The sequence below is a fragment of the Mustela lutreola genome, chromosome 2 (assembly GCF_030435805.1).
Source record: "Mustela lutreola isolate mMusLut2 chromosome 2, mMusLut2.pri, whole genome shotgun sequence".
Taxonomy (NCBI): domain Eukaryota; kingdom Metazoa; phylum Chordata; class Mammalia; order Carnivora; family Mustelidae; genus Mustela; species Mustela lutreola.
In genome coordinates this window covers 12,114,058-12,231,712 of record NC_081291.1, presented here as the reverse complement: position 1 = coordinate 12,231,712, position 117,655 = coordinate 12,114,058, and the positions used below count along the sequence as shown (strand labels likewise).

Sequence of the window (117,655 nt, the reverse complement as noted above, 5' to 3'; positions counted from 1 at the left end):
CACTATTTCTAGGCCCTAATTCCAGTATGTAACTCCATGGTCAAGTTCTTACTCGAAAGTGGATATGGATTCAGGCCATAACAAATCAAACATCTCCAGGATGCTTGGGTGGCTCAGTCAGGTTAAGTGTCTGCCTTTGGCTCTGGTTGTGATCCCAAGGTCCTGGGATGGAGTCTCACATTGGGTTCCCTGCTCAGCAGGGAGTCTGCTTTTCCCTCTGCCTTTTGCTTCCCCTGCTTGTGCTTTCTTTCTCTCTGACAAATAGATAAATAAAATCTTAAAACAACAACAAACAAATCAATCACCTCCAACTCTTCCAAAACTGGTTTATAAATTTATCCTTGTTTTTTTAAATTATTTATTTATTTTTAAAGATTTTATTTATTTGACAGAAAGAGATCACAAGTAGGCAGAGAAGCAGGCAGAGAAAGAAGGAAGCAGGCTCCCTGCTGAGCAGAGAGCCTGAGGCGGGGCTCCATCCCAGGACCCTGGGATCATGACCTGAGCTGAATGAAGGCAGAGGCTTTAACCCACTGAGCCACCCAAGCACCCCTTATCCTTGCTTTTAAGAAAACACTAATATATTTTTTAAGATTTAAAAAAAATTTTAAGTGATTTCTACACCCAATGTAGGCTTGAACCCACAACCCTGAAATCAAGAGTTGCATGTTCCACCAACTGAGCCATCAGAGTAATCCCAGATCTTTTTAATCTGGGAAAATGCTGGCAAGTATGAAAAGAAAACGGTAAATGTATAGGATGTTTATTGTAATGCTAGTATGATGGAAAAACTAGAACTGAATTAAAGTTTCAAAATGGTGGAACAATTAAATAAGTTATGCTCTATCCCTTCCAGATAACATACCATATGTCATTTTGGAGTTATCTCCCAATTAGTCAGAACTCATGTGGAATGGCTTTTAAGATACAGTAAATGAAAAAAGCATGCTACAAATTAACAAGTAGAGAAGGCTCCCTTTTGTTTTAGAACAATACAACTATTTCTATGGATACATATTGATGCATAGAAAAGTCTAGACAGGGTATAGATTTGTGGAACTACTATATTGTACACCTGAAACTAATGTAACGTTGTGTGTCAACTATACTTTTTTTTTTTTTTTTTTTTTTTAAAGATTTTATTTATTTATCAGAGAGAGAGAGGGGGAGAGAGCGAACACAGGCAGACAGAATGGCAGGCAGAGGCAGAGGGAGAAGCAGGCTCCCCGCTGAGCAAGGAGCCCGATGTGGGACTCGATCCCAGGACGCTGGGATCATGACCTGAGCCGAAGGCAGCTGCTTAACCAACTGAGCCACCCAGGCGTCCCTCAACTATACTTTAAGAACAAGAAAAAAAGACCAAGGAACTCCTGGCTGGCTCAGTGGTAGAGCATACAATTCTTGATCTTGTGGTTGTGAGTTCCAGCCCTATGTTGGGCATATAGCTTACTTAAAAGAATAAATAACACGCTGCCACAAATTTTAAAAGTCTAGACCAGTATTGCTCAATAGAAATATGCTGCGAGCTGTATATGTAATTTTATCTTATCTAGTAGCCCACATTAAAAGAGTAAAAACAGGAACGCCTGGGTGGCTGGGCTGGTTGGTGGCTCATCTGCCTTCAGGTCAGGTCATGATCCTAGGGACCTAGGATGCAGTCCTGCATTGGGTTTCTTGCTCAAGCAGGGAGGCTGCTTCTCCCTCTGCCTGCCACTCCCCCTGCTGGTGCTCTTTCTCTCTTTCTTTCTCTGACAAATAAATAGATAAAATCTTAAATAAATAAATAAAAGAGTAAAAACAAACAGGGAAAATTAAATTTAATAACTATTTTATTTAATCCAATATACAAAACATTATTCCAACATATAATCAATACAAAAAGTAAGATATTTTACGTGTTTTTTTTCTACCAAATCTTTGAAATGTAATGTGTATTTTACACTTACAGCACATCTCAATTTGGGTCATCTACATTTCAAGTACTCAATAGCCATGTGTGGTCCTATCAGAAAGCACAGGTCTAAAACACATAGAAGAGATAACAGTGGTTACTCTGGTGAGGGAGGGGAAGAGATAAGAGGGTACTTTATTTTTTTTTCTCTAGATTCTTTTTCATTGTTCAGTTAAAATGGTTTCATGTATTATTTTATTTAAAATGAATAATGCATATTTAAAACTAATCAGAATTATAGTATGTACTTCATGTCTCATTCCTTAATATTTTTATTAATCTCTTCTGGTTTTCAGTATTGCAAACACAGTAATAACAAGAGAAAAGGAGCTTATTATGGGAACCATTAAAAAGTAACACTTTTTATGAAACTGATTCAACCAGATAAACATTTTCTGAGTTTAAGCTATAAGGAGTTAGGGTCTGCACTATGGAAGACAAGAAGAATGGGATGTTGGAAACAGCTTTTGGAACTGCCTCTACAGTTTGCATATTCTATTCAGGCTGGAAATGACTTCTAGCAACAGCCCAAAGTCCTCCAGTTTGGTTCAGTAGAACAAGCTAAATGTTACAGTTTTGTTTAAATGAAGTGCAACTCAAGTAAAGTGTAAGATTCTATTACCTGACTTGCAAACTGGCAGCTTCAAATTACTTCCAAAAACATGATCAGCAACAACAATAAATTAAGTAGATAATACAAGAAGACAACCATGGAAAGGACAGCTTCAAATGGATACATTCTGGTTTCCTTAAAAAGAAAAAAAAAGTTGTTACTCCACATTCACATAGCCCTGGGTACTTTCCTATTCTTTTTCCACTTCTGATCATTTTCCACAAACTGCTGAACATGCAAAACAAGGAGCCAGAAGATAGTTACAAAATTTCAGTATTCTTTAATATATGATTAAAGGAAGTTGACTAATAACCTGGTTACAATCACTTCTTTTATTTCTTGCACTTATTTGTTATCTCATGGTTTGCTAAAATAACTGATAAATTTAAGTCTTTGCTTTCCTTAAGACTGATCACCCTTGAAGCCTGAGCAAACAGCATGACATAGACATCACTGTTTGACTGTTATGCTAGTGTACTGATATATTTTGGAAGAAGGGGCTATCAGAGAATTAAAAAAAAATTTTTTTTTTTAAAGATTTTATTCATTTATTTGACAGACATAGAACACAAGTAGGCAGAGAGGCAGACAGAGAGAGAGAGAGAAGCAGGTTCTGCACTGAGCAGAGAGCCCGATGCGGGGCTCCATCCCATGACCTGAGCCAAAGGCAGAGGCTTTAACCCACTGAGCCACCCAGACGCCCCAATTACCTAGACTTTTTACAGGAACGGCATCTGTGATTTCTAAAAGATGGAACTAAAAGTAGTAAAGGTGGGGCACCTGGGTGGCTCAGTTGGTTAAGCATGGGACTTCTGATTTCTGCTCAGGTCATGATCTCAGGGTTGTGAGATGGAGCCCTAAATGGGGCTCTGGGCTCAGTGGGGCGTCTGCTTGGGATTCTCTCTCTCTCTCTCCCTCTGCCCCCTCCCCTGCTAATGCTCTGTCTCAAAAAAAGGAAATCTTTTAAAAATAAAAGTGCTATGGGCGCCTGGGTGGCTCAGTGGGTTAAGCCGCTGCCTTCGGCTCAGGTCATGATCTCAGGGTCCTGGGATCGAGTCCCGCATCGGGCTCTCTGCTCAGCGGGGAGCCTGCTTCCTCCTCTCTCTCTCTGCCTGCCTCTCTGCCTACTTGTGATTTCTCTCTGTCAAATAAATAAATAAAATCTTTAAAAAAAAATAAAAATAAAAATAAAAGTGCTAAAAGAGTGAAGAGCAAACGGGAAGGAAGTTTTTGCTTTCCCATTTGAGTAATTTAACAGAATCATCATTATTTTTTATTTTAATGTTTTTAAGTAAGCTCTCCGTTCAACGTGGGGCTCGAACTCACGACCTCGCGATCAAGACTAGTCGGGGCTGCCCATTGAGCCAGCCAGGAGCAACCAGAATCTTCATTTTAAAATCCAAGCGACCTAAGCCTTAACCCCTTCGTTCTGTGGAGCTGACTTGTCTGGGAGGCTCGAGGCTGAGGAACGGCCGGGGCACAGCTGGAGGGACGGCGACGCGGCCCGGCCCAGCACCTCCAGCCCGCGCACCCCGCAGCGGCGGGCCGGGACCGACGCCGCCGCGGCCCTGCGCACAGTTGCCTTCGCCCTCCCACTGCGCCCGGCGCCCCGTCGCCAACTCGGGGGCCGAAGCGACCCAGCCTCCCTCCAACACCCTTCCGCCCTGGCGCCCAGGGGCCCCTCCTCGGCCTCTGCCGGCAGCCTCTGGGGTCTCTCCTCACCTTCCTCCCTGTCGCTGAGGGTCTCATCTTCTTACAATTTTGGACATCTCCCTTCTCAGTCCCAGCCTTCAGTCTGTTAGATCTCCTCGCCCCCCCCCCCCGTTCTCTCCTCGGGTCCGCAGCGTCACGCCCCTCAGTCTGCGGGGGTATCTTCCCTGGGTCCGCCTGATCCCGCGCCCTCCAGCCGAGGGGTTCCCCAAACCCCGCGCGCCCGCCTCCCCCACTCACCTAGCGCCTGCTAGCTCTCCCGAGCTTGCCGGCGCCGGGCGCGGTCGCGGGACGCGCACGCCGGGTGGCGGCGCGGGGCCGCGCGCGCAGCGTACGTGGTGACGTCAGTGCGCTGGCGGCGGCGGCGGCGGCGGCGGCGGCAGCGGCAGGGCTGTTTGTTCTGCTCTCCCGCAGCCGAGGAGCCGAAGCGGTGGCTGCGGCGGCGGCGGCTGCCGGCAGTGCCCGCAGGCGAGCGGGGCCTGTGAGCGCGGCGGAGCGGCGGGCGTGGCGGGCGGGCCCCGGCGCCGCGCAGGCAGCCCGAAGAGGAGGGGGCGGCGGCGGCCGGCGGGGGCGGCGTGCGGCCTAGCGTCTCAGGTGAGGACCGGTGCCCTTCGGGGTGGCGGGCGGCGCGGGGCGGCCGGCGGGGACCCGCGGCGCGGCCCGCGTAACCTGCATTGCGTAATGGGGCCGGTGCGCCAGCACCTACGCCATCGGCGCGGCGCGGGGGCGGGGAGGCCGGGGCTACGCGGGCTCGGGCCTGCGGGCCTCCCGCGTCCGCGCGCGGTGCCGCTTGCGCCGGGCCCGGGCGGCCTGCGCCGTTGGCGTCGGAGTGGCTGGGCAGCTCGCGGCTCCTCGGCCGTTGGCGCCGCCGGCCTCCGGCTTGGGCCGGCCGGCGGGGCAGGGGCGCGGGCGGGGGGCGCGGGCGCCGCGGCGGGGCGGGTGGCCGGGGGCGGGCGGGGGGCGGGCCGAGGCGCCCGGCACTTCCTGCCGCCGCCATTTTGTCAAGTGAGGAGGAGGAGGAGGAGGAAGCGGCCGCCGCGGGGCCGCGGCGCGCCCGGCCCCGGTAAGTCCGGGCCCGGCGTGGTGGCCACGGGCGCCGCTGTCCCCGACCGCGGTCCCCGAGGCGGCCTTGGCCCCGGCGCTCACGTGGGCCGGCCTCAGCGCGCGCTCTCTCGGCGCCTGGGTCCTCCTATCCGGACTGGGGCAGCGCGCCCCCGCCCCCATTTCCTCGGCTTCCCGGCTGTCTCGGTATCTCTGCGGAGAAGGGACCTGGTCCCCAGGTGGAGGGAGGAGGCTGCTGCTGCACGCCTGCCGGAAGACACCCTCGTGGGTGGGAGCGGTGCTGTGTCGGGCGAACCTGACCCCCTTTACCCACCCACTCCCAGTCCGGCAGCCCTGCGCTGGACGCTTTGTTTTGCTCGGTCGGTGCTCGCTGGCGTCCTTGCTACGGCCTCGTCTGTTTGCGGTGTTGTGCGGGGTGGTGGTTTGGGGTGGGGATGTGGGGGAGTTGTGATTCAGCGAAATAAAATGACACTCCCCCCGCCCCTACGGAAGCAGCACAACTTTACCCGACTGAGCTGCCCCCAAGGCCTGCGGTGGCCTTGGATGAAAATGGGAAATCCCACTTTGGTGTGGTGGACAGTGTAAATACTTATATTCAGGTCTGTGGATGAGTCATGTGCTTTTTGCTCAGTGGCTGACCTCCCATTTACTTAAGACCACGCATTGTTTTTTGAAATGTTATTTTTATTTGTTTACTCATTTAATGTTTTCAGTAACCTGATGCGGTTTATGGTATTGGTCTTTGGGTTCATTTTTACGTGTTGGATGCAAGAAGTGACCTCTTCGAGCCTGTTTCGTGAGAATTGAAGTGTCTTTGCTGCCCTTTGAGAGGGCTCTATCTGTCCCTGTTTACAAAAACGAAGTCCCAGTGTAGCTCTAAGCCAGTGGCTCTTTGGCGCTCTAATAAGGGGAGATTTTAATGAATGGGGCCTTGGTCAAGTTCCTTAAGTTGTTAGTCCTTAGAATTTGTAGTCTGGAAGCGGTAAAGAAAGCTATACTCAACAGGATTTATGAATGTGTTTTCAATTCCAACTAGGTTTTGGATGGTAAAATCTGTTTTATGACCTTGCCAGTAATTTAATAAAACATTCCTTTTGGTTTAATTTGGATGGGGATTATCTTTTCTTCAAGGTGGTATAGGTAACCAAGCCCTTCTCCCCCAGAACTTCATTCTGGGGAGGATAAACCTCTCAGATGGTTTCCAGTGACTAACTCTAGAAGGAAAAGCATGATTTGTTTAAAAAACAAAACAAAAGGGGCGCCTGGGTGGCTCAGTGGGTTGGAGCCTCTGCCTTCGGCTGGGGTCGTGATCCCAGGGTCCTGGGATCGAGCCCCCTCATCTGGCTCTCCGCTCTTCGGGGAGCCTGCTCCCCCCACCCCACCCCCGCCTGCCTCTCTGTCTACTTGTGATCTCTGTCAAATAAATAAAATCTTTAAAAAAAAAAAAAAAGGTATTGTTTCCTAGTTATCCACCGTACCCCTTTCATTAGTAGAGAGCCTAATATCTAAGGGCTCAAGCTGTGGAGTAAATCTAATAAGATCACTTTAGTTGGTTGTAATTGGAAGGAGATGAGCCCACCTGTGTATATCTAGCTAGAGTTCGGCCTCAGCCAATTTGCTGAAGATAAAGAGCTCTGCCTGCAGATTAAAGTTGGAACTTGAAAGTGGCTACATTTTCAAGATAGTTTGTTCCAGGGTGCCCATCTGACAAGCTTCCTACTTTAGGATGGTGATGAGAAAAAAAAAGTCTGGCCACTTTGTAAAATTTCCACTAAATTATTGAATCGTTTAAAGGAATTTAGACTTTGTTTCCAAAAGTTACCCTTTTGAGCAAGTTGTGATCTTTGTACTAAATTGCACTTTTGTTTTTGGAGGTTGGGAGGGTGCGATATTTTTCTGTTACACAATTCAGGTTATTGAATGACCTGAGATTTATAGATCTAGAAGGAGATTGGAATCCTTGTTCTTAATTTAAAGCAAAATTACTGGGTACTTCTATGATTTGAAGACTAGGGGCTGTTAAGTCTTTTGACAACCCACTGTCCTCTGTCACAATTGTATTGTAAAGTATTTCGATTTCTGATTTTGAATAAACTTGTAGAGTAGATCGTGTTTGTCTTTTATGTGCCCGACAAATATATAAAAAGGAAAGAAAAGCTTGTCGTTGGAAACTGCTACTGATATTTTGTAAGTCTTTGTGATTTTTTGTGTTTAGCAAGGACTCCATGTTTGCAAGGTGAGAAATGGGATTCTTTGTGAATGCTGACCGTTCATTTTTAATTAATAAGACATGAGTTTGTAAAAAATAAAATTTTACATTTTTCTCTTTGTTTTACTGGAATGTAAGTTCCATGCAGTCAGGTTTATGTTTGCTTGGTTTTGCCTATTTTAATTCTCTGTTGAATCCTCAGCACCTAGAAGAGCACTTAAAATATTTTTTGAGTGAACAAATTGGAGAGATAATTAAGCAAGAATTTGGCATATCAAATGCAAGTAATTCCTCTTAAATTAATGTTAGGAGGGGACATAATTGGTTAGTAGTGATTTATAAGTAATGTGACTTTCATCTAGGATGGTAAGGTCCAGAAATTGCAGTGAACTTATTTATAGTCTGGGCAATGTGGCATGCAGTTTCTTTTGTGCACTGTCTACTGTACATTTCCCACTTAGTTTGAAATGTGGTAAGTGGGTTTGGGCTGTGCTTCAACAGTGGCCTGGGAAAAGTATTTTAAGAGGGAGATGAAGTGGGTAATAAACATGTATGGGTAGCATTTCTTAATGTGACTCTCATGTTGTCAGTAAAAGTTTGATTTTTTTTTTTAAACATTGAGCACTTCCTTTTTAATATTCGGATTTCATGTGGATGTGATTGCCCAGTCAATTTCAGCGATTAGTTCCTGAGCTCTTACTATGTGCAAAGAAAGACAAAAAGATATTTGCACATGAGTTTTCTTTGGCGGGTTGCTTTATTTGGGTATTTATTGCCAAACATTTACTGAATGTAAATTGTGTATAACTTGAACATTACACTATTACTGTGATAAAATCCCACCAAATATCCTTTTTTAAAAGATTTTTTTTTTTTTAAAGATTATTTATTTATTTGCCAGTGATAGAGGGAGAGAAAGCGAGCAAGCACAGGCAGACAGAGAGGCAGGCAGAGGCAGAGGGAGAAGCAGGCTCCCTGCCGAGCAAGGAGCCCGATGTGGGACTCGATCCCAGGACGCTGGGATCATGACCTGAGCCGAAGGCAGCCGCTTAACCAACTGAGCCACCCAGGCGTCCCCAAATATCCTTTTTTAAAGAAATAATAGCTTTATCGAGATACAGTTCACACATACGATACAGTTCACCAATTTAAAGTGGACAATTCAGTGGTTTTCAGTATATTCAGAATTGTGCAGCCATCGCCATAACGAATGTGAAGACATTTACATCTCCAAAAAGAAATCCGTATACGTTAGTTGTGGCTCTCCATACCCACCCTGCCCACCAGTGCCTGGCAACCACTAATCTATTCTCTGTCTCTATAAATTTGTCTCCTGGTTATTTCAGGAATCAAACAATATAGCTATTCGTGTCTGATTACTTTCAGCATAATGTTTTCAAGGTTTGTACTATAGTATGAATCAGTACTTCATTCTTTTTTTAATTTATTTTTTAATTTTTTGGTTATTTTTAAAAGATATGATTTATTTATTTGACAGAGAGACAGCAAGAGAGAGAACACAAGCAGGGGGAGTGGGAGAGGGAGAACCAGGCTTCATGCTGAGCAGGATGCCCTCTGCCGGGCTCTATCCCAGGACCCTGGCATCATGACCTGCATCTGGGGCAAGATGCCTCATGACTGAGCCACCTAGGCACCCCAGTACTTCATTCTTTTTATAACTGAATGATATTCCATTGTGTGAATCCGTGCCACATTTTATTTATCCATTCATTAGTTGGTGGATATTTGGGTTGTTTCCACTTTGGCCTCTGTGAACATTCATGTACAAGTTTTTGTGCAGAAATTTTCTTAGATATTTAAGAGTGGAATGGCTGGGTCATGGTATCTATTTGTCGATGTGCAATGATTTTAACTGCCTTGATTTTGTAATGTATTCACAAGGGGTTAAAAGAAAAGCTTGCTGAGCTGTGGGTGTACCCATTAAAAAAAATGAGGAAATGGAAGTGCAAGGATGTCAGCATGTTGCATGTAGTACAGTCTGAGTGGTCTGATCCCAACTTAGTTTTTAAAAATTGTACATTCCTAGAGAACAGTTTGAAATGCTGGTAAGGCACAGAAACCCTTCTGGAAGATGCACTCCAGACTTCTAGTGTTGTAAAGAGTAATTGTTAAAACCCTTAATTTCCTTTTTCAGTCTTAACAGGCTACAACTCATTAAGCTGCATCTGTAAATCCCACCTTAAATCATGGAATATATTCCACTCAAAAGAAATAGATGGAGTCCAGTGTCAAATTTAGGGCAAACAGCCATCTGTCCCATTCTTGACTGAACCCTGAAGGGGAATAGCACAGATTGATCCACCATCATTTGAAAATGAGATTGTAAGGTTTTTTTTTTTTTCTTCCTTTCTTAAAAGTCGTTTGTGGTCATTTGAAATAATTTGAAAAATAGCAATATTAACAGTGTGAAGTGTCAAACTATCCCTTGATCTCATTTGTATTCCAGTTTTTTCTATTTATGAGTAACAAAATTAGATTATACTCTTAAATTTTCAAATATTAAAATTAAATTAGATTTCAAATATTTTTTAAATATTACATTGTGAACACTTCCAAGATGCCCTTTTTATTATTTTTTTTTTTTTTTATTTTTATTTTTTTTTTTTTAAAGATTTTATTTATTTATTTGACAGAGAGAAATTACAAGTAAGCAGAGAGGCAGGCAGAGAGAGGAGGAAGCAGGCTCCCTGCTGAGCAGAGAGCCCGATGCGGGACTCGATCCCAGGACCCTGAGATCATGACCTGAGCTGAAGGCAGCGGCTTAACCCACTGAGCCACCCAGGCGCCCCAAGATGCCCTTTTTAAATAGTTGTCTAATATCCTACCATACGAATATACCATAACTTAATTCTGCTATCTTTGGAGATAATTTTCAAGTTGTCTTTTTTCATGTCTAGGGAGGAAATCACTAGATCAAAGGCTGTACATTTTTTAAACCTTGATACAAATTAGTTTTCCTGAAAAGTTCCATGAATGTCTATTTCTACACAATTACAGCTTGTTAGTGTCTTGTTTATAACGGTGAGGTTTTTAACATTTTTTTTTTCCCATAAAAAGCAATTGGATCAAAACAAAATGTCCTCTTGAGTGTGTTCTGAAGGCTTCTGAGAAGCAGTTATGTCTCCACATCTTGCTGATTGACCTTTCTACTCTCTCCTGCCAGAGTTGGACTTTGTTTCTTGAAATCAAGTCTCAGAATTCCTGATACTGTGATAGGAACCCAGTGTTATCTGAATGCTCTGGGGAAGGGTACTGGGGAGGGTTTGTGTAGCCTCTTGACATCTGATCTGTCTCATATTTGCTAGCCTGCTCCAAAGACTGATAACACCAGTATGACACAGACCCTGGTTTGAGTCCTGGCCCTGCTGTCACCTGCGTGGCCTTCAGCTTGTCTCTCTACCTCCCACAAATTTCACTTTTTTCATCTGAGGGTAAAATGAGGTGATTCCCTTTCAAGGTTAGCTGCTTACTTCCTATTATTGCCCAGGGTGAAAAATGAAAGTGGGAAGAGATAGCCAGGTATGAGAGTAGAGCTATTCAAGGCTAGGAAGTACACCAGCTGGTAATCCTAGAAATCATGTCACCAGGTGACACCAAGGTCTGCCAGGTGCCTTTTAAGAAGAATCCCCTTTGTGTTGTGCCTTTCTCCCAAGTAAACAATGCATGGAGACCAGCGGAGGAGGTGATTTAAAGTGGGGATTTGGGTTTTTTTTTGTTGTTGTTTTGAATGTGAGGATTTGTTTTTATCTCATATTGAGATTAAAAGGGATGCTAATGGGATTAAGGGAAATTTAGTGGTTTGGGGGCATCCATTCTGGGATGTTGGCTGCAGAGTTTAGGGAAGTGATGTAGCAGGGAAATGTAGCCTGGTGTATTTTCAGGCCTGAAATGTAACTTTCGTATTTCATTAAAACTTTGTTATATGGATAAAGGCAATGGCCATGGTGCCAGAAGTCGTTGGTGGACTAAAGTTTTTCCAGAGCACAAGCACAGCATCTTTCCCTACCATTTTTGGCTGTAATCTGAATTGTGTTGACATCTTGGTGTGATAGAAGGATTCCGATCTCCAAGAAGGTTTGTGTCACAAATCATTCTCCCCCTGGAAGAGAGACAGGCAGCTGGATGGGCCAGGAAAGTGGAGTTTCTGGTTGGGAGGCTGAGGTCCTACTAAGGGACTTTGGGCCTTGTTGACCCAATGAACCAGTTGACGTCAGTCATCCGTTACTAGGGACCATGAGGACCAGTGACATATGGGGGTATTTTTTGTGTTAAACCCATTTGGAAAATAACTTTCAGAGATCAGGCAAATCTGAGCATTTAACTGCAGATTAAGAGTGCTTGAATGAATATGCTGTTCGTTTTGATCTGTGACATACTTACAAAGACTTTTTTTAGTTCATCCTAAGTATAGGCTATTCTGTGATCTTTTTCTTGACAAGTATTGGCCTGTTCTACCCAGTGTAGGAACTTCTAGGTCTTTGGGCTGTGGAGAGCAGGCTTGTTGGAGCTGTATCACTGGTGAGGGATAACTGTGGAGACCACTGTCAAGGTTCGGTCCCAGCCCTGTACCCTTTTGGTCTTGTCCTCAGGTGATTTACATAATCTCTCTCAACCTCAGTTTCCTTATTTGTAAGATGGAATCTGTATACCTGAGCATTGGCGGTTGGCCAGAAGGTACAGAGGAGGGGAGGGGTCTGTATTTTATTCGGTTTGAGTGGGGTCTGAAGGGAGTGCTTGCTTTGCTCTGCCTTAAGGACTTTGAGAAAAGCTGTCCATACTCTACTTTGAAAGTGGTCACCTTCCTTGTCTTGGTTCTCTCTAAGGCTCAAAGTCCTTATTTGTTCCTTGTTGCTGTCAAGTTAGGAGGCACTTGAAAGCAGTGCCAGGGGAGAGGTGTTGGGCTTGGTATTGTGCAGTTTCCAGGAACAGGAATTAGTAATTCCTATGTCTTTGTAAGTGGCTGATGTACACATTTGTCCTACCCCAGGCCATAACACATATACATCTGTGGGCAAATTGGCCTTTGAGATTGTTTTGTGTTTTAAGAATAAAGAGAAAGGAAGAGAGTGAGATCAATTTAGGGATTTTACAGCTGAAACGTTTTCTACTGTTTTTGAGGAAACCTATATTTGGCGGGAGCAGATTGTTAATGTGAGGGTGTAAACAGAATTGTATGGAGTATGGAACCTGCCAGCACAGTGTGTGTGTGTGTGTCTGTCTGTCCGTGTGTGTATGTGCATGCATGAGAACCAGGTACAGGGGCACACTGTACTTGCATTGGACCACTCCCCTACACTCTTAAGTCTGGTTTCTCGTGTAAAAGAGGGTAATAGGTTTGGGCTCCAGACAACTTCGGCCAGAATTTAGATTTTAAAAGAAAGTCATTCTTGTTTTTTATCCCCCCCCCCCCCCAAACTTAAGGGTTGCAGACATTATTTAGGGGGAAAAATGAAATGTCAAAGGGTGTCACACATTGAAGAGTATTTCATAAAATCTGTACTTGGACTATATGTAATGTTGTGTACATGATAAAACGAGTATCTTATTGTGGGTCCTGTCAGAACAGTGTTAAATAACATTGTTTTAGATACCATTCAACTTGTAACTCTAGGTACCTTGATGGTAGTTTTTCCTCTTAACCGTATTGCAGTCTGTTTCTTCCCCACTTGTTTGAGGGTGAACCCTGCGTATACTTTCTAGTAGCAGGTGAATTGCATTGCTCTTCAGTGTCTTTCTTGTACCCACTGCTTGCTGAGCCCTCTCTGTAGGGGCTGGAGTGGGTGGGGGAGTTGAGGAAGCATGTATTGGTTAAGGTTGTCAGTAGTCTGCCACAGGCAAAACAGGTATATAAAGAGAGTGTGTGTGTATTAAAAAAATTCAACAGTTAATTTTAAAGATCTTAGTTGACTTTATTTGATGATTCATGAATTGAGCATCATCTCACCTAGTAAATACAAAAGAGCTCTAAAGAGCTGTGTTAGTGAAAAGGTTTTTATAGGCAGAAGGGGGAAGGATGAGGAAGTTACAGACATCAAGAGCAGATTGTTTTAGGCAAGGTCACCTTCCTTTAGGGGCTGGGGTCAGTTGGGCAGATTACCTCACTAGTGTTGACCAAGTAATTCCAGATTGACTGGTTTAAAATTCCACTCCTGGGAGAAGTTGAAACCATAATTAGTTATTAAGTCTCAGTTTGGTGACTGTGGAGCTTAGCGCAAGTGATTCCATTTGGGGCCTTTTATCACTTGAAGTGTGTGAGGCAGACTACCTGTCCTTTATTCTCAGAAACACTCCTTCCAACTTTTTTTTTTTTAAAGGTTTTATTTATTTATTTGACAGAGAGAGAGAGACAGAGATCACAGGCAGGCAGAGGCAGAGAGAGAAGCAGGCTCCCCGCTGAGCAAGGAGCCTGATGCCGGGCTCCATCCCAGGACCCTGATCATGACCTGAGCTGAAGGCAGCGGCTTAACCCACTGAGCCACTCAGGCGCCCCTCCTTCCAACTTTCTTTCTTTTTTTTTTTTTTTTAAGATTTTATTTATTTATTTGTCAGAGAGAGAGGAGCGAGAGTGAGCACAGGCAGACAGAGTGGCAGGCAGAGGCAGAGGGAGAAGCAGGCTCCCTGCCAAGCAAGGAGCCCGATGTGGGACTCGATCCCAGGACGCTGGGATCATGATCTGAGCTGAAGGCAGCTGCTTAACCAACTGAGCCATCCAGGCGTCCCTCCTTCCAACTTTCTAATTAAGATATCTCTCTCTCTCTTTGTCTTTGGAAATAGTTTTTTTGTTTTGTTTTGTTTTGTTTTAATTTTTTATTTTATTTTATTTATTTTTTTTTTTACAGAGAGAGATCCCAAGTAGACAGAGAGGCAGGCAGAGAGAGAGAGGGAAGCAGGCTCCCCGCTGAGCAGAGAGCCCGATACGGGACTCGATCCCAGGACCCTGAGATCACGACCCGAGCCGAAGGCAGTGGCTCAACCCACTGAGCCACCCAGGCGCCCGTAATTTTTTATTTTTTATAAACATATATTTTTATCCCCAGGGGTACAGGTCTGTGAATCGCCAGGTTTACACACTTCACAGCACTCACCAAAGCACATACCCTCCCCAATGTCCATAACCCCATCCCCCTTCTCCCAACCCCCCTTTCCCCAGCAACCCTCAGTTTGTTTTGTGAGATTAAGAGTCACTTATGGTTTGTCTCCCTCGTCTTTGGAAATAGTTTTATTGGTTAGGTATTTCTGGTATAAGTAACTAATGTAAAACTATTAAAAGGGAAATTTGTTGGCTGATGTGACAAGAAGTCGAGTGGGTCTCAAACAGGGACATCAGAGCTTGTTACCTTTCTCTGATATTCTGATCTCAGGGTCAAGATTGAGTCTTCCCCAGTAGTGCTGTCTGATGGCAGAAGACTCTGACTTGAATCATTGCCCATCACTGACTGTATGCAGAATGGGAATGCCAAACGACCGTGCCTCAGACATGAGACCTGTACCCATCTCTGCCCTCTGCTTGCTCACCCCAGCAGCACCTTGCTCATCATTATGAGGCATGCTAGGTGAAATACTTGGGTTGAGCAGTCTGTCTTTTCACTAGAAGTGGTGTGCCCCTTAACTGGAAGCAGGAAATTTTGAATGGCTGAGAGGGAAGCTAATTTTCCATGCTAAGTCATAAATCAGAACTCAGATCCGCTTAGAGTGACTCTCGTAACTCAAGAAAAGGGTAAAGAGAAGGTGGTTGTGGATCATGTATTTCAAATCCTTTTGTAGAGGATGAAATGGTTTATTTTGCTAGGTGCTGGGTACAGAGGGAGCCACTCTGGGGAGCTGTGAGAGGCGTTAAGCCAAGTCTCAATGTCTCTTTGAGAGGAGTGAGATGACTCAGGTCACCAGTGATGATAGGTCACCAGTTTGGCCAGAGAAAAAGCCCTCAGGAAGCAAAAGGGTGAGAGGGGTTGTACATGGAGGGAGCACAGGGCAAGAGTTGGAAAATAGACCAGGTATATAAGTTTCAGTAAACACTTACATGAATGAAATTGTAATGGAGAGCATTTCAGTAGACTGGGTTCATCTTTCGTCCATGCCTGTGAAAACTACAGTTGTAATTTTGCCATTTGCTAAGCTGTTTCTGTACTTGAGTTCTTGTAAAGTCTGCTGCTTGGCATTCCTCTAGTATTACAGAATGCCTGCTCAGATTTCCATAATCAAAAACAAGTGTTAAGCATTGCTAGAGTAATCATTTTCCTACAGTTCTTGCTGTTGGATTTATTCAGTCCTTTAAGAGCCTTGGAATAATTGAGGATCCAGTGGCCAAGGATGAGACCAGCCCTGCTTCTCACTAGATCCTCAGGTCTTTCTTTTTTTAAAAATATATTTTTAAAGATTTTATATTATTTAGCTGACAGAGAGCACAGCAGGGGAGCCGCTGGCAGGCAGAGGGAGAGGGAGAACCAGGCTTTCCACCCAGCTAGGAGCCCAATGTGGGGCTTGATCCCAAGAGATCCTGGCATCACCAAACCAAAGGCAGCCACCCAACTGACTGAGCCACCCAGGTGCCCCAGAGCTTCAGTTCTTAACTTGAGGGGAGGTCAGAGGTCATCTTAAGAATGTGACGAATGCTGGGGTGCCTGGGTGGCTCAGTTGTTAAACCATCTGCCTTCAGCTCAGGTCATGATCTCAGGGTCCTGGGTTTGAGCTCCACATGGGGCTCCCTGCTTGGCAGGAAGCCTGCTTCTCCCTCTCCCACTCCCCTGCTTGTGCTCCCTCTCTCGCTGTTTCACTCTATCAAATAAATAAATAAAATCTTTTAAAAAATGTGACGAATGCTGTGGGTCCTTTCTCTGGGAAAAAAATGCTTATGCGTGAACGTTGTACATTTGTGGAGATGGTTCTCATGAACCAGAGCCAATCCAAGAAGCATGTACTAAAATGAATTTCCTGAGCTTTAATTTGAGAATGAATTTATTATTATGTTAATTAAAAGGCTCTTGGTGGTTTTGAAGACTTTCCTTTTTACATGCAGCCTGCTTTTGGAGACATTTACAAATATATGATGTGGAAATGGTGTGAAGCGCCCATTTTGGTCTGTCCTTGTAAAATCCTCCAGAGGGTGTTATAGAGCTGTTAGCATGAGAGTTAGCAGTGGTACAAACCTACCCAGGACCCCTGTGTACCTCTCTTTCCCAGCTTGTTTTCTTTTCTGGGGTTGAGGAATGTCAGAATGGGCCTGTCCGCGACTGCAGAAGAAGAGAGGTTTTTGTTCAGTGCAGTTGCCACTGTTGGTAAAACTGTCTCCAGGGTTGAGTGTTGGCCTGGAGCTTTTGCTCCAGAACGTAACCCAGCAGGCCATTAGTTAGCCTGTCATTTGGTGGTGTTGGATGTGGGTAGACTTAGAATAATGGCTGTGAGTCCCTCTTGTGATTTAGTGTCTCCTCTTCATGCATGCTCTAGAACTACACGCGGAGGGAGATAGAACTTGTGGGACGGCAAAGTATTCTTCAGCATAATGTTTAGTTCAGGAATATGAACCTAACATGTTCCTCCAGGTGTGGAGCACGGTGCACGCCGCTCTCACTCCCCACATCCCTGTGTGGTGGAAGGAATAGGAAACACAATACCATAAACTTGAATAATTCATACTTCTGTAATTGGGGCAGAGTTGTTGGAGGATGGAAAAGAACTCCCGTTACTTCTAAGAATAGTGCGTATTGAAAACTCTGTTACTCCTTAATCTCTAAAATTCAAAGATTAAACTTGTTAGGTGCTGATGGATAGTTTACCTTTTCATTTACTGTTGGTGTTGGCTCTAATTAATCCCATTGCTCTGTTCAGTTGAATTACAGTCTTATTGTATGGGCATGATTTTTGTCGCTTGAGCAGTTTCCCCATTCTGTTCTCTAATTAAGAGAAGCAAGATAGGGCACCTGCAAGAGTTTTAAGGTTTTTTTGTTTGTTTGTTTTTAAGATTTTATTTGACCGAGATTACAAATAGGCAGAGAGGCAGGCAGTGGGGCGGGGGAGCAGGCTCCCTGCCTAGCAGAGAGCCTGATGCGGGGCTCAATCCCAGGACCCTAAGATCGTGACCTGAGCCGAAGGCAGAGGCTCAACCCACTAAGCCACCCAGGCGCCCCCTTGGAAGAGTTTTGTAAAAGGTGGCGCCATCCATGTGTAGGTTGTTTTCATTTATAATCTTGGTTGAAAATTACTTGGTGCTCAAGTTCTTTCAGTTATAAAAAGCTGCTAAGTAAGAAAGTCATGGTATGTGTCTTCATTTGTTTTCCTTTTGGCACTTGGAGACAATTGAGCTGACAGATTAGCTGTCTGGAAATACCACCACCTTTGTGTTCATCTATTTCAGAATCGTAACACGCATCTTTGTAATCCCAGCAATGCACTTTTGAGTTATCAGTGTTGGAGCCCTTTGGAGTTGCAGCACATGCAGCCTGTAATTCAGTTGGCCTATCCTCAGGGTCCTCTCTGAGGGCATCGGCAGGCCTGTTTGCTTTGGGAATCCTGTGTGAGCATCCTTCTCTTGTACTTGTGAGGGCTGAATGTCCTTCCTGGTCCGTGGCTCTTTCTGCTTGCTTTCCAGACCCCCACATTCCCTCTGTTCGCCTTGAGGCAGTGTTTGTCTTTGATCCATAGCTGTTTGTGAAAAGGTTTTTTCTTAAGGGTAGAACTATATTTTCTGAACTAAGGTATTTTTGGTGTGTTTTGTTTTGTATTGTTCTTTTGTTTTTGTTTTGTTTTGTTTTGTTTTGTTTTCCCTCCCTCTAGTACTGCTTGCCTTTTTTGAAATGGTGAAGTCAAACATGAGTCACCTGGCTGGCTGTCAGCCTTAATATATGGAGCTGCAGTGTGGGTCTCTTCTTTCTCACTGTTTCCACAGATGGGAAGCTTGAGCATATGTTTATGAGCACTCTGTTTTAGTGAGTAGTTGAGTGGTTACTGTGGCCCAGGTGCTAGATTTCTGAGAAAGCCTCCTATGTTTTCCTTAAGTCTTCACAAAACGACCTTACTAACTGGGTGCTAGTATTCTCTCTGTTTTGTAAAAGGAAGATGACGCCCAGAGAGCTCATCCCTTGAGCAGAGATGCAAGGGCATGGAGCTGGCAAGTGGCAGCGCCTGGCTCCAGAGCCCATGCACGTGCTTGCTCGCTCCCTGCCTCCCCCCCCCCCCCCGCCCCGCCCCAGGATTTTATTTTTAAGTAATCTCTACACCCAGCATGGGGCTTGAACTTATAACTTGGAGATCAAGAGTTGCATGTTCCACTGACTGAGCCAGCCAGGTATCTCCTACATGCTCTTGATTTCTATTTTACAAGCTGTGGAAGGAGGCAATCTGTCATGTGTAGATGGTTGGGATGGTACACAGTGGGCACAAGGTAGACTGCGGGAGTGCTTTCTGAGAAGTATGGGCCAGCCACTCTGAAGGAAGAGAGAGCTTCCAGCTGTGAGCATAGGAAAGAAGCTGGCATTTTGGCTGGTCCATCTGAGGACAGCTGAGGCTTGGATGGAGATCTGGACTGTTTTGCAAGCAAGCATCTGTACCTTGGAGGCACTCATCAGGATGGGGAATAGTCAGAGGGGGTTTTTTTACTCTGGGCAGATCTCCTTTTCATCTGGGCATCTGGTCACTAAATGCTGTGTCACTCTACTGAGGAGTCTGGAAGAAATTCGCAAGAGTGGAATTAAACTTCACCTGTCTCGATTTGGTTTCCCCTCCCTTTTTTTTTCCAGTATGTGTGTGCATGTGTGTATTTTTTTTTTTTAAGATTTTATTTATTTATTTGACAGATCACAAGTAGGCAGAGAGGCAGGCAGAGAGAGAGGAGGAAGCAGGCTCCCCGTCGAGCAGAGAGCCCGATGTGGGGCTCCATTCCAGGACCTTGAGATCACGACCTGAGCCGAAGGCAGAGGCCTTAACCTACTGAGCCACCCAGGTGCCCCTTCACCTCCATTTTTCCCTTGTTACTCTAGAGAAAGTCTGAATACAGAAAAGGGAGTTTGGGCTGGAATAAACTTCATTTTTATCCTGTGTGCACCAGGCTTGTTAAAGCAGGGGTGTGATCTGGATGATCTCTTAGGATTCTGGTGAGTCTGTCTCAAAGTGCTGCTTATTATAGGGTGCAGTTGAGTTCCTGCTCATGGGTGCTTATTTCCCACTTAGGGACTCTTGTTTAAAGGGAATTTCCTGCCTGAAGCAAACAGGCCAAATTCTGCCAGGGTGTGTGTAGGACTTACTAGGTAATCAGTTGCTGTGCTGTATTCTGTGTGTGCAGTGAAGATTCATTGGTTAATAAAGGTATTTTCTATGTATGCCATGTACAATTAAAGCATGTCTGAGGGGCAGAGTGAGGCAAGTGTTTAAGGGGTCCTAATATGTCCAGTGGTGGGCAGTGGCTCAGTGCTAGAAAGGTGGTAATTTATTTAATAAAAGTGTCTTGAAGAAATCGATCATTTTACTTTTAAGACCTGTCTTTTACTTTGTAAGATCACAAATGATCTCATTGAGTAAGAGTTTGGCTCTGAGTAGCTGTGAGAAAAATCCAGTCAAGAGAAAGTGATAGAAGTGGTTAAACAGGCTTCATGCAAAACTAAAAAACTAGACTAGTAAGCTGGTTGGAATATGATCAAAATGTAATAGATTTATTGCAGCAAAATTCTCCTGTTGCTCTAAAACCCAGACTCCCATCCTGTGGTACTCCAAGCTCTAGCTTCAGTGGCGGATTGTTGTCCCATGTCTTTGGTTCTTTGCTTTTTCTAGATACCCCCTTACTCCCCATCTTTCAGGGTCCAGTTTGGATCTTAGTTTACATTGACCTACCAAGTTTGTTTTTGTTTGTTTTTTAAAAAGCTTGCTCCACATCCACCATGGGGGCTTGAACTCACAACCCTGAGATCAAAAGTCTCATGCTCTTCCGACTGAGCCAGCCAGGTGCTCTGACCTACCTAGTTTGTAAAGCAGTGGTATCCTTGGAACTTCCTGCAGTAATGGAAAATCTGCTTTCTGAGTTACCATCCAGCATGGTAGCCACTCTCACCCCATGGCAAGTGTGCCTGATTTGACAGGTTTTAGAGAAGATAGGCTTATTTTAGTTCACTGGTGCTTGTGGTTGAAACTGCCTTGTAGGCAGGTGAATTTTGGTTTTGGAATGCCGGGGCAGGCCTAGGCCAGAAGTGACTTTGGGTATTGCTGGGAGGGTGGGCGAGGTCTTCTTGGGGCTGTGTGGAGAGAGAAGAGGAGGGGCCTGGGGCTACATTTAGAGTGAGAGGACAGTCAGGAACTGGATCCTGATTTGTGGGAAATGGCAAATACCTTGCTCCCATTCCCACAGAAGGCTGGAAATGGAGTCCCAGCAAGGTCCCAGGCTAGAGAAAGCCAAGCCTGTATAGCCTTAGAACTCATATGGAGAATTAAGCTTCATCGGCTTAGGAAAAGTTTTATGTTTTGTTTTGTTTTTTTAAACTATCCATTGTGGAGTGAATGCCATTACCTAGGTTAAATATGGTATCCTTCAGTCTCTGGCCTTCTGTTTTTGTGGCCTAGAAAATTTCTTACTCCTCCTTGGAATTTGCTTTATCTGACATCTTTCGTTTCATTCCCTCCTTCCCCATTTTGTGAGCAGAGATTTTGGGGAGGGCTGGTGCATTTGACCCATTATCTTTGGATGCGGAGAATGTGAACAAAGGCTGAAGCAGTGACTGAAGTCAGCTGTGGTTATAGAAAGTGCCAGTGGTGGTCTGCCTGGATTGAATCAACTGAACCAGATGGATCAAGCCTGCCCACAGAGTTTGTGCTAGTGTCCTGCAGACTAGACCTCAAGGCCTATTGGGTTTATTCTGTGAGATGTGCAAAGTTAATACCAAATCATAACATTCACTTTTATTAATACTATGATTAATAGAGTTTATTGAGCACATATTTTCTGTTGCATACCATTTGACACTTCACCAGTCCTGTGAGAGACAGTCTGATCTCCATATCTGAGTTCAGGAATCTGGTGAAGCCATCGGCCCCCATTAGTCAACAACATATAAAAGTATCATCTTGGGGCACCTGGGTGGCTCAGTGGGTTAAAGCCTCTGCCTTCGGCTCAGGTCATGATCACAGGGTCCTGGGATCGAGCCCCGCATCGGGCTTTCTGCTCAGCAGGGAGCCTGCTTCCTCCTCTCTCTCTCTCTGCCTGCGTCTCTGCTTACTTGTGATCTCTGTCTGTCAAATAAATAAAGTCTTTTAAAAAAAAGTTTTATCTTAATGTTTTTATTTTATTTTTTTATTTATTATTTTTTTTTTTTAAAGATTTTATTTATTTATTTGACAGAGAGAAATCACAAGTAGATGGAGAGGCAGGCAGAGAGAGAGAGAGGGAAGCAGGCTCCCTGCTGAGCAGAGAGCCCGATGTGGGACTCGATCCCAGGACCCCGAGATCATGACCTGAGCCGAAGGCAGCGGCTTAACCCACTGAGCCACCCAGGCGCCCCTATCTTAATGTTTTTAAGTATATACATGTTATTGTGCAGTAGATCTCTAGAACTTTTTCATCTTGCAAAACTGAAACTATATCTGTTTAAAAACTCTCTTTCCAACTTCCCTCCAGCCCCTTGGCAACCACATATGCTACTTTCTGTTTCTAAGAGTTCGACTATTTTAGATACCTCACATAAGTGGAATCATGCTATTTGTCTTTCCTTGCTTCACTTAGCAAATGTCTTCCATGTTGTCACATATGAGAGGATTTCCTTTTTTAAGGCAGAAAATATCCTATTGTACATACTTAAACATTTTCTTAATCCAGTCATATGTTAATTGACTTTGGGATTGCTTCCCCTTCTTGGCTTATTAGGGATAGTGCTGCAATGAAATGAACCTGAATGCACCTGGGTTTACAAATAGCCACTTGGATACTTTTAAACACAGATTTCTTTCTTTTTTTTTTAAGATTTCACTTTTTTGTCAGAGAGAGAGCAAGCACACAAGCAGGGGTAGAGGCACGCTCCCTGCTGGGTAAGGAGCCCAAGGACCCAGGACCCTGGGATCTTGACGTGATCGGAAGGGGGAGGCTTAACTGACTGAGCCACTGAGGTGTCCCTGAACATGGGTTTCAATTTAGAAGTTGGATACAGAAACCCGCTACAAAATTGCCATGTCCTGTTTGCATGCTGAAACTGATCTGGGATTGGAGGGTTTTTATTTGGCGGCTGTGAAAGGTAGACACAAAGGTACAAGAAGGGAGATGGTGCAGCTGGGGTCACCTGTCCAGCAACGTATCTTTTAGGGCACCCTAAAAGAAAACATGTGACTGGTTGCAAATGCAGTGGACTCTACCCCTTTTTAGGGTCTTATCCTGTCAGTTATCCCACAGCCATGGCTTCTCAGCCCAACCCACTAATGACATTTTCCATGGCAAGTAGCTTGCCTCATATTTTCATTTCAGCCAGTCTAATCCTGAAAAGGCTCACAGACTCACTGTAGCTTAACATTTCTCTACGCATTGCCTCAGAATGTGACTAGAGCAGCCTAACATTTGAAATCCTTTAAATGGGGTGGCCCTTACCAACTCATGATCACATAGATGTAGCAGAGGTGAGAAGTGTTTCCAGTGTCCAGTCTTGGCAGGCTCTGCTTTTCCATGCATTCAGTGTCCTGTGACTCATTCCTGGACAACTTGGATTGCTTCATCCTCCCTCCTGCCCAGTGCAAGAAGCACTACATGCCACCTGTCCTTGGAATGCGAGCACAGAGCCTCAGGATAGATGAACTAGACAGCTTGCTTCCCCAAAAGGAAGCAGCTGAGATTTTGATTTTTCCTTTCTCGGAAAATCTGGTCCCATTTTTGCAAATGGGACCATTCATTCATCAGTTCATGTACATGTCCATTTCTGCTTTTTGATTCTTATGAAAAACGCTGTTATGAAGTTTCACATGCAAGATTTTGTGTAGACCTGTTTTTCTTCCCTTTGATTTTATAGCTAAGGGTGAAAGTTCCTCCTTCTATGGTAACTGTTTAATCTTTCCAGGAACTGCGGACTGCTTTCCAAAGTCACTCCCCTATTTTTACATTCCTGTCATCAGTGTATGAAGGTTCCAGTTTCCCTACATCTTTGTCAACACTTGTTGTTATCTGTCTTTCCAATTGTAACAAATTCCTTTCAACCCAGCAGAATTGAAGAAGTTTCAGCTTTTACCTCTGACTCTCTTCGTTTTGATCTTCTGGATAAGCAGCAGTTGCAGGATAAGGAATTGTTTTCTGGTGTTCTTGCAGGATATTTCTGCCCAGATGAGTCTTATCATGTGACATGCCAGTAACAAGACACTGTATGCAGATCTGAATGCATGGTATTGTTAAGAGGTTGAATTTTAAGTTGTATTGTGGAACTTATTTCTGTGAACTTTTTTTCCTAGTGATAACCTTAATTGATCTTTTTGGTAATAGAGTGTTGATGTCTTCAGGTAAGGGTCCCGGTCCACATTCTCCCTTCCAGTTTTTACTCACAGGTGTACATGTGTACCTGAGGCTAAAGATTTATCTCAGAACCCATCTCACTCTCTGTAAGATGAGCTTCTGGTCCAGGGCAGAGGATGAGGGCTTGATTCATCAGGAATCTTAAGCAGACTGTGCCTCCCAGGTTTTGAAACCAGCCATAACCTTGAAGTCACTCTTTACTATTTAACAGCAATTGGCATTCTCTTGTCCTGGTACCAGAATGAGCTAGTCACTCAGCGTTTTATTTCATGCTTAACAGATGTTCTGTTTATCTCTGTTGTGTTTTATGTTAGCCAGTAGAGCATGCTGAAAATGGAATGAACCACTTAAGGAGGTAAATAGTTGAGCTGTGACTAGTGGTGTTAAAACTGAAAATGTACACTCACTGGCATTTGAAGAAATGGGTAGCGATCTCGGACAGTCTGCTTAACCTTTGAGCCTCTGTTTCCCTACAGTCAGTAAAAGGGGGGTAACAAAAACCCCACCTCCCTCAAGTCTGGGATCAGGTAGCTCTAGTGTTAGTAAAAAGCTCCTGCCGGGAGGCACAGCAGAGGGAACATGCTCTGATGTAGAAGGTGCTGTGGATTCAGTCATACATGATTAAAGATGCAGTGATTTGCACTTGAAACCTGATTGATTCTAATTGCTGTCTTCCAGCTTGACCAGTTCAGTTGAGTTTGCTTTGTGTATGCTTTCCCTACCTTATTTCCTTGCTCATCCTGAATTTTGAAGTCACCATCCTTTTTCACTGTGGTCTCAGTTGCATATTACCTCTAAAGAGTACATTGCTTTGTCTTACTGTTTATCAGCTTTTATTACCCATGCCAACACATTATTTGCAGGGTTCTGTCACTTCCTCATTTAAGTTCATGCATTTGTGGCAGCTATATCTCATTCATTTTCACCAGAGTGTGAATGTATCATGATTGGTTCTCATATTGGTGGACATTTGGGTGCTCAGATAGATTGATTGATTTTACGATTTTGTTTTTAAGCAAGTTCTACCCCCGACAAGGGTTTAAGATTCCCAGCCCCATGATCCAAGAGCTCAACCAACTGAGTCAGGCAGGTGCTCCCTTTAGATTTATTTGTACTGAAGGTGGAAGGGAGGGTGGAATTGGTGTCATTAGAAAGCATTGTTGCTCTGAGCGTTCTTCTGCATACAGACATGCACTTGAGACCTGTGTACAAGTGTTTCAGTAAGTGCCAGGAGTGGAATTAACTGGATCATCAGGGATACCTTAATACCAAATGATTTTTGGAAACGGTTCCATCAGTTTACCTGGCCACATCCTAAAATGTTGAACCACATTTTCACAAACATTGGCATTAATGGACTTCTTATAGTTTACCAGTCTTGATGGGTACAAAAATGTCATTGTGGCTTCAGTTATCAGGGAAATGAAGATTAATGAGGCTGGGCATCTTTTTTTAAAATTTAACTTTATTTAAATTAATTAACATGTAGTGTATTATTAGTTTCAGAGATAGAGTTCAGTGATTTATCAGTTGCATATGACACCCAGTGCTTATCACATCACATGCCTTCCTTAATGCCCAGCACCTAGTTCACCCATTCCCCCCACCTCCCCTCCAGCAACCCTGTTTGTTTCCTATAGTTAAGAGTCTCAAGGTTTGTCTCTGTCTCTGATTTCATGTTATTTCCCCTCTCTTCCCCTGTGATCCTGTTTTCTTACGTTCCCTATATGAGTGAAATCATATGATAATTCTTTATCTGATTGACTTATTTTGCTTAGCATAATATCTTCTAGTTCCACATCATTGCCAATGGCAAGGTTTCATTCTTTATGATAAATAGCATTCCTTTGTGTGTGTATGTACACCACATCTTTTTTTTTTTTAAACATTTTTTTTAAAAGATTTTATTTATTTATCAGAGGGAGAGAGGGGGAGAGAGCAAGCACAGGCAGACAGAATGGCAGGCAGAGGCAGAGGGAGAAGCAGGCTCCCTGCTGAGCAAGGAGCCCGATGTGGGGACTCGATCCCAGGACGCTGGGATCATGACCTGAGCTGAAGGCAGCTGCTTAACCAACTGAGCCACCCAGGCGTCCCTGTACACCACATCTTTATCTGTTCGAATATCTGTCCAATGACATCTGGCCTCTCCATAGTTTGGCTATTGTGGTCATTTCTGCTGTAAACATTGGTGGGGGCAGGTGGCCCTTGGGATTACTATGTTTGTATCCTTTGTGTAAATACTTAGTAATGTAATTGCTGGGTCCTGGAGTAGCTCTATTTTTAACTTTTTTAAAAAATTATTTTTTATTTTTTAAATTTATCTGTCAGGGGGGAAGAGAGAGAGTGCGCACGTGTGCACTCAAGCAGGCAGAGTGGCAGGTAGAGGCTGAAAGAGAAGCAGGCTCCCTGCCCAGCAAGGAGCCCAATGTGAAATTCAATCCCAGGACCCTGGGATCATGATGTGAGCTGAAGGCAGTGGCTTAACCGACTGAGCCATCAGGCATCCCTATTTTTAACTTTTTGAGGAGTCTCCCTACTGTTTCCCAGAGTGGGTGGACCAGCTTGCATTCCCACCAGCAGTGTAAAAGGGTTCACCTTTCTCCACATCTTCATCAACATTTATTGTTTCCTGACTTGTTAATTTTATTTTATTTTATTAAAGATTTTATTTATTTATTTGAAGGAGAGACAGTGAGAGAGAGCATGAGAGGCGAGAAGGTCAGAGGGAGAAGCAGACTCCCCATGGAGCTGGGAGCCCGATGCGGGACTCGATGCTGGGACTCCGGGACCGTGACTGGAGCCGAAGGCAGTTGCTTAACCAACTGAGCTACCCAGGCGCCCATGACTTGTTAATTTTAAGACTGAGCATTTTCTTGTGTATATTCAATGTTGTTGAAAATGCCTGTTTTTGATTTTTGCTCATTTTCTGTCAGCTTATTTATTTATTTATTTATTTAGAGCAAGTATGTGCCTGCACTAGCCAAGTGGGTGGGGTAGGGGCAGAGGCAGGGTGAGTGTGAATCCTAAGCAGGCTCTGTGCCCAGTGCAGAGCTGGACATGGGGCTCGATCTCAGCACGGTGTGATTCTCGCCGGAGCTGAGATCAAGAGTCCCGTGCTTAACCAACTGAGCCACCAGATGCCCCTAGCATATTTTTTTAAATTGATTTGCAGAAGTTGTTTATAGAGTATGAGTACTGGATCTCTGTGGATAGATTTTTTTTTTAAAGATTTTATTTATTTATTTGATAGAGATCACAAGTAGGCAGAGAGGCAGGCAGAGAGAGGGGGGAAGCAGGCTCCCCGCTGAGCAGAGAGCCCGATGTGGGGCTTGATCCAAGGACCCTGAGATCATGACCTGAGCCGAAGGCAGCGGCTTAACTCACTGAGCCACCCAGGCGCCCCTGTGGATAGATTTTTTTTGCAAATATTTTTCCCTAGTTTAGTACCCTCCCCCCTGCCGCCGCCTCGTAGTCTTTGGACAAACAGGTGATGTTAATATTAACATGGGTGAATATATAAATCTTTGGTTTTACAATTAGTGGAAAGAACACTACCTGAAAAATACTCTGTTTTGTTTTTATAAAAGTTGTAAGGTTTTGGGGTGCCTGGGTGGCTCAGTGGGTTAAGCCGCTGCCTTCGCCTCAGGTCGTGATCTCAGGGTCCTGGGATCGAGTCCCGCATCGGGCTCTCTGTTCAGAAGGGAGCCTGCTTCTCTCTCTCTCTCTCTGCCTGCCTCTCCATCTACTTGTGATTTCTTTCTGTCAAATAAATAATTAAAATCTAAAAAAAAAAAAAAAAAAAGTTGTAAGGTTTTTATTTTCAAATGTATGCCCTTAATTCATCAGGAAATGATTTCTGGGTACAGGGTGAGAAGTTGTGCAGGCTTTGTGACCACAGATGAATGAATGCCATTTCTAGCCTTAGCATCCTCTTCTGTGAGATCTTGGTCCTTACCTGTGCAAGGTTCTCATGGCGTGTGGGATACAGCATACTAGCACACTCACTGGGCCTGAGCCACAGTGAGCATTCAGTAATTGCTCATTGGTCTCAGTCCAGCTGCATTCCCTAAGCATGTGGACACTCAGGGAAAGTTGGCACTTAACTGGGAAAGTTGTTTCTTATACATTGCCTGCCAGCCGCTACAAGCATTGTGGCCAGCCTGGGTTTGGCTGCTCAGCAAATCTCTGGCAGGGCACTGGCTAGCTTGGAGAATGTTCAGCTGTATGCAAAGCTTGGCTGATTCAGGCAGGTGCTCAGTCAGTATCAGAGCTAATTGGTGTGATATCTGATGCATTCTAGAAATGACTGTTTCCTAGGTTCCTAGTACAGTCACAAGCCTGGGTCCAAGATACTTTCCTAACCAGGAGATTTGGGCCTTGAGTGGAGCTTGTTTAGTGACGGACATTGAGTGTGCAGGAGTGTTCAGACGTGGGCATGCCTTCGTATGTTCTGGGAGGTCAGATGTCAAAATGAGGGCTTTGGGAGATTGAAAAGCATTGATTCTAACGCCTGCTTATGGAATTTGTGCAGTAGTTCCTGTCCTGTCTGTGAGCCTTTTCCAGTTAGGCTCTGCTGGTGTTCTCACTGGCATTTTGACCAGGGGCTTTATCATACACCTACGGAGGGGGCCACTGACGGCATGTAATAATAAACCATCAAATGTTTCTTGATCCCTTTCAACTCTGTAATCTCCACATTGGAAAACTGGAAATAATCTCAATTTAAAACAGTTGGGTGTGGTTCATGAGCTTTGGCCTTGTGATGGGTAGCAGTGGCTGTCGCTTCACTGTTAAAGGTGACGACGGGTCTGTATACAGATCCCATCAACACAAGAACACAGGATGTGAGGAGAATATTAATTGTGGGTAATCCTGTGTGCTTCTACACATGAAAATACGTGTTACTACCCCCCCCCCCAAGATTTTATTTATTAGAGTTCATGAGCAGGGGGGAAGGGTAGAGGAAGAAGCAGGCTCCCCACTGTGCAGGGAGCCTGATGCGGTGAACTTAATCCCGGGACTCAGATCATGCATGACCTGAGCTGAAAGCAGACACTTAACTTGACTGAGCCACCCAGGTGGCCAGAATTAGGTGTTACGATATGGGGTGACCTTTTCCCTACTTGTGGCTTTGTTGCATTTTATTGTAAGGACAGTGAAATGTTTTAATGAGAAGACCTCATTCTGCAGGTAAAAATGCCCTCTGAACCTGAAGATGTTCTGCTCTTGGCCAGGAGGGAATTGCTTGCTTCTCTTGACACTTCATTGTCTAGGGGCTGCCTCACCTGCTCCTGCCCCTCCCTTTACTAGTTTTGAGATTCAACCAAAACTTTAAAATTGAGCCAAGGCCTTCTAGGAAGCATTTAGTTTGAAAAATTATTCTACCCTGTAGCTTTGTGTGTCACCATAAGTTAGTTGTCTCAAAAGATTAATGAACTGTACTTTAAACTCTCTGGAAGAGCTGAGTTATCAATTTTCCCCCTGCTCTTGAGTTAGGAGTAGTCCTTTTCCTCAGTTGATGGGAGTGCAGGAAATGCTGTGGTTGTACAGCCCACAAGGATTTTTGTTACTCTTAAGATTGTTAATCTTGCTGCTTTTCTGTCTTAAATATAAACCACAAGTCACAGAACCCATTCTTTACCTTCAACTAGAGTTTTCCTTTCAGAAAAGTACTTTTATTTTTTATTTTTTTAAAAGATTTTATTTATTTATCTGACAGAGAGAAATCACAAGTAGATGGAGAGGCAGGCAGAGAGAGAGAGAGGGAAGCAGGCTCCCTTCTGAGCAGAGAGCCCGATGCGGGACTCGATCCCAGGACCCTGAGATCATGACCTGAGCCGAAGGCAGCGGCTTAACCCACTGAGCCACCCAGGCGCCCAGAAAAGTACTTTTAAACACTTAGCTGTTCAGCAGTGTTTGAGGAGCTCTGATTTTGTAGGAGGCTCAGTCTATAAAGGTGAGTTTCTGTTTCAGAAAATAGACTATTTGGGTTCTTTCCCCCTTGTCCTTTGATAACTGATTGAACAACACCGAGCACTTCATATATGTCAGGCACCCTTTTTAAGCCTGCTAATCCATGGGGCACCCCTGAGGGTATCCCCTGTGAAGCACTAGTTCACAGATGAGGAGTCAGAGCTTAAGGGTGGCCTGTGTCTCCCAGCTCAGCTCTGGTGCTTGGTGTTCAGACCAGGCTGTTCCTCTTCTTGTTCAGCACTTGCAGGTCTGTGTCTGCCCTCCTCGCAGGGCAGCAGGTCTGAGTGGGTGGGGCCCAGTTGTGGTATATTTGTTTATTCATTCTCTTAACTTCGCTGTAAAACTCACTCTGACAAATGCACTACCACAGTAAGAAACAGTATTTCTAGCATCCCCCCAAATTCTCCTTGTGCCTCTTGGTAGTCAGCTCCTCTTCCCACTCCCAGCTCCACACATGCGTTTTTAAAACAAGCTTCCCCCAAAATTCCCTTTGCAGCCAGAAATGAGAGCCTCCACTTTACAAGCTCTTAGCAGAGCAGCAGTCAGGTCGTTTTTTTGCTTATGATCCTTGGTGGATGAGATGCAGAAGTGGGGCCACTTGCCATAAGCACAGATAGCACCAGAATGTTGGGTCCTGTTTTTGAGTTGCTGCAGGAAGGAGAAAACATTGATGGTGTGCCACGGAGTGCACTCATGTTGGGCCACCAAAGGAGTCCTGGAAATGTGTCCCTGTCCCATTTGCTTCTCTACATCTGTCTATATTGGGAATTCTGAGGTTAGCGCATCTTTTACAGGTAATCCCCAAATTGCTTTTTTTTTACCTGGGATTGGCCAAACCTGGATACACCCCAGGTGTCTCTCACCCTCCCATTCCCCACTTCTGCTAAGGGACTCTGAGTTGATTGCTGACTGAACACATGTATCACTGCAAAAGAATTGTGGCTTAGTGAAAGTTGCAGAACTCTCTGAGGGGAAGATTCTTTTAAAAAGATTTTATTTATTTGACAGAGACACAGCGAGAGAGAATGAGAGAGAGAACACAAGCAGGGGAGTGGGAGAGGGAGAAGCAGGCTTCCTGCTGAGCAGGGAGCCTGATATTGGGCTTCATCTGAGGACCTGAAGGCAGATGCTTAATGACTGAGCGACTCAGGGGCCTGCATAATCACCTTCTAATAAGATGCTGTAAGACAGGCATGTGGATCACTAGTGAGCAGTGTCAGGCTAGAACCTCAGGTATTCATGCAGGTAGCTGTGGTAGCTGAGCACATTTGCTCCCCAGATGTCTGTGTCTGCAAGTGTTTGTTGTTCCCTGAGACAAGGAACAGCTCCGTGCGGCAGAAGGCAGCTGTTGCTACACTGCACAGGGCACCACCCATAAAGGCGACATAGTGATGTGCCAGCAGTCACCCAGGTGCTGGCATTCTAGGACATTAGCCTGGACTGCTTGGGATCTCTTAGCATCGTAGGACCCGTTTTCTTTGCTAAGACCTTGTGTGGATTGTATATTTAACTAGGGGTGACTGATGTGGCCTTTGTTCTTTTAAGCTGATTCTCTGGTTGTAGGAATTAGATTGTTGTAATTTTGGTTTAGTTCACAGCTGTTAGGGAAGCTGTATAGAAGTGTACTTTCATTCCTTTTTCTGGGCGGGGGGGGGGGGGTGTTGGTGAGAGGTGGAAGTAGGGAGAGGAATAATGACCACAGGCTTTTACGCTAAGAATGCCAGGAAAACATTTTGCAGGTTTGTTTTTGTTTGTTTGTTTTGGATAGCTCTTTGAATTATCCACAGTTTTCTTACAAACTTAGCCAGGATTCAGGCAGAAATGAACCAAATACTTCAGCCGTGCTTACAGTATGTATTTCTGTTGTGGACTTGTACCTGTGTCCCATGTTTGTGTGTTTTGCAGAGTCCATCAATAACCAGGGCTTAATAATGAAGTTCAGATTGACTGGGTTGTGAGTATGTTGGCTTGCCTGGGGTACCTTTGCTCTGCTGCCTGCATAGGGCAAGCATAAAGAAACCTTTACTATAGTTGTTGGCTGTTGAGTAACCAGGTGCCTCCTGTCCTGTTGCAGCTCATAGTGATTCTCTCCCAACTAACAACACTGGTTGTAGCAAAGTCCCTGTTGTGCTTCACTTTCATCTTAAAGATGAGATTGCAGAAAGGCCTGATTGGGATTGGGGATGGAGACATGCAAACAGCCCCCCTCTCTCCCTGCTGCTGGTCCCTTGGGGGAGTCCAAGGTGTTTGGGTTGAGCTGGGCCCTTCTGTTCTCCTGTTAACATTCCATCTTTGATTTCCAGTTGAAATGCTGCTTTCTGCCTCTTACATCATCCCCTATGATAAGGGCAAGCCTCAGACAGGAAATAAGGACACTCCTAATGGGAGCCCACATCTGTATTCCCCTTGTCAGCAGATGGGGCATTTCCCACTAGACCTGAGCCACGTGCAAAGGCAGAGATCAAAAAGTAGATGAAAAGTCAATATGCTCTAAAAGAGGGCTACTGAGTATCCAAATAGAAAGTTTCTTGTACTTGTTGGGCAGACAAAGCAAAGGAAGGTGTGGGAGTGTGTTAGGTTTTTATTATTTTTTTTTATTTTTTATTTTGTGTGTGTGTGTGTTAGGTTTTTTTTTTTTTTTTTTTGGTTAGGTTTTGATGAGTAAAAAACTTAAGCGAAGGAAGCCCCCCACAAAGCTGTTTACAAATTTTGTGAAGGCATAATTGAGGGGCTGTACATTCTTCTCTGTGTTGTGTGTGCAAGATGTGAAGATGAGGGAGTAATATATTCTACCTGATCTATGTTTAACAACAGAAAAGGGTAATAATGCTCTCAGTGCTTAGAACTGCTTAACCAACAACTTGGGAAGGCCTCACAGCCTTTGCGGCCTCATCACAGGAGAGTGACAGGTTTCCTTGGTCTTTCTGACCTGTCAAAGTGCCATACTCGTTGCCACGCTGTGTCCTTTGTCAAGATTCTGAGAATGTAACCAGGGACTGTTACTGTTTTAAGTCTTGACATTACCTGTTTGTGTGTGGGAAGGAAAGGCGCTGATTTTTCTTGACTTTTTAAAAAAATCATCTGCTAGAAACTTTGCCAACTGCCTTTTTCTTTTCTTTTTTTTTTTTTTTTTCAGTCCTTACAAAAACACAAGGTAGATACCCTACAAGAAGGGCCTTGGGCTGAGGTGCTTGCCCAGGGTCATCTGGACATGATCTGAACCACGGTCTTGCTGGATCTGAAGTACAGGATTTACAGAGGGGAAGTGTCACCACCATCAAAGGCTTCTCCCCGTGAAAGGGAGGCAAAAGGGGTCATGTGTTTAGAGAACCAGAGAGAAATGAGTTGTTCTCCAGATTAGAGAAGCCTCTGTCAGTATACCTCCTTTGTTAAGTAGATTTTCAGAGGATTTGAGAATAAGTTAGTCTTCCTTTAGTCCCTTGGAATTTTAAATCTTAAATTTAAAGCCTGAGGTTGAGCAGAGTGCCGCTGCTTCAGGAGCCAGAGCTTGTGCAGTTGAAAGGTCAGGAGACCACTGGGGTGCCACCTCCCTCCTGTGCTGATTCCCTGGGCTATCTGTTGACTTTAGCAGCCATGACATACTCTACATTACTGCTGTCTAAAGACACATTGGCTCATCTGCAGGTGTCCTGCCCTCTTTCTGGGGTTAGTGGGTCTCTGTTGTAGACTTACAACTTTGTGTGACTGGCATTTATGGTCGGTTTCTGGCTTTCTTTAAAACATTTATTGGGACCTTTCAACCTGCCAGGTGCTGACTTGATGATAGTAATAACAGTATGAACTTGGAAGAAAAGGAGCACACACCATCATAGTTTGGTGGATGCTATGGTTGCTCCCAGTTTCAAATTCCAATTTTTCATTGCTAGTGAATAGGGCCTTGTATCTTGCAGCCTTGCTATAATTGCTTCTTAGTTCCAGGTGATTTTTGATTCTTTGGGATTCTCTACATAGACAGTCCTGTCATCTGCACATAAAAAGTTTTATTCCTTCCTTTCTAGTCTGTATCTCTTTAATTTCTTTTTCTTAATTCATTAGGACTTCCAGGACAAAGTTGAAAAGGGGTGGTAAGAAGGGATACTCCTGCCTCGGTCCAGATCTTTGGGGGAAAACATCGAGTTTCTCAGCATTGAGTGGATCCTGTGATTGTGATGAGACAAAATCTGGCCGCAGGAATCCTTGAGAAGACCATGAAAGGCAGACTTGGTGTATGTGTGTTGGGGTAGGGATTCAGGGAAGGCTTTTTGGAGGAGAGGGGTTTGACAGGATGGGGTGCTGTGGGGAACAGGGTTGATTGATATTCCAGACAGGGAAGGTCTAGTATATTCAAAGAAATCTAGAGTGTCGGGGGTACCTGGGAGCTTAGTTTAGTAAAGTGTCTGACTCTTGAGTTTGGCTCAGGTCATGATATCAGGGTTGCAAGATTTGAGTCCTGCATTGGGCTCTGAACTCAGCCTGGGGTCCATTTGTCCCTCTCCCTCTGCTACTCTCCCGGCTCCCACTCCTTCTGCTGGTTTTTTTTTTTTTTTTTTTTTTTTTTTTTTTTTTTTTTTTTAGATTTTATTTATTTATTTGACAGAGATCACAGAGAGGGTGGGGGGGGGTGCAGAAACAGGCTCCTGGCTGAGCAGAGAGCCCCGATGCGGGGCTTGATCCCAGGACCCCCAGGTCACGACTTGAGCCAAAGGTAGAGGCTCCAACCCACTGAGCCACCCTGGTGCCCCAATAAAATCTTTTTTAAAAAAGTGTTAGAATGGTACATGTGCAAGCAACAATGAACATATCTGTGAGAGAGAATGAACATACCTGTCTAGAATTCTTGAGCTTCTGTCATGTGCCAGGTACCCTGAGGTGGCAGGGACGCATTTTGTGTAGGTACCAGAGCACTCTGAGGCTGCAGTTGGAGTTCAGACGTGGCACAGCTTCCTTTAACAGGCTGGCTCTTTGGGGTGGGCAGGGTCTACCAGGGTTGAGCTTCAGCTGTATTGCGTGTTCCTTAGGCCAGTGCCCCCCTTCAGGACCCCTGTGACTGGTGGCTGACTCGGAAAGTCTACACAGCATAGGTAGTGTTACGGTGTTGAATGTTGAGGCAGTTGTGGAAACAGTCATAGCTAAAGAATAGTTTTATCTCTTCCCTTTTTGAAGGTAGACATCTTAATTCTTTGTTCTCTAATGGCCTCTGGGGTCTAGGATAGCCTGCCCCACACTGTTCACTCTCCTTGACTGCTTTGCCACTTTACCAACAGGGCCCCAAACTCCAGGCCTTGCCCCACACTGGCTCTCTGCATCCTAGGAATCTTGGATGTCAGCCAGGCCCTAGAGCTCCAGGCTCTGAGGAGATCAGCGATTCCGTTCATCTTGGATTAGCCCTGGCACCCAGCCATCATTTACAACATTCTTCCCTGGGAATGCAGCAGAGAAAAGTCCCAGGAACTGGCTTGATGTACCTTTGGAACATGAGCCTGCTTTAGGTTGCTGGTTGCCCATGGTACGTTAAGAAGACTTTTCTGCAAGAACAGTGAGAAAAGTGAAATTTCCACACCCAGAAATTAGCCCTGGAATTATAGCCAACTTCTGGTCATATTCAGTGCTAGTGGCAGAATCCTGTTCCACCATTCCTCTTTCCATCCTCTTGGCTTCTGGACTGAAGAGGAAATCCCTACATGAGGGTGTTTCCATCTAAGCTGGTGGAGATCACAGTGGAGTGCCTGGTGCCTTCTCTTGTCGGGTGTGTACATAGAGGTCAGGGTGTCCCCGCCACTGTGAACTGCACATCCAGACCAATACCAGTTACAGCTGCGAAGGAGAACATTCCATTTTGGTGTTTTCATTTGTATTTTACTCAAAACAAGAATGTTTAGCTTCAGATTATGAGCAAATTGTCACAAATTACATTTGTGAAAAATTATGGACTCCTGGTATGTTCTAGCATGGTACCCCATTTCTTGATCTTGATTGTACAGTGGTTCAAAGTCTTGGCTTGGATATTAGAATCACCTGGGGAGTTTATGAAAATCCTAATACTTGGCCCCCACCCACCCCCACCTGTGTTTTCATTGGCACAGCTCTGTGGGAAGGAGCCCAGGAGTCAGTATATTTTAAGGTTTCCTGAAAGCTTCCAGCTGTAGACTTCTTTAAACTGCTCTTTGTACCCGATTTTACCCTGGTCAGGTGCTGGACGTAGAGCATGCAGAAGGGGCACAGTGTCATGAGGAGAGACATAATACTGGGCAAGTTGCAGGCACTGCTGGGAAATGCTTGGCTGAAGTGTTTGTTTTGTTTTTTTAATTTCCACCCCTGGATTTTTTCTTTGCTAACTTCACTGCTGATTACTATCTTCTTAGTTTGGGGACTTGAGGGAATGGTGGTCTGGTTAAGACCCGGTTGACTGTCTTGGCTACCTACGTTTGGGCCCTGCTGAAATCTGGGAAATGAGGCCCTGACTTAAGTGCCGAAGCTATTTCTGCTGTTCGTTTGAGATGGAAAACTTTCTGAAATGAATCTTTGCACTGGGGTAAAAAGAAGTATGCCATCAGCAATGTTCCTAACAGCACTCTTCACAAAAGCCAAAAGGTAGAAGCAACCCAAATGTCTACTGACAGACAAATGGATAAACAAAGTATGGCATAGCTGTGTAATGGTATATTACTCACCTGAAAAAGGAAGAAGATTCTGGCACATGCCACAAAATGGATGAACCTTGAAGACATCATGGCAAGTGAAATAAACCTGATACAAAAGGACAAATACTGTATGATCCCACTTATATGGGATTCCTTATAACATAGTCAAATTCCTAGAGAAAGAAAATGGGGGGGAGATTGCCTGGGTGGCTCAGTTGGTTGGGCGGCTGCCTTCAAATTGAGCCCCACATCAGGCTTCTTGCTGATGGGGGAACCTGCTTCTCCCCTGCCTGCCATTCCCCCTGCCTGTGCCTGCACACACTTTCTTTCTGTCAAATGAATGAATGAATGACTGAATGGTTGAAAGAAAGGGAGGAAGGAAGAAAGGAAGAAAGAAAAAGAAAATGGAATGGTGGTGGCAGGGGTGCAGCAGGAAGTGGAGTGGGAGTTATTTAAGGCAGAGTTTTGGTTTGGGATGATGAAAAATTCTGGAGGGTAGCGTTGGTGGTTGCCCAACAGTATGAATGTACTTAAAGCTACTAAGCTGTACACTTAAAAATAGTTAAAATGGGGACGCCTGGGTGGCTCAGTTGGTAAAGCAGCTGCCTTCGGCTCAGGTCATGATCCCAGCATCCTGGGATCGGGTCCCACATCGGGCTCCTTGCTCCGCAGGGAGCCTGCTTCTCTCTCTGACTCTGCCTTCCACTCTGCCTGTGCTCGCTCTTGCTCGCTCTCTCTCTGACAAATAAATAAAATCTTTTAAAAAAAATAGTTAAAATGGTAAGCTTCATGTTGTATATATTTAACCATAAACACACACACAATTTTTTAAAAATGAGTGTGTCTTGCCTCTTCCAGGTAGATGGCTGGGGGCCCTCTCACTGCATTTTAATCTTATTCACCACAGAATAATAATGAGTGGCTCCTGCGCAGGTTGCCTAAGGCTGTTGCCTCTGCCCTGGCAGTTAAATTGTTCACTGTTTTTCTTTTGGTAAGATGTGAAACAGCATAGTTGTCTCGGTGCCTGCTATCGCATTGCCAGCCATTGCTTCCTGCTCTTGGGCCTTCAGCTGCTCCACTTCCCTTTCAGTGGGTTGCCTCTAATCTGGTGTTCTGGGGACAGAGATAAGCCTGGCTTCCCAGTGGTGTGAGGCTTTGTGGTGGCCCTACCCAGAGCCACCCTCCTAGGACTTCAAATGTCCAAGAACCCCTCTCATCAACCACTCTTGTAGAGTTAAAATACTGAGTTTCACGCTTTTTAGATTCAGCTAATCGTGTTTTGAGTTAAAGAGGAGTTTTTCATTGTTTTTTCTGTCTCAAAGTCACTGTTCCCCCCCGCCCCCCAAAGTCACTGTTTTGGCCTCCTTAAGCTGTTGGCATCAGTTGTAGATGGCTGATGTGAGCACGCCTGGGTGTGCACTTGGTGTAGTGGTCTGACATGAGGCAGCCTTCCAAGGGCACTGAACATCTGGAGGAGGTGCTCATCCTCCTGTCTGCCCAGTGCTAGCAGAGAGCTCCTCTCTTCCTTTGTGGAATCTGCTTGGGCCTGAAATTGTGAAACTGGGATTTAGGATGCTTTCAGCTTGGGGTGTTTGGGCTTTTCAGAAAACATCTGTAGATGTTTTCTCATGTGCTCACAGTACCTTATTAGGCAAACAGCTTTGCACCCAGTCCATTGTGTAATCCAAATAATGCCAAGGGCTTCTGGGGCCAGGGTTTTCAGCAGCAGAGAGAGATCCTTGGGGTGTAGGGGAGTCACCAGAGTCTGCAGTGAAGGGTAGGGGTCATGAAGGCATCTCCCCAGATGGTTGTGACATGAAACTCTTTTGCCTTCAGCACTTAGGAACAGTGAAACCTCTGAGGATTCTTCTGCGATAGAGAGAAGACCAGGTCATTAAGTGGCTTATTTTCATAACTAAGGAACTTTTGGGGTGCCTTGGAGGCTCTCGGTTGGTTAGGCGTCTGCCTTCTGCTCAGGTCATGATCCCAGGATCCCGGGATTGAGCCCAGCGTTGAACTTCCTGCTCAGCAGAGAGCCTGCTCTCTTTCCCTCTGCCTGCCACTCCCCCTGCTTGTGCACTTAATCTTTAAAAAAAAAAAAAAAAAAGCACCCCTGGGTGGCTCAGTGGATTAAGCCGCTGCTTTTGGCCCAGGTCAGCTTTTTTTTTTTTTTTTTTTTTTTTTTTTTTTTTTTTGGCCCAGGTCATGATCTCAGGGTCCTGGGATTGAGCCCTGCATCGGGCTCTCTGCTCAGCAGGGAGTCCCCCCCCCCCCCCCCGCCTACTTGTGATCTCTCTCTCTGTCAAATAAATAAATCTTTTTTTTTTTTTTAAAGATTTTATTTATTTATTTGACAGAGAGATTACAAGTAGACAGAAAGGCAGGCAGAGAGAGGGAGAGAGAGAGAGGCGAGCAGGCTCCCTGCTGAGCAGAGAGCCCGATGCGGGACTCGATCCCAGGACGCTGAGATCATGACCCGAGCCGAAGGCAGCGGCTTAACCCACTGAGCCACCCAGGCGCCCCTCAAATAAAGAAATCTTAAAAAAAGAAAAGAAAAGGGGAAAAAAAAAACCTCTAGGGGACTCTTTTTTGTCTCACTTTCCTAAGTTAAAAGATGGAGCATACTTGTGAAGTGAAAAATCAGGATTTGGTCAGCTGACTAGCTGTCATTCAGTTTATGTTGTGGCATTTATTTATTTAGGGAATCATTTAGTAACTACCAGCAAAATAACTGGTGTGCTGAAAGGAATTAGCATCTTTCTGACTGTAACAATGTAAACTTAGGGTTTGCTGTCACTGCAACCTGCCTGAGGGGTAAAGTCTAAGGACCACCTGACTGACCCTTGACTCTGCAACAGGATGTGTCTCTGCTGGTTAAAATCAATGTCTAGGCTAAAAGTAAAGTTGTGATACAGAGCTGGCTTAATGAGCTGTGTTGTCTTGTATGTAAATGATCAGAGCTGAATAAATTCTGTCCTTTAGTTGTCTTCAAGGGGTGGTAGTGTAAAGATGGTATCACTGAATGGAAGCTGCAATTTTAAGTAAGCCACAAGCCCCTGAATATACAGGAGATAGATGTATCTGGGGACTCTGCTCTATTTTACACGTGAAAGAGGCTTTTGTGGAGAAGGTTGGTTTTCTGGGCACCTGAGTGGCTCAGTCGGTTAGGTGTCTGCCTTCAGCTCAGGTCATGGTCCTGAGATGCTGGGACCAAGCCCCATGTCCCACTTACTTCTCAGCGGGAAGTCTACTCCTCATCCACTTGTGCTCCTCTGTGGGTGCCCTCTCCTTCCCTAATAAATTAAAATCTGTAAAAATAAATAAGTAGGTTTTTTTCCCCCTTAAGTTTGTTTTCTATTTTTTCTTAAGTTTGCTTTCTATTTAATGCATAATACGGAGGAAATGAGATCAGGAACCACAGAACCTCGTTTATGAAAGTCGCAAGGGATTCCTTTTAAAAAAGATGAAAAAAACTTAAAAAGCACCAATCTCATGTGTCCCTGCTCTTAATTTCTTTCTTTCTTTTTTTTTTCCCTATAGTATACCACAATTTTAGTTGTCTTTTCATTCTTGATTGTCCCCATGCCCCTGTCTGTGGGCTGAAATGTGGACCCATGCATGACTGCAGGGGTCTTTGTGCTGAATCCCAAGAGACTACAGTGTTGCAAGATACATAGTTTGTTGACTGATCAGAAATCCAGAGTTTTTAACCTGAGCCACAAATGATGGTGTATACCCACTCATTCCCAGGGCCAATCTTTCTTGGCCAGCCAGGAGTTGGTTCTCAGCCTGTTCTTCACCTCAACCCCCATCTCCTTAGAGAGCCATGCCAAAAAATCCATACTAGCGCATAACAGATACATGTTTGCATGTATCAGCAAAGGTGGGCAGCAAAAGTCAGAAGCAGAGCAGGCCAAGTTGATACTGTTTAGGAGGCGAGGAATGATATTCAGATTACGGGAGCAAAGCTAAGAGAAGTCCTTACCAGAACCCCTTAATTAGGGGTTTTGCAGGGGTCAGAGTGCCATTACACCTATGTCTTTCCATCTGGGTCCTGCTGTAGGACCATTACTTCTGGATGCAGTAAGACTTTTTTTTTTTTTTTTTAAAATAAAGAACGCTTTTTATTTTTGTTTTTTCAAAGATTTTATTTATTTATTTGACAGAAATCAGAAGTAGATGGAGAGGCAGGCAGAGAGAGAGAGAGAGAGGGAACAGGCTCCCTGCTGAGCAGAGAGCCCGATGTGGGACTCGATCCCAGGACCCTGAGATCATGACCTGAGCCGAAGGCAGCGGCGTAACCCACTGTGCCACCCAGGCGCCCTAAAGAACGCTTTTTAAAACTTCTCAGATCAGGGGTGCGTGGGTGGCTCAGTCATTATGTGTCTGCCTTCGGCTCAGGTCATGATCCCAGGGTCCTGGGATCGAGCCCCGCATTGGGCTCCGTGCTTGGCGAGAAGCCTGCTTCTGCCTCTTCCACTCCCCCTGCTTGTGTTCCCTCTCTCACTGTCTCTCTCTCTCTCTCTCTGTGTCAAATAAATAAATTTTTTTTTTTTAAAGATTTTATTTATTTGCCAGAGAGACAGAGCAGGAGAGTGAGCACAAGCAGGGAGAATAGCAGGCAGAGGCAGAAGCTGATGCAGAGGCAAGATGCGGGACTTGATCCCAAGACCCTGGATCGTGACCTGAGCCAAAGGCAGATGTTTAACCGACTGAGCCACCCAGGCATTCCCAATAAATAAAATCTTTAAAAAAAAAAGCTCTCAGATCGTACCTTGGGTTGAAATTATATCTGCAGTGGCCTTTGTCTCTGTCTTTACTTACTAGAGATAGTGAACTGATTTCACGAGGGACCTTGTGTCTGTTGAGGGGGAGTGGAGCTTACATTTTCATAAATATGGGTCATTATGAAAACGGAACAAATCAGAAACGTTGACAGCTGTGGACCTGGAGCAGGAAGGAGGCATGTGTGCTTTGAGCTTGATCACTTCTGGGGTGTGCTAGGTGGAGGAGGAGTTTCATGCTTGAGTCTCTGTGGGAGGGCATCTTGGCCAGGTCAGTTGTGTTTGCCTCTAGGATCTTCCTTAGGGCTCATGTTTATATGTTTGTGTTGTGTGAGTGAGTGGAATTCCTTTCTCTGCTAGGTCCGAGGCACATCTGTTTGGGTGGTGGTCTAGGGATGCTTGAGGTGCTTGCCCCCCTGTATTATTAAAGGGATTTAAGTTTGAATTGGATTTGATGGGGATTTTTCTTCACCCATGGTGCATTTTTTTACCCAAAAGTATAATGCATTTTGATGCCATTTCTATGGCAACTGGTGAACTCCAAGGGAACAAATTCTATTTTTGTGCTCTTAACATGGTAACAGGATTAGTGAAGGCACATTGAAAATTCCATTCTAAGTCAGTGCTGCATTTTGAGGAGAATTGAAATGGTCCTGTACTAAAATTTGAACATTGACTCCATTTGAATACACTTGTAATAATCTGCGTGTCACTCAGCTTTGTCTCTGAGGGTTGGGAGGGGATTGTTGGGAGCTGATTTTTAATCCCAAATGGGTCCTCAGTAAAGTTTTACGGAGCTCTGTTCTGAAGGTTTCAGAAGCACTTTGTGTTCGAGTGTGTGACATCCTCCCCCCACGTAAGCCTGCAAGTCAGAGCCCCCCCCCCCCCCCCCCCCGTCTCTCCTGCCTTCAAACCAGATCTCACCGAGAGACCAAATAAAAAAGTGAACTCCTCTGCTGTGGACCTGAGAAAGATCATTTCCTCAGGAATCTTTCTCTGACCTGAGCTCTTTGCTGAGGTGCCCTTGGGCCCCTGGGAGGTAGTGTCCTGTACCTTCTGTCTGTGAGGGCAAGTTGCTAGTAGTGGGTGGCCTCCCATTGGGAGGGGGTGGTCCAATACCCCAAGGAGCACAGTTAGCTCCCATTGCTTGTGAGCCACACCTTTCTTTGCTTCCAAGCTCTTGGTTTCATCAGATTGAGCTCCTGATATTGGTTTCGGTTGGGGAAATGATAACCTATTTTCTGATTTTTAACTCTGTAAGAAGTCTAAGCTTTCCACGGGAGTGGTTTGGAGACACCTGGGGTGAAGGATCTCAATCCTTGCTGGCTGTAGGTGCTTGTGTCTGACCTGGAAGCAGGGTGGGAGGGCTGGGTAGGGATGTGGGGAGCTGGACAAGGGCAGCCAGAGGTAGAAGAAAGACAGGGAGAAAATTTGGTGTGCTTCTGCACTTTGGTTTCCTCCAGTTGAAGACAGAGAAACTATAGCTTCTGTTTAGCTCCTTGTGTTAAGTTTGTCTGTTCTAGACACCTTGATAGGGACCTGGGCAGTTGTTTGGCCAGAGTATGGAGGACTGAGGACTTGGTGCCTGTTCCTCTGACCCTTCTCTCCCCTCAGCAGATGGTACTGTTGCATGTTCTCCCTCACCAATGAAAGAGCTCATTCATGCCATTCACTGAGGGTGGACTCAGAGCTCTGCCCTCCCCCATCTGCTGGGGACAACCCGCCACCCAGCTTGGAGACTGCCCTCTTGTGTTGACATCCTACCAGCCGGATGCTGGGCACTCTCCTGGGTAGCATCAGGTGCTTAGTGGCCAAATCTGAACAAGGGAAATGCAGATCCTCTCTGTGCTTCTACTCCAGGGAGAGAAGCCACCTGAGTTTGTGGCGGGGGCAGGTGGGGGGGCTGTTGCTCAAGGCAGTCAGTGGTCTGGGCTAGATTCTGTGTGTCACAGAACAGCTTCTGGGAAGGAGCTAAGTTTATGGCTGGATCCTGCATGCCATTCCACTCCTAGTTATGAGGAGCCTGGGGCCCAGGCTCTGAAACCTTTGGCCATTACTTTGACATCTCGCCTCTCCCTTTTTGTGTGTGTTTACCTTGGTCTAAAACTCTGCTTTAGGATCTGGTGTTTTTTTCTAGGATGGTTTCCACTTCTCTTTCATGTCACTATTCAACTTTCAGAGGACAAACACAGAGTACCACCCCCTCCCCCCAAGCAGGGACTTCATTTGACCTTCTGGGTACTCTCTGGACACAAAATTTCCTGCATGGTCTCACCCAGGCCTGATACTCAGCTGCTGCTCTCCTTCTATTCCCTGGTAATCAGCTTTTTACCAATTTGTCTTGTGATGGTTCATCAGTTGAGGTTAATCCTGGACACTCTCTTGACCTCAACAATTAGGATTTAGCCTCTTAAATTGTCTTTGAGTCTGGTCCCATTCTCTGCCCTTTTTTTGGTCTTGTTTTGTTCCTACAATAAATAGCCTCCATTTAAATTTGCTCTGCACCCGCACCCTGCCCCACCCCCCCGTAATGTTCCCAAGTTGTGGGATGCCTAAGCCTAAGTTAGGTGACTCTAGCTAGACCAGAGACTGGCATTCCCCATGGGAGGAGGGCACACTTCGCCCTTCAGTTTCTTGCAGTCCTGCTCACATTGAGGAGAAAGTCTCACCGGGAGCTGATCTCCTCCCTTGATGCAAATTTAGTATGCTCAGACTTGGGCCAGCAGGCACTCAGTGATGTTGTTTTCATCGTACTTATTTTTACACTGGCTTTCTCTTCAATGCAGCTGGTGCTGGGTGGTTTTTTTTTTTTTTTTTTTTAAAGATTTTATTTATTTATTTGACAGAGATCACAAGCAGGCAGAGAGGCAGGCAGAGAAAGAGGAGGAAGCAGGCTCCCTGCCGAGCAGAGAGCCCCATGCGGGGCTCGATCCTAGGACCCTGAGAACATGACCTGAGCTGAAGGCAGAGGCTTTAACCCCCTGAGCCACCCAGGCGCCTCTGGTACTGGTTTTTAAGTTAATGACTTTCCTTTTAATTTCATATGTTTATCAATGCACAGGTTTTTTTTGTTTTGGTAAATCTTTTGAAAGTAAATTTCACATGTGAGTTTACCACATGTACTTTGGCAGACATCCCTATAAGAATAAGGGCATTTTCTTGGAAAGCAGGGACTGTGTATGTCCATGTTCATAGCAGCAAATGGCCAAAACAGTAGAAGTCCCCCAACTGTCCATGGATAGATGAATAGATGAACAAATGTGGCCTAGCCATATGATGGAATATTTTATTCAACCTTAAAAAGGAAGGAAATTCTCACATGGGTTGCAACATGGATGAGCTTTGAGGACATTTTGCAAAGTGAGAGAAGCCAGTCAAAAAAAGGATAGACTGAATGATTCCACTTATATGAGGTACTTAGTCTGATTCATGGAGGCACAGTAGAGTGGTGGGTGCCATGTGGAAGGAGGGAATGGAGATTCGGTGTTTAATGTAACAGTTTTGGTTTTGCAAGACACAATTCTGGAGATGGTGATGGTTGCACACCAGTGTGAATGTACTTAGTGTCACTGAGGTGTACATTTAAAAATGAATGAAATGATAAATTTATGAAGGCTATTTTACTATAATGAAAAGATTTTTAAGATATTAAGGTTATTATTTTTTAAGATTTTATGTGTTTGTCAGAGAGAGAGCGCACATGCCGGGAGAGGGAGAAGCAGGCTCCCTGCCACGGAAGTAGCCTGATGTGACTATATCCCAGGACCCTGGGATCATGACCCTAGCTGAATGCAGACACTTAACCAATTGAGCCACCCAGGTGTCCCAGATTACTAAAGTTTTTATTCTTTTTTTTTTTTTTTTTTTTTTTAATAAGGACATTGTCCTATAGAACTAGAGTAAACATGGTTAAATATGAGGAAATCAATAATTGCAACCCATGTTAAGATTGTCCTTTTGTCTCTCGTAATGCCTGTCTAGTTCAAATAGATTCATTCACACTTCACATGGAATATGTTAATTTTTTAAATATTTTCTTTTCCTTTTTTTTTTTAAAGATTTTATTTATTTATTTGACAGAGATCACAGGCAGGCAGAGAGGCAGGCAGAGAGAGAGGAAGGGAAGCAGGCTCCCTGCTGAGCAGAGAGCCCAATGCGGGGCTCGATCCTAGGACCCTGGGATCATGACCTGAGCCGAAGGCAGAGGCTTTAACCCACTGAGCCACCCAGGAGTGCCCCTTAATGTTTTCTTTTAAATAAATAGAAGTTTGTAAGAAACAATTTGACTTTTAAAAAGATTTTATGTATTTTTTACTTACTTTTTTTTTTTTTTTAAGTTTTTATTTATTTATTTGAGAGAGGGAGAGCACAGAAGGAGAGGGAGATGGGGAAGCCGACTCCCCTGCTGAGCAGAGAGGCAGGTGTTAGGCTGAATCCCAGGACCTTGAGATCATGACTTGAGCTGAGCTGAAGGCTGATGAGACACTTAACCAGTTGAACTACCCAGGTGCCCCAGATTTTATTTATTTATTTTAGAGAGAGAGAGAGAGAGCGCACAAGAGTGGGGGGAGGACTAGAGGGAGAAGGATAAGCAGACTCTGTGCTGAGTGCAGAGCTGGAGGTGGAGCCTGATACCACACTCCTAGATCACAGCTTGAGCCAAAATCAGAGCCACATGCTCAACTAACTGAACCACGCAGTTGATTTGAAGCACACATGGATATTTGGGTGATGAAGTTGGTAGGTGTGGACTAAGGTCCAGCCAGCCCTGAATGTATAATGGTGTAGGTCCCTGCGGCCCTAGAGCCAAGTTCCTGGCTTCCTTTCTAGAAGAGGGAATCTTCCAGATGTTTATGGTAAGATCAGCACTAACTTCTTAGAGCTCTTGAGCATCAGAATGTGGCTTGTGCGACTGAGGAACTGAACTTTAAAATTTTATTGTTGCTTAATTATTGGAGAACTTTTAAAAAATGTTTCGAATATTTTGGGCATGTGAAGCTACTTTTTCTTTTCTTTCTTTCTTTTCTTTTTTTTTTTTTTTTTAAAGATTTATTATTTATTTGACATCACAAGTAGGCAGAGAGGCAGGCAGAGAGAGAGGAGGAAGCAAGCTGCCTGCTGAGCAGAGAGCCAGATGCGGGGCTCGATCCCAGGACTCTGGGATCATGACCTGAGCCAAAGGCAGAGGCTTTAACCTACTGAGCCACCCAGGTGACCCGAATCTACTTTTTCACCTGTAAATTTTATAGAATCTAATTGCTGATAAAACATTTTTAAAGTACTTTATGAAAGTTTAGTCCTGCATTGAGATGTGCTGTAAAGATGGAGCATGCACTTGGATCTCAGACATTTAGTACGAAAAGAAATGTAAAATGTCCAGGTTTTTTGGTGTGTGTGTGTTTTTTTTTTTTTTTTAAGATTTTATTTATTTATTTGACAGAGAGAAATCACAAGTAGATGGAGAGGCAGGCAGAGAGAGAGAGAGGGAAGCAGGCTCTCTGCTGAGCAGAGAGCCCGATGTGGGACTCGATCCCAGGACTCTGAGATCATGACCTGAGCCGAAGGCAGCGGCTTAACCCACTGAGCCACCCAGGCGCCCGGTGTGTGTGTGTTTATAAACGATTTTATTTATTTAAGAGGAGGGAGTGCGTGTGATAGAGACAGCACAAGCTGAGTGGAGGGATGGAGGGAGAGGAAGAGGGCGACTCCCTGCTGAGCAGGGAGCCAACCCAGGCACAGGCAGATCCCAGGACCCCCAGGAAGGCAGGTGCTTACCTGACCAAACCACCCAGGCACTCCTCCTAGCTTTTTCTAGTTATTATAATTGAGATGGTACTTGGGATGGTATATTGGGTTCCGTGAAAATAATACTGTTATACATTGAATGAAATATATGGATAACTTCACCTTTTTAAATTAATGCGGCTACTAGAAAATTTTGAATTGAGTTGGCCATATTTTATTTCTGTCAGACACATAGATATGGTGCAGGTATACAGTATCTGCTTTCTCTGTGCAGCAGCTCCCAGTGCCACCCTCCTCCAGGTCCTCTTACTTCCCTTTCCGGGCTACTGAAGATTTTAGGCCCTGTTGGCTTTTGGTGAGTTCTCACTGGAGTCTCTGCCACTTGCTTGGTCCTTCTGTCTTGACAAGGCCTCAGGCCTGTGAATATATGAGCCTTAGGCACACCTGTGCTCCTATACTAAGCGTTAGGTTTAGTGGAAGGGCTCTGCTACATCTCTCACCTGTGCAGGGTTTGCTGGGAAGCAGGAGGAACATGCGGCCTGATCTGTGTTCCTGGCTACATGGGAGACAACCTCTCTGTTCCTTCTCCGTCTAGCTCTTTGCCCCATGTCCTCAGCAGAGATGTGGGAATCACTGGTGGGAGGGCATTGGGACCCCAGAGTGGACAGAGGAGGTACTTGCTCAGCTCAGCTCTACTCCAGGTGACATGGGCCCAGGATGGAGAGCTGGGAAAGGCCTGGGCCTGAAGCGCAGCTTCCCCTGCGCACAGCCTGAAAACCACTTACTAAACCCAGTGCAAGGCCATTTTCACTGAGGAACATGCATGTGTGCACATTTTTGTTTACTTAGTCATTATGCTAGACCCTAGTTAGAAGCTTCAGACGTGAGAATGTTAGTTCCACTTCCTTAAATTTTTTTCAGTTTTAATATAAAGGTAGTGAGGAGTTGTGGGGAATGTTGCAAGTTCATTGAATGAGTGTGCATGGGGGCAGCTGTTTTGGTTTTTGACCAGTTGAAAACTCCTCACCAAGTGAGTGGCTCTTATTCCTAAGTGGACACTAAGGAGAAGCTGACTGTGCCTGCCAGGGAGTAAACTTGGATTATGTGACAATTTGAGTCTGAGATGCTCACTTGGCTGCAGCCGAGGCTCTCCTGGGGCAGGGATCAGTGCTTGTCCCATGCTGCCCAGGGAAGTAGTGGGCTGGAGATAGGTGAAGTGGGGGTGGGGGTTGCGGGGGATGGCGGGTGGGTCCTGCAAGGATATCGCATCTGCTTTGTGTCATGTGTCCTTTTTCTCCGTGGTACCTGCATCCCCGTTCCTGTCAGTGTTAAGAGTTGGGGTATTTAACCTCTCTGGGTCATTTACTTCAGTGGAAATTAAGTGGAATTAATGGCAATAAGAGCACTAATTGTTACAAAACAACAGATCACTTCAAGTTCTTTTGCTTCTTTAGTTCTCTTCTGAAATGATGTGAGTTTTGTCCCTGCTCAGCTCCTCTGCACTCTGAAAGTTATTGAGATCTAGAGAAGGTTGGTTTATTTAAGTCCACCTCAAACTGACACAGATTGTCAGGGCAGAAGTAGACCCTGAGTGTTTGGTGAGGGCTGAGGCCTCCCAGCAGACAAAGGATTGGCAAGCTTACCCTTTACCTGATAGAAGAGGTGCCTGACAGGAAGTCAAGACCATGTGGTGGGTGGGCCCCTTGGCCTGTTTTCTCTGGTGTTGCTTGACTCTCAGGACTGGCCTTTGGTAATATTTCTAGTTTTGATGCTGTCAGCTCTCATGACTGATTGTCTTTAGGCCTTGGGTCAGTCTTTTCAGTTCCTTTCAGTCCCCTAGTTCCAACTGGGGACTTGGGGAGTCTTTCTAGTTCTGATGCTAATTTTGTCACCTCCTTTGGGAAAAGTGATATTCTCTCCCACTCCCACCCATATTATTTGGGTTCTGCACCTGATAAAAACTGAGACATGCTGAGAAGAAAAGTTTTCTCTCCTAGAGTCATATCCTGAGAGTGCCTGATACTGACAGATGTAATCTTTTCCACAGATTCTTTTTTTTTTTTTTTTTTAAATTCAGCTTCTCAGTGAGTGTCAGAGGGTAATGCTGTTGAGGTAAAGGCTACCCACTAAGTATCAGCTCTTCATCAGTGTGACTGAGCTCCTGCAGCTCTAAACCAACAGTCTGCATGTGCCCTTCTCCTTCATGGGTTCGGTGTTCCTGGCTCCTTGCAACGTCTTCATGTCTCTGTGTGTCTTCTTGGCCATTGAAGGCCTGGTTTGGCCTTTCCTCTCCATGAAGGCTCTCAGTGGTCATCGCATCTCTGGAAACACTTTTGCTGGCCCTGTTCCTGATCCCCTTTTGTCCCCAAGGAGCATAGGTGGGTCCCTGGGACACCTTAAGTCTTGCCCTCAGCCACCGTGCTGTGACTTGAAGAGAAGCTTAGAGGCAGGATGTGCTGTTGGTCAATCTATCCTGCCCCACCCTGTTACCTCTGCTTCCCAGGATATGAAATTGTAGGAAGGTTGATTGGAATGTTGTGTTTCCCACTTGTGGATCTGTTCATGCACTGAATGTTGTTTTCACTTACATACAGCAGAGCTAACTGTGTGCTGAGCTGGCATGTTTTGCAACACTGCAGCCACAGGCAGTGGACTGCCTCTCCCCTGTGTGGGGCTAGCCACTGGCTGTGCAGGTGGTTCATCACCTGCATTTCACCTTGTGCTTCTTGGCCTCCCAAATTTAGAAAGAACTTGACATTGATCATTGGAGGTTGACATTAATGTATTTCCCGGTATTTCATGTGCTGGAAACACCGTAGGTAATTGTCTTTTTTTTTTTTTTTTAATAGTCTTAAGTTTTGTTAATGAAGATCCTGAACTTGATTTTTATCCTTTTGTTGGAATTGAGAGGGTTCCAAAGGATACCATGTGATGTCATCCTCGGAAGCTTTCTAGTCTACAACAGGGCTGCCCAAGACTGTATTATCAGCCTAGTTGGGACTCATCTAGTTTTTCACTCTTGAACTTTTACCTCATTTCAGTAGTTTCACAGTCCTGTGAGAGGTGAACATCGACTCCCAGTCTTTTTTTTTTTTTTTAAAGATTTTATTTATTTGACAGAGAGACCACGAGAGAGGGAGCACAAGCACAGGGAGTGGGAGAAGGAGAAGCAGGCTTCCCACAGAGCAGGGATCCCGATGCGGGACTTGAGCCCAGGACTTTGGGATTATGACCTGAGCCAGAGGCAAACGCTTAACAACTGGGAGCCATCTAGGCACCCCTTGACTCCCACTCCTGGTGCCTTGCAGATTCTTCTTTTTTCCTAGTGTCTGTGTGTCCTTCTGACTGGAAAACCCTCGTCTAAGTGAAGGAAGAAGTACCCAGCCTTGCTCTCTACTTCAGCTTTGCAGTCCGCATGGCTTTGTGGCCATCTCAGAGTTCATCTTTCAAAGCAGGACTTCTCTACATGAATTAATGGTCCTTTTGCATTCCATATTACAGTATAGATTAAGCTCAGTGCCACATATACCACGTCAGCTTTTTTGGTTAAGTAAATAACTGGGGGAAAAAGATGTGAAAGTGAAGTCAGGTAAAGAAGTTGGAGTAATGACTTTATTTATTTTTAAAGATTTTATTTATTTAGCAGAGAAAACAAGCAGGGGGAGCAGCAAGCAGAGGGAGAGGGAGAAACAGGCTCCCCAAGGAGCAGGGAGCCCAAAGCGGGGGCTCAACCCCAGGAGCCTGGGATCACGACCGAGAGGCGAAGGCGCAGACACTTAACTGACACTTAACTGAGCCCCTGGGAGCCCCTGGGTAATAGCTTTAAAAAGAGACAGCCTGAGGAAAATGTCACTTACCCTTACCTATGAAAGGCAGAGCCCTAAGGTCACATCCCCAGGTCAGTGGGAATGCATCGTTTGTATTAATGGTATCATATTTCTGTCATAACCTTCCAGCCTCTAATTTGGAGTGTTGGCGCTGGTCAAGGCAGCTTTGGGAAGCAGTGCCTGGAGGCCAGCTCACCAGGTAGAAAGGCAGATAGACAGAGTGATGCACCACACCAACGGAGGTCAGTAGGGACTTCGAAACAAGAGGCCAGGCTATTTTTACATATGTATTGGTTTGGTTTTCAAAGTTACTAGGTAAGAGTCATCTGCAGACCCACCACCCATGTCCCACTTTATCTTACAGTTCCATGTAGCCACTCATTTGCACATCTTTACCTAATTTCATCTATAATTTTGTATTGTTTTTCTTTTATTTTTTTATTGTAAAGGTTTTGAGAGTGTGTGCGGGCATGAAAGACAACATCAGTTGGGGGGGGGAGAAATGCAGAGAGGGAGAAGCAGGCTTTCCACTGAGCAGGGAGCCTGACATGGGGCTTGATCCCAGGACCCTGAGATCATGACCCGACCCAAAGGAGACAGATGCTTAATGGACTGAGCCATCCAGGTGTCCCTCTGAACATAACATTTTCTAACATAACATTTTGTCACATATATTTCCCTTCCCTTGAGTTAAAGCCTAGAAATCTCTGGAACAAAACTACAGCCTGTGTGGGTCAGTCTGAATTTTATTGGCACACAGCCACTCTCATTTGTCTAAGGATTGTCGGTGAGCTGCTTTCACAATACCGCAGCAGCGGAATGGAGTATTACAATAAACCGTTTGTCTTGTACCGCTGACTGTATTTACTCTCTCAGCCTTTATAGGAAAAATCAGCCTGCCCCTGCTGGAATGTTTTAGTATAGCAGTTTTGATCTTGTCCACATCAGAGTTTTTGTTTTTGTTTTTGTTTTTACTGCATGCCTATCAGAGGAATTTTTTTTTTTAAATATTTCATTCATTTATTTGACAGATGGAGCTCAAGCGGGGGAGGGGAGCGGCAGTCAGAGAGAGAGGGAGAAGCAAGGAGCCAGATACGGAACTCTATTCCAGGACCCTGGGATCATGACCCAAGACAAAGGCAGCTGCTTAACCAACTGAGCCACCCAGGCACCCCTCACAGGAACATTTTAATTTTTAAAAAATATTTTATTTTTTTATTTGGGAAAGGATTAGGGACAGAGGGAGAGAGAGAATCTTAAGCAGGCTCCATGCTCAGTGCAGAGCTCAGTGTGGGGTTTGATCTCATGACCCTGAGGTTACGATCCAAGCTGAAATCAAGAGATGGGATGCCAACCGACTGAGCCGCCCGGGCACCCCCACAGGAACATTCCAAATTCACAAGTCCATCCACCCACTTCTAACCATCAGCACCATGATGTAAACCGTATGTAACAGTGGAACTTTATACTGTGCCTGAGTTGGTCATCCCTCCAGCTTCTGGCTGCTTTTGTAGGAAAAGATGGTGCAAAATTCTCAGTGCCACTGATTTAATGGGCCTCCTGTTTGGTTTCTAAAGCAAAAGGACAGGAATTCTGATTGGCGGTGTTGTGATCTTCTGGGCCTGGCTCCCCATCCTGGCTACAAGGTCTATATGGGCCTGGTGCCTCCCTCTCCACCCCCCACCGTTGTGGAACAGAGCTTCAGTGTGTCTGCACTCCCCTACCAGGAAGGTAGCTCATCTCCACCTTGGGTTGCCTGGCTCGAGGCAGGCTGAAGGGCCAAGTCTGAGGTAATGGGCCCCTGCTTGGCAGGTCTGAGGGGCAGGAGTTAGATCTCTTAACAAGCTGCACGAAGGAGGATTAAGTCTTCTGAGAGCTGCCGCAGCGCACAGCCACTGGCCAGGCGCCAGACAGTGCAGTCTGGCTGATGCGGTCTGGCTGATGACACCAGTGCTGTTCTCACCAGCTGCCTGAGCCGGTTAGATGGAAAAGTAATCCTGTTTGTGCTTCCCCACTGACACACATACGCATTGAAATGGACCGTAGCCATGAATGGAAATAGCTTCTGCTCTGGGACCAGGAGGGAGTGGACCTTCTGATATTAGTGTTCCATAACTAGCATAACCATTCAAGAAAGAGATTGCAAATTGACTGGTACTGAGAAATTGCCAGATTTTTACCAAAGTCGGGATTCTTCAACCCCTTCTTTTTTTTTTTTTTTTTTTTAAGATTTTTTTATTTATTGTCAGAGAGAGAGCACCAGCAGGCAGAGTCGCAGGCAGAGGCAGAGAGGGAAAGCAGGCTCCCTGCTGGACAAGGAGCCCGACGCGGGACTCGATCCCAGCACCCCGGGACCATGACCTGAGCAGAAGGCAGCAGCTTAACCGACTGAGCCACCCAGGCGTCCCAGACGACCCCTTCTTTTTATCTCTGGGTAGAAGCTTGCATTTACTCCCAAGTAATTTTTTTTTTAAAGATTTTATTTATTTATTTGGCAGAGAGAGAGAGAGAGAGAGATCACAAGTAGAGAGGCAGACAGGGGGGTGGGAAGCAGGCTCCCTGCTGAGGAGAGAGCTCGATTTGGGGCCCAATCCCAGGACCCAGAGATCCATGACCTGAGCCGAAGGCAGAGGCTTTAACCCACTGAGCCACCCGTGTGCCCCCCAAGTGATTCTTTATAGGAGAACCTTGCAGTGGTGGGGAGGTGCCTTCCTCTGAAGGATATGTGTAACTGTGCATTTGTAATTTCTTGAGGGGCTGTGGTCAGCTGGCATTGGCTAGCATTTTGCTTGGCAGGAAACAGGTTCAAGGCAGAGCTCCTTGTGGCCCTACTGTGTCAGAAGCATAAATAACAACTTGGACTCTGTTCCTCTCAGCTCTGTCCCCATAGCATCAGCAGGAAAGTATGTTTCAGAGTTCACCTAGGATGTGGGCTGAGTCACACTATAGACTGACAAACAGATGGCCGGGTGTTGAGAGAGTTATCTTGGCTCTGATTTGTTTCGGGGGGTGAAATTCTTTGGAAAAACCACTTCTGGAAATCTGACTTGAGACCCAACCTGAGGGTCACATGGCGTTCAGCTGCTTCTGCAGAGAGGGCAGTGTTGACCTGCTGATTAATACCTGCCAGAGTGTGGAAATGAGGTGCCCCTGTGGCGAATCAGTCTGGGCAGGCCCAGCGGTGCTGGTTGACTGGGCCTCTGCCCCATGATTGGTGAGCAGGGGCAGCTGTGGAGCAGAGTACTTGAGATCTTCGCAGCCCCAGGTGACCTCCAGCTGATTGACCAGGCCACCATCCACTCTCCTGTGTTACCACAGGGATGAAGATGATATTGGCACTTGCCTTGTAGGGCTGCTGTGAGGATTAGCTAAGCAGGTACAGCTCTAGTGCCCAGCAGAGAGCACCAGCCCGGGACGTGGCAGGTAGTACAACTTGCCTAGGCCCTAGTGTGAGTGAGTTGGTGATGGCTTGCACAAAGCTGGTCACAGTATTTCATTAGAGAATTCTTTTTTTTTTTTTTAAGATTTTATTTATTTATTTGACAGACAGAGATCACAAGTAGGCAGAGAGGCAGGCAGAGAGAGAGAGAGAGAGGGAAGCAGGCTTCCTGCGGAGCAGAGAGCCCGATGCGGGGCTCGATCCCAGGACCCTGAGATCATAACCCGAGCCGAAGGCAGCAGCCCAAACCACTGAGCCACCCAGGCGCCCCACATTAGAGAATTCTTAAGGCTTCCAGTTAACCTGCACTGCTCTCGTTTTCCCTGGTGTCTTGCTGCCCAGATGCTGTGTCAGTCACATCAGGGTGAACATGACAAAGTGGATGTGGGATCCTTCGGCTTTGTGGGCCCTTGGGAGTCTAGGACTTCATTTGGAACTACAAGTACAAAATCTGTTGTCCACAGCCCATTAGGTTAACTCAGCCTCTTGTGATGGACAGAAATACGCTCAAATTGGCCTCTTTCTGGGCAGTTGTATATGGCCTTTCTCTTGCTTGTCCTCAGTGTCCCAGAACCAAGCCTACCGATGTCTATTTCTTTCTGTCTTAACCTTCTAATCTCCAGGAAACAAAACTTGCTGTTAATTTGAAAAGCATTATAATTGTGTTGTATGCTAAGTGTTGTCTCTCCTTAAAATTCTCTGAGATCATTTAGAGGAATTGGGATGTTAGCAAATAGTATTTCTGAAAGCAGGAATGTTTAATCAGGGGTCTGCTTAGGAAAAGAATTTGCATTTTTATTTTCATTAACTCAGAAGTTCCTAAACTTTCTGGTTCACAGCATCCTTAGCATCTCTGATTTTCGTGATGTTCCTAGGCCGAAGGAAATACTGAACAGTTTTGTTTATTAGGCAGTTTAGATACAGACAACTGAATAAGTACTAATGTCCCAACAGCTGTACAGCTGTTTGAAGAAATAAAACAGGTAAACTGAAAGGGAAAATATTACAACCTTTCATAATCACAGTTACTCCCTGATGGAATGTGCGTGCCTGTTGGGTACTGCTTAACTGCTCACACCTTAGAACCAGCTCCAGTACCTGCCCCTGCATTTCCTGTTCCATACCGGGTTTTATGTGGTATTTACTTTTTTTTTTTAAACATTTTTTATTAATTACATTTTCTTTCTTTCTTTCTTTCTTTTTCTTCTTCTTCTTCTTCTTTTTTTTTTTTTTTTTTTTTTTTTAAGTAGGCAGAGAGGCAGGCAGAGAGAGAGGGAAGGAGGTAGGCTTCCCGATGAGCAGAGAGCCTGATGCAGGACTCAATCCCAGGACCCTGAGATCATGACCTGAGCCGAAGGCAGAGGCCCAACCCACTGAGCCACCCAGGCGCCCTGGTATTTGCTTTTTAAAAAAGATATTATTTACTTTTAGAGAGAGCAGTAAGGAAGAGCAGAGAGAGAGTCTTAAGCAGACTCTGCACTGAGCACAGAGCCCAATCTGGGGCTCAGTCCCACAACTCTGAGATCACCACCTGAGCCTAAATCAAGAGTTGGATGCTTAACTGACTGCATCACCCAGGCACACCTGTGGTATTTGCTTTTCATTTCAGCGTTTGCTGAATGCCAAGTTTTGCACGATGTGACATTGTCAGAAGGCATATAATGCAATCTAATGTTGAAATTATCGATTGCCTTCTCCTGTAGTTCCTACAGTACCCCTCTGAGGTACCATGACACCCTTGGCACTCAGTTTGGGGACCAGGGCACTTACTGTCTAATCTCTTTTCATCTTTTTCTTTTTCCTTAAATTGGGAAATTGTTATAGGATATTAGTTGGGAATAGATCCAGGAATAGGACACCCAATTGAATCATACAGCCTTCTTTGGGTTGGAAACAATAGGTGAAATTCTCTTCCTGTCCCTTGTTCTTCATCTAACTCAACACAGTGAATGGTGGCTCCTGCTGCTTGGCCACAGGTCAGTATTTAAACAGACAGCATTTTAAGATCTTTTAGGCTCAGAACTTTGCTTGAAGATGATGTCTACTTACTTACATGTCTACTTAGGAGTTTCTGAGCATTCAGTTTGTTTCCCCCTCATTTAGCCTTGGTGCTGAGCCATTGATTTACCCTGCCCCTGCGCATGCAGTCCCCTCTTGGGTTCTCTGTCTTTTGCATCTGTAAACTGCATTGGTGTAGGTGTAGTTAAAAATGAAATAGCAGGGGCACCTGGGTGGCTCAGTTGGTCAAGCAACTGCCCTTGGCTCAGGTCATGATCCTGGAGTACCAGGATCGAGTCCTGCTTCGGGCTCCCAGCTCCTCAGGGAGTCTGCTTCTCCCACTGATCTTCTCCTCTCTCATGCTCTCTCTCAAATAAAATCTTTTAAAAAAATAAAAAGAGGGGCACCTGGGTGGCTCAGTGGGTTGGGCCTCTGCCTTCGGCTCAGGTCGTGATCCCCGAGTCCTGGGATTGAGCCCGGTGTCGGGCTCTCTGCTCAGCAGGGAGCCTGCTTCCCTTCCTCTTTCTCTGCCTGCCTCTCTGCCTACTTGTGATCTCTCTCTGTCAAATAAATGAATAAAATCTTAAAAAAAAAAAGAAAGAAAGAAAGAAAAGAAAAGAAATATCAGGCAGGGGATTCCTATAGTATCTACATGTTCTGAATGACCCTGGAATCTGTCCCCCATGCTCCATCCAAGCACAACCCCAACTTTGGTCCTCCCACTATGTTCTCTATCCCATCTGGGCCTGGCTTGAAAATGAAATATAAAAGCCCAGTGTAGTTACATGGTCCCTGTGCTTTGCCTCCTGTACCCCCCACCCCCACCTTCATCACCAAGTCAGCTCCTCAAGTGTGCTGGTATCTGTCCTGCCTCCAGACCTGGGCCTGTGTTCCTACATTGGTCCTACTTTCTTTTACAAGCCTGGTCCCTTTCTGCCCGTCTCTGCCTCACCTACCACGTGAGCGCACACCCTCCCTGTCCTTGGCCAGAGCACCCCAGCCCTTTTCCTTACCGTAGTTGCCCGAGTATTGCTTAATCACTGGAAGAATGTGTTGACTGCAGAGTCCTGGGCGTGGCACATAGTTGACACGGAATGCATTGGCTGAGCAAATGAGAGTCTGGCAGTCACCACATTTTTCTGTGTGAGAGCATGAGCTGCTTTCCTTTTCCAAAGCTTCAGGATTGATCTAGAACAGAATCCTCAGGGTGACATTCACGTGTGGTCAGTGTAGGTGTTTTCTGTACCCGAATCATGCACTGAGCACTTGGTGGGTATCGGGAGAAGAAGAATGACAGGCTTCCCTGTGTGCGCTCATGGGGCCGACAGGGAAAGCTACTCTAAACAGATCAGGGAAGCACCAGGTGCAGCAAATGAAAGGCCTGAAGGTCACAGGGAAGGGGGCCCACTGTGGCCTCTGTGCTGAGTGTTGATGCTGTGGTCTGGGGGCATTGTAGGGTGGAAGTTCCTGCTGTGGGAAGAATTTAAGGTGGCAACCCTGTTGGATATTTGTGTCAGAGAAGTCACCCTGGCTCTCACGTAGAGCTGCTTGCTGGTGCCTCTAGTTCTTGGCCCACAACAGACCAGAGAGTCTTTCTGGTTTCCCTCGTGTTCTTTGCTCTGTTGCAGGTGAGTGGCTTTTGGAAGTTTCATAAGGATTTTACTTGCCTGCAGTTCTGAGGGCTGAGCTACAAGATGCAGGTTGTCTGGGCATGGCCTCTCAGTGTGTGGGTGCTCTTGAGGCCTCTGAGTGCGAAATAGGACATCCCAGGGATTTCATGGTGATCCCTCACATTGGGGCCATGGATGTTACCTGTCATTGTCTTCACAGCCTCCTCAAAGAAACTTTCAGGTACTTGTGTCTCCCAGGTCTATCTGATCTGTTAAACTATATCATGCCTTCCATTTGAACTTCTTTCCTTATGAAATTGACTTGGGTTGTTGAAAGTGTGTGGATCTTGTGCTTAATATTCATATTACTTAAGATGGGAGTATCTGTCCCGACCATTTGCACTGGACCCTTCTGGGGTTGAATGTTCATTTCGTAAATGGGGACTTCTTGGTTCCAAGTCCAACTGAAACTTCAGGGCCACCGTGGCTGCTTAGGCCTGATCTTTCTGCTTCCTGGATAAGTTATTTTCTGTACCTCAGTTTCATCATCTTTAAAATGGAGATAAGACCAGAAGCAATCTCAGAGTTGTTTTGAAGATTTAAATACTATTGTATATCAAATGTGAGAACACTGGCTCGGAAGGATGTTTTGGCTTTTGTGGTGAAGGTGGTAGTTTAAACCACAGAGATGAGGCAAAGTTTAGCGTCAGGCTTTCTGTAGCAAAAGCTCTGTTCATCTGGTGACAAAAAAACACAGCTTCCTTGGCTCAAGGGCCCTCTGGGCCTGGCTTGAAGGTGAAGTAAAGTGGTTATGTGCAGAGCCCTCTATCCCCTGGCCTCACTGAGAGTCCGTTTGGAAAGAAAAAAAGGCGACAGCACAGCCCACAAGTTCCAGAAATCAGTTAACCTTGATTTCATCTTGCCTCCAGAACATTGCCCGAAGATTTCCAGAATGTCACTGCTTAATGGAAAAATGTGTGGGACTGCTTCCTCCCAGTGGGATGTGCTTGGCCCCCTGACATGTGTCCTTGTGGCTGACAGGGTTCCTCCACTGCCCTGGGTCCAGAATGTCTCCCCTAGGATGGTGCCACTGCTGCCCCTTGCCTGCTGCAGCTTACCTGGCATGTGCTTGTCTGGGTAATTCTGCATTGCTTTCTAGGAGAAATTGAAGAGCGGAAACCAAACTGCTTATCATTCTTTATCCTCACTTAATGCCACCCTCCCTCCAGGGCTCACGTCAGTGCATCTGGCCTCCCTCCATGATGGGACCACATTTACACTTGTTCCCTTTTATTCCTTCGGACATTTTGGTCCTACTGCGTGGAAACTCTCTCCTAGCTGACTCCAGGACTCCTTAAAAACCCCACCGGCATATTTTCTTCTCTGTGATGCTGCCTCCCTGTTGATAACGTGTTATCCAAGCACTCAAGTCCTGTATCTCTCTGTGCCTGGTCCATGGCCACCATGCAAAGGATCCTGGCCAGCTGGCACATTGTCCATGTCATTCTTCTGTTTCCCCTTCCTGCCTCACTGGCCCCACTCCAGTTTCTGTAGTTGGCCAGTAAATGATTACTTCCATCCACTTACCTGTGGAGGATTTTTGAGGGAGTGCTCCAAAGTCCTGTGCATGGGTCCCCGTCCTCCCTCCCCGCACTTTCCTGCAAACCTTCCTGACCACTGGCTTCACCTGGAGCCTGCAGTCGGTCTTGGCTGGCTCCGCTCCAGAGAGAAAGTATTTGGGGATTTTTGTTTGTTTTGTTTTGTTTTTAATCTGATTACTGTTTTGTTTATAGTACTTGTATTTTGAAAGGAAACTAAATCAGAAGCCACACATGGGTTTCAGTAAAAATTAAATATCGTGAGAACAAAACAGCATTGTTAAAGTCTATGTGGATGATCATATGGTGCACCTTTGTGCACAGCCTTTTACACTGGCATCAGATGGGGACTCTCCTTTTCAGCCCTGGAATGAGTGAAATGAAAACCGGGGAACACACACCAGGTGATTAAATGCCATCCACTTAAAGCCTGCCCTGTGAACCCTCCCACAGCCCCACGGGAGCCCCTGCAAGTCGCTCTGAGGTGTCTGTAGACTTTGCCTCTCTGGGATTGAGGTGCCCTCTTTATTGATTAAAGCTCAGAGGTTGGCAAAACCCTCTTCTGTCTTTCTTGCTGCCCACCTCAGCAGTGAAGGCACACTTTTTGAAGGCTTCCATGCATGGCCGAATGCAGCTTCTGGGATGCTTCCTCCCTTCTTCCCATGTCCTACTCAATGACATGTGATTCACCCTGGCCCCTAGGTTTCTCTTCCCTCTGTTCTTGCCTCTGAGAAGGCTCTTTCCGATGGTTCCACACCTTATCCCATCCTTGGGGTGCTTCCCCTCCCTCGATCTGTATGTGGCCTTCTTCCTGCTCCCATTGCGGTGCCTTTACTCAGCTCACTGGCCTCTGGCTCCCATCCTGTCCTTTCTTAGCTGCCAGTTGGGCTCACCTCATGCACCCCTTATGTGCCTCTCTCCCATCAGTAGTGCCTCTGTCCCAGCTGTCTTGCCTTGATTCATGCCCAGGCACTTCTTTCCAGAACCACATGGCCGTTAGTTCTGGCCGAAGTCCCCAAAGTCTGGAGCAGGTCTATCCAGTTACATCTGCCTTTGGAAACTATTATAGTGCACAGTATTCCCCATTTTCAAATGAAGTTCATTTGGGGAAATGCTTCTCTCTTGTACTGAGTTCCTGGAGCACCACTCTGCTGCTGCCCAGTTCCCCACCTCCAGTGCGCCCTCAGGCTCTGATGCCAGATGACTGGTTTCAGCTCTGGGTGCTCCTTCCCCATCTTTAGCACCATGCGAGAGGTATCAGGAAATGGCTTCATATCTGCAAAGCCCCCCTACTCTCCTGTAAGTGTTCTTCCTGGGCTAGTATTCTCCCAGTAGAGTATACCCATCATAGAGGTTGCCATAGGAGCCTCCCTCCCCTTCTCAAATCTCTGGAGGACCCTGAGAGGGCACAGACTAAGATAGTCACCTGGTGTCTTGGACACAGTTGGGCCTCATTAATACTTAAGTTTAGCATGGGATACTAAAGGCCACACCTAGGCTCCTTTACATTATCCTGCTAAAACATACCCGTCCTCCAGAGCCTTGGGTAATAGCACTAGTGTTTCTCCACAGTGTCTTCCCTCCTGTGAGATCTAAATGATTAGTGAATTATCTAGTTTTGGGTTTTGAGTGTTTGTCATCCCGTCTGTGAAAAACCAAAAGGCATTCATAGATCTTCTACTTGTTTGGTGAAAAAGAATAAAGAACAGTCTTTCCTCTTAAAGCAAACATGGATTCAGTTCTCAGACTGAGTCTGTAAGATTCAGGGTCTTGCATGTGATGGCCTTTGCCTGTTTCTGCCTGGGTCCCCTCTCTGCAGCAGCCTTCTCCTTGTAGCAGTGTCCTCTCCACGTGGTTACTAGCCAGTTAACAGCTAGACCTGCAGTCAGCCAGAGCACCCCGGAAGGAATGCTGTCTCCTTGACCAGGTCAGTTTTGTCAGTTCTTGGGCTCACACTGCAACTGGGACGTAGGTGTGGGGGGTGGTCAGCCTCAGGCCGGGAGTTCCAGCTTGCCACAGCCTCCTAGGACATACTCAGCACTGAGTTGTATTTACACATCAAGCTTTCCCCTCGTGCTTTTCAAATTTGGTAACTTGCCAGAACTGAACTTAACAAAAACCTTTGTGGGGACTTTCGTATAAATTACACTTGGTTTGGGGCGCCTGGGTGGTTCAGTGGGTTAAAGCCTCTGCCTTTGGCTCAGGTCACGATCTCAGGGTCCTGGGATCAAGCTCCGCATCGGGCTCTCTGCTCGGCAGGGAGCCTGCTTCCTCCTCTCTCTCTGCCTGCTTCTCTGCCTACTTGTGATCTCTCTTTCTGTCAAATAAATAAACAAAATTTTTTTAAAAAATACACTTGGTTTGGGGGCACCTGGGTGGCTCAGTGGGTTAAGCCTCAATCTCAGGGTCCTGGGATTGAGCCCCACATCGGGCTCTCTGCTCACCAGGGAGCCCCCTCCCCCCGCCTCCTTGTGATCTCTGTCAAATAAATAAATAAAATCTTCAAAAAAAAATAAAGATTTTATTTATTTATTTGACAGACAGAGATCATAAGTAGGCAGAGAGAGAGAGAGAGAGAGAGAAGGAAGCAGGCTCCCTGCCAAGGAGAGAGACTGACATGGGACTCAGTCCCAGGACCCTAAGATCATGACCTGAGCCAAAGGCAGAGGCTTAACCCACTGAGCTACCCAGGCGCCCCTAAATAAAATCTTTTTTAAAAAAATTACACTTGGGGATGCCTGGGTGGCTCAATGGGTTGAGCCGCTGCCTTCGGCTCGGGTCATGATCTCAGGGTCCTGGGATCGAGTCCCACATCAGGCTCTCTGCTCGGCAGGGGGCCTGCTTCCCTTCCTCTTTCTCTGCCTGCTTCTCTGCCTACTTGTAATCTCTGTCTGTCAAATAAATAAATAAAATCTTAAAAAAAATAAAAAAAATAAAAAATTACACTTGGTTTGAATTATAAAAAATTCATGAGCAGCCAGAGTGCCTGGTGTGTGGTATGTTCCAGAAAGAAAACCATGACAGAGCCAGTGAACTTATCCTATCTTTTTTTGTCCCCTTTGCCTACAGAGTGTGGTTGTAAAATCTGTCTGACTTCCCCAGCCAGAGAGGTTTTCTTACCCCACTGAACTCCTGGGTTTATTACTAGAGATGCTCATTATATACAGGCAGTTCCTAGATTACAGAGTTCTTATTTCAGGGACTAGGTTTAAAGGTGAAACTTCCTTTTTCTTGCCAGTAGAAAAGTGTCAGAAAAACAGTGGACAGAAAGAATGCCAAATAGTACATGTTTGAACAGATGTTTCTTCTCATTAATAGAGTGTGGGAACTCTCAGCACTGCAAGTAAGGGGGGTGGGTTAGTGTGTTTCTAGAGGGCAGTTTGGCAGTAACAACATGGACCCGGGATGTGTGGTTTTGTTAGAGTAACTGGACCAGGTGCACAGAGTTGCCATGGCGAGGATGCTCGTGACAAGATTTGTGTTGTTGGCATGTCCCGAAGCAGGGGTTGTTTGTGTGAGGGGAGGGCACAGGATGGGGTACTGACACAGGCATTGAGCTGAGGGTCTTGCACCTGTTGTGCCGGTCACAGAGGTGCCCATTTTTATAGCTCTCTAAATAAGCTTTGAAAACTTAGTTAATAAAGTGGTAGGTTGAGTGTGGATTCATTTTTAGGTTATCAGCAGTTACCCTGTAGGATTTCTTGAATCAGCAAATATGCATTATTTTCAGTTACCAAGGAGGTGTTCTCAGTGAGTGTGAGGCTTCACCCCTGCGGACTTAGCAGTGGACTAGGTGGGCTACTCTCCCTTCCTGTGCCCAATCACCAAACAGAATTACTGACTTTTCTTGATGTTTCATGGGCTAGAGGTGCAAAGAATTCTAATGTAAAGGATATATTTGGGGGCTTGCAAATCATCCTCTCTCCCACACCGGCGGGGTCCTTTAAAAATTCTCATTTGTCATGAAAACCTGGTTTGTTGCTTATTCTGCCCCTTTTTACGTGGATTCAGTATGTGTCCACAGCCCTTGCCTGCACCTGGTCAGTTCCTTTCTCTGAACCCTGTGTCCCTCATGCCCCTCCCCGTTGGTACTTGATCCCTCTTCCCTGCTGTTGGATACATCTTTGAGGAAAGCAGATACGGGGCCCTTTTGGTCAGTGCATGGAGTGGCTCTCTGGTCAGCTTGACAGCTTTCCACCAGAGGAGCTCAGCCCTTGGAGGCCACAGCCATGTGTTACTCTGAGTGGTGCCCATCTGAATGCCTGGTTTCTGATGAAGGCTTTTCTCTTCCCTTGTAGAGTGCCCAGTGAAGAATGTGATGGGATCAGTAGCATGTCTGCGGAGAGCGGCCCTGGGACGAGATTGAGAAATCTGCCAGTAATGGGGGATGGACTAGAAACTACCCAAATGTCTACAACGCAGGCCCAGGCCCAACCCCAGCAAGCCAACGCAGCCAGCACCAATCCCCCACCCCCAGAGACCTCCAACCCCAACAAGCCCAAGAGGCAGACGAACCAACTGCAATATCTGCTCAAAGTGGTGCTCAAGACACTATGGAAACACCAGTTTGCGTGGCCTTTCCAGCAGCCTGTGGACGCCGTCAAGCTAAACCTCCCTGTGAGTAACCTGGGCAGGGCCCAGGGCTGCTGTCTTCCAGGTCTCTTCCCATGTTGCTCCTGGTGAGGGTGGGCTCAAGGTCCGGGCAGAGGGTGTCGTGGGCAGAGATACCTTTGGGGCCCAGCTCTGAAACCCCAATACTCACAAGGCCCTTGAATGAGTGGTTTCAGTTGTCCTGATGGTTGGAAATAGGAAAGGGGAAGAGAACGGGCTGACTCACATAATAACTGGCTCTTAGATGTTAGGATCCAGGCGATACTATGTAGAGATATTGAAATAGGGGTGAAGGTGTGCTTGCAGCTTTCCTTCCGATTCCATAGGGGAGCTGAAGGGGGAGCAAGCATAGTCCAGGTCCCCTACTTCTCTTACATGGTTGTAAGTGGAGGTGTGGTTGGTCACACTGTGGAAGTGGGACTGGTTTGCTGCAGTGTCTTCTTTGGTTGGTACCAGCATCATCATCATTGTCATCACCCAGAGCACAGGACAGGAAAAGGTAGTGGAATAGTTCCCAGGGAGTAAGCGCATGCAAGGGCTGTGCCCTCAGAGGCCTCTGTGCGCGCCCTCCACCTGCTGTGCCATAGCCACAGCACACTTCTTCCTGTTCTTTTGTACCCCTCCTCTTCTCTTCCCTGGAGAGTTTTCCTTTTGCCCCATTCCTAGCAAATGGTTCTGGAAATCAGTTTGTATCTCAGGGAAGAAACAGGATAGATGCTTTTTTTCCTTTTCTTTTCTTCAGAGCATCAGGGATTTCAGTCGGTTACCGGTGACCTGCGGTTACGGGTGACCTGCCTTCGGCTCATGATCCCAGGTTCCTAGGATTGAGCCCTGCATCTGGCTCCCTGCTCAGTGGAGAGCCTGCTTCTCCCACTGCCTGATGTTCCCCCGCTTGTGCGCACACATATGTGCGCGTGCTCTCTCTGTCAAATAAATCGATCGGAAAAGAGAAAAACGTTAACCCCTGCTGTTCGCTACATCCGACATACTCCCAGATGAGGAATTATGTGATTACTGCCTTAGCCCCAGGCAGCGGTCTGTGGGTGTTAGAGCTGCACCAGTGTAGGAGCCTTAGTGTCTGACCGGCATCCAGTTTCAAGAAAGATGAATACAGTAGTGTGACCCTCCTCACAGACAGAAAGTGTCTGTGGCAACCGTCCAGTTATTTCTGTCTGCTGAATAGGTGTCATGCGTTTGGGAAGAGCCAAGTCAGGAGGAGCACTTCAGGTCTGGATCATGAATCGGCTCAAGAGAGGGGATGGAAACAAAAGAGGGTCCTTGCGAGATCTGGGCTTCAGAGGCCACTCTTTTCTGTTGACCATGAGAAGGAGTAGAGACAGACAGCCTGTCACTGGGGGAGGTTCTTGGGAGAGCTTGCTATGACGGCATAACCTCAGTCTGGGCTAGTGGGCTAGACTGGGCCAAGGCCAAGGCCAAGCCACGCAGGGTCCACAGGTGAGGGTGATCTTCTCAGAGTAAATGCAAAGGATGGGGACAGAAGGAGTGAGGGGTGGGGTGGAATGCAGGGGGCATGAGGCTTTGATAGCACCAGAGGGCGGTGGGAGGCCTACAGAAGAGCCAGGGGAAACACCAGCAGAGAGCAGTCCCCCCACCCCCGCCCCGTTCGCACATCAGAGGCTACAGGGAGGTCAAAGAGATGAGGATTCCGACCTGACCCTCCTGTTGGCCTTTAGGAGGGCATTGGTGACCTTAGGAAGATGTGACGCAGAAGTAAAAACCAGATTCCCGACGGTGTGAATGAGAAGGTGAGGATGCGAAGCCATCATTTCAAGAAATTTGGCTTTGAAGGGAAAGCGCGGCAAGGCGAGAGTGGAGGAGGGGTTGGTTTGTTCCAGGAAGATACAGAGGGCTTAGAGGGTGAAGACAGAGGAGAAAGGGGTGGTACTGGGGGACCTGAGATCCTGAGGAGGCAGTGTCCCAGCCAGCGGTACAGACATGGGTGTGGGTGGTCTGTAAGGCCCAGTGGTTGGGGAGTTGGAGATCATTCCAACATGGAGGTCAGGCTCCTCAGAGGTCACAGGGTGAATCTCTGTCTCTGTGACTGTTGGACGTCACCATCACCCTCAGCAGCTCTGACTCGGAAGAAGAGGCCTTTGGAAGGTGCCACTGGTCTGGTGTCTTCAGGAAGGTGGGAGAGCAAGGAGCTGGCCCAGAGGAGCAGGGCAGGGCTGGTCAGCTGAGAGCCACGTCATGCTTAAAGCCTGGTTTTCTGGGGACCTCTCCCCTTCCTTGAGGAAATGTTAATACAGCCACCAAAAGAAGGGTTCCTTCTTTTTCTCTTTTCTGACACCTTCCAGGAATCTTGACCTGAGTTTTGGCCTTTGATCTTTGCTGGACTTCTCACTAGAATGCCTGCCTCTCTAGTTCAGTGAATGTGTATAGTTGGATTGTTAAGCCCCTAAACCCACCGCCCCCTTGTCAGTGCACTCTGCCCTCAAGCACTGTCCTGTCTGGCCTTGAGCCACTTGACAGACTCTGGGCAGTTCAAGCACTTGACGCCACTGTAGGCCATAGAATAAAGTATGTTTCCACTGGGGCACATATGTTTGGCTTTGGTAGGTCTCTTGGGAAAGGTGGTCAGAGCCATAGTATAGCATAGAAAGTCTGGTGCAGTCTGTCTTCCTGGTCTCTTGGCCAGGGTACCCAGGCATGCTTGTGCAGCCCTCGTCAGGTCAGGGACATGATCTCTGCCACTTGTCATATGTAAGCTAGTTGTTTTTGTTCCTTTCTCATGGGTGTCAGAGCAACCTAAAACCTCACACGCTGTGTTCACCTTTTCAGTACTGTCCACCATTTCTAGGCAAGAGCTTGGTACTTGCTAAAGGATAGACCTGTCTTTTCTGCCATCGGTTCCCACTTGGACTTGTTCTGATACCCCAGTCATACCCAGTTACCGGAGCCTCTGAGATAGCGGGCTGTGGAGTGGGCCAGATGACACAGGTCCCCCTGCCTTGGCTCTGTTTGATCCTTCTACCTGGAAACCTGGTGTGTTGCCTCTTCTGCCCCCAAGATACCTCCTGTGGCGGTTTTTAAAAATAAACATTTAGTATAGGTTTAGATTTAGAGAAAAGCTGACAGTAGTAGAGTCTGATTTGAAGGGCTTTAGGGCATCTATACCTGCCATCCAGCTCCTTCTGTTGGGCACTTGTAGAGTAAGATCTGAAGCTTTGAGGGGTGGGGTCTGTGGATTTTTTTAAACTGAGGATTGTACAGATTGTCCAGATTCCTCATTAACCTGGGTAGTTGTTCAGATATATCCAGGTACCACTAAGGGATCCTTAGAAAGACTGTGTGCTAGTAAAAGAAATGGAAGTGCGATGAACTTGAGTGAAGGTGGAGGCTTCTGCTCCATGGTTCTTCAGTATGCCCAGAAGCAGGGAGTCCAGTTGTTCCAGGTGGGCTTTACCGCTGGTTCCATAGGATTTTGTGTTTTATGGACCAAAAACATTTCAAATGGTAGAGGAAAAGTAGAACTTGCCATGGATTGTTTCTTTAGGTAAGAAGTGCTTTTAAGAAGGCTGTGTGTTTTCCCCATTATTTATTAAAAATTAAAGGATTTTACCATCCCCACCACCACCAACAACAACAAAAATAGAAAAAAAGCATTGATCCTCTATAAATACAACCTGTTCCCAGACCAGGCAGTTGATAGACTTGCACATTTCCCCTCCAGATTGCCACCCAACATTTAAGAATTCTTTCCTTGATTCACTTTATCTTGGGATTCCCCTTGAGATTGCTTGCTGAGACCATGGAAGAGCTTCGGTCTGTGCTGTGGCTCTCATCTGTGCTCCTTGAGTGAGATCCACAGGCCCACTATGAGTGCTGCATGGCCGGGGAGGTGACACTGGCCTTTTGCTCTCTTTGCTCTTCAGGATTACTATAAAATCATTAAAACACCTATGGATATGGGAACAATAAAGAAGCGCTTGGAAAACAACTATTACTGGAATGCTCAGGAATGTATCCAGGACTTCAACACTATGTTTACAAATTGTTACATCTACAACAAGGTGAGATGTGGTGGAAGATGTCCAGCTGCCCGGAGGGGAGGGGTGGAGAAGAAGGCTGGCATATCTGGAGTCTGTGGGCAGGGGTGCTTGGGAGCAGGTGGGATTAGTCTAATGGGATATCATTTGGAGCAGAAATAATGGGACCCGTGGTTTTGCCTGTGACTGGGTGTTTCTTTTTCGGGGAGGAGGGTGCTGGCCTTGTTTGACTTTCAAGCAGTCCTTGTTAGCTTGAAGCATGTGCTTCCGGTGCCCTTGGGATTTTAGTTCTTGAGCATGTCTAGAGAAGGTGTGAGGAGGACAGTGACGACTCATTAAAAAGTCCATTTGGGTGATGTAAATGGTCAGGAAGGAGCCTACTAAAATATAGTTGTGCAAAGGTGTGCTCAAATTTCAATGTGAGAGAGGGTGTGCTGGGGCCCACTGCATCTGAAACTGTGGACATGACCACTGACAACTGGTGGCCATAGAATTGAATGTCCCCTGATCTCACATGTAGACCTGAAAGTCACTTCTTAACCCCGTTAGCCAAACCTTTTGGCTCGGCTGTGCCATGAAGCCAGATCATTTGTTTACAGTTCAGACCACAGATGTGATTAAAACCAACCCTTTCATATAGAACGGCTCTGGAGGGAGACCCTATACAGAACTCAGCTTTTGGCCTCTGCTGGTGTAGTGGGTAAAATTGCCCAGAAGAGATGGGTAGGTGAGTTTCTTGAAGTTTACTGTGTTTTTTTAAAGTCTTAGCTCCCACCACTAAGTTTAAGTGACATGTGCACAGAAAAGGTTCTCGGGTTAGAGCTGAGTGGGAATAGCATGTCGTAGATGAGGCAACAAGTGGGGACCCATAATGCAGTTCAAGATAGGCATGGCCCCGAGCCCCAATGAGCTGCCTTGAGGGTACACTGGGGAGCATTATCAGAGCCCTGCTAATGTATCTGTGGCAAGAAATCCTGTGTAATGCAAGTATTTATAGTGAAGTTGAATTGTGTCAGAGGAGGGCTTCTGTCAGTGATTGGCAGGGCTTGTTAGATACTTAAGGCATTAAGATGGCTTCTCAGGCCAGAGCTTAAAAGATGAGAGGGAGGTGCAGGTGGATGGGTGCTGGTACAGGTACATGAGCCTTCGTGATATCTGGTGGTGTAACTGTTGTGGCCCTTGAGGGTTCAGATCGGGAAGGAGCCCGACTATGATACTTGATGCTTTGGAGCAGGGAGTGGGTGGCACAGGGTGGGGAGCTCTTGCTCCGTCTGGAGAGGTGGTGAGGGCTTTCTGATGCTCACCCCTGTGTCTCCTTTTCCAGCCTGGAGATGACATAGTCTTAATGGCAGAAGCTCTGGAGAAGCTCTTCTTGCAGAAAATCAATGAACTGCCCACTGAAGAAACTGAGATCATGATAGTCCAGGCAAAAGGAAGAGGACGTGGGAGGAAAGAAGCAGGTAGGGTACCTCCGGTGCGCCGAGCAGTTGGCCTCACACTGAAACAGCAAGGACATTGGCTTTCCTGTTCCCCAGTCTTTGGTCCTTCTCCAGGTTTGGAGGGGGCAGGAGGGGAGGGTACTCTTAGTGTTGGACACGCCCCAGAGGGTCACTTGACTGGGTGACCTCCCACAAAGTAGAAGTAATTGGGCCCTGCCTTTTGATTGACTTTGGTTAAAAAGAAAGTGTAAATTTTGCAAAGCATTTTTAAGTTTTTTGAATTCTTCACTCCATTAAAAAAAAATTTTTTTTTAAGATTTTTTATTTATTTGTCAGTGATAGAGGGAGAGAGAGCGAGCAAGCACAGGCAGACAGAGAGGCAGGCAGAGGCAGAGGGAGAAGCAGGCTCCCTGCCGAGCAAGGAACCCGATGTGGGACTCGATCCCAGGACGCTGGGATCATGACCTGAGCCGAAGGCAGCCGCTTAACCACTGAGCCACCCAGGCGTCCCTTCTTCACTCCATTTTAGAGAAGAGACAATTTGCCAAGGGCAGTTTTAATTCCTAATCCCTATCTTGGAACCTCAAGGTTGGTTATTTGAATTATTTTTAAGATGCTTATGTCAGAGCCAGGCCTGCCTTATGATGCTGCTGAAGTCGAAGTGAAGCCCTCCACTCTTTACCCCTGTCTCTTAGCCTGACACAGGATTCTAAAGGCCAGCTGGCGGGGAGACAATGAAATGTTTCTGTCTAGGAAAAGCTCTACCAGCTGCCTTTTGCATCTTGCCATCCTCCACTCTGTGCTGAGGTGGCCCATGCTGTGAGTCATTTGCTTCTCTCCACAGAGGGCTTTCACCTGGCTTCCCACCCTGCTCAGAAGTGGTGGCTTCATGGGAGCAAAGGTGCTTGGCTGGATCCCAGGCAGTGCTGAGGCGTAGCCAAGGAGAGGTGGTCCTAAGGGTCACCCCTTAGCGGTGGATCCGGCTAAGAGGTGTCCTGTATCCTTAACATCCAGGAGTCCTGCCCTTGTGGCCTGGGACCAGGAGTTTGGTCTGCACATGGGACAGACACGGGGCATTGTGTGTTTGGGCTCACGCGCACAGCTGCAAGGAGGCAGTCTGAGCCGGTCACAAAGGGCAGCAGCCGTCCAGCCTCCTCCTGCGGCTCAGGGAGGTGGAAGCTTGCCAGTTTCCAGAAACCTTGGCCAGGGCTCCCGATGCTGGCCCCTTGCCAGAATTGCTTACTCAGAAGGCAGCGCTTCTGGGAATGAGGACAGCTCTGTCCAAAAGCGCCAAGGAACATTTTTCTGCTCTCCTTCTACCGTCCTGGTGCTAACGCTCAGCATGTGTTTCCTGCTCCTTTGGCCCAGGCCTCCGTGCTTTTGAAGGCGTCTTTGTGCCTGATTTGGGGCTTGAAGCCAGGATGCCTCAGGAACTGTGTAATGCAGTGTGCCACTGCTCTCAGAGAACCTAAGGGCAGGTGGACCAGTTTGGCTGAGGTCTGGGGTGTTCGAGTTGTTCTGTCTCTAAGACTAATAGTCACCGTGACAGTGTGTGCCATACGCATGCAGATGTGTGTTCTCCACATGTGACAGTGTTCCCATAAGGTCAGCCAGCGTGTGTCGGGCTCGGCATCTAACCATCTGTCCCTTTTATGATTGATAGGGACAGCAAAACCTGGCGTCTCTACGGTACCAAACACAACGCAGGCATCGACTCCTCCGCAGACCCAGACCCCCCAGCAGAACCCTCCGCCCGTGCAGGCCACACCTCACCCCTTCCCTGCGGTCACCCCAGACCTCATCGTCCAGACCCCCGTCATGACAGTGGTGCCTCCCCAGCCACTGCAGACACCCCCACCGGTACCCCCTCAGCCACCACCCCCACCCGCGCCAAACCCCCAGCCTGTGCAGAGCCACCCGCCCATCATTGCGGCCACCCCACAGCCTGTGAAGGTGAGCATCCTGTGCGTGTGTGTGGCCCAGCCCGGTCGCTGGCAGGCTCCTACCACCTCAGCTAGCACGCCTTCTCTTGTCTTCTCCGTAACAGTGAGGCTGGCAGGAGACAGTCGCTTGTCCCTGCCAGTGCTTCATGCGGAGCCTGGCCTGGTTCTCCAGGCACTTGCAGGTATTTTCTGGGGGGATTGTATAGGCTTTATTAAGTCACAGCCTCGAAGCTGCTGCCCTGCTGGCCCACAGATTCCAGAGTTGAGAACCACCTCCCAGGGCCTTGCTGACCTCCTGTCCTGTATTTCTCATGTAGACTGTGCATATATGCAGATGTTGCCTAAATAGTCTCTAAAACTTGCCTCCTGTGGGGATGGGGGTTAGTGTGACGAGGCTTGGCTCTGAGTGACTTCCCTAGCGTTAAGTAGGAAGCTGCTTCTGTAGCTTTCTTTGGGCTCCAGTGAGCAGATTCTGCACTTGGGTGTGTGCTTCCTCATGCCCCTGGCCAGGGTCCTGTCCCACCTGCAGAGCAGAATGGTGGGACAGGGTCTGTTCTTGCCTTGGTCTTTCACCCTTGGAGTTACTTTTGAGCCCTATCCCCCAAGAATGTTGGAACCCTAGAAAGGACCTGGCTTCAGAAGTGACCTGAGGGCCACCTGTGCCAGCTGCCACCTGTGACGACGCTTGTTGCACGTGTGCTCTTGGCAGACAAAGAAGGGAGTTAAGAGGAAAGCGGATACCACCACCCCCACCACCATCGACCCCATTCATGAACCACCATCACTACCGCCAGAGCCTAAGACCACCAAGCTGGGCCCCCGGCGGGAGAGTAGCCGGCCTGTGAAGCCCCCCAAAAAGGATGTACCCGACTCACAGCAGCACCCAGTGCCAGAGAAGAGCAGCAAGGTCTCGGAGCAGCTGAAGTGCTGCAGTGGCATCCTCAAGGAGATGTTTGCCAAGAAGCACGCAGCCTATGCCTGGCCGTTCTACAAGCCTGTGGATGTAGAGGCTCTGGGTCTGCATGACTACTGCGACATCATCAAGCACCCCATGGATATGAGCACGATCAAGGTAAGCAGATGCCCCTCCCAGAGCTGGGGGCGGGGCTTCCTGGGACAGAGAAGGGCAGAACCTCCCAGGCTAAGTCCAAGAGGAGGGCCCTGGCCTTGGGCTCTGCTGAACTGTGCCTTAGTAGCATCTCTCCTCCTCGGCTCAAAGAAGCCCTGCGCCCCCTGCTGGGAATTGTGGAGTCAACCTCCAAGACCCCGTGCTTGGGCATTTTCTTCTCTGACAGCACTGCTGCCCCCTTGTCTAGGGACAAGCCCTCTGTGACCTTGGGTCCCACTGTCCATAGGCAGCTTGCACGGTAGATGCTCCAGGACTCGTTGAGGGTTGGTGACTTTGCCAGGCTGTGTTACGCAGGGGGCCTTGATGTCACCTCTCTGTAAGAGGCACACAGTGCTGGTATTTTCATTGTAGTATTATTTTGAGACCATTTTGATTGTTTGTTTATTTTTTATTTGTAATTTTTTAAAGATTTTATTTATTTATTTGACCAAGAGAGAGAGATCACAAGTAGGCAGAGCAGCAGGCAGAGAGAGAGAAGAAAGCAAGCTCCTTGATAAGTAGAGAGCCGGACGTGGGGCTCAAGCCCAGGACCCTGAGATCGTGACCTGAGCCGAAGGTAGACACCCAACCAACTGAGCCACCCAGGCGCCCCATGTTTGTTTATTTTAAACTGTTTTGCGTTTTTATTTGGGAGTGGAATAAACATGGCCAAACATGAGACAGGCGGGGGTGGGGCACAGTACTTGTGGTCCCCTCCCACTTTTTTTTTTTTTTTTTTTTTTTTTAAGATTTATTCATTTTAGAGTACGTGAGCTTGTGGGGAGGGGTTGAAGGAGAATGAGGAGAGGGAGCGAGAAACTTCAGTAGCCTTCTAGCCGAGAGTGGAGCCCGACTTGGGGCTTGATTTCATGACCCGAGGTGAATCCAAGAGTCGGACACTTAACCATCTACACCACCCAGGGGCCTCTGGTTGTGTTCCTTTTGAGTGTCCTGTCCTGTGTCATCAAGATAAGTGTATGTCAGGTCAGAACTAGTCCTAGTCCTCCCCTTACAGTCTGGCTTAAGCTCTGCCTCCATTTATTCTGTGTCCTCTTTCCCCATAGCCCATCACAGTGACCAGGGTGGGTGGGGTTGACGTGGTAGCAGGGCATTTCCCAGCCCCAAGATTTGCTCTTGAGTGTCTCCTTGTCCACTTGACATAGAGAAAAACCAAGGTGTTGATCACTCTCCTCTGCTCCACTGAGAAGTTAACTTGCTCCTACAGACAGCTCTTCTGGCATCCCATCCCCTTTGGAGCAGGGGCAGACATAACCGACAAGGGATCTGTCTTGTCTTTTCAGTCTAAACTGGAGGCCCGAGAGTACCGTGATGCTCAGGAATTTGGTGCTGATGTCCGATTGATGTTCTCCAACTGCTACAAGTACAACCCTCCTGACCATGAGGTGGTGGCCATGGCCCGCAAGCTCCAGGTAAGGTTCTGGGGAAGCTCTGAGCACAACATCCTGTGGTAGGCAGGCTGGAGTCCTGGGTAGGCCAGATCTCCATGGGCCTTTGTATGTTTTATATCTTTCTTTTGCTTTGGTATGATGCTGTGTTTGTTTTGAAGATGAGCTCAAGTCAGGATGACATGTCATTTTACATTGAGATTATTTCACTGTAATTAAAGCAGGGTGGTTAGTTTGGGTCTTGGGTACTTGGGGTTTTGTTCTGGGGTGTCCCACTGAAAGTCCCCTGCCCAGTAACTGCATTTCGCTGCCCTTGGCCAAGAAGAATGCATGTGCTGTGAATGGCCCAGTGTGTCTCCACAAAACAGACCTGTCTCACATTGGTGGATGACACTCTTAAAAAGTAGTCATGTTGACAGAGTTGTGAGCTGAAGTAACTGTTTTCCTGTGGGCACTTCTTCACTGGAGCCTTGAAGTTTTTTGCCTTCTTGCTGTAGGGTAGCTGCTTGTTGGCATTCTGGGAGGCCACATTTCCCTTAGGGTTGTCAGTGGGGATTGTGGCACCTTTAGGTTGAGCCGGGCGGTGCACACGGTCAAGCAAGTATAGGTGGAACGGAGGGGGACAGATGACCACATAATGTATGAAGTAACTTCATTTTGCTCCATTTAAAAAAGGAAAAGTGTACCCAGATTTCAACAGTGCTTATCTTTGGGTAGAGAGATCAGGGGTTAAGAATTACGGAGAATTGGGGCACCCCGCTGGCTCACTCAGTGGCGTCTGCCACTGTTGATCTTAGGGTCATGAGTTTAAACCCTACACTGGGTGTGGAGATTACCAGAGGGGGGAAAAAAAATCTCTTAAAAATACGGAGAAGAGGGGTGCCTGGGTGACTCAGTGGGTTAATAAGCCTCTGCCTTTGGCTCAGGTCATAATCTCAGGGTCCTGGGATCAAGCCCCCCATTGGGCTCTCTGCTCAGCAGGGAGTCTGCTTCCCTGTTTCTCTGCCTGCTTCTCTGCCTACTTGTGCTCTCTCTCTGTGTCAAATAAATAAATAAAGTCTTTTAAACAGCATATGAGAATAAATCTGTATTTAGTACTTTTATATAACTTTTTAAAAAATTCTTTAAAATTACACATGTAAACAAACATTTCCGGCCTTTTCTCCCCAAGACCCTGGGTTACTCCTGCTCTCAGTCAGGACCAGCCCTGGGCTTGGTTACCTGCCATCACAAAGGGGGCAGGCAGTTTGGTCGGAGCCCAGTGCTAGTTTGCACATCTCCTGTCCTACTCCTACCTGAAGGCTGGGTGAACGGTGGTTCCTAACACCTGGGTTTTCTGGCCATCTGTGGAGTGCTTCCAGGGCAGAAGTGAGTACTTGCCTTTGGCAATTTGTGGATCTGTTCTGCTCAGAGGCTGCCTGAGCCCTTTTGCTCACCTGCCTCCTAATGCTGTTAGCTCCACATGTTGTCGCAGACTCACCATCATAGTGTCTCCTACCTCCACACACTGTATCCAAGGCGTGGTCTTTCCTGTTCCCTCACTTGGCCCGCGGTCTTTGGTTCGAAGGGTGTGTCCTGAAGTTCTTATGGTAGATTAAAAAAACTTATTACTAGTATGAACCTGGCTGTTGTTATTTTAATGGCACACCCAGCCTCAAATGTTCTTACAGTTTCTGCTGTTTGTTTTTCGGTCTTATTTTTGCTGAGGTTTTTTGTTTGGTTGGTTTTTTTTGTTTTGTTGTTGTTGTTGTTGTTGTTGTTTTTTAGATGGGGGGTGGCTTTTAATTTGGTGCTCTCTGATTTCTTCACAAAGCTGCCCTTTGTTTACTTCTGCATTTCCCATCCTTAAAGGAGCTCAGACTTTATAATTTTATGTCAATTCTCCTATGTGGCCACCAGGTGGCAGTGGTGCACTCAGATCTGTCTTCAACTTCCTCTTGTGAGGACTGGGGAAACCCACACCCTTTATTTGCCCTCTTGCAAACAGCTAAACCAAAACAAGTTCTCTCTAAGCACCAAGATTGCTATTCTGAGCTACTTTACTTTAAAAAGAACAGAAAAGAGAATTCTCTAGTATATTCTAGTGTGCTCTTTCCAATTTCTGTGCCTGTTTCAAGTGTTTTGGTTTTGGTTTTGATTTTTCTTCATTTTTCTCCTGGGAGTGGCATGAACATGGCCCAAACATGCGGTTTACCCATAGCAAGAGCGCTGAGCTGTTTTCCATACAGTACCCCTTTTCTGGACATTTTTTGTTCCAGACACCAGGCTGGACTAGATGAGGTCCTTGCCCTGGAAGAGGGTGCATTTCAGGCAGGGGCAGTGCCTGGGAGCCATTCGGCATGGGGCTGCCTCTGCCTCTAGCCTGCTTTGCCCACCTCAGGGTGGGTTGCAGTGTTACCGGAAGTAATGTCACTTCTCCATTGCCACAAGGCAGGTGGAAGTATCTGCTTCAAGTGCAGAGTTGCTGTGAAGGGCTTCTTGTCTGGAAGGGAGTTGCTGTGCCTGTGTTATTCCTCTTCTTTTTTAAGCTTTCCTGGATCAGCATGCTTTAGATGGCTAGATTGTCCAGAAGGGAGGAGGAGCAACCAAGTCCCTGTCCTTGTTTGCCTCTTTAAGAGGTGTTCGACCTGCCTTCTCTTAAGTAGGTTGTGTCCAGGGACTGAGATTTACCTGAAAAGTTATATGGAAAATGATCCACTGGGTTTTCTTCTTCTGGTTTCTAAAGTCTTTAGAAACCATTTAGAAAAAATTAGCATCCCACCACCACCTGGCAGCCATGGTCACAGAGACAGCCAGTAGTGTCTGGGCTCAGGGTTGCTTCGGCCCAAGGGTGGCTTGGGCTAAGGCCTGCCAGCCTACCTAGTAGGCCCAGAGCTGCTGGTGGTACTCTCCACTGCTTGTCATGAAGTGAGGAGTCACTTAGGATGTTTTGGTACTCATGTAGATCCACCAGACTTATATTTCAAGAAAAAGTGAAAATTCAAGGTGGTATACAATTATTTTTACAGCAAGGAAAAATGAAAATTGCATTGGGATATCCTGCATTAGATCTCAGAGGCAGGAAGCTTTTGAGGTGTGCGTAAATGTATGTGTCTGGATGTCCACTCATGGCTGCATCTCCAGCATCTGGCACCTAGTGGCCTGCCACTGCCTGCATTCTCCCCACCACCACCCCCATCCCCATCCTCTGGGCCTTGGTATGCCCAGGTGTGGCCACGCCCCACAGCCACATCCAGACTTGGTCCCCCTTGACCTTTGGGCACTCCAGCAGCTGGCTTAATTAGAGGAGACGTGGGGTGTGCTTCCCCATGAATCTGATGCAGCCCAGAGTAGGTGGCCCAGTGAACCTTCTACCAAGAAGAGAGGCATGCTCTGAAACCAGCATGCTTTGCTGATTGATGCTTAGAGTCTTGGTGTGGGTGGAGGCGATGGCATAGGCTCCACCTGGAGACCTTCCCAGTCCTAGTGTGGGAGGCTGAGCCCCTATTCCCCTAGAGAATGCTGCTTGTTGGTATTCACTGCCCCTCATCAGCACTGTCCTCCCTCACAAGACCTTCGGCCAAGGCGTGTTTCATTTGGTTTTGGCATCCTCTTGCCTGGCTGCACACCCTTTCCACCCATTCTCCAGCTGGCCACTGGGATGAGCACCCGGATTCATGAGTCACACCTTTCTCTCCTTAGAGCCATCCTTGCTAGATCTTTGTAGCTGTTGGCATCTTGTCTCCCACTCCTCCTGAGCTTTCAGGTTTCTCACAGGCTTTCCGCCACCCCCTTTCTGTTTCCACCTTAAGCACCTTAGAGCACTTTACAATTTTCATGTTCACTCCTTGAGGGCAGGGAGCACATTCTTTGTGTTTACCATTCAGCAGGCCCTGGCAAGTGCTAGCCTATCTCAGTGACTTGGGAAGGTTCTTCTGCAGTAGCCTTCAGCTCCCTGTCAGGCCAAAGAACATGTCCCAGGATGTCCCCCACTGGAGCAGGAGCAGATGGGAGGAGGACAGGTCTTGTAGCTGGGCGTGTCCAGGAAGCCAGAAGCCCCAGCTTGCAGGCCCTGCAGTTCATTCCCGGCCAGCCCACCTGGCCTCCTGTCTTGTGCTCTTCTCTGTTTATGGTCTTGGAATGGCAGGGCCCTAGAGTATCCTTGAAGTGGAAGGAGGCCTCGGGATGAGTTCTCCCCCCCCCCCCTTTCCACAACAGCCACAACGTGTTGGGGAGCAATAGGATGTCCTTGTGGCAAGGGTAGTGTTGTCTGGCGGCTGGCAGGAGAGGCTGGGTGTACGTGGATAAGTGGCATGAGGCAGCTCCCACCTAGTCAAGGCTCATCTCCCAGCAGCACCGAGTACTTGGCCGTGCTTCCCACTCTCCTTCCTGGTGGGGTCCTGACACTTCAGGCACACTCCTTGATCCTGCGCTTTGCCCATATCCAGGGCACTGTGGGGCACGTCTCTTCAGCAGCCTGGGCAGTGATAGTCTCTGCGCATCCCCTGGGTGTGTAATTCTCCATTGCCCTCAGACCTGCTTCAGAATTTATTTCTGTGTGAATTATAAAGGCATTACCCTTTCAGCACTTAGTCTGGTCGCAGAACCATTTAGACAGCAGTCTAGGTTCTCACCTTACTAGGAAGAGGAGCTCCCTTGAAGGAGGCTGAGGTGGGTGGAGGGGACAGCACTGCAGTTGTGGACAAACCTACTCTTGCTGGGGTCACCATTCCCAGCTGCCTTGGGGCAGGGAAACCTGAAGCTGTGTTTCCAGAGATATAAGGAGAGGTTTCTAGGGCCAGCTTTGTCAAGTGGACCCTAGTTTGTTTGACACAGAAGCTCTGGAGCTTGCTCCCGCGGCCCTCTTGGGCCAAGCTGCTCCGAAGTATCAACTCACACTTGAGGAAGGCCTCCTCCTTACAGGAGATGACATGTTGACAAACGTTTTCCATGCTTAAGGCAGGTCCTAACATCCTGCTGGGAAGGTAGCTGTGTTCCCTTCACTGCTGTCCTCTGTCCTGAGTCATTACTGGATTTATGGTCCCAGAGCCCTCCGGGTAGGAAGGGACCCACCAGCTGGCTGATGAGGCAGCACAGACGGACTCTTGTGCCCAGGCGGAGCTGTTGCCCCCAGGCTTTGTGACCCCACGTGGAGTACCATCAAATTCTTGGGTCTTAGAATTTGAAGGTCTCAGTCTCCCATCAAGGGATCCTGTCTTAATAGCCCTGGGACCTTTGCTTGGGTCACTGGCATCTCACAAGACTTCACTCCCTCCTGCAGCTCATCCGCTGAAACCCCCATAGCCATTCTCCTATACTTTCCCACCTTGGCTGGGCATGCCCTGGAGACACCTCAGCCAGTGGCATGGCTGTGCTCAGTTACATGCCCTGCAGGTGATTTGAGGAGTGGGGAGGCGGATGCAGATGTGCCCACTGTAGCAGAGGCTCAGTCGCTTCACTGGACATTGGCTCCATGCCAGGCACGTTTACTGCAGGGCTGGGCCATTGCATGTTCTGTTTCCTTCGCCTGGAATGGTGTCCAGAACTATAGAACACACCCACTTCCTGCAGGAGGATGACCCCGAGGTGTGTAGAAGCTCCTGTTCTGTTCACTGCTTTTGTTGGCTGCCCGGCCCTGGCATCCAGAAGGCTCCCTCAGGAAGTGCTGAGTAAGCACCTACCTGATGAGAGCCTTAGGGCCCTCTTTGTGGGTCCCTCCTTTGACCCGTCATCTATCTCCAGTCCCCAAGCAGCCACCCTCAGTGGGCCAGCTGCCTCCTGTGACCTGGGTCACATGTACATACCTGGGCTGTCTCTCCTGGGGAATGGGGGCCAGGCCATGGCAGGAGCATATTTCATTTCAAAGTGAAGTTTGTGAGGAGCGTTGGAAGAGCTGGCAAGGGGCCTTGGCCCACCCCTTGCCTTAGTGGGCAGGGGAGGGGGAGTCCTCATCAGCCCAGCCCTCTTTGACCCTCCTGCTTACTTCCTCTCGAGTCAACCCTAGCAGCCAAGGACGCTGTGGTGATGCTGAGCCACATCCCAGGCAGCCCCCTGCCACACATGCCTGGGCACCTGGGAGCCCTCATGGGCATGGCTTCTCCCCCACCAGGATGTGTTCGAGATGCGCTTTGCCAAGATGCCAGATGAGCCAGAGGAGCCTGTGGTGGCCGTGTCCTCCCCGGCGGTGCCACCCCCCACCAAAGTGGTGGCCCCACCCTCGTCCAGCGACAGCAGCAGTGATAGCTCCTCAGATAGTGACAGCTCCACTGATGACTCTGAAGAGGAGCGAGCCCAGCGGCTGGCAGAGCTCCAGGAGCAGGTGAGGATGCAGGCGGCCCCATTCGTAGTCCCCCAGAATCCATGGCCTGGGCAGCCAGTCTCTCCCCACAGGTCTCCATGACATGGGGAGTTCCAGCAGGAGCACGATTCCCACTGGTCTCCCTGTGCCGGGTGCACATGCATTCTAAACACACAGTTAACCTTTGAGCAGTGTGAAGCCATCTGTGCTTCAGAAATTAGTGTATAATTTTTAACTCCCCCAGAAAACTTAAGCAGTAGTCTGCTCTTACCTGTAAAGTAGTCGATGAGCTTATTATGCTTTATAGGTTACAGTCATTACGTACTGTATTCTTAACAATAAAGTAAGCTGTTAATAAAGTGAAAAAAATGTAAGCAGTAGAGGATACACTTACAGTATTGTATTGATTGTAAAAAACAAACTACATAGAAGTTGACCTGCATAGTTCAAACCTAGGTTTTTCAGGAGTCAGTTGTACATACATAGGTGTTTGTTGGGGAGATGTGGCTGTTCTCTGGGTAGAGGTGAGGCTTCTAGACCCTTCCAGTATCTGGAAGGAGGAGCCAGAGCCAGGATATCCATCTCTCCTGGGGTCCTACAGGCCAGAGATCAGGGCCACCCTTCTAGGCACCCTCCTTCCGGATGGTCATAGATGGGCATAGATGCCAGCTCCCCTGGCAAAGAAGGACAGTGGCCACCCTTGGAATCTGTGGCCTGGGTGGGCATGGGCAGTTTGAAAATTTGGTGAGGCAGAAGGTCACAAGGCTGAGGGCCAAGCACTCTCCCCGTGCTCCACCCCCCCGCCCCCCGCTCCCTTACACCTGGGGCTGCACACAGAGACCAGGATAATGGGTGTGTGTGTCTTGCTTGTTTGTTCCACAGCTCAAAGCCGTGCACGAGCAGCTTGCAGCCCTCTCCCAGCCCCAGCAGAACAAACCAAAGAAAAAGGAGAAAGACAAAAAAGAAAAGAAAAAGGAAAAGCACAAAAAGAAAGAGGAAGTAGAGGAGAGTAAGAAGAGTAAAGCCAAGGAACTTCCTCCTAAAAAGACCAAGAAAAATAACAGCAGCAACAGCAATGCGAGGTCTGTGCCTCCCCAGCTTACCTTGGGTGGGGACCCCTGCCTGCCATGATGGGTAGGGAGGCCGCCTCTCTGCCCTTTCCTCTGGGATGGGTCTTTGGCACCCACTGTGTTTGGGAAAGGAGGGAGGAGGATAGCAAGTAGCATGGAGTGGAAGGCGAGAACCAGGGCATGGTTTGCGATCTGTCACCAACAGGTGCTCCTGGTAACAGCCTCCCCTGTTTTCCTTGAAGGCTTCTGGGTGGGGGTGTGGAAGCTGTCCACCAAGCCCCAAGTGGAGGAGTAGGTGCCTGGCTTTTTCCCAGGACACCCATCCCTCACATTCCTGCATTGTCCGTTCGTAGCAAGAAGGAGCCAGCGCCCATGAAAAGCAAGCCCCCGCCGGCGTACGAGTCGGAGGAGGAGGACAAGTGCAAGCCCATGTCCTATGAGGAGAAGCGGCAGCTCAGCCTGGACATCAACAAGCTCCCTGGTGAGAAGCTGGGCCGAGTGGTGCATATCATCCAGTCGCGGGAGCCCTCCCTCAAGAACTCCAACCCTGATGAGATCGAGATTGACTTCGAGACTCTGAAGCCGTCCACCCTGCGAGAACTGGAGCGCTATGTGACCTCTTGTTTGCGCAAGAAAAGGAAACCTCAAGGTGCTCTTGGGCTCCCGAGGGTGGGGAAGCAGGGTGTGTTCTAGTCATCCCAGCCGAGAGGGAGGAGGCTAGCCACAGTTCACTTTGCCTTCCACACGTGGCCCTCTCCCTTTGCAGGCTGTTTTTCCAATTATAAAAGCTGCGTCCTTAGCAAAGAAATCTCTGGGGGGTGGTGACATTGCCCTGGACCCTGGACTGTGGGTGCTGTTCTTGGCCTCCTGACTGGTACCGACCTGGGTCTCCACCTCCCCCTGCACCTCAGCAGCCCCTTCCCGGAGCAGCACTTCTCTTGCTCTTGTCGCTGAGCCTCCCTCAACGCCAGCCACTTGCCCCCGCTGCCGCCTCTTTGCAGTAGGCATGGGGGTGGGGGAGGTCAGGAGAAAGGATGATGTAGGTCAGCATTGTCCTGCCTGCTGTCCCCTCCACAACGTTCTGCCAGGCAGCTCTTTCCTGTTAGAAATGCCTTGTCTTAGCTCACAGCTTTTGTTTTGAGGCCAGTAGGACTTAGGATCCACATCAGAATGTGATGCATAGCCTCTCTCAGCCTGGACTGCTTCCTGGGGTTCTCGGGCCCCTCTATGAGGTGCTGCCCAATGACGTTCTGCCCTCGGTCTACATGACGAGGTGCTGGGGACTCCTGGGACTCTTTTATGTCTTACTTTGTCTTTGCTGTCATGTCTCCTTTGGGTTGCCTTCACCTACTGCCTGAGAAGTAGCCGAGGGAGCCCCAGCAGTTGCTCATGTTAGGGAATCCCCTCCTGCCTTTTTTGGACTCTCTGAGGAACCCAGCACAAGGTATTCGCTGGGGTCGCTTTAAAATTCTGGTACTCAGAATTTTCTGGCTGATGTGCAGTAGGCTAGCAGTTTAGCACGGGGAGATACGGGACTGGTAGCAGCCCCCTCTGGCTCACAAGCCACCGACTGGCCCTTCTTGCAGGCTGTTGGGGTGTGTCTGTGGCCAGCGGCAGCCTCCTTGATCAGGGCCCTGCCTGACTCAGTCCCTGTTGCTTTATTACAGCTGAGAAAGTTGACGTGATTGCTGGCTCCTCCAAGATGAAGGGTTTCTCATCCTCGGAGTCAGAGAGCACCAGCGAGTCCAGCTCCTCTGACAGCGAAGACTCCGAAACAGGTTAGGTGTACTTCCTTCATGACTCGTCACATTCCTACCTGTGTCAGGCTTAGTCATGTGTTCGGGCTGCTAGAGACCAGAGATGGTGGTCCTAAGAACTTTCTGGGCCGCCATGGTGACCCTCTCCCTGGGGCAGTGGGTGACTCTGCACCCTGAGGAGGAGTTGCTGATGGTATTGACTGCACAGTCCTGGGGGGCTTGGGGGCTTGCTGGTGAGGACTTTGGGTATTGGGGCCCAGGTGGTGGCATTGATCTTAGTGTGACCTTGCTCAGTCTTACGGTCTTCCCGATGTCTCAGTCGCATGCAGCATGGCTGTTTCAGGTGATGTGCTTTTGCAGGTGTGGCGCAGTCTGCTATGGCCTCTGCTGTCACCCGCGCTTAGGGCATTACCTTCCTCCCCAGAGGGTGCTCACAGCTGCACTGGCTGCTCCTGACTGTGCATGCACTGGGACCACCGTGTCTTGCAGCCTCTAACGGTTCCTCTCTCCATGTTTCATGGGCCTGCCGTGTGCCCCCTGGTGCCCTAGGAGAGCGCCACATCCCCCACCCCCCAAGCCTGAGCAGCAGCTTCGGTGTGGGGGGTGGGAGCAAGTAAGGGCAGGCAGAGATGCTGAGAGCTGCATGGTGGTAGGGAGAGGAGCTTTTCCTCTAGATGTGTACTTTCCTGATTATTCTCGGGGAGCAGGCAGGTGCTCACACGGGCCCGGAGGAGAGGCTAGAGAAGAAACCTGGCGCCCAGCTTGTGTTGTGAGGTGGAGCTGGCCACGTGTGCCTGGGTGAGCGTGGTTGCCCCTGGGCAGTCTACTCCATCAGCTGAGCAGACAGTCTCCAGACCACTGGAGAGCCAGCTCTGAGGCCTTAGGCATGCCCCTCCAGGCAGGTTGTAGTATGAGTATCCACAGTGGGAAACATGTTTCAGCAACAAAGACCCCTGGTGTTTTCTTTCATAGATCTACCTCTCTCTGGCATTGTATTCTTACTGGAGATAAACAGTAAGCCCCACTTAATCAGTTCATGTAAATAACCTGGTCTGATCATGCCAAGGAAGTGTGAGGATTGCTCACTCTGCCTCCGTTTCGGGGAAGCAGAGGATGGGAGGGCTCCTGGGTCTTCTCATTCTTCCTTGTCACTTTTATGGTAGAGTACCAAACTTCCCTAGTGGGTTGGAGGGCTGCCTTGGGGTAGGCTAAGGGCTTCTCCAGGACTCCAAATTCTGTACACCACCTCATTTCCAGGGGGTTCAACTGAGACTCATTAAGCTGAATTCTGTATTTATTGAGCTCTGTTGTATGCAGACAGCTGTGGGCAGTTTGCTGCCTCCTGTCTCCATCCTTTGTCCTTTTTTCCCTAACCAACCCCCCACATACCATGGCTTTTTAATCTGTCATCAACCAGCAGGGGGCGCCACAGCCCATGCCTGCCAGGGAGGGTTGGCCCCAAGCCAGGACCCACTGCCCTCAGTAGGATGAATGGCCATATTCTTGGGCCCAATTAGCATGCCGGGTGGCCACTGACTTCTCACTTTCAGTACCAGCCACGCCTTGGGTTTGCCATTGCCATGGGCTTTTGCACCTTCTCTGGTCCCTAGCAGGCTGCTCCTACTAGGGGTTTCATAGCGTTTTCTTCTAAGGGTCTGTGTGGCCAAAAGAAAACCCCAAAGTTTGGAATTGGCAGGGGACCTGAATGTTCAAAACAGTGTGGTTTGGCCCAGGGCAGACTTTTTGCCCCATGGTGGCACCCGACCATCAGGTCTTGATGGCAAGTCTGTGACTTTGGCCTTTGTTCCTGATCCCCAAGCTCTTCTTTGGGGTCATGTTGGCTTGAGGAGGGAATTCTCCTGGGCTCCTAAGTGCCCTGCACCCACCTCCTGCCTTGTGCTGTGGGATGGCTGTGACGGCATCTTCGGCAGCTCTGGACTGCTGAGATTATTTTTCCCTTTTTGTCCCCCCTTTGAAAGAAATGGAAAGATTGTGCAACAAGTAATCTGAGAGTCCTGGGAACAGCTGTCTGGGCGGGAAGGAGGGTGAGATTTACAGTCTCCGAGCCGCCAGCCTTTAGGCTCCCAGGCTCCAGTGATTCGGCCCGTGGCTTGCTCCGTTGCTTCCGGCTCATCCCTCTTTCCAGGCACCCTCCCCACCTTGTGTCTTGGGACACCCCCCCCCCCCATTTGTTTTCAAGGTCCTGGCTTTTCCTTTTCCATCTGTGTGCCCTGGAGAGCTTTGGTGTAGGTCACCTGTGCTTATGCCCTGGGTCTCAGACACTGTCAGCCCCAAAGTGGGAGCTTGTACCTCTGCACCACTGAATGCAACCATCCCCCACCCTGTCCCACACAGGAAACCGCACTCACTTCTAGGGCAGCTCCTCCAGCAGCTGCTTGCGCTAGGTCCCTGGAGCTAGGCAGCCCTGATTTCTGTGACCAGTTAGTGGGCATAGAGCAGAGTGGGGGGGACTGAAGGTATTTCCTTTGGTCTTTTGGGACTTAATTGTTTTGCCCTCCTCGTTCTTGTGTTTCCATTTGGACCGGAGCCGAAATTCCTGAAAGAGCCTATTTTTGTCACTTGTAGTAAGGTCATTTCTGCTGACAGGGTCCAGAGACATGAATCACCAAAAGAAACCAAACAGAGGCATGAAATTGGGGCTTGATGGGGATGGGGGTTGCATAGACCCTTCCTGGCTTCTCTTCATAGATAAGGATGCCTGTAGGCTCCTCAGGGCATGGGCCTGGTCTGTGGGGCCAAGCTGTAGTTCAGGGAGGCGATGCTCCCACAGTTGGGGATTAGGGGATGGGGAGGTGGGTTGGACTTCTAGCTGTGTTCCTAGGCCACCACGTATCCTGTCCTTCCCGCCCGCATGCCCAGAAGCACGCTGTTGGCCGGTCCTGGCACGTCATCCGAGCCCAGCTATTGCTTGGGTTGTGGTCTTTTGTTGAGCTTCAGTTCTGGCTGATGACTGAGTCTGCTTCTTCACGGTTTGGTACTCAGGATGGGGGATACAAATGCCACTTTTTCATGGCCATCCCAGGTGGGCTGTGGGCAGAGCCGTGGCCTCCCCTGCATCAGCCATGCTGGGATCGTGCCTGCCTGGCTCGTGGGGCCAAGAGGGATGTCCTTGGCCTCTTTGTCCAGCCTTCCACTCCATCACATTGCTGATGATGGACTCTTTCCATGTGCCATCCACAGGTCTTCTGGGCAGGGTGGACACAGCTCATGTCCCTCTTAGGAGGACACCCTCCTACTCCAGCTACCTGGGCTCGGACAGGTTCGGGGAGGTATGGGCATTGCTCTTGGGTTTGGGCCTGGTCTTCTAGTTGCAGTGGGAGCACACTCCAGCTATTTTAGTCTCCTTGTTTCCTTTTCCCAGGATTGGAGCGCGTGGGTGTTTCTTAATAGCTCTAGGGGAAAAAGGAATGCTTGATGTTTTGGAAAGATTTGAGCCGGAAAGTGCAGGCAGAGGCCATGGGGCGTTCTTCCCAGACAACCAGCCTCAGCTTCCGGCCCCTGGGGTCTTTGAGGGACTGGGTCCCAGTCCCATCTTGGGGCCTGCTACTGCCTGCTCCAAGGGCGTGACACTTACTCTTGGGAAAAGGGAGAGGTCCCGGTAGGAGTGGGGGTGGAGTGGAGATAGGAGGAGACCTGGAGGGTGGGACTAGAGCTGGTCTGCCGGTACTGTCAGGTGACCCCTCATACACCCACATGCAGGGGTCGCAGCTGGAAGGACTCTGGGAGCTTCGTGGGCAAGGGTGAGCCTTGTGGAATGTGGAACAGTAGGCCGCTGGTGGGTGGGTTTTTCCCACGCACACACTTGAAGACCATGGGAGTGCAGTGTTGGTTGCATCCGTGGCTCTAATAGAGGCATCCGCTCTGCTGTGTGGGTGGGAACGGGCCCCATGCCCCTCCCCGGCCAAGGGGAGACACACTCGATGCCCTGGGAAAAGGAGGACAGCTTTGCTCCTCCGCCTGTCTTCATTTTATTTTTTCCCCCGGTGGTAATTCCCCAGTTATACACAGTGTGTATAATTGCTTACTCTTTTTATAATTTGAGTGTGCTGTTTTTGTTTTGGAAGGGTTGTTTTGGTGGGTTTTTGGGGTTTTTTTTGTGTAGTGGTGGTGGTTTCTTGGGGTTTGTAGGAATGCAGAAATGAGGCTGTTTGCTGGAGGTCCTGTACTCCAAAACCCCTTTCTGGGGGATTTTCGTACCTCTGTCTAGGCCCTGAGGAAGGGCTGGCATCCCCTGCATGAGGTGGACAGTGTGCAGAAAAGCGGATCTAATAGGGATAGGCTTAGAGTCAGGGGTGCCCGATGGGTGTGGCTCACCTGGCTAGTCTTCAGGAGTGATGGCAATTAGGGCAGGCAAGGGCACCTTTCACGTTGAAAGACCTTTAGGAAAGGAAATGCCAGCCTGCGCTCAGGGAGCTCATGGAACTTGTTACTGGAAGCAGCTGTTCTGTATAGAAGCATAATCAGGGCCCTGGGTGGTTTTGGAGACATATGCTGAAACTGTGCCCATTGTAAAAGGAAGGTGGGTCTGTTGCCACCTGTGGCTGGCCAGGCAGGGGGCAGGGCTCCTAGGCTCTAGCGCTGTTCTCTCGTGCCCTGTCAGTGGGCAGGGCACAGGAGGCTGGCTCGGTCTGTGGTTCTTCTGTTCTTGTGACTTGAACGGTACATTCCACACCATTTCTCTCACACTGGTTTCTCTCTCCCTCTATGTAGGTCCTGCCTAATCATTGGACACGGACTCTTAATAAAACGGTCTTCAGTTCCAGATTCCTTCCCAGCAAGCTATAGCTTAAGTCCATTTTCTTCTGTGAAAGGGACAGGACTCCATCAAGTTATGGAATTCCTCAGAGCCCTGGGCCTGTCCCCCGGGGTGGATTAGTCATGTCCAGCAGTACACGCCTAGTCCCGCCTCCGGGAAGGCTGCCTGCTTGGCTGGCCACCCGGGCCTCCTGTGTAAAGACTGCCTGGCTGTCCTGCCCAGCCTCCCTGGTCGTCTGGGGCCTTCTGGGTGGGTGGCATCTCCCAGCGGATGATGACAATCCCCCCTGTACACACATACATGTGGTGCTGCTCCGTGTGCAAGGCCCCATCACAAGTATGTTTTCTCTCTTCATCCCTCCCTCTTTGTCTGAATCCTGACCACTTTTCTCCTGGACCTTAAAATGGCATTAGGAAGAATAATACTCTTAACATCTAGAGTTTTCCCCAGTAAGGAACAGGGGCCTTCGGGCAAGTGTGGTTGGGCCTGGAAGCTCACAGGGCTGTCCCTCAGCATGCCCTCTCTCTGGTGGCTTGTGAAGCTCCATCAGCTGGGGGCTGTCACCAGCTACAGCTGACTCCCAGGCCCCTGGAGTCTTCCTTCTGTTTTCATTGTTCCCATTGTTGCCTCTTGGGCATTTTCCCAGCTTTTTGGCCTCTTTACCTAAAGTCACAGAGGGGAAAGTACCTCTTGGGCTGCCTCCCTGTCCCTCTCAAGTAATCGGAAGCAGGCTGCAGTGGTCAAGAGCCGCTTTCAGGAGGGTCCCTGCCGAGGGGCACTTGAGAAACAACTATACAGCCAGCTGACCTAGCCCTTGAGTCCATGATTCCTGTCCCCAGTGGGGTGGGGTGCTGGGCTAGTGGTCAAGAAAGGGCTCTCAAACCCAGAGCACTGGACCAGTCTGTAGTGAGGCCATCCAAGCCCTCGGGCCTGCTCCGTGCACATCTCTGAGGGGTGTTGCCAGTGCAAGCTCCCTCCCGTTCTTCAGTGCCCTAGAATAATGACAGCCTGAGGGGCTAGGGCAGGCCGGGGTGGCCGCATCATCCAAGCCCTCTGAGAGGCGCTGAATAGGATTTTTGCTCTAAAAATAAATAACGGCCCTTTTTTGGTCATGAATCCAGCATTTCAGCAGAAAACTGTCTGACGAAAAGTCCCGTAAGGAACAGCATCTGTGTTTCAGGGAGTGCTCCCCCCCCCCTTTTTTTTAAAGTGTAGTTTGTGTGTATTTCTTCAAGGCCTGTAGCAATTTCCTGGCATCTTGGAGCCTGCCTTCCGGAGCTGGAAGCAAGTTTGAGGACGTGTAGTTCACCATCAGCAGGCCCTCGGGCACTGGCCACCTCCAGTGCAGAAACCCTGGAACCCTTCTTCTGGGCTCTGTGTTCTAGATCCAGCCCCTCCAGAACCTCCAGGGCCCTGCAATGATGTTTGCAAGTTCCTCTGGCCACTTGATTTCCAGTCAAGCTCCATTTGCCAAACAGACTATTTTGAGCTGCCCTTTGGCCTGTGCCTGATGTGTTCCCAGTGCAGCTCGGCCTGGCTGGAGCCAGGGGGCTTCATGCCCGGAGATTCCCACAGGACAGTTGGGAAGCTGTTGGCATTGTCTTTCTGGGAAGATTCTGCTGTCTTGGAACAAATGGCAGCCTGGATTCCCACAGTGTCGGGCTGTGTGCTGCCCCACCCCTTCCCACACTCGTGCATACCAGCTATAGCCACAGGCCAGCTCTCCTGCAGGGTCTTTGCGCCCTTTCTGTCTGTGGATCCTGGCCTCCTTGCCCGTGGGGCTTCCATCTGTCAGAGAACTTCTGTAGACTTGAGCCGGCACCTGTGCCCAGTGCCCCAGTAATAGAGCAGAGAGAGCAGTACCCATTCCTTATTGGCAGCCTCCTGTGTGCGGGCAGGGGGACATGCCCACTGGGCCTTGACACACCAGCCAGCCTGCAGGGGCCTGAGGAGTTGCTGTAGGAGGGGTGGGTGGCCTGTGCCTCTGCTCTGCCCTGCCCTTACTCTCTCAATCCTGTCTCCTTCCCTTGAGTGGGGGTGGGGGAGGGGGCGGGAGGAATCAGTGTTTTAATCAGATTTTACAAAAAAACGTTTTAATTCTTTGTACAATTATCATCCTATGTAAAGATTAAATTTGTGTTGAGTTCAAGATTTTCATGGAATAAAGATCACACAGTACTTGAGGCCATCTTCATGTAACCCTTTCCAGAGAGTTTTGTGTGGGGTGTCTTGGGGCTGGTGTGTTGTGAAGCTGTGCACTTGCTGTCTTGTCTTCCTACCAGTAACTCCGACAGGAGGCTCGGGCCATGTGAGCCAGATGCAGCTGTCCCAAACAGGCTCCAGCGCCCCTTGGTCCCCACTGCCGGCCGCTGTAGTGTCCTCTGGTCCTAGAGGTCTGTTATACACCTCCCACTGGTTCTCCCAGCCTGTGCCTGCCCCCTAACCAGCACTTCCTCATGGAGACCTGGATCTGGGACACTTTCCAAGGCAGCCACTCTCTGGAGCTGCTGGGACCCTGCTGCATTTTGTCCCGATGAGTGTTCATGTGGGCCTCTCTGTTCCCCCGCTGCGGGGAGATAGTGAAGGCTCAGAGCCACCATCCCTCCTTTATGGTGGATAAAACAGTGCTTTCCCTGGGGCCATGAGCGGACAGGCCACCCCAACACAGTGTCTTCTCCTGGCCAGACTTTACCCATTGGCCCCTTTCTTACTCCAGTTTCCAATCACCCAGTCTCCCAAAGGCCTGTCCAGTGTGTGAGCAGCTGTTCCAGCCTGCCTCGAGCTTCAGTGTATGTTACTGGAATCTGCCGGGAGAGGTACCCATCCTGGAGGGACCCTCGGCCCCTTCCTCTTGCTCCCGTCAGCTCAGTGGCCTCTGTGCTTTCCCCCAGTGCATACAGGGTCCTTTTGGTCCTGGGCTTCCCACCTCTCTAGTTCAGTATGCCTCCTGCACCCCCCAGCTGCCAGCCCCATGGCCCTAATCCTGCAAGTCACTCAAACTGTCCCCTTTTATATGTCCCACCCACAAGAGTGTTCCTCTCACCTGGTTTCCTGCTGTGACCGAAAGTGCCCTGAATCCTGTATCCTGGCATCTCCAGTACCCAGGTTTGAGGCTGGGCATATGGTTCGCGTGTCCCAGACGTCCTCAGTTGCTGCCATTTGTATGAGGACGTGTGTCTGTAGCTTCTGAGGTCTGTGTCACACTGTCTTGTCTCTTGCATGGAGTGGTGAGCTCTCGCAGGGCACGAGGTCCCTTCTCATCCCTTTTGGTAGCACACTGTACACTGTGGCTCTGCACCTCACAGAAGCTTAGCCCGGCCCTCAGTGAAGCAGCTGCAAGTGGAGGTAGCAAAACGTGTCCTCCCAAGCAAGAGCTGGCGCCCTGGCAAGGAGCTTAGGGAATGCCAGGCAAAGCCATGCGGTGTCTCTTGGTGACAGGAATTCGGAAGGCACCTTGGGTCGCACCTCCCACCTGGCTGGTCACTTCATCATTTCCTAGCCCACGAGTACTACTGGTTGGTTCTCCTCTCCCTCTCTGGGGTTTGCACACCAGCTGGTATTGGTGAGGGGCAAACACCTGGCAAGAGATGGTTAGCACAGATCTGTGGAGCAGGTGCCGAGGTGGGCTTGTGCTGGCTCCTGCACATTCTCTGCAGGGCAGGCCCACCCTGGATGCGTCCACGCGATGGCAGCAACCAACCATCAGCCCCTGAGGGACCAGGGCACACACGGCAGGGAGGGTCCCTGCAGCAGCTGTGTCCCAACACGGGGACTTATCAGAGGCTGGTCTCCCACAAGGACGGGCGTACTGGTTGGTGGCCTCCTTTTGCTGCCAGTGGTGTGGTAGTGAGCACCTTCCATATTTCCTGCGAGACCAGCCTGTTTCCTTCCGTTCCACTCTCCCCACAGTGCTCGCTCTGCGGCCAGGCCTCTTGGCATGGGTCAGTCCCGCTGCACGCTCTCACCCCGGGTTGTGCATCTTGGCTTTCCCTGGGAGGATGGGAAGGAGCCCGCATAGAGGGCAGTGCAGTTGGAGGCTACCATGCTGTTATTCTGTAGCTGTGTGACGGGGGCAAGTGCCTTCATTTCTCTTTGAGTCTCACTTGGCTAATCCATCAAATGGATGTGATGATTTCTAATGTCAAGATTGTTGCACAGCAAAGCGGGCTGGGGTGCAGACACTTGGGTCACCATAGTGGTGTCTGACCAGCAAGTAGGGGGAGACGCTGGGCAAGGAGGGGTCTGTAGCTCAGCTCCCAGTGTACCCGGGTGTCGTCCTTGCACGGAACCAGCTGGTGGTCTGGAAATTGGCAGGGGTTTTTTTATTATGTCCCCCACTGGGAAAAGTGGCAGGCAAATGTGTAGGTGACACCCTACATGTTTTCCCTTTTCCTGAGGCTGGCTCCCATCCCAGACAACCCAGCTACCCGCCCAGTCACCATCACCGACCCTTCTCCTGAACTTACCCTATGTTTTCTCCTTGCTCTGCCTCCGAGGCCAGCTTACAGTCCTCTCCCCCACAGCCTCACCACCTTCTCTTTCCCTCTGCAGAGATGGCTCCGAAGTCAAAAAAGAAGGGGCACCCCGGGAGGGAGCAGAAGAAGGTACGTGGTCTCAGGGGTGTCCTCCAGCAGGTGAGCAGTGGCCACCTGCCCTCGTGGGCCCTGAGGGTACCCAGGTGTGTGCCGCCTGCCTGACACCAGCCTGTCTATCTGCAGCACCATCACCACCACCATCAGCAGATGCAGCAGGCCCCGGCCCCTGTGCCCCAGCAGCCCCCGCCGCCGCCCCAGCAGCCCCCGCCGCCTCCACCTCCACAGCAGCAGCAGCAGCAGCCCCCGCCCCCGCCGCCCCCACCTTCCATGCCGCCGCAGGCAGCCCCCACGATGAAGTCCTCGCCTCCGCCCTTCATCGCCGCCCAGGTGCCCGTCCTGGAGCCCCAGCTCCCAGGCAGCGTCTTCGACCCCATCGGCCACTTCACCCAGCCCATCCTGCACCTGCCGCAGCCCGAGCTGCCCCCCCACCTGCCCCAGCCGCCCGAGCACAGCACTCCACCTCATCTCAACCAGCACTCGGTGGTCTCTCCTCCAGGTGAGCTGTAGCCACACCTGCTGAGGGGTGGGGACGCCCCTTCCGTCCTGCTCTTTCCCTGTGATTAGGCTCTCTGGGCAACCTGTGGAGCCCCCACCTCGGCCGTAGTTGTCTTGCCTCCCAAGGGGAGGTTCAGTGGCTTCCCTGAGCTGTTAAGGACACTGTGAACCACCGAGGCACAGGCTTTGCTATTTAGTGTCTCGATACTGAAGGTATTGACTCGTTTTTTCTGGGCCAAGCATTGTGTGATATGGAAAAAAAGATGGGTGCGCCCCCTTCCCGCCAGCACCCCAGCTCCATGTTGAGGATGGAGATGCTGGGAAACACACACACACACACACCCTCACACCCCCCCCCCCCCGGGGGGATTCAGGGAAGGCCTACACGGAGACCTGAAGGGCAGGTGTGAAAATAGGGAGCAGCTGAAAGAAGGGAGGAAGGTTGGGTGCAGAGCGCAGGGCAGAATGGCAGCAATCGGGAGCCCAATCCTATAGACATCTCTGGAAACCGTTCTTATTCTGGAATTTGTGAGAAGCAGAAGAGGGCCGAGTGCGATGCCTAGTTGGAGGGAAACCAGCAGGAGGTCATGATGGAGCAGGAATGCTGGGCTGGGGTCACGGGGTGCAGAAGCTGTGAGCCTCACCGCCACGCCATCCTGTCCTTCCAGCTTTGCACAACGCGCTGCCCCAGCAGCCATCGCGGCCCAGCAACCGAGCCGCCGCCCTACCCCCCAAGCCTGCCCGGCCTCCGGCCGTGTCGCCTGCCCTGGCCCAGCCACCCCTTCTCCCACAGCCCCCCATGGCTCAGCCCCCCCAAGTGCTATTGCAGGAGGACGAAGAGCCACCCGCCCCACCCCTCACCTCCATGCAGATGCAGCTCTACCTGCAGCAGCTGCAGAAGGTGCAGCCCCCCACACCACTACTTCCTTCCGTGAAGGTGCAGTCCCAGCCCCCACCCCCTTTGCCCCCCCCACCTCACCCCTCAGTGCAGCAGCAGCTACAGCAGCAGCCACCGCCACCACCCCCCCAGCCACAGCCTCCGCCCCAGCAGCAGCACCAGCCCCCCCCACGGCCCGTGCACATGCAGCCCATGCAGTTCCCTACCCACATCCAGCAGCCCCCCCCACCCCCGGGCCAGCAGCCCCCACATCCGCCCCCGGGCCAGCAGCAGCCGCCGCCACAGCCCGCCAAGCCTCAGCAGGTCATCCAGCATCACCCTTCTCCCCGGCACCACAAGTCGGACCCCTATTCAACTGGTAAGTTGGCTTTTGCCCCTGGGCTCTGGGGAGGCTGAGGTGGATTCAGAGCCCCACCTTAAAGGCTCTGGGTTAGTTGCAGAGGTTGCTGAAGGGGGTGTCGGTGCTTCACATAGCATTGTTACTGGCGTTTGTCTTGACTTGTAGCTTCATGACTGGGAACAAGGTCCCTACTCGTCCTTCTCTTGGAACTCACAGGAGCATTACAGTACATCATGATCCTAGGTGGGGAAGTCAGGGCACACTTCCTGGAGGAGGTGAACAAAGGGTGAGCCAGAGCTAATTTAACAAACAGGGTGGGGAGTGACGTCCAGGCAGAGCTGGGGCAGGCCTGGGCAGCAGGGGGTTGTTTGGGAACTTGTAGGAGCAGGTGCTCTGCTCTTATCGAGGCTTACCTGGTGGGAGTCAGGACCTCATGGGAGAGAATTGGGCTAAAGCTGAAAGGTAGCTTGGGTTGTAATCGGCAGCCATTTTCCATTCCCTGCCTCCACACTGATCCAGGCTGTCCTTTTTCTGTGTTAATCAGGCCATGCCCGCTTGCCTTTCCTGGCTCTTATTTTCTAAGTGTCTGTGACCAAACTGTCCCAGCCTCAGCAAGGGAATTGTTCCAGTCAGTGCCTCATGGTGTGTGACACGTGAGGGTCAGGGTTGAGGCTCCTGGACTTGGCAGTTCAGACCATGTAGCCTGGCTAGGGAGTGCAGGTGCCGCCTGCAAATTGAACAACAAGGCTGTTGATCTTAGGCTGTGACTGCTCTGAAACCTAGCAAAAGCTGCCAGGTGCCAAGTGGATTATTGGACGCTCCGAGCCAAGAACAGCTGGCTGTCCTCCCTGGGAAAGGCTGGTGCTGGTCCTGGTCCCAGCACCTGTGCAGCTGTGCCTGTTTCCACCCTTAAGGAAGGCCAGGCTTCCCTGGTGGGGGCAGTGATGTGCAGATGAGATGCCTTCAGTAGAGCTAGTTCTCTCGATGGGGCAAGTTCCCTCTGAGGACCTATGCTGTGAGTCTCCAGGCCCACCTACCCTGAGCTCCTATGGCCTGCAGTAGCTTGGGGTGGGTCACAAGGAGCCATTGTGGCTTAGAGCGCAGCTGGGGACTTTGGGCCAAAGGCCAAGTTGGGAGTCCCAGGGAGGTACATCCCTGGGCACCTGGCCAGCTCGCAGGCACCACCCCGAGCCACTGGGCTTCCCTCTAGCTGCTGTTGGATGAAGCCACTGGTAGGTGGGTGATAACCTACCAATCATAGATGCAAGCATCTGCCTACCGTCACCCAGTCAGGCCTCAGCAGGTACTGCTGAGGGAGCCAGCCCAGATCAGACAGTGTCACCACCATGTGCCTGCAGATCCTGAGGCCTGGACTGGGGCCCCAAATACCAAGGCTGGAGAAACCAGCCACATGGGGCTGGGGACCAGGCTGCAGGTGTGTGCTGGTCTTCACTGCCATGTTGTCTTTGAGCAGCTGTTCTGCCTTTTGGGGGTTAGAAGCAAGTTCTGGCTTTAGAGAGATGGGCAGGGAGGGCCCACCATACCTGAGGCATTGTGGTCTGTGCCAGGCCCGGGGTGTCTGGGGAAGGGCCAGGAATGTTGCTGTCTCTGCTGGCAGATAGCAGCTGACATCTGCCTGCAGAAGGTCAGTGGGAGGGCCTGCATGCAGAGCTTGGGTTAGTTTGTTCAGTGTGAGGCACATGGCAGGACTAGGAGCGAGGTGGCTTTGTTTTGTGGACGAGTGTGGCTTGTCCCATGCCGGAGCTGGCCAAGACATGTCAGGTATTGAAGCAAGAGGGTGTTTCCATGCTAGAGTAGGTAGAAGAGTCAAAGGCAGGACTTAGCGACTGTGACCTAGGGCTGTTTTCTCACCAGTGAAGCTGAGGTGTCAGACCTAAGTGCTTTGATGGCGCTTTCCAGGCTCCTGCTTTGTGCCAGGTTAACTTGGACCTTGTGGCTGCCTGGATCTCCACTCTCCCACCCACCCCACCTATGGTTTGAGGAAGGTGGGTGGGCTGGCCCAATTCCTGTAAGAACCACAGGCGGAGGACCTGATCTACCAGCTCTCCTGTGGTGCGGGCCAGTTCCAGGCATCCCTCTTAGGAACAGCTTGCAGGCTGAGTTGTGTGGGGAAGGTCTCTTGGGGATCCAGTCCAAGGTCCAAAGCATTTGTCCATGCAGGCAGGTTCAGCCATATACACAGACAGTTGGGAGCCCAGGCTGTCTTTGTAAGGTTACTGCTATCCTTTTTTTTTTTTTTTTTTTAAAGATTTTATTTATTTGTCAGAGAGAACATGTGTGCACAACGGGGAGCGGCAGGGAGAGGGAGAAGCAGGCTTCCTGCTGAGCAGGGAGCCTGATTTGGGGCTCCATCCCAGAACTGTGGGATCATGACCATAGTCAAAGACAGACACTTAACTGACTGAGCCACCCAGGTGTCCTATTGATGTCTTTTTGTATTTAACCCAGGCTATGCATGGAGCCATCTGGAGAACTTTTAAAAAGTACTCAGGCTCAGACCTGTCACCTTACCTGTGACCAACTACATCAGGATCTGCACTTTTGAGATTCCTGATGATTCTGACACACAGGGGCATCAGGCACCAGGACTGAGCTCATGGCTCCACAGAACCCTGCTGTACACTGAGCTAGGGTCCTGATGTGCTTGGGGCTCAGGCAGTGTGGGTCTCCCCCAGGTTAGGGAGGCACCTGGCTGTGGCCAGGCCAGTGGCTTCGACATGAGTTCTGCTGACATGCTTCTTATCCCCTCTCCTAGGTCACCTCCGTGAAGCCCCCTCCCCGCTTATGATACATTCCCCCCAGATGCCACCGTTCCAGAGCCTAACCCACCAGTCGCCACCCCAGCAAAACGTTCAGCCTAAGAAGCAGGTAAAGGGCAGGGCTGGGCCACAGCCCCAGGGGCCAGGTGCGGGCCAGTGCCAAAGGCACCCACCTGCCTCAATGGCCACTGTGCCTGTGTCTTCCCAGGAGCTGCGTGCAGCCTCTGTGGTCCAGCCCCAGCCCCTGGTCGTGGTAAAGGAGGAGAAGATCCACTCACCCATCATTCGCAGCGAGCCTTTCAGTCCCTCACTGCGGCCAGAGCCCCCTAAACACCCAGAGAGCATCAAGGCACCCGTTCACCTGCCCCAACGTGAGTGCCCTCTACCCCCGACCCGTACTGGATGGAAGCCTTCTGTGGTCTGGTTGACTCTGCCCTGCTGGGCCTGGGGACTGGGAGGAAAGGGCCCCGGCCCTGGCCTACAAGCTCTTTGTGTTCCAGGGCCTGAGATGAAGCCTGTGGATGTCGGGAGGCCTGTGATCCGGCCCCCTGAGCAGAATGCGCCCCCACCAGGGACCTCTGACAAGGACAAACAGAAACAGGAGCCGAAGACGCCAGTTGCACCCAAAAAGGTAGGAACAGTGAGTCCACAAGTGTTCCCATTACTAGGGAGGCACCTTGAGGGCGGGCGATGGTCCCCCAGGCTTTGGGCCTCTTGCGAGGAGTCCAGGTGCTGCAGGACCCTTCACCCACCCTGTGGTTTCTCTGGCAGGACTTGAAAATCAAGAACATGGGTTCTTGGGCTAGCTTGGTGCAGAAGCATCCCACCACCCCGTCCTCTACCGCCAAGTCCTCGAGTGACAGCTTCGAGCAGTTCCGCCGTGCTGCCAGGGAGAAGGAGGAGCGCGAGAAGGCCTTGAAGGCGCAGGCTGAGCACGCAGAGAAGGAGAAGGAGCGGCTTCGGCAGGAGCGCATGAGGTGGGCTGGGGTCGCAGGCAGCCTAGGGCCTCTGGGGCTGGCGCTGCCCCTGTGCTGACCCGCAGCTCTGCTCTGCTCTGCTCAGGAGCCGAGAGGATGAGGATGCGCTGGAGCAGGCCCGGCGAGCCCATGAGGAGGCCCGCCGGCGCCAGGAGCAGCAGCAGCAGCAACGGCAGGAGCAGCAGCAGCAGCAGCAGCAGCAGGCCGCCGCCGTGGCCGCCGCCGCAGCCCCCCAGGCCCAGAGCTCCCAGCCCCAGTCCATGCTGGACCAACAAAGGGAGTTGGCCCGAAAGCGGGAGCAGGAGCGAAGGCGCCGGGAAGCTGTGAGTAGGGGACCTCTGGGTAGGAGTCCACCCTTGGAGGGGCTTGGGAAGGGGACCGGGAACGTTGGGGTGAAGGCAGTTACTCTCTGACATGTGGGGTGAGAAGGGAGCTCACGGGGTGGGTGCTCAGGACAGAGCTCCTGCTTGGTCACTCAGTGCTGCTGGCCTCGGGGTCTCACGGGTGGCTCAGGCTCAGGCCCAGGGTCGGGAGGTTTCTGGGTGTGGGCCCTGAGGGCCTGGTCACTACTGGAGGTCGGGGGGCGGCGTTGGAAGGTGAAGTAAGGGTAGGGCACCTCGTCTCACTTCCTCCCTCCTCTCCCCTCCAGATGGCAGCTACCATTGACATGAATTTCCAGAGTGATCTATTGTCAATATTTGAAGAAAATCTTTTCTGAGAGCACCTAGGTGACTTCTGACTTTGATTTTCTGACAAAACGTTGACTCTCCATAGTGTTAGGGGCGGCAGTGGAGGCGGTAGCAGTGGCAAGGGGGTGTCTCCGGGCCTGGCCCTCCTGCATGCTATGCCCGGGGCAGGGCCTGACGGGCAGCTGAGGATCGCAGAGCCTGTCTGCCTTACAGCCAGCCGGACGTCCCGCCACTCACCACCCCCTCACAGGACGTCAGCTCAGAGCACGCCTCTCCACAAGCAAGTGCCGGCCAGACCCCAGCTGCGCGTCCCCGCGTGCCGGGCAGAGGTCCTGCTCTCCGCCAAATGTCTACACAGTATACACAGGACATTGTTGCTACCGCCGCCGTGACTGGTTTTCTGTCCCCAAGAACGTGACTTCGTGACGTCCTGCCCACCAGGAGTCCTTCCCCCACACCCCAGCCACCACCGCCCGCTCCCAGGAGGCCAGGGCAGGCCCGAGTGAGCTGGAGGCGGGTGAGGGCGCCGGCCCACCCCTTTGCTGGCACTGACTTTGCCTTGAACAGACCCCATCCCTCCCCTCCCCCCACAAGCCTTTAATCGAGAGCCGCTCTCTGTAAGTGTTCGCTTGTGCAAAAGGGAATAGTGCCGTGGAGGTGTGTGTGTGTCCATGGCAATTTGGAGCGAGGTGACTGTCACACGCGCGTGTGTGGGCCGGCCTCGTCCAGTGAGTGAGGCCACCAACCAAAGTCAGTTCCTTCCCACCTGTGTTTCTGGGTTTTGTTTTTTTTTGTTTTTGTTTTTTTTTTCTATATATATATTTTTTGTTGGATTCTATTTTATTTTTAATTCTCTCTTCTCCTCCAGACACAATGGCACTGCTTATCTCTGAAATGGTGTGATCGTCTCCTCATTGAGCGGCGGCTGCCACCGCGCTGTGGGTAGTGTGTGACCGTGGCTGTACTGTGTAGTGAACATAGTTGGCATATCTTTGTTTGAAGTTTGTTGGTGACTCCACCAAACTGGTGTAAAAAACTAAAAAAAAAAAAAAAAACCCACAAAAAACAAAACAAAACACACAAAACACAAAAAAAACCTGCCTATATTTTACTCAGTTTCAAACTTTATTAGTCTATTTTTAATTATAAAGCCATGTTTTCTTTTCCCTCCCCTCCCCCCCATTTGTTTTTAATGTCAAATCTGTTCGAGTTTTTTTTTTTTTTAACCAGGAAAGTAAGGGCCAGGGGACAAGGCAGGCACCGGGGGCTGGGGGGCCACAGAGCCCCGAGGTAGAGGCTCCCCACCCAGCCTGACTAGCCAGCTGCCCCTTCCCCCACTTTTTTTTTTTTTAATTTTATAATTGGAGCCCTTGGTGAGGTTACGTGTGCCATGAGAACCCACTCTACACCACGACGCTGGTGCCTCAGTGTTGGCCAAACTCTGGAGTCACTGACTGGTTTGACTTTAATACGGTGAATATGCATTTGGTCTGTACTGATCATGGAATAAACACATCTCTCTTTTTTAATGCTGGCGTCTTCCTGACATTTCTTTGTGAACCACCTGTTGCCTAGGCTAGGCCCAGGGGCCCCCGAAATCTCCAGCCACGTTTGTACAAGAACTACTATAGGGCCAACTAGCCCATCTCCTGTGACCAAGCTGAAGCTGTGACAGGGAGCCCAGGTACCCGTTCTTCCTGTGGACCCTGGCCTTCTAGGTGGGTAACATGCTGCAGCAGAACCTGGCCAAACTCCAGACAGTATTCTTACCCCTTGCCCTCCTGCATCCTGGTCCCCCAATCACCAGAGGACTTGGGCCGCTTCTCCCACCTCACCTGCCTCTACCTTAACTACTCCTTTCATTTAAGCTCAGGGTTAACCAGGTGTTCTTAGATAAGTGTATACTGCCCGCCCCCCCCAACCAGGATCCTTTCCTCCCACGCATGTAGACACGCACGCACACATTCCCACCCAAGAGAGCCTGCCGTGTGGCTGCTGCTGTGCCCACCAGCATGCCACAAGGCAAGAGCAGCCCTTAAGAGTGGCCCCTAGGATGTAAGATGAAAGTCTGTCATTTATGTGTGCAGAAACACAAACTGAAACATTTCTAGCACTGTTTATTAACCCCTATCCCCCTTTGTTTATCAACCAGAAAAGCCCTAGTATCTTATGTTTGGGATCTGCAAAACCTGGCAAGGGTGTGGTTCAGGCATCCAGCCAGAGGCCCCCAGTTGCCTCCCTGCCCCCACCTCCCAGCAGGCACTTCCTTGTGTGCCCCTGTGCTGGTTCAAGTGGGACTTAGATTTTTGGTTCTTTGGGGTTTCTTCCTCTCTTCCCACCCCCTCATTTCTGTTCTGTGTTTTATTGGTTAACTTCCCCAGGCCAGGTCCGACTGTTTAGCTGGAGAAATGGTTTTGTCTGCACCTTCCTCCTAAAGATCTAACTCTGCCATGGCCCTCTTCACACCTTCCTGATGATGGGTGTTTCTCTAACTGGGTTGTATTTTAGAACTTGGGTCTACTATTTAATTTCTCTGGCCATTCCCCACTCCCTCCCACAGTACAAGAAATCTTAGTCCTATACAAGAGTAAGAGGTGTGTACAAGCCCCCACTGTACTGTATGCACGGATCGCTTGGCCAATAATTATGTCAGTGAATCTAAGACTTGTATTAAACACTTTAGACATTTGTAGAAGGGAATTCGTAGACTTTTCACTTATATACTAAAGGTTTTTTTTTTTTTTTTTTTTTGTGCAGTTCTCATTGCAAAAATAAACATTTGTACTGAATATAAAATTACCATCCTGTGACTACCGCTGTCTTTTTGTTTGAGGGTAGAACTGGGGGTAGGGGGGTGGTGTCAGTTTTGTGTAGCAGAGCAAGAAGGACGATCCCCAGACACTCACTAGCCGTCCAGCCAGATTAGAGGACTTGGGAGGGATTCCGGGATCATCCAGTGGTTGGAAAATTGATTTGATGGAAAGTGTAAAAGAAACCAAAGCTATGATACAGGCTAATCGTGCAAGAAAAGAAAGGTACAAAGTACAGGGAGAATAAATCTTTGTACAATACTGGCTGTGTAATCATAGCCGTCTACCTGAGGCTGAGATACATTGTTTACTGAGGTGGAACCACATAAACCACCATTCCCCTTTATGTAGGAACCCACAGACTTAATTATGGTCCCAGGACAGTGTAATGTTTAGCAGCCAGAACAATACAAAGGTAAGGTTAGAAGTGGGAGGTGACAGAAACAATGAGTAGAGTGCTGAAAATTAAAGGAAACCATTAGGAAGACTAAAAACGGGTAAGGCCTGTCCGGTGGTGATGACGGAGTCGATGCAATGCTTAATGCCCCAAATTGGTCATCAAGAAATAGCCACACAAGCGGATTGCGAGGTACCTGGATAATCACCAGAAGAAAGCTATAAGCATTCCGATGGCAAGCTCTTGGCTGAAGTAGAGGTGGAGCCTGACACTGTTGCTTTTTCTGTAAGGTCCTGTTCAGCAAGCTGTGTGGCTTTAGGCAAATGACTTAAGCCCGGAATTTCAGGTTCGTGGTCTGTAATACAGAGATGTGATAATAGTACCTAAACTTAATAGAGGTGTTATACGGGTTAAGCCATGAGTGACCCTGAAATGTTCAGGATCTTGGGGGAAGATTGCAAAACAGGAGGAGGAAGCTGGCCCTATCGGGCCTCTTGCCCGCCCTTGCCCCACTTCCTCTTTCAGACAGCCCTACTGGCTCAACCGGCCCGGTCCTCCCGCTCTCGGGCCGGGCCTGCCTTCTAGAAGTCAGAGTCTCCCAGTCTTCATTGGTCCGCCCCCGCGGAGCCCCCGGCCTCAACACCTGCCGATTGGCTGCGGGGCGAGACCTGTGGCCTGCACGTCAATAACCACCGCCCTCCAATCACAGCTGCGTAGGGGCGGGCCGACGACGGACCCGCCGGACTAACTGGAGGCCGGCGCAGGGTCGAGGCCACTGGACCCGCCGTTGGAATCAGGCCTGGGTGAGGGTGCTGCTAGTTCTCTCCCAGCCAGGCCAAGGACAGGGTCGCATGCTCCAGGAGGGGGAGCTCTCGGAGGGCGGCGGAAGGGGCCCCCCAGGCCTCCACGGCTAGCGGCGACCGCCCGCGCCTAATCCCAACCAAAACACTACCTGCCTCCTCCTTCCGCTTCCGGGCCCACCGGCCCCGCCATATTAGGTTCTGGCCCCGCCCCCCGTCTCATTGGCCCGGACTCAGGCCCACCTCCAGCTTATTGGTCCAGCCCTCGCACCCAAACCCAACCCACCCAGCCTAGGGCCTTCTCCCGGCTAACTTCAGGTCCCTCCTCGTCTGGGCTCCACCCTCTCCCCGCCCACCCTTTAAGCCACGCCCCGGTCGTGCAACGCTTCTAGGCCAAATTGGGTCCAAGTTTCGGGCTCGTAGGCCGCATTGCTCCGCCCCTTCGCTCCAGGCTCCGCCCATTTCACCCAGGTACTCCGCCGTACCCCGCTCGTTAGTCCCCATGTCAATCAACACTTCAGATCCCCACCCACCGGCGCCGGGAGTCCTACTAGACCCCGCCTCCTTCTTAAGCCCCGCCCAAGCCTGCCTAGGCCCCGCCCGCAATTCGCATCCCTTCTCGCCAAGGCCCCTCCCCAGCCACCGAAGCCTGGTCATCACAGGCTCCATCCCTGCACCCCATCCAGTTCCCTGTCGCACCCAGGTGTTTACCTGGCTCTTAGGTGAGTCGTGTGCCCTGGCGGTTTCGGTCTAAGCCTCCCGCCTCTTCTCCGGGAGGGTTCCTCAAGCCCGGAAGACACGGAGGGGCCCCAGACCAAAGGCGGTGGGCTCCCCAGCCCGGGTCCCGCCTCGGTGAGGCTGCTCGCGCCCCCCGCCCACACCCCTGAAGGCAGCGCCGAAGTGGTCCCGGGTCGCGGCGACATGCCCGAGCTGGTGGTGACAGCGCTACTGGCGCCGTCGCGCCTCAGTCTGAAGCTGCTGCGCGCCTTCATGTGGAGCCTCGTGTTCTCCGCGGCGCTGGTGGCCGCCGCAGTCTATGGCTGCATCGCGTTCACACACGTGCTGTGCCGGCCCCGACGCGGCTGCTGCGGGCGCCCCCGGAGCGCCCCACCCGCCTGTGTGAGCGACCCCACGCTGGGCGAGCACTGCTTCCTGACCCTCAAGGTGAGCGCTCGCGCTCCCCGGGGCGGGCGGGGCGGGGATTGTGTGTGAGGCCTTGGGGCTGGGGGAGGGGGTCAAGCGGCCCCGGAAGTCGGGCCCTGTGGGGCTAGGGGGGCGGGGTGAGCAGACAGCAAATGGTTGAATCCAAATCTGGGGCTGGGGTGTTCAAGCCTAGCGAGGAAGGGTTTCCCCGGTCTCAGACTGTGCGGTCCCCCAGAGCTCCGGCCTGCGCCTGCACTATGTCTCCGCCGGACGTGGCAATGGGCCCCTCATGCTGTTTCTGCACGGCTTCCCAGAGAACTGGTAGGTCTGAAGCCCAGGCTCGTGGGGCACACAAGCCCGGAGGTGGGGCTGGAGATGGAGCTCGCAGCACCAGGGCATCCAGAAGGTGGGTTCGCAGGCTGGGTAGACTGGGGGCACAGAACATCCAGATGGGGTGCTCGAGGACAGAGATCTGTCTACAGGAGGAGGCCCTGAAGAGATGGGACAAAGAGGTCTTGGATCCAGGGGCAGCTGACCTTGCCCTCTGCATGGGGTTCCCCCATCTTCCTCTCTGGGAAGCCCAGGGCAGGAAGGCAGGGGAGGTGAAGGCCCCTGCTGGGCATAGGGTGGAGGTGGAGATGCAGCCTGGGGACCCTGACAGCCTCCCTCCCCACCCGCCTGACAGGTTCTCCTGGCGCTACCAGCTTTGGGAATTCCAGAGCCGCTTCCACGTGGTGGCTGTGGACCTACGGGGATACGGCCCCTCAGATGCCCCTCGGGATGTAGACTGCTACACCATGGACCTGCTGATGACAGACATCCAGGATATCATCCTGGGCCTGGGTGGGGATACCCCCCTCCGAGGCCTGGCCTCCCTCCCCCTGCCTCACCTCTCCTTGGCATCTCGCTGACACCAGTTCCTCTGGCCCCCCAGGTTATTCTAGGTGTATCCTGGTGGCCCATGACTGGGGTGCACTCATCGCCTGGAATTTCTCCATCTACTACCCATCCCTGGTCGAGCGGATGGTAATTGTCAGTGCTGCCCCCATGTCCGTGTACCAAGGTGTGTTGGGGAGTCCAGGGTGCTGGGATGTGCCTGTGTCTGTGTCTGTGCTTCCCCAGGGGCTGGGGACACACATACCACTCCCCACCTGCAGTCAGTGACAGCACACATAGGAGTGACTCCGTGTCTGGAGCGCCTGCAGGAGACCATTGCTCTGACAGGGAGCTCGCATACAGTAACCTGCACAAGCCTTCTGAGCAGATGAAAGTGTTATCATCTTCGTGGTCCAGTTGAGGGAAACTAAGGCAAGAGAGGTTAAATACCTTTCTTCTGACAAGGAAGGTATAGATAACGAAGCAACTACCATAGCATGAGATGACTGTCACCTCACCTGATTCTTTTCACCAGTATTGGAGTCAAAGTGACATAGTGACATGGCCTCTCATCTTTTTTCTCTCTCTCTCTCTTTCTCCCTTTCTCTCTCTCTTCTTGTCCCTTTTTGTTGACTTTTCTCATCTCTTTCTGTCTTTAGACTGTCAGCTCCCAGGGGCCAGGGAGTTTTGTCTGTTCCTTTTACTGCTGTGTCTCCAGGGTTTTAAACAGGTCCTAGGTGCTCAGTAAATATTGAAATGCATCCAGGCCTGGGCAGGTGAAGCACACCAATGGCTCTGGGGGCTCCTGGGAGCTGCGGAGGGAGGGGTCCCCGTTTTGTGGGCACAGTGACAACTGGGCAGGGAGGGAAGCTGGTCCCCAGGCCAGGAGGAGTGTCGAGCATCCTCAGGGCCTCAGGCAAGCAGTGATGACATTCCTGAGTGTTGGCACATCTGTGTGCCTGACCTGGGTGTCTGTAGGAGCGCAGGGGTGTGGGGCCACCCTGGGCCCAGGCCTAGGCCTCACATCTGCCTTTCCCCTGCCCCTAGACTACTCTATACACCACATCGGCCAGTTCTTCCGTTCCAACTACATTTTCCTGTTCCAGCTTCCCTGGCTGCCTGAGAAATTACTGTCCATGTCTGACTTCCAGGTGCAGTGGGGCAAAGGCCAGTGGTAGGTGGAGGGTAGAGGGTTGGGCCTGGGCAGGTGGGGCACTGAAACCACAGTCCTGTTGTGTACCCAGATCCTGAAGACCACCCTCACACACCGCAAGAGAGGCATCCCACACTTAACCCCCAACGAGCTTGAGGCCTTCCTTTATGACTTCTCACAGCCCGGTGGTCTCACTGGGCCCCTCAACTATTACCGAAACCTCTTCAGGTGAGAACAGACCCAAGGCGGAAAGCTCAGGAGAGTTGTGGGGGCAGGGAGTTGGGGTGGTCATTCTTCTGTCTCTCCCTATCTTGGCCACAGGAACTTCCCCCTGGAGCCCCAGGAGCTTGCCACCCCAACTCTGCTGCTGTGGGGAGAGAAGGACACCTACTTCGAGCAGGGGCTGGTGGGAGCCATCAGCAGTCGCTTTGTGCCCGGCCGGCTGGAGGCCCATATCCTGCCAGGCGTGGGGCACTGGATCCCACAGAGCAACCCTGGGGAGATGCATGAGTACATGTGGGCCTTCTTGCAAGACCTGCTGGACTAGTGGCCCTCGCTCACTGGCCTGTGTGCACCTAGGAGACCCCACAGTGCATGTACATGGGTGGACTCCTGGATTGTGCACGGGCGTGGAACTCGAGGCTGCACCCAAGGGTGTCTGCGGAGGCCCTCAGGCACACCAGCCCATGGGCTCGCACACAGGTGTGTGTGTGTGCGCAGGTGAACAAGCGCCTCCATCCTGGAGAACCAGGGGCAGCTCTCCTCGTGGAGCTAGATGTGGAGCGCCCTACCTCTCCCCACCCCCAGGGCCTCACTGTTCTCCCCAGCGTCGGCCATCGGAGCAGCACCAGACACAGACTCTGACCTTCCTGTCCCTGGCTTTCCCTGCAGTCTGAGTCTTCAGCTAAATGCTGCTGTGTGCGATAGGATGCTGGCAGCCACATCTGGCTGCTTCGGTTCACATGCAAAGTAACTAAAAGAAAATCAATTAAAAATTCAGTTCCCCAGTCACGCCGGCCATACTTCAAGGGCTCAGTTGCCACAGCGGTATAAGGGATTCCGCCGGACAGTGCCGAGGGGCATACTCCTAGAACAGGGGTATCCACGCCGCGCTCCTGACCAGCTTCCCTGAGGGAGAACGCCCATGTGCCAGCAGCTGGGTGTCTAGACTGTGGTCTAGCCGGACCCTGAGCAGTTCCCACGACCTTCCGCTCAGCCGTGACTCCAGGCTTTGTAAGCTCAAGTTCTCTTGCTGCGGCCTGGGAAAGATCCCTGGGACCCCTGTCTCAGATCCATGGAAAATTGGCTCTAGGCTCCATTAGGTTGGATGTGTGAGATTCTGGACTGGCCCAGGAAGGGACCAGCTCTTTGAATGATCCTCTGAGGTCTGAGAACTGCCTCTCCAGCTCCGGGAATCTTTTCCAAATGAACCACAGTTTCTCCTGATTCTCTCTGGGGTCCTCCGGCTCCAACCTCTGGGTGAGGGAGGTACAAGTAGAGGGTGAACCATCCAGCACCAGGCCAGCTTTTGCCTGGCCTTTAGGGATGGTGTCCTGACCTGCCGTGTGTTGAACCTCTCTGGAGACCAGCACCCTCAGAAATACATTCTCTTATTCATGGGATGACCCAGCCTGGCTAACGCCTACCTGCTGGTCACCCCACTCTGTCCTCTCTTGTCTCCACCATAATATCCTGCCTCTCATCCGTCATGTGTGCCAGGCACTGATCTAGGCCCCGGTGGTAGAATTAGCAGAGAACAGGCATAGAGAGTAGGACGGCTCTGGAAGGGCTTCCTTAGCTGGGGAACGCGCTTCTAAGCAGTAAATTGGAAGGTCGGAGGCAGAAATCAGCTTAGGCTGGCTACTGGAGGAACAACGTGGGGATTAGCGGCTGCTAGGGCAGGGCCAGGGAAGAGAAGAGGCCACACAGCCAGACCGCCAGGGGCTGCGAAGAGTTTGGATTGATTCTCAAGGGGAGCCAGGGGAGGGTTTTCAGCAGGGGAGGGACATGGCTTGCATTTTGAAAAGCTCCCTGTTGTGGCTGGGCCGTCCCACGCAAGAGAGCGAGCGGGGAAACAGGCAGGGGGCTATGCACAGCCTCAGCACGGGGCAGCCCGTTTGGCCCGACGGGAGCCGGGGGCCCCCCACCCCCTGCCTGGGTGGGAGCAGCGCCCCCTAGGGGCGAGGAGATGGGCGGGAGGGGAAGGGGACCCCGCGATCTCGGAGCCTGGGGCGAGGAGGCCTGCGGGCAGGATGAGGACGGTGTGTCCAGGGGGCGGTGGGTCTGGCGACGGTTGCCAGGGGGACGGGGAAAGGGCTGATGGTTGACCGGAACGGGTAGCGGTTGTCTGGGTGATTGGAGGGGCCCAGGCGAAGGCTGACGGGAGGCCTCGGACAGTTGCCGGGGCGACGGGTCCGCTGACGGTTGCCAGGGCAACTAGAAGGCGCCGTCTTCCACCGCCTCTGCAGCAGGCGGGAGGGAGTCAGAGTCTAGGGGGTGGGAGGGCGAAGATTAATCGCGCTGATTGGATAGAGTCCTGGCGAGTGAGCCAATGGAGGCTCGTGGCTCGGTCAAAGCCCTCCCCTCCCATTCTGAGCCAATCCTGGCGCGCCTTTCTCCAGGCCGAGGGGCTCGGCGCGCGCAACCCCTTCGAGCGGGAGAAGGGACCCGGAGGGCTACGCGAGAGGGGGAGGGGGGAGCGGCTCCGGCTGAGACCCCTCCCAGGCCCGGCAACTCCCTCTCCTTGCTCCCGCCTCCGAATCCACCTTTCACCAGTCAGTCACCCGTTCATCTGTCCGTACTAACAGCTCTAAGCCTCTGGCCGCGCACCAGAGGCGCGGGGGAGCCGGAGCCGGACTGAGCGGAATAAGGCGCGGGGCGCTTACGGAGTGGGAGGGAAGGCTCCCTGGAGGAGGCAGCCTTGGAGCTAAACTCTAAAAGGGTGTGCGCCAACCCACCCTCCAATCCAACCTCCGCGAGACTGGGGGGCGGGGTGAAGTTTGGGATGGGAAGATGTAGGATTGCAAAGGACTTCAAACATCGGGCGGGCGGCGAGCTTGATCCCCAGTAGGCTGGGCGCCAGCAGGGGAGGGTTCCGGACAGATTTGCGTGTTTGGAATCTTACTCGGGGGATGGTGAGGGGGAAGGACCAGAGGGGGAAGACTGAGGGTCAGGCGGCTTGGAAAGAGGATGGGCATGGTTCAGACAATAAAGGGTGAGGTGCAAATCTAGGTTCTGGGTGAGGAGCAGATCCAAAGGGAAGACCAGAAGCAGGCTTAGGTCGTGCTCAGTCTAAGGAGCCTGAATCCCTGGGCCAAGGACCTAGACACATCTGTGGGTTAAAGACAAAGACGTCCAAGCGACCCTGTCTGTGTGGTGGGGCAGAGAGATGCCGAAGCTGGGTAAGGATTAAGTCTTCCCAGAGCCCGAGCAGACAACAAAACTGGAGACAGAGCCCTTGGGGCCCCGACATCTAAGGGACAGGCAGAGCAGAGAAACCACAGAGTTAGGGGGTCGTCAAGGAGGGGCGCACAGCCCATAGTGTCACAAGCTGCTGACAGATTGAGAGGACTGAGCCCTGCACATCTTGAGGGGAGGGGGCGGATCTGAGAGTGAAGGCTGAGGATACAGGACTTGGATGTTCTGAGCACCCTTAAGCAGGAGTGAGGAGGGAAGCATGGGGACCCCAGCTGGGAGCCTAGGGGAGATAAGTGGCACATTCCAGTGGGGTCATTTGAGGCAGGTTTGCTATAGGGACTATATACATTGGGCAGGGTTTGGGGAAGCCAAAGGGGTGAGCACCCATGGAGAGCTTTTACCATCTCCCGGTTCTCCCTGACCAGACAAGGAGAAAGAAGAATGTTAGAACCTAGGGGTAGATTTATGTGCACAGGGCCTCGGTCAAGGGATACAACCCCTGAGGTGACCCTATGGGAAGGGATGCAAGAGGATTAATATCCCATTCTCTCCTTCCGCTTCATCTTCTGCCAGTGCCTTCTGTTGGCCAAACCCACCTGGCAGCCAGAGGACAAGGCTGTCCATTGATGCAGTCTGTAGAGGTCAGCCTCTGGGGGCAGGGAGTGGAGGGGAGAAGGGGAAGAATGAAGCCAGGCATGTGCAGAGAAGCAGGGCAGAGAGTGAGGGGGTGGGGAATGTGAGCCGGTGAGATGAGCATTTGCTATGGATTCCTGCAAACTTCACTTTATCATGGAAGAGACCTCAACCTATGGCCAAGGGAAGTGATAACGAAAAGCCCTGGGGGAGGCATTCCCCTTTTCTGAAGCAGGAGGACAAGTGCCACACTTTCAGGAAGGATAGGCTTCAAGGGCTAGGGGGCCAAGGACAGGCAGGGCACATCAGAGCATCATGGTTCAGACCTAAGCAAGAGGAGATGGGGTCTGGAAGATGAGAGTGGTCTGAGCCCAGGGTCCATGAGGCCAAGACATCCAGTGGGTGTCCCACCCAATGGGGGGTCCTAAGACAAGGAAACCACCGTCTATCTCCGTAAGGCATGGGAGGTGCCCTCCTCTTTCGCTTGTCCAGAACTGCAGGGCCTGTAGCTTCTCACTTGAAGGGAGTTCCCTTCTCTTCACTCTCTTCCATATTCAATTTTCGCCCCCTCTCCTCCTCTGACAAGCCCTACCAGCCCCCATCCCTGCCTGTGACCGAGACCGAGCCCTGATTCAATGGGGACCTCTCAAGGGCTGGCACTGGGCACATTCAGGTCGCAGCTCCTGGGTATTGCTCTGCACTGAGAGGTGCTTGGTGTATCCATTCATTCGACCTACTGTGAAACAGACTCACTGCTAGACACTGCAGATTCAGCAGCAAGCCAGACAGATGCCCACAGAGCTCAAAATGCCGTGGGGAGCCAGGAAGGATAACGTGGAGTGAAGAGGCCACGGGAGGCCAGAGGAGATGGGGGGTGGGGGGGGTGGGGGGGGTGGGGGAGCCTCGGGGACAACTCCCTGGGAGAGGAGAAGGCAGATCTTCCAGAGTGGTCTTCTACAACTTCCGTCAAATCAGCTTCTCCCTGCAGAACCCTCTAGTGGCGACCGCCATGCTTGTGATAAAATCCCAGACCCTGTAGCCCCTTGAGACCTGGCCTGAAGCATCTCCCTCAACCTCCCACCCCTCACGCCCTCTGTGCCTAGCACCCTGGCTTCGTCCCTGTTCCTCTCTTATCCACTTGCCCCTTCTTCCTCTGGCCGGGCCTTTGCACTTGCCAATCCCTCTACCTGGCACCCCCTTCTTCTGGCTGTTTGCTCCTGCTCGGCTTCTTCTCCTCCTTCAGGTCCGAGTTGTTACGTCCTCTAATTCAGAGAGGACTGTCCTGCCCCCCAACACTGAAATCTCTCCTTCCCCTGAGTCACACTCAATGGTTATTTGTGTGCCTTCTCGTTTCTGGCCTGTCTCCTCCATCAGGACAGGAAACAGCTCTCTGGCTTTGTCGCCTCTGCCTTAATAGGGCCTAGCACCAAGTAGGTAGTCAGTAAGGTTTGTTGAATGAATGAAGGTGAGAAGAGCTGGAGGATCCTCGTGATTTGCCAGGTGAAAGGAGCCTTCGGGGTATGAGAAGTTTGCTCCTGTGGTGGGTACAGTGCGTGCCACGACTGGGAAGGCTGGGAGACAAGTGAAGCTGGTAAGGTGAGGGCGGTGTCACTCTGGGCAGTGGGGAGCCATAGAGGGTTGGAGCAGGAGAGGGCCCTAGGGAGGCAGTGGCCGAAAGAACTGGTTGGGTCTATAGCCAATGGCCCCTGGAGTCCAGCCTTCCCACTCTCGCCCAGGGCCCACAGCCAGCAGCCCTCACCCCTGCTGGTCCTTCTTGGACTCCCACGGCCCACTGGGCACGAAGGCCTGGCCCCAGCTTTGGTGACGAGGGCAGGACTGTGGTCCCGGGAGGAGACGCTGAGGGCACGTTCTCAGGTTCCTGGTCATCGGCCCTGGGCCCAGCAGCTGCGTCTTGGCCTGGCCCCAGGTCCTGTGTCCCTGGGGACTGAGCTCATTGAGGAGAAATGCAGTCCTGGGCCAAGGCTGCCGGCAGGGGCAGGGGAGAGGGCTCGAGCTCACCCCTACCCCCACCACATTGGGAGTTGTGTGGCAGCCCACTGCAAGGCTGTGGGAATGGTTGCTCCAGACTATCCTGTCCCCTAAGGATCCTGACACCTTGAGGTGGTTCTGCCACTATGGTTCAAGGGTGGCAGGAGTCTGGAGCCAGGAATCCACGTTCTGCTGGCTGAGTCATGGAGACTTCAGAAAGGGGTTGACACACAATAGGCTCTCCGTAGACTTTCTTTCTTTTGTGCCCATTCTCCCCCCCAACCCCGCCCCACCATGCTGGCCTCACCTATGTTTTCACTATTATTGCTCCCTCTCTGTCTGTGTTTGTCACAGACCAGAGTCCACCAGATCAGCAGAGTCACAGACTCTAGACTTCCTGTCTAGCAAAATGTGGGTCCAGGTTCCTTGGTTGCTCCTTCTGATGGGGAGCTCAGCATCTCAGAGGCCATCCATTCCAGCAAAAAGTCCTTTCTCAAGATGGGTCAGGGTTGGAGCTAGCCTCCCTCCTGAAGCCCCTACCTTTGCCCCTGGAGCCCCAACCTCTAGAAGGGTACTGAAGAGAGTGGTCCCCCTGTGGCAGCCCTTCTGGGGTGGGCATCCCAACTCCTTCAGCCAATTCCTGAGTCACCAAGCCTTCCCATGTCATCCCTTCTGTGTCCACAGCATACTGTCTGATGCCTGGTTCCTGGGAAGCTCCTAGTTTAGGTGGGGATACAGAGAAGGATACAGATATCCCAGCCATTTATGGATAAGGCAGAGAGAGACAGAAGGAGGATGCTGGGAAAGCCCACCGGGGCTCTGCCTGCAGGGGAAGAGAGGCCTTCCTAGAACAGGAACCTCTTTCTTTCTTTCTTTCTTTCTTTCTTTCTTTCTTTCTTTCTTTCTTTCTTTCCTTCTTTCCTTTTTAAAGATTTTATTTATTTATTTCAGAGAGATAGAACATGGGGGTGGTGGTATCAGAGGGAGAAGCAGACTTCCTGCTGAGCAGGGATCCTGTGTGGCTGGATCCTAGGACCCTGAGATCATGACCTGTGCCACAGGCAGATGCTTAACTGACAGCCACCCAGGCGCCCCTGGAGTCGGACTCTTGAGGAATACACGGGAGCTCCCCAGATACAGGAATGGGGAGTTGGAAGGCAAGCCAGAAAGAGGGACCTGCATGGGTAAAGCGGTGTCGCGTGTGGGAAATAACAGAGTATTCCCTATAACTAAGAGAAAATACATTTTTTTAAGAGAACACATTTGTTGTGAGTTCCTGCTGGGGAAGGAAGCAAAGGGTCCTTTTAGCTCGTTGGGTGTCTCAGTCGAGGGAAGAACCTGGGCAAAGGCCATGAGGGCGCAAGGCCTGCTGGGTGAGGAGGCAGTTTGACTCAGTGTGATGGGGGTAGGGCTGGAGAGGGCACAGGGCTCGGATGGGCTAAGGGTTCTGAAGGCAAAACCAGGGAAGGGGGTGGGGGGCTTGGATTTCCTCCTGGGATGATGGGCAGGGGGCGGCGAGCGGGAAGGACCGAAGCCACACCTGCCCTAGGACCTGTTGACGCAGCACACTCACTGTGAATCAGGTTGCACCCCTTCTTGTGCAACTTTTGTCTGTTTAGCAGCCCAATCCCCAGCCTCACCCCACCCCACCCCTCACACTCCGTGTGGCCTGGAGTCACTCAGCCCTGGGTTTGAATGTCAGTTCTTCCTCTAGAAAGCCTCCAGCAAGTCACCAGAAGATGGGCAGATACTTCCTCTCCGTGGGAGCGGCAGCCAGGCCCTGGGGGAGGGGAAGAGCATCTTCAGTTCCTGTCCCCAGGGGCTAGCCTGTCTATACCCGTTAGGCCAGGCCGGCTCCAGCCAATCATCCCACTTGCACCCTTGGCCCTTCATGCTTCTTGGTTCTCTCCAACAGCACTTCTCCGCCTCCTTCCCCTCTTCCTCTTCAGGCGTTTAAAAATCATCTCATGGGACGCCTGGGTGGCTGAGTCGCTGGGTGTCTGCTTTCGGCTCAGGTCGTGATTCTGGGGTCCTGGGATCAGGCCTGCATCGGGCTCCCTGCTCGGCAGGAGGCCTGCTTCTCCCTCTCCCACTCCCCCTGCTTGTGCTCCTTCTCTCGCTGTCTCTCTCTCTGTCAAATAAATAAAACCTTAAAAAAAAAATTCACCTGGTGAGGGGGATGCTTGGGTGGCTCAGTTGGTTAAGTGACTGCCTTCTGCTCAGGTAGTGATCCTGGGGTTCTGGGGTTGGGTCTCACACCAGGCTCTCTGCGTAGCAGGGAGTCTGCTTCTCCCTCTGACCCTCCCTTTGTTGTGCTCTCTCTCTCTCTCTCTCTCATTCTCTCTCTCAAATAAATAAATTTTTAAAAAATCGTAAAAAAAACCCCAAAAAACCCACCTCGGGTCTCCTGGGTGGAGCTGCTCCTGTTGAGCAGCTGCCTTCAGCTCAGGTCATGGAGTCATGTTCCTGGGGTCCTGGGATGGAGCCCCGCATTGGGCTCTCTGCTCGGCGGGGGCCCTGCTTCTCCCTCTGCCTGCCTCTCTGCCTACTTGTACTCTCTATCTCTCTGTCAAACAAATAAATAAAATCTTTTAAAAAATCATCACACGTATTAATGGGTGAATGGATAAGCAAAATATGGTATAGCCATTCAATGTGATATTAGTGGGCCACGAGAAAGAATGATGCTACATGGAGAACCCCCCAAAACATGAGGCTGAGTGAAACAAAAGCCAGACACAGAAGGCCTCACACTGATTCCTTGTACACAAAATATTTAGAACAGGCAAATCCTTAGAGGCAGAAGGCAGACTGGTGGCTGCCAGGTTGCTGGGAGAGGAGGCTTGGGAGTGCCTGCCTTTGGGGAAGGGGCTTCCTTGAGGGGTGATGAAAGTGTCCTGGAAGTAGACAGAGGTGATGCTTGAACTAAAGGTCTCTGAACTTTACACTCCAAAATGGTAAGTGGTTGGGGCGCCTGGGTGGCTCATGGGGTAAGCCTCTGTCTTCAGCTCAGATCATGATCTCAGGGGGTCCTGGGATCAAGCCCCACCTCAGGCTCTCTGGTCAGCGGGGAGCCTGCTTCCTCCACTCTCTCTGCCTGCCTCTCTGCATACTTGTTGTGATCTCTGTCTGTCAAATAAATAAATAAAATATTAAAAAAATAAAATGGTAAGTGGTTAATTATATAGTATGTGAATTTTATCTCAGTGTAAAAAAAAAAAAAACCTCCTCGGAGGAAATCAGTCCATGCCAGAACCAGCAGGGGGAAATTTTGATGGGCACCAGGATATTCACATCGTCTCAAAGTATCTCCCCACATGATATTGATATCAATTTTTTAGGGGAGGAAGAATGGGAAAAAATGGTACCTCAAGAGTAGGGAAGCCTGAGAAACCTGAAACTTCACTCAAGTGATAAAATTCTAATGTCACCGATGTTGGGAACTGATGTCAGGTACCTCCGGGTATGAGGCATGGGGGGGGGGGGTGGCCAGCATCACCTCTGTGATGAAGACAGAGACAGACAAAGACACACACCTGAACCGGGTCAGGAGGAAACAGCAGGCCGCTCACTGGGGACTTTCTGTGAAATGGGTGATCTCCACTCTGAAAATATTAATATCACAGAAGATGGGGGAAAGCTGAGGAAGTGATTCAGATTACAGGTACGAAGAGACGTGACCAGCTCATGAAACACATGGTCAGGGATTGGATCCTGGGCCAGCAAAGAAACATGCTATCGAAGATGCTCCTGGGGCAACAGAAAACTTGGAACACAGACTAAGGGTGACAACCGTGGTCTGTTTGGGTAAGAGAATGCGCTCATGCTCCGAAAACACACAGTGGTGTATTAGGGGGTCAAGGAACATCACATCTGCGATCTGCTCTCAAAACTAAAAAAACAACTGGGCGCCTGGATCTCAGTTGGTTGAGCATCCGGACTCTTGGTTTCTGCTCTCTGGTCTGATCTCTGGGTGGAGAGGTGCTCAGCAGGGAGTCTCCTTGGGATTTTTCTCCCTCTCCCTCTGCCCCTCCCCCTGCTTGTGCAGGCTCTCTCACTTTCTCAAAACAAATAAAAACTCAAAAAAATAAAAAGGCACATAGATAGATATGTGTGTGTGTTCATATAGATCTATAAAGCAAATGTGGCCAAGTGTGGAAAGAGTTGGTGAATCTAGACAAAGGGAATATGGAAATTGTGTTATTCAACATTTGAAATTATTTTATTTTATTTTTTTTTAGATTTTATTTATTTATTTGACAGAGAGAGAGAGATCACAAGCGGGCAAAGAGGCAGGCAGAGAGAGGAGGAAGCAGGCTCACCGCCGAGCAGAGAGCCCGATGCGGGGCTTGATCCCAGGACCCTGAGATCATGACCTGAGCTGAAGGCAGAGGCTTAACCCACCGAGCCACTCAGGTGCCCCAACATTTGAAATTATTTTAAAATAAAAAGGTTAAAAGTTGCCTGAAGATCTCGGGGTGCCTTTGTGACTATCTCCCACCATTGGCTTCCCTGTGCTCAGCCCAGTGTTCAGCTGCACATAGGTGACCTCCAGGGTCCACGGATTCAGCACCTCATCCCCCAGACCATTCCTCCCCCTGCAGCCTTACCAGCAAGCCAAATACCAGGGAGGCAGTCTGGTCTCCTCCTCTTCCTCCAGGCCAGTGTGACCCTGGCCTGTCCACTCCTTCTCCTTTCTCTGCTCCCTCCTGTGGCTGCAGGCCTGTGTTTCTGCTGGGATGGTTTCCCTCTAATTCATCTGTCCTGGCTGAGCTCCATTGGGCCCCCCTCTGGGAAAGCCCTCTCTGGAGGAGCAAGGTGTACCTCCAGCCCCTGAAACAAAGTCAGATATAGGACTGGAGTTTTATACCTACTCATTGAATAAATGAATGAACCAGTAAGTAAATACTCTCAGGCCGAGCCCTCACCAGCCCCTCTATGTACTCTTCCCAGACTCTGCCCTCCCAGAGCTGTCCCTCTGGCCCAGCTTTGAACCCCTAGTGCTGAGGGTGGGGGTGGCTTTCTCTGTCCAACTTTTTCTTCCGCAGACTGAGGGCTCCTCCAGGGATGGGCTTGGGGTCTTTTGGAGTGCCCATTATCGCCACAGGGACAGAATGGGCTGCTCCGTGGCTTTGCAGCAGAACTGATTTTGGAAAAGGCAGTTGATCCAAAATCAGCAGGACTGATTTTTGGAAAAGGCGGTGGATGGAACTGCCAGGCTGAGAAGCAAAGAAAGCAGTGTAGGGTTTGGGTGGGGCTGGGGGCTGGATGGACCTTTGGAGTTCACACAGGGTAGTAAGGAGCTTTCTAGGAGAGCTGAGAGTAAGAAGGTGTGTGTGTCTGCCCACATGCGGGAGGCTCCTTTCTAATGTGTGTCTGAGGTCTGAGGCTGCAGACGCTGCCCCCCCCCCCGCCCTCAAGGCCTGGCTGGGCCTGAGCTTCTAAATCCCCATGAAGCTCTGGGCATGCATGTGCATTTGTGCGTGGTAGCTGTGTGTGCATGAGCTTCTCAGGACGAGCTTGGCTTCCGTTTTGGGGTATCTGGAGGTCTGTGTTTGAGCCCTGGCTCTGTGTGTGTCCCGGGCTCTGAGTGTGCGCTGGGAGCCAGGGTGTTCACGAAGCCGG

The 117,655-nt window shown here is 49.7% G+C and overlaps 2 protein-coding genes and 1 long non-coding RNA gene across 11 annotated transcripts; 2 read left to right on the top strand and 1 right to left on the bottom strand.

Moving 5' to 3' along the window:
* Nucleotides 1–1,811: 1,811 nt before the first annotated feature.
* Nucleotides 1,812–4,636, bottom strand: LOC131823676 (uncharacterized). Of its 2 annotated transcripts, none has more exons than XR_009350640.1 (2): nucleotides 4,515–4,636; nucleotides 1,812–2,699 (listed from the first exon to the last, which is right to left on the bottom strand). It is a non-coding gene; the product is annotated as an uncharacterized LOC131823676 (long non-coding RNA). The 2 variants fall into 2 exon arrangements; XR_009350639.1 differs by lacking the exon at nucleotides 4,515–4,636 and adding an exon at nucleotides 4,287–4,506.
* Nucleotides 4,637–4,761: 125 nt separating this feature from the next.
* On the top strand, nucleotides 4,762–100,341 carry BRD4 (bromodomain containing 4). 6 transcript variants are annotated; one of them, XM_059160289.1, is made up of 20 exons: nucleotides 4,764–4,868; nucleotides 63,939–64,257; nucleotides 68,148–68,285; nucleotides 69,586–69,721; nucleotides 71,364–71,653; nucleotides 72,353–72,715; nucleotides 74,053–74,181; nucleotides 80,246–80,455; nucleotides 81,317–81,516; nucleotides 81,858–82,153; nucleotides 83,172–83,282; nucleotides 92,590–92,642; nucleotides 92,757–93,129; nucleotides 93,797–94,384; nucleotides 97,143–97,255; nucleotides 97,355–97,517; nucleotides 97,647–97,777; nucleotides 97,918–98,123; nucleotides 98,209–98,446; nucleotides 98,773–100,341. In XM_059160289.1, the coding sequence occupies exons 2-20, from the start codon at nucleotides 63,973–63,975 to the stop codon at nucleotides 98,839–98,841; spliced, it is 4,092 nt and encodes a 1,363-aa protein (XP_059016272.1). In that variant the 5' UTR covers nucleotides 4,764–4,868; nucleotides 63,939–63,972; the 3' UTR covers nucleotides 98,842–100,341. The 6 variants fall into 6 exon arrangements, with proteins under 6 accessions (XP_059016270.1, XP_059016272.1, XP_059016275.1 ...); XM_059160291.1 differs by lacking the exon at nucleotides 4,764–4,868 and adding exons at nucleotides 65,946–66,017; nucleotides 68,902–68,988 and having other exon boundaries at nucleotides 64,123–64,257; nucleotides 97,143–97,517; XM_059160287.1 differs by having other exon boundaries at nucleotides 4,762–4,868; nucleotides 97,143–97,517.
* Nucleotides 100,342–102,733: 2,392 nt separating this feature from the next.
* On the top strand, nucleotides 102,734–107,613 carry EPHX3 (epoxide hydrolase 3). 3 transcript variants are annotated; one of them, XM_059160295.1, is made up of 7 exons: nucleotides 102,739–103,983; nucleotides 104,198–104,283; nucleotides 104,648–104,805; nucleotides 104,897–105,025; nucleotides 105,886–105,989; nucleotides 106,083–106,219; nucleotides 106,313–106,683. In XM_059160295.1, exons 1-7 carry the CDS (start codon nucleotides 103,741–103,743, stop codon nucleotides 106,536–106,538), a joined length of 1,083 nt encoding a protein of 360 aa, XP_059016278.1. In that variant the 5' UTR covers nucleotides 102,739–103,740; the 3' UTR covers nucleotides 106,539–106,683. The 3 variants fall into 3 exon arrangements, with proteins under 3 accessions (XP_059016279.1, XP_059016277.1, XP_059016278.1); XM_059160296.1 differs by lacking the exon at nucleotides 106,083–106,219 and having other exon boundaries at nucleotides 102,734–103,983; nucleotides 105,886–106,012; XM_059160294.1 differs by lacking the exons at nucleotides 105,886–105,989; nucleotides 106,083–106,219 and having other exon boundaries at nucleotides 102,734–103,983; nucleotides 106,313–107,613.
* Nucleotides 107,614–117,655: the final 10,042 nt, after the last annotated feature.

Excerpts from the sequence above, each read along its gene's own strand:
- BRD4 (XM_059160287.1), top strand. The coding sequence starts at position 63,973 with ATGTCTGCGGAGAGCGGCCCTGGGACGAGATTGAGAAATCTGCCAGTA. Across the intron at positions 69,722-71,363 it reads ACGTGGGAGGAAAGAAGCAG|GGACAGCAAAACCTGGCGTC; the intron begins GTAGGGTACCTC and ends TATGATTGATAG. Across the intron at positions 97,778-97,917 it reads CGCCAGTTGCACCCAAAAAG|GACTTGAAAATCAAGAACAT; the intron begins GTAGGAACAGTG and ends TTTCTCTGGCAG.
- EPHX3 (XM_059160294.1), top strand. The coding sequence starts at position 103,741 with ATGCCCGAGCTGGTGGTGACAGCGCTACTGGCGCCGTCGCGCCTCAGT. Across the intron at positions 103,984-104,197 it reads ACTGCTTCCTGACCCTCAAG|AGCTCCGGCCTGCGCCTGCA; the intron begins GTGAGCGCTCGC and ends GCGGTCCCCCAG. Across the intron at positions 104,284-104,647 it reads CACGGCTTCCCAGAGAACTG|GTTCTCCTGGCGCTACCAGC; the intron begins GTAGGTCTGAAG and ends CCCGCCTGACAG.